At 55.9% G+C, this 135,565-nt stretch overlaps 5 protein-coding genes across 46 annotated transcripts in view; 3 read left to right on the top strand and 2 right to left on the bottom strand.

Annotated features, from left to right (window-relative positions):
• The window catches only part of UNC93B1 (unc-93 homolog B1, TLR signaling regulator), a 10,618-nt gene extending 3,458 nt beyond the window's left edge, over positions 1–7,160 (bottom strand). The window contains exons 1-9 of the mRNA XM_043581819.1: positions 6,991–7,160; positions 6,648–6,789; positions 5,990–6,143; positions 3,298–3,459; positions 2,961–3,093; positions 2,536–2,629; positions 1,857–1,981; positions 828–1,010; positions 69–342 (exon numbers count right to left, since the gene is read on the bottom strand). Coding sequence (XP_043437754.1) covers positions 69–342; positions 828–1,010; positions 1,857–1,981; positions 2,536–2,629; positions 2,961–3,093; positions 3,298–3,459; positions 5,990–6,143; positions 6,648–6,789; positions 6,991–7,086 — 1,363 coding nt within the window. The 5' untranslated portion in view covers positions 7,087–7,160. The remainder of the gene's footprint in view (positions 1–68; positions 343–827; positions 1,011–1,856; positions 1,982–2,535; positions 2,630–2,960; positions 3,094–3,297; positions 3,460–5,989; positions 6,144–6,647; positions 6,790–6,990) is intronic.
• A 7,843-nt stretch (positions 7,161–15,003) lies between these two features.
• Positions 15,004–31,467, top strand: ALDH3B1 (aldehyde dehydrogenase 3 family member B1). Of its 20 annotated transcripts, none has more exons than XM_043581830.1 (13): positions 15,004–15,143; positions 18,576–18,628; positions 20,524–20,686; positions 22,408–22,554; positions 22,651–22,817; positions 22,968–23,079; positions 23,190–23,310; positions 23,571–23,656; positions 24,153–24,234; positions 25,958–26,344; positions 26,641–26,807; positions 29,290–29,389; positions 30,753–31,467. In XM_043581830.1, the coding sequence occupies exons 3-13, from the start codon at positions 20,525–20,527 to the stop codon at positions 30,941–30,943; spliced, it is 1,722 nt and encodes a 573-aa protein (XP_043437765.1). In that variant the 5' UTR covers positions 15,004–15,143; positions 18,576–18,628; position 20,524; the 3' UTR covers positions 30,944–31,467. The 20 variants fall into 20 exon arrangements, 19 of the variants coding, with proteins under 19 accessions (XP_043437765.1, XP_043437764.1, XP_043437771.1 ...); XM_043581828.1 differs by lacking the exon at positions 15,004–15,143 and adding an exon at positions 16,212–16,291; XM_043581829.1 differs by lacking the exon at positions 18,576–18,628.
• Positions 31,468–32,682: 1,215 nt separating this feature from the next.
• Positions 32,683–55,448, top strand: NDUFS8 (NADH:ubiquinone oxidoreductase core subunit S8). Of its 5 annotated transcripts, XM_043581868.1 has the most exons (8): positions 32,683–32,767; positions 33,908–34,106; positions 34,950–35,039; positions 35,139–35,311; positions 36,729–36,857; positions 37,853–37,858; positions 47,670–47,674; positions 55,437–55,448. In XM_043581868.1, the coding sequence occupies exons 2-6, from the start codon at positions 33,908–33,910 to the stop codon at positions 37,856–37,858; spliced, it is 597 nt and encodes a 198-aa protein (XP_043437803.1). In that variant the 5' UTR covers positions 32,683–32,767; the 3' UTR covers positions 47,670–47,674; positions 55,437–55,448. The 5 variants fall into 5 exon arrangements, with proteins under 5 accessions (XP_043437803.1, XP_043437799.1, XP_043437801.1 ...); XM_043581866.1 differs by lacking the exons at positions 37,853–37,858; positions 47,670–47,674; positions 55,437–55,448 and adding an exon at positions 36,940–37,110 and having other exon boundaries at positions 32,690–32,767; positions 33,908–33,965; positions 34,056–34,106; XM_043581867.1 differs by lacking the exons at positions 37,853–37,858; positions 47,670–47,674; positions 55,437–55,448 and adding an exon at positions 36,940–37,110 and having other exon boundaries at positions 32,731–32,824; positions 33,908–33,965; positions 34,056–34,106.
• Positions 39,943–51,546, top strand: TCIRG1 (T cell immune regulator 1, ATPase H+ transporting V0 subunit a3). Of its 6 annotated transcripts, XM_043581825.1 has the most exons (21): positions 39,943–40,047; positions 41,163–41,227; positions 42,437–42,557; positions 42,931–43,009; positions 43,669–43,889; positions 43,987–44,072; positions 44,589–44,715; positions 44,797–44,879; positions 45,033–45,126; positions 45,207–45,419; positions 45,904–46,048; positions 48,492–48,631; positions 48,707–48,864; positions 48,947–49,037; positions 49,594–49,712; positions 49,804–50,017; positions 50,295–50,423; positions 50,573–50,677; positions 50,757–50,874; positions 51,121–51,298; positions 51,395–51,546. In XM_043581825.1, the coding sequence occupies exons 3-21, from the start codon at positions 42,441–42,443 to the stop codon at positions 51,471–51,473; spliced, it is 2,496 nt and encodes an 831-aa protein (XP_043437760.1). In that variant the 5' UTR covers positions 39,943–40,047; positions 41,163–41,227; positions 42,437–42,440; the 3' UTR covers positions 51,474–51,546. The 6 variants fall into 6 exon arrangements, with proteins under 6 accessions (XP_043437760.1, XP_043437759.1, XP_043437757.1 ...); XM_043581824.1 differs by lacking the exon at positions 41,163–41,227 and having other exon boundaries at positions 39,950–40,047; XM_043581821.1 differs by having other exon boundaries at positions 39,978–40,047; positions 50,573–50,874.
• Positions 53,863–115,533, bottom strand: CHKA (choline kinase alpha). 14 transcript variants are annotated; one of them, XM_043581863.1, is made up of 13 exons: positions 115,044–115,530; positions 89,633–89,744; positions 78,336–78,365; positions 77,263–77,316; positions 69,718–69,831; positions 66,643–66,776; positions 66,286–66,390; positions 65,542–65,600; positions 63,598–63,685; positions 62,734–62,842; positions 59,901–60,007; positions 58,428–58,509; positions 53,992–54,167 (listed from the first exon to the last, which is right to left on the bottom strand). In XM_043581863.1, exons 1-13 carry the CDS (start codon positions 115,403–115,405, stop codon positions 54,108–54,110), a joined length of 1,416 nt encoding a protein of 471 aa, XP_043437798.1. In that variant the 5' UTR covers positions 115,406–115,530; the 3' UTR covers positions 53,992–54,107. The 14 variants fall into 14 exon arrangements, with proteins under 14 accessions (XP_043437783.1, XP_043437797.1, XP_043437789.1 ...); XM_043581851.1 differs by lacking the exon at positions 78,336–78,365 and adding an exon at positions 57,937–58,074 and having other exon boundaries at positions 54,059–54,167; positions 115,044–115,531; XM_043581853.1 differs by lacking the exon at positions 78,336–78,365 and having other exon boundaries at positions 53,935–54,167; positions 115,044–115,529.
• Positions 115,534–135,565: the final 20,032 nt, after the last annotated feature.

The raw sequence follows: 135,565 nt of genomic DNA on the forward strand, positions 1-135,565 counted from the left end.
CCGAGGTAGTCACAGGGTAGTTACAGGGTCCCCTGCCCAGCCATCCCAGTGCCCATGGCTATACTCACTGCTGAGCCCGGTCTTATTGAGGGCACTGCCCACACCCCAGAGGACAGCCGCTACGTAGAGGATCCAAATGTGTCGCAGGACCCGAGGTGTGGGGGCCCAGAAGAAGAGGCTGAGAGTGAGCAGCAGGTGCACTCCAGCCCCAGCCACCAGGGGCACCGGGCGCGGCAGCCACAGTCCCAGCAGGCCTAGGAGCGAGGCAGCGGAGGCGCCCAGGCTATAAGCCACGAGGAGGTGGGCCAGGTGTTCCAGCCCCACGGAGCACACACCATAGCCCTGGGGGGACAGGAGTGAGTGTCAGAGGTCAGCTGGCCCAGGCTCTGGCCCTCCCTACCTGAGGTCTTCAGGCCACACCCTGTCCCCTCTGGACCAAGTCAGGGCTAACTCCTGGGAAGTTCATGGGGAGCTTCTGAAGGCACAGACAGGGGAGAAGGCTTGAACAATGTCCTCAGATACCAAGGCTGTACCCCGCATGGAACTATACAGTTTATGGGCGTTATTCTATCTCAACTATGTAACAGCTCTGGGAGCGAGCATGGTTATTAGAATCGCTTCACAGATAAAGGAAATTGAGGCCCAGAGAGGTTAAAATAACGTGCCTAACGCAGTGGGGGAATGGCGGAAGGGAGGGAAGAAAGGAAGGGGGGTGTCTGGGCCGCACCTGTGCATACTTATACATGTATTCAAAACCTTTAGCCGAAATACAAATTTAACCTGAAGTTCTGTATATTATCTGACAACGCTATGCAGGGGGTACTTACCAGGGTGAGACCAGTGCAGGCAAAGAGGACCTCGAAGCCGCTGTAGATGAAGAAGGGCACGAGGTGCCGCAGGCGGAAGTCGCGCACGTGCTTGAAGGGCAGCTGGAAGATGTTACCCCAGCCCACGCTGCGCAGGTCGATCTCCTCAGTGGGCCGGTAGGCGGCGCCGCACAGGCCCAGAACCTGCGGACCCGCGGGCTGAGGGGGGCGGGCTGCCGTGTCTCAGGCCCGGCCCCTAGACACACCCACAGACCTCAGCCCCGCCTCCTAGCCCCAGGCCCCGCCCCCAGGCACATCCACAGACCTCGGCCTCACCTCCGGGCTCCGCCCCTAAACACACCCATAGATTTCAACCCTGCTTCTCAACCCTGGGCCCTGCCCCTAGACTCACCACAGACGTTAATCCCGCCTCCCAGCCCCCGGGCCCCGCCCCTAGACTCACCACAGACGTTAATCCCGCCTCCCAGCCCCCGGGCCCCGCCCCTAGACACACCCGCAGACCTAAGCTCCACCCCTCAGCCTTTGGCCCTGCCCTCAGGCTCCCCGGTAGACCTGGGCCCCGCCTCCCAGCCCAGGGCCCCGCCCCTAGACACACCCACAGACCTACAGACCTCAGCCCAGCCTCTCAGCCTCGGGTCCTGCCCCCAGCTTCACCCATAGACCTCGGCTTTGTTTCCCAGCCCCGCCTCCAGGAAGAAGCCACGCCCAAGCCACGCCCCCTGCACCTTAGTTCTACCTCTCGGGTTCTGCCTCCAGCCCAGTCCTCTAGGACCCGTCTCCAGCTCCACCCCAGACCAGGCTTGGTCCCCCTTTCCTTGTTCTCTGGGACTCTAACTCCAGGTTCATTCCCAAACCTCTAGCCTGGCTCCTAGGTTCAGGCTTCCTCCCCAGGATTCAGACCCGGCTCCCACCTCAGACCAGGACATTGCCCAGGCTGCCTGCCAGCAACGCGCCCAGATGGCACCCGTTTCTTCCCGCCTCAGTCCCCAGACTTTATTGACTCCGCCGCCACCCCATCCAAGGCCGCACCAGCAGCATGGCCAGGAAGGCCACTGCCATGAGCACGCTCTCCACCACAATGAGGTTTCGGCTCCTTGGTAAGGTCTTCAGAACTGTCTTGTTGAAGCCACTGAGGATGCCCTGGCTGTTAGTACCTGAACAGTGGGACGCAGGGAGTAGAGCACACTGTCAACTCAACCACAAAGAAATGGAGCAAGGAAGGAGGGTGCAGGGGAGAGTCAGAGGTGGTGGGTGAGGACAGTGCTTGCAAAGGCAAGGTTCATTTGGGGAGCAGCTTGGAGGAGAGGGCCGCTGGGGCTGGAGGGGCCACAAGGAGAGGAACACCTAGCCCCCCTTCCTGCCCTAGTGCCTGGAGGCTGGAGGTGGGGACCAGTCCATCCCCCAACTGCATACATTCACCCTGCAGTGATTGAGGTCTGAGGATATGTGTGGCTCAGCCCAGATGGCATCTCCTCCAGGCAGCCTTCCCTGATGCACCCTGTCCCCACCAGGCTGGGTCAGATGTCCTAACTGCATACTCCTACAGGGTCCTTTGCCTTGCCCGTAAGAGGTGTGGGCCACCAGGCTCTCAGCCCTGGACCCATGGGCAAGGGCATCCTCTCTGGGCACTCTCAAGAGCCCAGTGTCTGCTGGATGACTCAATGGGGGAGGTGAACAGGCCTGGGGGTCGCACCCCATGCAGACTAACCGCAGCTCTGCACGTTGTAGAGTGTGTGGTTCAGGTCATACAGGTAGTGGTTCAGGAAGTAGATCATGGGCAGCTGGGCACAGGCGAAGCTCAGCTGTGGGCAGGAGGGCAGCTTGGGCTGGGCTCAGAAGCAGGCACGGGGCACAGGCATGATCTGAAAGGGGTCTGGGCACAGCCTTGGCCGAAGAGGAGCCCTCCGCCCGCTCTGGGGGCAGCCTGGTGGCAGGAGGGAGTGCCCAGTGCAGGAGGACTTTCTCCTCAACAAGGAGACGAGGAGGTCGGTCACCAGAGGTCAGTAAGCAGAGGGTGGCTCAAGAAAGGGCAGTGGGACTGGAGGGTCGAAAGGACTGTGGGATGGGCTCCAACGTGTGGGTTCTAGGCTTGCAACACCCTCCCCCCATGGTGCCAACGTGGAGCTGACTCACATGGAAGAAGCTATAGAAGATCACTTGGAAGACCAGGAGGTACGGCGCGTGGGAGCCCCGCGGCGGGCGCTTCTGGGGGCCCTGATCATCCTGCTCCTTATAATGGGAGTACTCGTAGTACTTCTGAGCCATCCTGGACCACAAAGGAGAGAAAGCTTCCCCCAGTCCAACCTCTACCAGATGTCTCTGCTTCCTGCACCCAGGGCTAGGGGCTGCGTCTCACGGACGGGGAAACTGAGACCCGAAAGGCAGAGAGAGCTCTGCCAGCTGAGGTTGGCAGTGCGGCAGAGACACAGCCAGGTCTCCAGCCTCCCGCCCTGCGGCCCCCCAGGCTCACCTGGTGATGTAGTTGCCCATGGAGGCCCAAAGAGGCACGATGGCCATGCCCAAGGCCACAGCTGAGGGCACGAGTGTGTAGTAGCGTTCCCAGTAGTTGGTGGAGACAAAGAGGGCATAGATGCCCACAGCCAGGAACATCATCCACTTGGTGCCAAAAAACCTGCGGGCAGTAGGAGGGATGCTGGCACCGCGAGCCTGCCCAGACCACTGGGGCCTGAGACCAGAGGGGCCACAGACCCGGGTGCCGGCTCACCAACCAGGCGGTGCGAGACGGGGAGTAATCCCTGGCCTTGGAGTCAGGGGCTCTAAGACAGGGTAGCAGAGACAGGGACTTGCTGGTGGTCTCAGTCCCGGGTCCCCACAATCAGTTTCCACAGCTTAAGGGGGAGCACGGAGCCCAAACCACAAGCTTCTCGTGGCCATGCAAGGATGGGGGGAGAAGGGGCGGTGTCACCGGTCAGTGGCCTGTGTGCACATCCAGCCCTCATTTGTGTCCTGGGCTGGCTCGCGAATCCCCCTTCTCCATCCAAGCTCACGTGCTGTGGCTTCAGGGCCCAGGGACGCAAGTCAAACTGGATCGAGGAAACTAAGGACCAGAGAGAGGTCCTGGCAGGACCAACATCCCTTCCTCCCTGCCCGTCGCTCTTGCTGTCCACTGTGGTCATTTGGGAAGCTCCGTCTTCGCTGGCTTCTAGGACAACAGGCTTGCTGACTCTGAGAAAATGCCACACTGGGCTTAAAGGTGGTTGACCACTGACCGGATAAGGGCCCGCTCAGGGCACGGAGGCTAGTCAGGCTAAAAGCCACTGCCAGGAGCCTTAGGGTGTTTTTGAGTTATTTGTGCTCTTTAGTTCCTTTCCTTGCTTTGGCTTCCAGGAAGCTCAAAGCCAAATGACTCTGATTTTCCAATCACAATTACTTTCTCTGTTACAGGGCCCCAGTTTTTTATTATCCTTATCTTGACATATAAAGAATAGATAGGAAGCCCACTCTGATCTATTGGGGGGGGGGGCAAGTCACATTTTGATGGAGTAAATGAGCAAAAAGTAAAAATATCAGCACTCATTGCTGGTGAGGCTGTGGTTTACAAGATGATGCGCACAGCCCGAGGCCATGCAAATTGGCACAGCCCTCTAGGAAATCAGCCTGATAGTTTGGGCAAGGGGCAAGCTTAGGGTGAGGGAGTCAAACTTTCTGACTGCCAGGTGCTACCGGTGGGACCTGGGCAAGCCGCTGAATGTCTTGTTTTCTCCTCGTCTCTTAGATCTCCCTGGGATCCTAGGGAATGAGGGAACGCTCAGAAAGTGCCCAGCACATGGGAAATAAAGAATTAGCTCTTCTTATCAACAGTGGTATGTTTTCAGAGCCATAGTCTTTCATATGGCTCTGATCTGCTAAAGGTACCGCTAGAAATTGATTGTAGAATTTTTTTTTTTTAATTTTAAGAAGGGAAGAGCGGGGCGCCTGGGTGGCGCAGTCGGTTAAGCGTCCGACTTCAGCCAGGTCACGATCTCGCAGTCCGTGAGTTCGAGCCCCGCGTCGGGCTCTGGGCCGATGGCTCAGAGCCTGGAGCCTGCTTCCGATTCTGTGTCTCCCTCTCTCTCTGACCCTCCCCCGTTCATGCTCTGTCTCTCTCTGTCCCAAAAATAAGTAAACGTTGAAAATAAAAAAAAAAAATTAAAAAAAAAAAAAGAAGGGAAGAGCTACAAGCATAAAGTGAATATGCAAAAAAAAAAAAAAAAAGGAGGGGGGCTGAATGTCCAACTCTGAGCCTCGGTTGGGTGCCCCCATCTCTGCAGAAGATTCTACCATCAGAGTCCTCAATGTGAAGACTGAGGAGAAGGCCAAGATACGTGCAGTGAAAAGAAAGCAAGCAAACGTGAATTCGGCACATGCTCTGGTGACAAGGACGTAAACGTTTATCCCTGCATGCTGCTGGGACAACAAAGTTAGCTGATTTACTGGAGGGCTTGGGAGGGTTTTCTTTTTTCTGATTTCAGTTAGGATCCTAATGGTCTTTGTGCGATGATGTTAAAGGAGTTTGGGGTTTGGGGGGTTTGGGGTTTTTTGTTTTTGTTTGTTTGTTTGTTTGTTTTAAGATAGAGGAACTAAAACCCATCTAATTGGTCTGCTAGTCTCTGGGTCTCATCTGAGCGGAGACCCACCTCCTGGTGGGGAGGGTGCATGTGGAGGGGGGTTTTGCACTGGCCAGAAGGCTGGACCAGATGCTTCCAAGGCTCAGGTCCAGCGTAGACCCTCTGGGGCACCTGCCGGGCCATGTCTTCCCTCAATACTGGCCATGGGGCTGATCAGGCCGGGCTTGGTTGCCTGGGCGTTAGGGCTGATCAGATCCTCTCCAGAGATTCCACAGCCCTGGTCTTGGAAAGGTCCCTGCAGCTCCAAACCACGGAGGAGGGCACCAAGACAATGCCATGTGGGGCACAGGCAAGGTGAGGGAAGGAGCAGGACTGGATTTCGGTTGTGGGAAGTGTGCCCTGGGGTCAAGTTCCTGCTCCCTTCCCTAAACCCGGGTCCTCCCCTCTCTCTCACCCCTCCAGGCAGGCAAGGGCCCTCCCCAGCTCCCCACCACCAAGAACACCGGGCAGGGGGAGACCCCATGGGCCAAGAGCCCTTGCACCCTTCAGTATCTGAGTGACAGTCCAGCCTTGTTGGGGACAGCAGCAACGCACCTGATAAGCACAGGTGTGTAGAGCAAAGCGGCGATGGGCGTCACGTTGATGCCCATCAGCATCTTGCTGTCGATGTCGGGCAGCCCCATGTTGCCATACTTCACCTCGCGGTAGGTCTCATCGTAGTGCAGGATCAGCTGCATCTGCAGGAGGCCTGGGGGGGGGGCGGGGGGCAGGGGGCGGGCACAGAGGGGGCAGCCTAACTCCCGCGGCAACGGAACAGAGGCCTGCGCGCGAGCTTGGAGGCAGCGCCAGTCACGATTCCAAAGCCCATGAGGACCGAGAGGGATGCCCAGGCTGGGCCAAGCGTCCTGACAGCCCGTGGCAGCGTCGGCCACTTGAATCCAGACCCTCCCCTCACCCCCCCCCTTCCCCCATACACACGTCCAGCGCTCCAGATCTGGAAGGCGGCAGACCCGCCCAGGGCGCCCAGACCCTGGCCACGCGCTCCCGAAGGTGCTGCCTGGGAATCCAGACCACTGCACCTGACCCCACCTCCATGTGGTGAGGCCACAGCTGCAGCAGCCGCGAGCGCGGCAGAGGAGGAAGTGAAAGAGGAAGGGAAGCCGACCGGCCCCTAAGGTTTCTCTTTCCCTGACCGGGGCTGGGAAGGGAGGCCGCGGGGAAGCCGCGGGTTCTGGCGCTGCGGGCCGCCTACCCAGGTAGACGGCGTAGGTGAGCATGCCGCCCGCGCTGGCCGCCAGCACGTTCTTGACCACGCCGAGGCGCTTGCGGCGGTAGTAGCGGCGCTCCTCCTCCTCCTCGTTGTAGTTGGGGTACGCGCCCACCAGCTCGTCCAGCTGCGGGGCACGCACGCCGTGCACGTCGCACCCGGGCTGGGGGCCCCGGGGGTCGCATCGCACCGCCCCACTCCCGGTACCCGCTGCCACGGCCCGACCCGGGGGCGGCGCCTCCCCCCCTCCCCCACGCCGGGGAGACCCCCCCCCCCGCGCTCCCGGTCCTCGCACCCCTCCCCCCCTCACAGACCCGTCCCCGCTCACCGGAGCCCCCGGCCCGTCGGGGACCCCGAGCCGGTCCTCGTCGCCCTGCGGCCCCGCGGCCCCCGCCACGCGGTAGAGCGGCGGCACCGCCTCCATGGCCCGACCCCGAGGGAGCGCTGGCGGCGGCCGCCTGGGGTGCACGAGCGGCGGGCCGGACACTTCCTCCAGGCGGCGGGACCCGCCCCCGCCCCCGCCCCGCCCCGCCCCGCGGGTCGCCGCCTCGCGAGGGGCGGGGCCTAAGGTGTCCGCGAACGCGGGGGCGGGGCGGGGGCGGGGCGGGGCGGGGGCGGGGCCGGCATCCCCGGGCCGCCGGGACCTGGCCTCGGAGACGGGAGGGGCAAGTTCTACTCTTCGCTCAGCCACTTCCTGGCTTGGTAGCTTTGGGAATCAACTCCACTTCTCTGGGTCTCCGTTTTCTCACTCAGCACGGCTTCCCAGGGCAATCACCGGATTGCTAAATTAATGCAGAGCCTTGGGGGGGCCTGGGGGGCTCAGGTCATGATCTCACGGTTTGTGGGTTCGAGCCCCAGGTCGGGCTCTGTGCTGACAGCTCAGCGCCTGGAGCCTGCTTCGGATTCTATGTCTCCCTCTCTCTCTCTCTGCCCCTCCGCTGTTCATGCTCTCTCTCTTCTCAAAAATAAAATCATTAAAAAAATTTTTTTTTTTAATTAATGCAAAGCCTTAGAAAAGTGCCAGGCCATAATAGGCTCTACTCAGGGCTACCACTGTCACCCTCAGCTCCACCTCCACGCCCCATGGGGTGTGTTTGCAGGTCAGCAAAGGGCCCCCCACAGCAGCCCCACGGAGGGATCCCACCACCGGACTTGACAGCCGGTGTCCTCCTCCCATGCACCGCCCTCCAGTTGCGGTGTGGCGGCTGCAGGCAGAAGCTCTGGCAGGGCTGGTGGGAGGCTGCTGGCTGCGCCCCGGAGCCTCCTGCACCCTCCCCGTGGGGTCTGCCCTGCAGCGGAGCCCCCGAAGTTCTTGCGTTGCAGGAGCTGAGGCTCCACAGCGCTGGCTATCACCTTGGTTGCAACCACTTGGGAAGCTTTTAAAAATCTACAGTTCCCAGGTCAGTCTCTTCAACAGACGGTGTTGCGAAAACTGGATAGGTAACCTCACGCAGAAAAATGAAGCTGGATCCCCATCTGACACCCTCAAAGAATTTAATTGAAATGGATGGAAGGCTTAAAACCATAAAACTCCTAAAATAAAACAGGGCAAAAGCTTCTTGACATGGGTCTTGGAAAGATTTTTTGCATATCACACCAAAAACACAAACAGTACAAGAAATAAAAATCAACAGGTGGGACGACATCAAACTTAAAAGCTTCTGCACAGCAAAAGTAAACAGTTAAGAGATAGCAAATGTTGGTGAGGATGGAGAGAAAATGGAACCCTTGTGCCCTGCTGGTGGGGTGGCAAACTGGTCCCGCCATCTTGGAGAAGAGTCTGGAGGCTCCTCAGAAAACTCACAGTAGAACCACCACATGATCTAGCAATCCCACTTCTGGATGTACGTCCAAAGGAAAAGAAAACAGGTTATCAAAAATATGTCTACACTCCCATGTTAATGCAGTCTTATAATAGCCAAGATACAAAAGCAACCTAAGTGTCCATCAGTGGATGAATTGACGGTAAAGAGGATGTGATGCATATAGATACAATGACATACTTTTCAGCTGGGAGGAAAAAAGAGAAAATTCTGCCGTTTGCAACAGCGTAGATGGACCTCGAGGACATTATGCTAAGGGAAACAAGTCAGAAAGAGAAGGACACACATGATATGACACACCTTATATGTGGAATCTAAAAGCGCAACAAGGGGGTGCCTGGGTGGCTCCGTCGGTGAAGCGTCCGACTTTGGCTCAGGTCATGACCTCGCGGTTCAAGAGTTCAAACCCCGCCTCGGGCTTTGTCCTGACAGCTCAGAGCCTGGAGCCTGCTTCTGATTCTGTGTCTCCCTCTCTCTCTCTCTCTCTTTCTCTCTCTGTCCCTCCTCTGGTCATGCTGTCTCTCTCTCTCTAAAATAAACAAACATTAAAAATAGAACTAAAAAGAACCACAACACTGACTCAAAAAAACACAGTGGAGGGGCGCCCGGGTGGCTCAGTCGGTTGGGCGTCTGACTTTGGCTCGGGTCATGATCTCACGGTTCCTGAGTTCGAGCCTCACGTCGGGCTCTGTGCTGACAGCTCAGAGCCTGAAGCCTGCTTTGGATTCTGTGTCTCCCTCTCTCTGCCTTCCTCCGCTTGACTCTGTCTCTCTCTCTCTCTCAAATAAATAAACATTTAAAAAACTCAGAGTGGAATGGTGGCTGCTGGGGGTGGGGGTGGGGGTATGGGAGCGGCCTAAAGACGTAACACACAGAGCACACACAGAGCAGAGATCACAGACAACAGAATTGCACGATAAACAATAAATCTGCTGAGACTAGATCTCAATGATTCGCGCCGCGAGAAGAAATGATTATGTGATGTGATGGAGGTTTTCTTTAGCACTACACTGGCAATCATATTGCAGCAACAATGTGTCAAATCAATACGTTGTACACCTTAATCTTACACAAGGGTCTATGTCAGTTATGTCTCTATTTTCAAAAGTATCCAGTTTCCCTCCCTCCCCCATTTTGCACCCCTCCCCCCCCCCCCCCCCCCCCGTCCCTCCTGGTTGCAGCCCTCTTCCTCCTTCCCCTCCCAGGAGGTGTCCTTCCTACCCTCCGCTCTCAGAATAGGAAGCCACCCCATGACAGGTACAGCCCCCACCGTTGACTACTTCCCTTCTGGTTTTCTGTGGTTTAATGGTCTCTTCCCCACGTCCCCTCCTTCCCGGGCAAATCCTCACCATGTACCCCTCATGCGGAGGATCGCACCAGCCCTTAGTAGGTGCTCAATAAATGCGAATGGATGGATAAGTGACAAATATCCACCCCATCACGGTTGCTGGGCAGGCGGGAAGCTGGGGGTGCCGAGGGCTTGAATCTGCAGAGGTTTCAGGCTGCATCCTGGTGCAGGTGCGCGGAGAGCAGACAGGTGGAGCCGCCCAGAGTAGGAGTTACAAAAGCAGCAGGAGGGAGGGCGGGCTCAAGGTCTAGAGGCAGAAGAGACAGGACACGGCAGGACTGCAGTGCATGCTGGGAGGCTAGGAGGCTAGGAGGCCGTGGTCAGAGAACGGATGCTGGGGTTCATTACCTTGGGCAATGACCAAGTCCTGGGTGTGGCGGCGGTGGCCCAGGGTGGGAAGGGATGAGGAGGCCCTGGAGGTCCTGGGGCTCGTAGGGGGGATTTCAACACCCCCAGGAGGATGCAGTCCTGTAGAATTCAGTGGGTGAGCAGGAAAGATGGCTGCCGGAGGTGGGCAGTGTGGCCTCAGAGTGTGAGCTCGGGGGAGCAGGGGTGGGAGGTAGGGGGTTTCAAGGCTCTGCAGGAGAGTGATGCCAAGAATGAGCCCTTACCCCTTCCAAAGCCGTATGGCGCCTGGGGAGAGACCAGCATCTGTGGTCTATAAAGCCCTTCTTCCCTTGAGGCCGCCAAAGAAAGAAAGAATTCAGCCAAGTGCACTGCAGCCATGTCTCCACCAGAACTCAGGACAAACCAGGAAGGAGAAGGTTGGGGAAGGGTCCTGTCTCCCCAAAGCGGGGTCCCCAGGGCATCCCCCCAAGCCGAGTGCCCGGTCTTCTCTGGCATTAGTGTGGGAAACCCCAGCCCCTCACCTTGCGCAGACCCCCATACTCCCACACCTGCAAAACGGGAATAAGCAGAAAAGGGCTTCTGCTCACTAAAAGCAGGATGGAGGGGGATAGGAGGAACAGAAGCCTCCGGGACGCCGGACCACACCTCTAGGGGCGTGAGAGAGGGGGTGCCCCCGCCAGATGGCTCTTGTGGAGAGAGACAGGACGGGAGATTTTTAGTTGGAAGAGGGCAGGCCCACAAAATCTTATGAATGGAGAGAGGGATGATGAGTGACCCCTGAAGGGACCAGGAAGCTCTGAGATGCAGCCTTTCGAAGCTGTGGCCCAAGAGCCCACCATCTGTCGCGGGCCGGGAGTGGGGTGAGGACGGGCCACACAGCCCTGGGCCAGGCGGGGGAGGAACTCACAGACTGTTGGTACGTTTCAAGGCGACCAGGTATTTCCACACCCTGAGTGCGTGGGTGTCGTCCAAGGGGAAAGGTCTCCAGGGTGGGTTTGTCTGCTCGAGGGGAGAAGGGTCCAGGCTTGCTAAACACCCAAGGTCTCAGGGAGACTCAGAACCCGCCACCCTCCCCCCACCCCGGTGTTTTATCTCCCGCCAGAAGGTCCCCAAGAGGAAATCCAGCAGAGTGTGTTTTAAGAAACAACCAGAAACCAAAGAGAAGGTAGCCGGGGAGCAGAAACGTTGTTCCAGGGAGTCGGCGGTCTGCCCTTTAAGGAAAAAGCCGAGCAGACACCCACAGCGTTCTTGCCCGCACGCATTACCGCTGCGTCTTAGATGCTGACTTAAGAGAGTGCGCGCTTTCTCTGGGGTCACGGTCCCTGCCTCCAACAGAGGTTTCTGTACAGTTTAGGGTCCCTCGTTACACATGGAACTCCTTCTGTGGCCTCTTGGTGACTTTTAATGTAATTAAATTATTTTTTAATGTTTACTTATTTATTTTGAGAGAGAGAAAGCAAGAGAGCAGGGGAGGGGCAGAGAGAGAGGGAGACAGAGAATCTCAAGCAGGCTGCGCGCTGTCAGCACAGGAGCCCGACGTAGGGCTCCGTCTCACGAACAGTGAGATCATGACCTGAGCCGTTCACGACCTGAGCGGAAATCAAGAGTCAGATGCTGAACCCACTGAGCCACGCTGGTGCCCCTAATTTTAAACTGCTTTAGGGTTGCCTGGGTGGCTCGGCCGGTTAAGCATCGGACTTTGGCTCAGGTCACAATCTGACGGTTCACGAGTTCAAGCCCCGCGTCAGACTCTGCTGACAGCTCAGAGCCTGGAGCCGGCTTCCGATTCTGTGTCTCCCTCTCTCTCTGCCCCTCCCCCACTCATGCCTGTCTGTCTCTGTCTCTCTCTCTCTCTCTCAAAAAAAATAAACATAAAAAAAATGGTTAATGTTTAAAAAAATAAAAAAAACAAACAACTACTTTATTAAAATGGATTCATTTCAGAATATTTGGGGCGGGGGGTCCTGGTAGCTTGGTTCAAAACCTGACATTATGGCACCCCATGATTGATGATACTATTCTAACCTTATTAGAAGCAAAAAAGGAAATATGTTTACATCTAAACGACAAAAAACATAATGGTCTTGTTAGCATTCCCACATGGTGACACCAGAGGAATGTGAGAAGCAGGCACTTTGGGCCCCAGGGCTCCTAAAGTCTATTAATGCAGAACCAGCAGGAAAAATCGTCTCTGGCTCAGTCCAGGCGTGGGTTTGGGTGGGACTGGCAAGCTGCTCCTGGAGACCAGAGCTCTCAACTACTTGACCAAGGGGCTCCCTGAGTAGACTCAGCCAATGGGAGGTTCTGGCGGGAAATCGGGGTGGGGAGAAGGAGAGAGGCCAGGGTGCTTCTCCCCAGGGAGGCACGTGGGCAGTGGCTTGGCCCTGACAGGGTCCCAGCGCCCAGAGAGTGGGCCAGCTTTCCCTGGGTGACCCTGACCCCCGGGGCTGATGACACTGTTTCCTCGCTCTGACCCTCAAGCCTGGGACTGCCTTCTAGACGGGCATGGGGTGGGGCCAGATAAACACAGTCAGGATGGCCTAGGGGACAGAGAACCGACCCCTCTCCCTCCCCCGTAGAGGTGTCACCAGGAATGAGCAGCCATTCCCCCCCCCCCCCAGTTTTCAAATTATTTTCTCTATAATAGGTTTTATTGTTTGTTCTCATTATGATACAATAATTAGGGAAAAGCAAACAGCAGAGAGAAATACTGCTCTCAATTCGGACACCCTGAAACCTCTCCTGGGATACCTTCGGGCAACAAAAGCATGTTCTCTGCATCGTGTCCCAAAGAGGGCCACGTTGGGCCCGCTACTCACTCACCCGATGCGCTTCCCTGGCCCTGGCATTGAGTTGACTCTATCATTTTTGAAACTAAAAATTGGAAGGGCGCCTGGGTGGCGCAGTCGGTTAAGCGTCCGACTTCAGCCAGGTCACGATCTCGCGGTCCGCGAGTTCGAGCCCCGCGTCAGGTTCTGGGCTGATGGCTCAGAGCCTGGAGCCTGCTTCGGATTCTGTGTCTCCCTCTCTCTCTGCCCCTCCCCCATTCATGCTCTGTCTCTCTCTGTCCCAAAAATAAATAAACGTTGAAAAAAAAAAAGAAACTAAAAATTGGGGATGGCAATCACCACGGGCTGTTGGGACGTGTCCCCAAGCTGAGATGTGCCAAGGACACTGCCCGGTGCCTGGCAGAGCAAATGTCCAGGAAACGGTGGCTGTTGCTTTCGGCATAGAGATGAGGCTCCCGGGAACTGGGGTGACTCCCCTCGGCTCCTAAGCAAGGACTCGGGGCACCCTGGAAATGCTGTGGGCCAGGGAGACAGGCCTGGCTGGACTGGAGTCCCCATCTGTCACTCTTGCTGTGTGGGCCTGTCCTGGCCACTGCACCTCTCTGAGCCTGTTGTCTGTCCTGCAAAGCTAGGACCATAATGTCTGAGACTCACGTGAGAATTTGCGTTGAGCGCCTGGCTCGGGGCCTAGCATACCATAGGTGCTTAGTCCGGGTTTGCTGAGTGCGTGCTGGCCCTTGGTGACAAGTTAGCACCAGTGACTCTGCCCCTGGAATGGGTCCTCCTGGTTTCTGAGGGGAAGCTGGGGGGGCAGGGGGGGGCGCGGAGAGAGGAGCCAGGGTGGTCTCGCCTCTAAGGCAGAGACAAGGAAGGAAGGGCCTCAGGGACAAGAGCAGGGGTGGCCACGGCCTCAGGAGGGTGGGAAAGGGACAGAAAGGCATTCGTGCCTATTGAGCACCTACTGTATACCGGGTGTTTCCAAATGGGCTTCTGTTTCATCTTCTTGGCAGCCCACGAGGCAGGAAGAGTCAGCCCCGTTTCACAAGGGGGGCGGGGGGGTGTGGGTGGAAGCGAAGGCCCAGAGGGGCCATGACCGGCTCAAGCCGCTTACAGGTGGGCCAAGGAGCCCGGCCGGAGTCTGTCAGCAGGCCAGGCAGGGCTGTGCTCTTGAGCAGGCCTGAGGCCCCGTGCACCAGGCTCACTGGGTGTCTGAGGGAGGGAGGAGGGGAATGAATGAGTGAATTAATGAGTCTGCCCGATGCCATCACCCCCCCCCCCCGTGGCCAACCCACCCTTCCCCAGCTCTCTACCCTGGAGAAGGGGGCCGAAGGTGATGATGATGAAGGTCATTTCATCCAAGCCTCCAAACTAAAACCCAGAGGAGCTGTCAAAGGCCAGGGCGACTGAGGGCCTCTGTGTCCCCTCTCCCAACCTCCGTGCTCCCCCAACGTCCACCCCACCCGGGTCCTTGGCAGAGTCTGTCACGCACCAGAGCTGGCCCTAAGCGAGCCCCTCGGTGGACCCCCACGCAGACCTCTCCCCATTTATCTCGAGGTTTCCACAACAGAGACATGACCTCCAGACCCCTGAGGACCTGGAACCTCGAGGACCAGTAGAGGCATCCAACCCAGAGAGGGGAGAGGGCTGGTACCTGTTCCTCCCCGACAGGCAGTGCCCACTCAGGCTCCCAGGCCAGGTTGGGACGCCTGTGCCAGGGGGTCAGGCCTCTTTGGAGATGTCCCACGCTGTTCCTGAATTCGTGACAAGTCCACGGGTAGCCCCTGCAAAGCGATCCCTGGCCAGGGAGGGTCCCTTCAGGATCCTGCAACACCCATCTCACCCACCGGTACTTCCCCAGGCGGGTCCCTGATTTGCTGTGTAGCCTTAGGCCAGCAGCTGCCCCTCTCTGGGCCCGGTTCCTGACTCGGGGCTGTGAGGCTCAGCCCCAGCCCAGCCCCGCCTGGTGCCGGCTCTGCCTCTGCCTTTGCCTGGCTCCGCTCCAGACAGCAGGGCAGGGCTGTCACATGCTGAGCCACGTGACAGGCAGCGGCCGGGGGCTCCATCCCACGCCGCCGAGGACGGGGGCCCCGCGGCCCGTCAACCCCGTCCCAGCTGGCTGAAGCCTCCAGGGACCAGAGCAGGTGTGGGCCAGGAGACCTCTCCTGCCCCCCAGGTAGGCAGGGACAGCGGGGAGGGCAGGGAGGTGAGGAGACTCCCAGGTGCCGGGTCGGCCCAGGGGCCCCAGGCCAGGATCCCGGGCAGACCCAAGGCACCGAGGCAGAGAGGCAGCGGTGGGCCCAGGGCCCGGGCCCGGGGCTGTGGCACAAAGGATGGTCCTGCCCCCGCACCTGTAACCTAATCGCCTGGCTGTCTGACACCAGGAGCTGCTCGGGAACCATCCCCCTCGGCACAGCTCAGGCACCAGAGGAGCAAGCTCACAGGAACCGCCATGGGGACACGTCATGACAGCTGTCCTCGAGGGCAGAGGGTGGCGCTCTTCCTTAAGGAGGCGATAGGGGACATCTGGGGACGACACGGCCCCTCTGCTCCAGAGCCACAAGCTTCCAGTGTGGGTCCCGGCCCTGACATTCTTGCCCTGGGTGGTCAAGTCCTGTCCCCTCTCGAGGGCCGTGTTTTCTCGCCATAAAATGTCAGGTTGCAGGGTGACATATTATTCCGTGAGGCGGTGCTGGATGAGGTGGTGTTGACAGACACGACAAGATGGGGAGAGCTAGGGAACGGAGGGGTCGGCGGGCGTGAGCCCTGCCATCGTCTTTCTGGACTCCAGCCACCTTTGACGCTGATGTCTTCGTTTTGCACGAGGAAAATCTGACGCTCGCAGGGGCTGGGGGGTGGTGTGGGGGCAGGGCTTTCCCTGTGATTCCGGACTACTGGACCCCCACCCCACACCATAATTCCCAGGTTACTGCCCTGGGCTCTCCTCCTCCTCCTCCTCCTCCTCCTCCTCCTCCTGGGCCTGGGTCCCTGCTCACCAGACCTTGGGCTGGACCCCTCCGATCAGATCTCCCTAAAGAATTGCGGTGTGACCCTGGCCTCGTGCTGGCCTTCTTTGGGCCCTGCCTGACTCCTTCTCTGTGGTCCAGGAGAGGATCCAGAGGCCCCTGAGAGAGGAGGTGGTGAAATCTCAGGCTGCAGCTTCCAGCTGGCCCAGAGCCAAGGTCAGGCAGAAGGCCAGGGCGGCCCCGCCCCAGGGGCTGGCCCAGCCTCGGACATTTCATAAGGGCTCATGATTCATAAACGACAGGGCAGCAAGGCAGAGCAGGGACGGCCAGGAGGAAGGGCAGCTTGGCAGGGCCTCAGGTACGATGTCCCAGGGAGGTGGGGTTGGAGCAGCCGGCAGTCAGGGCCAGGGCTCCGGCTGGTGGGCTCGCTCGGGGACTCCAGGTTGCCGGCTGCCTGGGCAGGCCTGGCCACTCACGGCCACATGACACAGGCTGGCTTTGTCTTCCTGACTGCCTGGGGAGAAAGGGGAAGGAGGGAGGAACTTCCCTCTGCCCCGATCTAAGAATGAGAGCGGGAAAGGGAGGAGCTGAGGAGAGGCTCTGGGCTTCCTGAGGCTGGTGGTCAGCAGGCACCCTCCTTTTGTGGGAGCTGGACCACCGTCTTCCTCTCGCTGGTGTTACTGCGCATCTTTTATGGGTCCGAGGGCCCCAGCTCCGCTCCTGGCTGCCCCGGGAGGGAATCCCATCCTTGGGCGGTGGAGGGGGGGGGAGTGAATTGGGGAAGGGGTGGGGGCATCAAGCATCCACCTGGCAACACGTATTTCCTGGGCACTGCTGTGCGTGCCCGGTGCTGGGGCAGGGGTACCCAGTGGTTCTGGGACGTCTCATCCTTGGGAACGGGGTCTGCCAGAGTCCAGAAAGGTGGGACCAGCCAGACCCACCCGGCCTCGAGGAGGGACTGATTCTCAGAGGGACATTGCTGGGGAACGGGTAGCCCGACCTCTCTGTAGGGTGGGGCTGGGGTTGGCTCAGCCCACAGGCCAAGGGTTGGTCCCCAGTTCCTTTGGTCCCCATTATAGGGAGGGGACTCTGCCAGAGCTTCTGGAGAGCCTACGAAAATCCAGCTCAGGCTACAAGGGGAGATCTGGGCTATTAGGACCTATGGGGTCACCAAGGCCGGCCCCGTGACGTCTGCCTCCGGCAGCCTGATCGGGGTCCCCCAGGCCCTCAGACCACCACGTTTATCTCTGTCTCCGTGGCCAGTTCCATATCCCTGCCCCTACGTGGCTCTTGCCTCCCTGGTGCCCACACTGGGCCAAGGTCTCCTCGGGCTCCTCCCCCGGGGTCTCCGCCCTGAAGCAGGCACAGGTGTCCTTCACAGTCCGTCTGAATAACGATCCTGCAGAGCCATAGTCCCCGAGCACTCACAGGGCTCGGCCCTGCACAGAACACCGCGCGCCCGAATTCTCCCAACCACGGGGCAGCTACAGGAACCATCCCCACTTCACAGATGGGGAAGGTGAGCCACAGAAAAGCCGAGCCACCCGCCCGAGGACTCCTAGCCAACAGACAGGACTGCCAGGATCCCGACCCCGGGTCATCGGGCCCTGACACGTTATACCAAAAGGATGCCCTTAGGAGGCCTCTGGGACCGCCGAGGAAACTGAGGCAGAAAGATTGACAGAGCGGGCAGAGGCTGGGGTGGGAGGAGAGTAGGGTCTGCACCGAGGATCAGGGTCACCATGCTAACACCCACACTGCACCACCCCGGGCACCCAGGCTGGCACGCTGCAGTCAGGGCCTGCTTATCTTGATGGTGAGGGGACCCCCGGGCCCACGGCCTTGAGGGGTCGCGGCTTGTCCTCCCCCGGCCTCCAGGCCATCCACTTATTGGTGTCATCATCCACTGATGTAGCCACTCCCACCACCCCACCCCCTGCCGCCCTCACCCAGAAGCATCAGGTCAGGAACAGATGCGGCCGAGTGGGTAGTTGAAAGTGGGGCCCTCAGCACCGAGCCCGAGGGGACCAGAGGGGGAAGCAGGGTGGGGGCCGGCAGGAACAGCAAGGAGGCAGGGAACGGGAGCAAACAGCACGCCTGCTCCCCCCCGAAGGCCCCTCCCGAGCCCAGCCACACAGCCCGCCTGCCGGGCCCTGCATCTGTAGTTCAGGCCAGTCCCCGAGGTGTCCCCTCTCCCCAGGGGTCGGGCTACCCTGCTCCCCACCCGGCCACGCAGGGGATGAAGGGTGGATGGTGGCAGCCCTGTGTTCCTCTGGATTCCTCTGGATTCCAGTTTTCAATGTAAAGAAGCTGAGCGGTCTCGGGCCACCTCCTTGCCGTCTCTGGGCCCAGGTATCCCTCTCATTGCGGGAGAGGACAATGCCCTCAGCAGGCTGTCACGGTGGTCAGATGAGTCACACAGGCACAGGAAATGTGATTCAGCATCCTTAGGAGCCTCCACAGCGTCAGATGTACCCCGGGGGTGAGGGGCGGGGGACGGGGATGGGCTCAAGGACTCCACCCACCCTCATCTGGGTGTCGTTTGTGAGGTCACAGGCCCAGGGTCCCGCATATCCCAGGCAGAAGGTGGCCCGGGCTCCTTTGCACGCCTGGGTTGTGCCCAGCTTCCCATCCCCCAACAGGTACCCCTCGGTCCCTCAGTCCAGAGTGACCAACCTGCCGGGGACGCTATCAGGTGAGTTGACCTCAGTGTTGCCAAGAGAGGCTGCTGGAATGTTCCATCCAGAGCTGCACCCCCACGGAGCTCCCTGCCCCTCACTTGCCCAGACCTGTGCCATTATAGTTACCTGCCTTCCATTTCTGTGGGTTCTTCACACGTGTTGTGAAAAGGCACGGGGGGGGGGGGTGCTGTGCTTTGCCCTCGACATCCGTCAGCGGGGGTCCGAAGGTGTGAGCGAGACAGAGAAGGGAGTGGCGGAGGGTGGCGAGGAAGAAATGTTTGATAGGTACTTAGTAACCATAACCACCGCTGGCCTTTCTTGAGCGTGCAGCACGTGGCCAGTGGCCAATGCTCTACATGGCTTTATGCCATTTAGCCATCAGGACGGTGGCAAGTGCCATTATCGTCCCCACTTTACAGACAAGGAAATTGAGGGGTCACAAGGCCAGTATGAGTCTAGGCCAGGGGACAAGCCCGGATGGCAGGCAGGGCTCTCGGCTCCTGGGTCTTGGCACGGGCCAAGATGGAGGGCAGGGTCTGGGGGTCAAGGCCGAGACCGAGAGGGGCTCTGAGAATGTCCCCTTTCTGCTACACTGTCACCCTCTCTGGGGGCCATGGGGCCTGCCTTGTGCCCCAGGCAACTGCTCAGTTAATCTCAATCAGAGCAGGAGGCCTGTGGGGTCAGTCTGGCCCCCATCATGCCTAGGGCTCCAGCCAGGCTCTCAGCACAGAACGCCCTATGGGCTGGGCCATCCAATTGGCTGGAGCAGGCTCGGGTCTCAGGACTATGGAGCATTCTAGAAAACCGAGGGCCGTGGGGTAGCCCCTTAACCATAGCTGGCAGCCTTGGGTGCAAGGATGGCCAGCCCTGGGCTCAGAACTGGACAGCACGGTCTCATCCTTGAGAAGCACCGTGTCAGCTGGCGGGCACTCCCATGACCCCCTAACAGATGAGGAGATTGGGGCACTGGGACCGAACTCAGGGAGGCAGGCAGAGAGGGGCCGGGGGGCAGAGAGGGTGAAACCCACTCCTTGTGTGAAGGAATAATCAGGGCAGGCTGCCTAGAGGAGGCATTAGCCAAGCTGAGACCTGAAGGGAAGCGAGTCAGAGCGGGCAGGCGGAAAGGGTCCCCACGGGTCCTTGGCACCAGGGCAAGAAGTGAGTGCGTCACCGTGTTCCTCCGATGAGCTTCGAGTAAACAGGCGGGGGCCCGGGGGACTGTGGCTGTCACTCAGGGCAGCGTCACTGCCCCTCAGCCCTTGCGCCCCACTGTTCTCTGCTCTTCCATCCCTGGCACCGGGGACGGGGCACAGAAGTGGCCACTGCCCAGGTCACTCAGCCCCCTGAGCCGCCACCAGCCAGCCTGGCCTCCCCAGGCTAGGAGCCGGAGGGGCAGTGTATTCTGTGTCTGGACCGTCCCACAGTGATGGCCACGGTGGCTGTTGGTGGACCATCCCTCTACTTACCAAACTCCTCCTGGTTACTCCGTGCAGGCCTGGCAGGGACGAGGGCTGCCCCATGTCCCCGAGGGGCACCGGGGTGGGACGGGGGCGCGGCCTGGGGGCAGGAGAAAGCGGGGTCCCCTGGCTGCCTGCCCACCCTTAGCGGCAGTGGGGTGGCTGTTCCCGAGCCCACGCCCCGTCCTACACCTCAAGATCCGGGGCTCTCCTGCCCCCTGGCCAAAGGGAGGGGACTGTGAGCCTGTTGGGGGGCGTGACTGTACGCGTGTACGTGTGAGTGTGCCCCGCGTGGTGTGCGTGTGCGCGCGGGGGCAGCCCGGGCCCTCCGGGGCTACACGTGTGCCCCTGCGGGAGTGTCCTGAGCCCTCGTGGCTGCGGCCAGGGCCGGGGGCGGGGGGACTGGCCGTGAGGGTGGGGGAGCCCCGGCCCACGCCGCCGCCTCCCTGCAGGATGGACCCCTTCGCGGACACGCTGAGGCGGCTGCGGGAGGCGTTCAGCGCAGGGCGGACGCGGCCGGCCGAGTTCCGGGCGGCGCAGCTCAGGGGCCTGGGCCGCTTCCTGCAGGAACACAAGCAGCTTCTGCAGGAGGCGCTGGCGCAGGACCTGCACAAGGTGAGGGGGGGCGGGGCAGGGGTGAGGGGGCAGGACTGGGGGACCAGGGATGGGGGGCAAGGATGGGAAGGGGGGGCGGGGCTGGGGGCAGGGCTGGGGAGGCCAGGATAAATGGGAGGGGACAGTGGCATCCTCTAGGCCCCCAGGAAGGGAAACTAAAAGCTCATCAAGCCCCACCCCCTTCCCTGTGCCTGGAGGGCCTGTTCTGCAGGGCCATCCGCTCTTTTCTTCACCCACTCCACAACTATTTACTGAGGACCTACTACGTGCCAGGTACACCGTTCTAGGCTCTGGGGGTACAACAGGGTAAAAAACAAAGTCCCTGTGCCCAGGGAGCTGGCCTTCTAGAGGGAGGCACAGAACAATAAATAAATAATTGTATAGCCTGTTGGATGGAGAGACCCTCCCGGGGCGAAGGGGGCGGGAGAGGACCGGGATCAGGGTGCTGTCTTATATGTGGAGGTCAGGAGGTCAGGGACAGTTCCCCCAAGAAGATGGCATTTGAGCAGAGACATGGAGAATAGTGCCTCACGGCACCCGGGGTCATGGATCAGGGCACCCCGTCCTTTGGGGACAGCAAAGTGTGGCCACAAGGACTCATGTTGAGGGTGTGGCCTGGCGATGCCTGTTCCCTTTCTCAGTGTCCCCAACCTGCCATTAACCGGGATGCGCTGGGACTGTAGCCAGGTGAGGCCCAGGCTTCCTTGTCGGCCATTTCTGGAATCATCCGTCTCTCTGTGAAACCAGCGTGCCAGACCACACCCCCCTTGGTGTGCCCTTGCCGGAGGGGCCCAGCTTTGCCTTCTGTGGGAAGTGTCTCACTCCCTGGGCCTGGTCCAGGATGGAGGGGCTCACATCTCCCACCCCCAGTGAGCCTCAGCCACCGCCCACCTGCTGGCCTGGCCTGGCCGCCTCTGTGAGACCTGACCTGTCTGTCTGGTCCCTTTTCTCCCTTGGGCTCAGAGAGGGCACGTTCTTGCCTCAGGGCACACAGCCCTGGATGAAAACAGCCTCCTCTTCCAAAGTTCAGCTGGGTCCAGACTGCTCATAAACTGGTCCAAACCTCGCTCAGGTCAAGGGCCACCTTGCTGGGCAGGAACGTGAGCTTTGGACACAGGCTTAGCGGAAGGCATGCCTGAACCAGGCTCAGCTCCTAGAAGCGCTGGTGTATGTGGTTCTTTTCCCCAAGGTCCCGGCTCCCTCTTCCTCAAGGCTCAGCTCTGGCCCTGGCCTTGCCCCTGGCTCGTTGAGTGACCCTGGACAGGCTTCAGTTCACTCTCTGGACTGTCCTGGCACACCTCAGGCTCGCCCCTCTCGATTCTAGCGGGGGAGAGTTTGCACTATACCAGCCGAGTCTCGGGCATCAGGACAGCCTGACTCTGTACCCCAGGCCATGGGCCTCCAGCTCCTGTAGCCCTCGGCCGGGTCTCTTCTCCCCGGCAGGAGTGGAACAGACATACCCACAGGCAGAAATCAGGATAATAATCCCCCTATTGATTTTTGCCTCTCTCTCACTCCTGCCCTGTCCCCTGGGCTGTGGGAACTACCCACAATTACCCAGGGACATCTGTCCCCGGTGTTCCCCTGCAGACGGATAGCCACACAGCAGGCCACAGCGCGGCCACACCGACAGTTGAATTAGATCTTGTCCCTGCTCTGCTCGACAGTCCTCGCCCCCGTTGCCTGGGCCCATCAGCTCACCCACTCTGCTCTTTGTTTAGCAGGAACATAGCCAGCCTGCACCCGCCTCAGGGCCTTTGCACATGCTATGCCCTTTGCCTGGAAGATTCTGGCTCCAGGTATCCTTAGGCTCCCTTTCCTATCTTCGCTGCTCAAATGTCCCCGCATCTCCGAGGCCAGCGCTGACTATCTGGTATAAAGCAAAGCAAACACACATACATGCGCACACAAGCACACATGCTTATGCACTCACACACGCACGCTCGTGCACAGCGCCCCCCCCCCCGCCACACCTATGCTCCAGCAGTCTCTTCCTCTTACCGTGTTTCACCTTCCCTTGCTCTTGTCACATCAGTGTTCTCCCTAGCATGATGGCTGTTCCTCTACAACATCGGCTCTGTCCGAGTCATCAGGCTGTCCGTGCATTCGGTCACGGCTGCGCTCCTGGCACAGGAGGGGCCCCTGAGCACTGTAAGCATTCACCGACCACTGAGTGGATGAATGAATGAGCAAATAAGAGGAGGGCTTGCTTGGAGGAGGCTGTGCCCGCCACAGGGCTCTGGCCACCTGCCAACGCTGGTCCCCTGGCCTCTCCCCCGCAGTCAGCCTTCGAGTCGGAAGTGTCTGAGATCAGCATCACCCAGAGTGAGATCAACTTGGCCCTCAGGAATCTGAGGGCCTGGATGAAGGATGAGAAAGTGCCCAAGAATCTGGTGAGCCAGCCTGGGGGTCAGGGCGGGCAGGCAGCCAGGTGGAGGGCGGCACAGAGCGGCTGGGGGGTCTCTACGCCTCGTCACTCACCACCATGCTGGCGGGGGCCCAGGCCACGCAGCTGGACTCGGCCTTCATCCGGAAGGAGCCCTTCGGCCTGGTGCTTGTCATCGCCCCCTGGAACTACCCTGTGAACCTGACCCTCGTGCCCCTGGTGGGCGCCCTTGCCGCAGGTGAGAGCAGTTTCCACCTTCCCGCTGCCGCTGTCCCCGCCCTCGGGCCTCACGGTGGCCCACAGAGCCAGTGAGCAGGGAGCCGGCAATAATTGGCTAAGAAAACCTGCTTCCCACCTGGCCCGCCGTGCCCGGGCTGTGGGGCCTTGGGCCCGTCGGTCACCTCTCTGAGCCAGATTCTTCAACTGAAAGGAGAGTGAGGCGGGACGGGAGGGGCCACCCCTCTCCCAGCGCTCCCCCTGCCCTGCCCTGGCCTGCAGGGAACTGCGTGGTGCTGAAGCCATCGGAGTTCAGCAGGAGCACCGAGAAGGTCCTGGCTGAGATGCTGCCCCGATACCTGGACCAGGTGAGCCGGGCAGGGGGGGGACTGAGCAGCTACCCTTGGGCCGAGCAGGGCCGGGCAGCCCCCCTCGGGCAGGACCCGAGTTCCACCCTCAATCCTGCCTCCCCTGGGTTGGGTGGCCATGGCCGGGTCACCACCCCCTCAGCCTCTTTCCCTCTGGGTGAGGCAGAGGGGTGGGGATCACAGCTGTGCTCTGAGGGGCCTGTCCCCTGGGGACCCCCATCTGTCATCTGGTCACCCCTGCTTGCCACGCCCCAGCCTCCGCTCCCCCAAACCCCAGCCAGGCTCTTAACCACGCGCCTGTGGGGCTGCGACTGGCGGGTGCCCAGTGTCCCCGGGCAGCTCCCTGCTCCCACCTTCGTCCCACCTGGTCCACCTAGAGCCCTGGCAACTGGGGGGTCAGGCCAGGCAAAGGGGGGCGGCCCCACGCAGGCAGGCCAGCCTCTGGGTTCTCCGGGCTGGGGTCCCAGAGGGATCCCTCTGCCATCCCGCCCTACAGAGCTGCTTTGCCGTGGTGCTGGGCGGGCCCCAGGAGATGGGGCAGTTGCTGGAGCACAAGTTCGACTACATCTTCTTCACGGGTGAGGCTGATCCCCCGGGACCCTCGGAGGGCTGGGTCCTATCCCCTGGCGCAGGCCCCTTCACTGGTCACAATGTCACAGAGGACAGCATCTGTCCCCGCTGAGCTCTCATTGTGCCCCCACGACCTTCTGTACCACCCACTGGCCTCAGGACCTTGTACGTGTGACCCCACCAACCCAGAGGCCTTGTGGAGGGCTGGACAGGTGAGGGATTGGAGGCCAAGGTGACAAAGAAATGAGGCCCCCAGCCTGGGTCACCCCCTGGGGCCAGGATCGGGGAAGGCTGCATTTTCCTTCCAGGCCCTCCGAATTGTTCTCAGAGGTCACTTGTCATCTCCCTGGCATGTGTCCACGAGGCCCAGGCACCACCTGGCTTCAAGTGGCCAGGAGGGAGTTTCTCTGAGTGAAAGAGCCGAGGAGGCAGGTAGGTGGCAGTCTTACCGGGCCAAGGTTCTGGAAGAGAGGGAATCTTGCTCACTGGCCTCCTGCCTTGCACCCTCTGTCCACGTCAGAGCAGGGAGAGCGCTGTCTCTGCCTCTCTGCCCCCCCAGACCCTGCCACAAGCCCGGGACAGGGCCCAGAGGCCCCCTGCCCTGGCGGCCAGGGAGGGTGGCTATAGAAGCGGGGGCAGGGTCCTCAGCTGGTCCTACAGATTCCTAGTGAGGGCGAGAAGACAGCCGGGAGGAGGCGGTCCTCCTTCTGACATCCCAGCCGCGGCTCGGCGGGTTTTGGGCCTTGGGCCCCCGTGACTGCGGCCAGGAACCTGGGCAGCTTGTGCAGGGGCCGGCAGACTGACCCGGACATACTCTGCCACAACCTCCCGGCTTCTCCGGGCCTTTCCTTATCTGACGATGGTCACAGGTCTGTCTTCAGGACACACGAACTCATGGGAGCCTTTGTCACGGCCCATGGCCTGGGGAATGTGTTGTTCACTTGCTCACCGCATTCTGAGAGAGCGTGCCCTGTTCAGACTCTGTCACGTCATAACGAGGGCACAGGGGACAGAGAGAGGAACAGCATCTCTTGGAAGGGCCCGTGACAGGAAGCTCGTCGGGGTTCAACAGACAGGGAGGACCTCGCAGGAAGGCCTCCCAGACAAAGAGATGGTTTTGAAAGACAGGAGGACCTGAAGGAAGAATGGCGGGGGGGGGGGGGGGGGGGGGGGCGCGGAAGGTGGGTGGAGGGGACTGTGAAGCCCTGCAGATCAAGCCAGAGGAGAGAGGTGGGGACAAGGAGGTGGCCACTTCAACCAAGAGTCAAGAGCGGAGGGAAGGGTGGGTGGTGAGGGGGGCAGGACGGCCATGTTGGTCGGAGAGGGAGACCCAGGTGCCGGCCCTGGAGCTGGAGTCTGGTCTCGGGCCAGAGCAGTCAGAGTCCGTGCTGGAGGAGCCTGGGGAGGTGGGGAGGGGTGCAGGGCGGCGTGGAAGCAAGAGTCACTGGCAGGGTGAGCCTGGGACCAGAAGCAGGGCAAGGGGCGCCTGGATTTCTGACCGGGCAGCTCGGGAGAGGGAGCAGGGGCCTGGCTGGCTGCCCCGTGCAGAGCCCTGCACAGACTCCACGGAGACCCTGCGTTGTTCGGGCTGGTCGGGCGGAGGACGTGAGCAGGGTCCTGGTGCAGCTCTCCGGGGAGTGGGCCCTCCTCGAGGGGTCCCGATCCCCAGGCTGAGGCCGTCCCGCCTGGTTGAGGTGACCGAGGGCCACTCTGGTTTCTTTCCACCACCAGGGAGCTCTCGGGTGGGCAGGATCGTCATGTCTGCCGCCGCCAAGCACCTGACGCCCGTCACGCTGGAGCTGGGGGGCAAGAACCCCTGCTACGTGGACGACAACTGTGACCCCCAGACCGTGGCGAACCGCCTGGCCTGGTTCCGCTACTTCAACACCGGCCAGACCTGCGTGGCCCCCGACTACGTCCTGTGCAGCCCTGACACGCAGGAGCGGCTGCTGCCCGCCCTGCAGAGCGCCATCACCCGCTTCTACGGCGAGGACCCCCGGAGCTCCCCGAACCTGGGCCGCATCATCAGCGACAAGCACTTCCAGCGGCTCCGAGGCCTGCTGGGCTGTGGCCGCGTGGCCATTGGCGGCCAGAGCGACGAGAGTGAGCGCTACATCGGTGAGCCTGCCGTCCTGCCACGACCCCCGTGGGAAGGCCCGTCCATGAGGCGGGTCCTGCCTGGGCCGCGAGTCTGGGCCGCAAGGCTCCCACGGCTGCACTGGCCGCGCCCAGCCTGGACCCCGGCTCTGGGAAGACCGTTGGGAGGCACGGGCGCTCCGCCTCAGCCCCGGCCAGGCTGGAGAACCCCTCACGGTCCTTCCTGGGGGCCGTGGGGACACTGTCTTCCCCAGAAGGTCCCTGAGCCCTGCCCGAGGCCCCCCTCCCCAGGGCTGAGCCGTGCCCTGTGCCCGCAGCCCCCACGGTGCTGGTGGACGTGGAGGAGACGGAACCCGTGATGCAGGAGGAGATCTTCGGACCCATCCTGCCCATCGTGAACGTGAGGAGCCTGGACGAGGCCATCGACTTCATCAACCGTCGGGAGAAGCCCCTGGCCCTGTACGCCTTCTCCAACAACAAACAGGTGGGGGCTCGGGTGGGGCTGGGTAGGGGTCGGACAGAGGTAGAGACAGAGGCCAGCAGCGGATGGTGGGGTGGTTGCAGCAGAGGGGAGGTGGCTCTAGGACTGGAGTGGACCAAAGGGACTGCAGGGTGAGGGGTCCTCTTTCTCTGGGACAGTCAGACCTCCTCTCCCTCCCATCTAAGCCACCGTCTCCTGGGCCTTTAGAGAGCAGCCCCCAGAACCTCCCCCCGGGGTTCAGTGTCCCTGCTCTCAGTCCCCACCTCGGTCTTCCTCATTATCTGGGCTGGTGGACAAGGGTCCCCTTCCAGCACCTGGCTCATCGAAGGCACACGTGGCATGGGGTGGAATGACAGTGGAGGGTGACGGACCAGACGACGCAGGCAGGACAATGAGCCCCCGCCCCCTGACCGGCTCACCCGCTGTGGGCAGCCTGGGAGCCTCCAGGGCACTGGGTGGGCGTCCTCAGTTCGGGGCCCACCTTCCCCTCTCGCCCAGCTCCCACGAGATCCCTCGTAGGTTGGACAGGATTTTTTTTCAATAAACTGTTTATTTTGGAGTAATTTTAGATCTACAGAAGATAAGAGCCAGTCCAGGGAGTCCCACTATATCCCACAACCAGTCGTCCTCATTTAAGGGCCCGTGTGTTGGTCCAAACTAAGTAGCTGAGGCTGGTGCGTTACCGTTAACTCCACTTCGTATTTGATACGGAGTTTGCCAGCTTTCTTTCCAGCCTCAAGATCCAAGCTAGGGTCCCATGTTGCATTCAGCTGTCATGGCTCCTCTGGCCTGTGACCATCTCTCAGCTTGAGAGCTACTGGCAAGGTCTCCGGCAACACCGTCCCCACTTTCAGCGGTCTGTGGTATTGCCCATGAGAGAATTACCACGGAAGCAAGGGCTGGCCTCTGACGTCCTATCAGGGATCCGCGGGATCCACACATCGCGGGTGAGGTTAACCTTCACCACTTGGCCGAGGTCCTGTCCGCCAGGGGTCTCCACCAAGAGAACTTCCTCTTTGGGAACGGTCACCAGCCCCCCTTCCACGGGAGGGGGGTGATTCAGCTCCACCTGCTGGAGGGGAATCTGTGCACAGATTCCTGGATCACCTGGAATCTGCCAGAAAGGTTTCGCTCTGGAATCACTTCTTTGTATCAGCGTGGACTTGCTCGTATCTGCCTTATCCTCTGGGTTACAAGGCAACACCTGGCTTGTTTCCTTGCTCAAGCTGTCCTGCTCTGGGCAGTGGGAGCCGCTAGGTCCCTCAGACATCCAGCCCTCCATTCATCGAGTCACCCTTCTGTCTTCGGACCATTTCCTTCCTTTCGGGGTCTACAAGGTGCTTTGGCTCATCCTGTATTTCCCTCGCCCAGCCCTAGAATCAGCCATTCCTCGAAGGAGCCTTGCTTTACCTGGATGGGATTAACTTTAGTGGGGCGCCTGGGTGGCTCAGTCAGTTAAGCATCCAACTTCGGCTCAGGGCATAATCTCACGGTTCATGAGTTCGAGCCCCGCATCGGGTGAGCTCAAGCCCTGCTCTGGGCTCCAAACTCCCTCTGCACCTCGTGGGATTCTCTCTCTCTGCCCCTGGCTCACTCGCACGTGCTCTCAATAAATAAAATAAGGTAAAACATAAAATTTAAAGACTGAACTTTAGAAAATGCAATCCGGGTTTTCTGGAAGGGGGTTGTCTGGCGGAGTGACTTTCAAGCTCTTCTGAAGGCCCAGCACTGCCTGGGAGACAGAGAATCACACCTATGAGGCTTGGCTGCCCCCGTGACTTGCCCCTACTCCCCGAGAAGCACCGTGACACTCCTGTCCCATCTTCTGTCGCGATTGCTGCTGGCCTCCACGTGATTCCTGAGCCCCTGACGGGGGGGTTCACTCTACCCACCGTCCAGACAAGCCATTAGCTCAGGATCACGCGTTGAAACGAAATACAGCCAAGTTTTCGGCAACGACTATTTAGCGTTTACTGATCTTCTTTCCCTCTCGTTCTTCAAATACACCTATAGGTTAAAGAGAAAAGATCTTCCTGAAGTCACGCAAGGGCCAAGTTAATGTTTTTAAAATACCAACCTGGCTGTGTCGCCCTGGGTCAATGTCCTCCCTGTGCTGCACACCGCGTGGGCCAGTCCCTGGGTCTCGGCACCTGTCCCTCCCTCTGCCTGAGGGGCCCCCTTTCCCCCTGAGATGCCGCAGGTGCAGCTCATCCCTCCTCTGGGACGCCTCCCTGACGACCTGGCGTTTCACCCTGAACTCTCCGTGTCCCCAGACGACCGCTGGGCTTCCCGCCTCCCTCTCGGCTCTAAGCCTGGATCCCCAGCAGGGGCCACACGGAGCAGATGCTCAGGAAACACATCCCGAGTTGGGGGCTCAGTGTCGGGTGCCACGCGACCACACCCCCCTGCGGCTCACACGGTGGCCACTCTTCCTGGTGGCCTCTTGCTGCCCAGCCACGGGGCCTCATCGCTGCTTCCCTTGCAGGTGGTCAAGCGAGTGCTGGCCCAGACCAGCAGCGGGAGCTTCTGCGGGAACGATGGCTTCATGCACTTGACCCTCGACAGCCTGCCTTTTGGAGGAGTGGGTAGGTAGCCGGCACGGCCCCGCCTTCCCTAGCTGTTGCCAGACTGAGGGGCATCCTGACATCTCCATCCTGAAGAAACCTTCCAGACTTGTCCCTGCATGTACACGTGTGGGTGGGCCCATGGAGATACAATTCAGGGTTCTCAGCCCCCCTGTGGTCGCTGGCCCTGCCCTTCTCACCAACAGCACGGCTCGGAATCTGCCTACCAGCTCACGCGGGGCAACCTCGTGTGTCCCCTTCATTCCACGGTGAGGCTATCAAGTGCCCCTTTAACCCTTCCTGTGTCCCCTCAGTCCGGCACTTGGTATGTCACCCCCTCCCCCAGGAGACAGGGGCTGTTCCCTGCCCGAGGGAAGCCGGGTGGACGGGGATCCCCGGCCCCGGCAGCCCCCATTCCCACTGCAAAGTTCTGGCCTCCGAGGCAGGAAACCTTAGTTAGGGCTGGCCCCAGCAAGCCCACTGGCCGTGTGACCTGGGGCAACCACGTCCCCTCTCTGAGCCCACCTCCTCCTCAGTGGACTGGGAGGGCCAGACACTGACCCTGGAGCCCCGACCTAGCCCGCCCGTCTCCAGTCCCAGCCCCTCCTCCCCAGGGAAGTGGGGCAGTCTCTCTGGGGGCGAACCTGATCCTGCTACTCCCCCCAGGATTGAGCAAGGCCCTGACTCACAGCTTCCGGAGGCCCAGCTCTTCCCGGCTTGGCAACGGGGTCCTGCTCCCACCTCCTCTCCCTGCTGCCCCAGCCACACTGAGCCCTGCCCAGGCCACCCACCTCCAAGGCTGGGTTGTCCCCAAGCCTGGGCCCCTCTTGCCCACACCGAGCCCTGCCTCTTCATCTGGTCAACTGTACGTCCCTCAGACCTCACTCCCGCCAGGAAGCCCTCCCTCGCCGCCCCCACCCCACCCATCCTGCGTCTCCTGGACTTGCGGTGCCAAAGCCTGGTCCTTGACTGCCTCCCCACCTGGATACTTCAGACTCCTAACACACCCCAGGACTTACTTCGTCCACGGGCCTGAGCACCCGCCCGACCCCCACAGCTCTAGGAAGTGGGTGCCACGGTCACCCGATGTCACATGCAAGGAGACCGAGGCAAAGTCAGTTGCCCAAGGTGACAGAACTGATTCAGAGCAGGGATCGACTCTGGGCAGTCATTCCGGAATCCACACCTTTGACCACTGTCTACCTAGCTTGCCACAGCCTCTGGTGAGCTGCTGCAGGCTCGGGGCTAAGCCCATTTTACACAGGGGGAAACTGAGGCTCGGAGGTGCGGTCACACTGTGCGTGACTGGCAGAGCCCAGGTCTGTCTGACACCCCTCGGCTGGCCAGGGAGGGGCTGACTGCTGTCTCCCACGCCCCTGTACAGGTGCCAGTGGGATGGGCAGCTACCACGGCAAGTTCTCCTTTGACACCTTCTCCCACCACCGCGCCTGCCTGCTGCGCTGCCCCGGGATGGAGAAGATCTACTCCATCCGCTACCCGCCCTACTCACCTCGCAAGCTGAGGGTGCTGCTGATGGCCATGGAGGCCCGTGGCTGCAGCTGTACCTTGCTCTGAGCCCGCCTCAGGCACTGGGGTGTCCCTCCAACTCTCATCTGAGTCCGCCGCCCCTGCCACCTGAGGCTCCTGGAGATGTGGCCTGGGCTCCACACACAAGGAGGAAAAGACCACAGCCCGGACCGGCCTGGCCCTCCTCCCTCCCGGGGCCTTCTCCTCCAGGCCTCAGCCTCCTCCCTTGGCTGCCCCCCAGCTAGGACGGGCCACGGTGAGGGAGCATGGGAAACCAGGCAGTGACCTGCCCTCTCCCACCTCCGATGTAGCCACCTGTGTCCTGGGAGAGGCCGGCAGACAGGGATGCCTCTGAGTCACCCCCCTTCCTGTGAAGGGTGCAGAAGGGGCCCTGGAGTCTGGTCCAGGCCACACCGCAGACCCGCAGTGGCCCAGGCCCCGGGCAAAAAATCTTTGCCCTCCCTCCCTGAGTTTGTTTTTCTATCTGCACAGTGGAGGTGATGTCTTGGCACCTTTGGAGATCGTCATGAGGCTTCGATTTTGCAGTTTAATAAATGAATTGTTGACCCCAAGCTCCAGGCATCCTGTCTCCTCCTTTGCGTGGAGTCAGTCTGTCTCCCCTCAAGCCCCTTGGGAGTTCTGAGCAGTCTCATCCCCCGGGACTGGGTGTCTTCCCCTCACCACATCCCACATCGGACTCACCCTCTTCCCTGTCCTGCTCACCCTCCGGGGCCCTGACGGCATGAAACGGGTCCCTCATCTGCTCACCCACCAAACTAAACCCTGGGGGATCCCTGCTCAACACTCCCTGCTCACCTCCCAAGTCCCATCTTTGAGAAGAGTCCTGAGGGTTGTACCATGCTGTAGAACCTGCCAATGCACACACGGAACACCAGGCCCGGGGCCATCTATCACCTCCCCTTTCCCCGTGGGCCCGACCTCAGGGCACCCGAGGAGCTTCCCAAGCTGGACCGTTCCACCCCCCAGCCTGAGTCCCTTCAGTGGCCCGCCGAGTCAGGACCCACACGAGTCCTTGGGGGGCTCCGCCATGGCCCCGTGCCCCCACACCAGACGTGCTCCTTTTCAAGAGGACTTCTGCGCGCACGTGGGCACGCCTGCTCTGCCCTTGGACTGCCCTGTTCCTCCTCGCGGACAGCCTGGACATCACATCATTCAAGAAGCCTTCCATGACCACCTCCCAATTCTCCCCAAACACAGAGGCGGTCCCAAGGGCCTTCTCGGTGCCCGCAACCTCCGCGGGCCCTCTGCCACACAATCAATCCACTGGGAGGAAACAGGTTTGGTGGCTGTTGAGGGACAAGGATCTCGAGTCACACAGACCCAGTGGGATTCAGGCGGCCGCACTTTGCAGCCCGTGCCTCATTTCCCCAGCTGTAAGGCGAGAATAATCCTCCATACAGAGCTCCTGGGTAAAGGTTTAGCGCCGAGCAGGCACGGCTCCCGCGGAATCACTGCCGGCCGCAATTCTCAGCACCGTTATCACACACAACCCGCTGCGGTGAGCTGCCGGCCTCCAGCACGCGACGTCCGGTCCGACCCGGAGCCACTTCCTAAGCCACGCCCCGGATGTCCCGCCTGCGGTGGGGGGGGCTCCTCGCTTATTGGCCTCTCCAACCCAACATGGAAGCGCCCTACGCAACTTCAAGTGCCTGCTCCCCCCTAGCCAATCAGAGGAAAGATGCTGCTGGATCCCGCCTCTTTCAGGGGCACCATTGGCCAATCAGAGTACGCCGTAAAAGATGAGCGCGGAAAAGGTGAAACCAGCCGGCCCAATGGCAGCGTCTCAGAGTGTAGGCTCCGCCTTTCGGCGGACAGGCCGCTCAGCAAGGGAAGGAGAGGCAGCGCTTCAAGGTGGGTGCTCAGGGGTCAGCTGTTAGAAGCCGGACCTCGGCGGCGCGGCGTCGGGGGGTGAGTGCGGTGCTCTCGTCGGCCCCGTCGACTCTGCGCCAGGCTTCATCTCGGTCTGCTCACGACGCGCGGCCCGGGTGTCCTTCAGCGCGCCGCGAGCGGACCCGTGACCCGGCACCGTCAAGGCGCATGCCCCGCCCGCGTCTGTGGGGTCAGAGGTCACGGCGAAGGTCGGGCAGATGTTGGGCTAGGTGCCTGGCGCTGGAGTCAGCGGTCGGGCAGATGTTGGGCTAGGTGCCTGGCGCTGGAGTCAGCGGTCCTAAGAGATGGGCCCGAGACAAGTCACAGATCACGGGAAGGGCACTTTCGAGCTTCGGCCAGATGCCAAGCTCTGGGCATGTACACCTCCCTTCGTTCTCGTGGCCCCCATTCCACAGATGAGAAAACATGTCAGATGACCTCCCCCGCCCAAGGTCACTTGGCAGGCTAGGAGACCGGTCCAGAAGGACCTTGATGCTGGGGAAAAGAATTTGGTCCCGAGGGTTATTTAAGCCTTTAAAAGGGTTTCCAACGGGGGTGGACTGTGGGTGTGCAGGAGTTCCATGCTGGTCCCACTCTCTCCACCCCTCAACCCCCATTGTGTGACTTCGGACAAGCCACTTAACATGGCTGAGCCTCAGCTGCTCTGTGTCTCTCACGAGGGATCCTTGTAAGGAGCATATGACAGTGTGTGTGACCCCCTAGCCCAGTGCCTGACACAGCGGGCTGTCGGTGCTGGTGGCTGCTGGCCAGCTTATTTGGGTCAGCTTTGGGGAGGATGAACAGGGGAGGGGAGAGGTGGGAGGCAGGAGCACCGATCGGGGAAGAGGGGAGGGATGGATTTTAAAGACTTCTTAGAAGGTGAGCTAGATGGAACGTGGGCCCGCAGATACTCCCTAAATCTTAGCCTCGCTGAGCGGAGTCAGGTTTGGAGGGCTGAGAGGTGCCACCCCTGGGAACAGGGAGGCCTTGTGTGCCTCTGACAGGAGTGGGGGGAATAGGAGACCAGGTGACACATTGGGGTCAGGGCTCCCGCGGTGCCAGACTTCCCGCGGGGACAGGTCTGGGACCCACCCGTGTCTCCCTCCGTTTTCACGCCCGCAGATGCACTGCCTGACTACAGCTACGCTGCTTCGGGCCCTGGCCCAGGCCGCACGTGCAGGTAGGACCGGGGGAGCCTTTCTTGGGGCGCAGGGGGGCCCAGCCTCCCGATGCGAGGCCGCCGCTGACAGCGTCATCCCCCTCCTTCCAGGGCACCCCAGTGGCCGGAGCCTCCACAGCAGCACGGTGGCAGCAACCTACAGTGAGTCCCGGGGCACCTTGAGCCTCATTCCTGATCAGGAACTTGCCAGAGGCAGGGGGGGAAGCCTGGGTTCTAGTCCTGGCTTTGCCAGAGGCTCCCCCTCTCTGAGCCTCCGTTTCTGCTCTGTCATGACGATCAAGTTTGAGTATGATTCATGGGGGCAGGGTCTGCAAGTTAGGGGGTGGGGAGCCTTCCCTGTGGCCACACAGGGGCATCTCAGAGCTACCCTGCGTGGCACAGGTGGGAGGGGGTGTGTTGGGGCAGGGGACTGCCAGGTGTGAACCTTGGGTGTGCATCCTCCTCACCAGGACCCCACCACCCAAGCCCCTTCCAGCCCCCTTCAACTCCTGGGCTCAGATGGCTGCCCAGACACAGGGAAAGGTGGGCAAGGATTGGCCAGGGCCAGAGGCAGGCCTCTCCGAGCTTGCTGAGGTCGGAAGTTTTGGTGAGCGAACAGGCCCTTGGGGGGAGGTCCAGCTGGAAGGAAGCCCAGGCCCTTTTTTTTTTTTAATTTCTTTTTGAATGTTTATTTATTTTTGAGGGAGAGAAACAGAGCCGGAGTGGGGGGGAGGGCAGAGAGAGAGGGGAGACACAGAATCCGAAGCAGGCTCCAGGGTCCGAGCTGTCAGCACAGGGCCCGACGCAGGGTCCGAACCCACAAACTGCAAGACCATGACCTGAGCCGAAGTCAGATGCCTAACCGGCTGAGCCCCCCCCCCTCCCCCCCCCGCCGGCACCCCGTGACCAGGCCTTTTCTCCTTGAGTCGGGTTCGTGGGGGACTTGAGCATGTGCGGCTGTGAGAAGCCCTATCACGACGGCCCCTCCGCTCACCTCCCCTGCAGAGTTCGTGAACATGCGGGAGACCTCGATGGACATGAAGTCGGTGACCGACCGGGCGGCTCAGACCCTGCTGTGGACTGAGCTCATCCGAGGTGGGCCCTGGGGGGAAGGGGCCGCACGGGCGGGGCGTGGGCACAGATTGTTGGGGGAGGAGGGGCCCCCACCCACCACCACGCCCATGCTGCCCACAGGCCTGGGCATGACCCTGAGCTACCTGTTCCGGGAACCGGCCACCATTAACTACCCGTTCGAGAAGGGCCCGCTGAGCCCACGCTTCCGGGGGGAGCATGCACTGCGCCGCTACCCGTCCGGAGAAGAGCGCTGTATCGCCTGCAAGCTTTGTGAGGCCGTCTGCCCCGCCCAGGTGAGCCACTGCGGCCCCTGCCCTCGAGGAGGAGGCTGCAGCCTGCTGCGGAGAGGGGGATGCTGGGCAGCCTGGGGCCCGAACTCTGGTCCCCCTACTGGCTGTGTCCCCAGGAAAGCCCCTTTCCCTCTCTGAGTCCCGTTGCCGGGCCGGTTCAGCGTTAGTGAGTCATCGGAGGCAGGCTTGTGGCCCTGAGCGGGCCGCGTGACCCACGTGACATGACCCACGTGGGTCCCGCGCCTGGGGATCTGGTCAGGGGCGTCAAACCTGGGCTTGGGAGCCACGGGGCGGCCCCTGAAGGTCTCCGCTTTTGCCCTGAACACAGCAGCAGTCTCAGGAGCTGTGCACGTGTGCCTGTCACAGGGCCAGCCCTGAGGACACGCGTGCCGCAGCAGAGGCCCTCCCTGCCCCTGGTTGCTGCTCCTTGGAGCCCCCGGCTCCAAGTTCTGTCGGAGGGTCTCACGTGGACCACCCAGAGGCGGGGGCTGTTAGTGTAGAAACAGAAACATCCAGCTGAGGCTCCTGGGCAGGCCCGTGGGCGTGCCCAGCTGGAGCCCCAGCGGGCACCGTGGTCACTCATCACCACACAGTGATCCCGCCCCCGCTGCCGAGGCTGCTCCAGGCCATGCGCGGTGGCCTCGATGTCTCTGATCCAGCCACCCCGGCGCGCAGAGAAGAGCCCCCAAACAGCAGAGGTGGTAACAGTCACCGGGCAGTGAGCAGCGTCCACGGATCAGGCATTGTTCCAGCTCATGACTTATCTTTACATCAATCTAGGATGCAGAGGTGATCATCCCTGTCTTTATAGACAGGGAAACTGAGGCACAAAGAAGCAAGGCTACCAGTCTAGGGTCCCACTGAATGTGGGCATTACACTGCTGGGGGGCACGTGAAGGCCTTTGAAGGTCCTTCGGGCTGTGGGAGGTTGGCCTTTTCCCTGCTGGCACAAAGCCGTACCCAGAAACTGAGGGTTAAAGACCTACCTTCGGGTCTGGGCTTTGAGCCTCACTTGCTGTGTGGCTTTGGGAAGCCCCTCAACTTCTCTGAGCCTGAATTTTCTCATCCCTTAAAGGGGGATAACCAGACATAAATGGGAGAGCTGTTCAGCGTGCAACCGACAGCAATTGGGCTAGTCCTGAGGACCCCTCTCGGGGCTACAGGCCCTGCAGTGAACGGAGTAGGCAACAGTCCTCCCCTCGTGGGACTTAGGCTCTCAGGTGGGAGATGGTGGCAGTTAACAAACAAGAAAAATGTCAGCCAGGGCACATGCTAGGCTGTGTGACGGGGGCCTCCTGGGAGGGGCGGCAGGGAAGGCACATCAGGCTGAAAGTGGGTGGCAGAACCTGTTCCGTGGCCCCAGAGCGACCCCTCCAGGACAGGAACGAAGGGTAAGGAGTGCCCCGTGCCCCTCTCCCAGGCCATCACCATCGAGGCCGAGCCGCGGGCCGACGGCAGCCGCCGGACCACGCGCTACGACATCGACATGACCAAGTGCATCTACTGCGGCTTCTGCCAGGAGGCTTGCCCCGTGGACGCCATCGTCGAGGTGAGTGGGCATGGGGTTGGGTGAGGCCGGGGCAGCGGCGCCTTGGAGCCACCTCACGTGGCCGCCCCGCCCCCGCCTGCAGGGCCCCAACTTTGAGTTCTCCACGGAGACACACGAGGAGCTGCTCTACAACAAGGAGAAACTGCTCAACAACGGGGACAAGTGGGAGGCCGAGATCGCCGCCAACATCCAGGCCGACTACCTGTACCGCTGACGCCCCCGCGGCCCAATAAAAATGCTCTGCCCTCCCGCACCGCCTCTGTCCTGAATCCCGGCCACGGCCTGTGGACTCCTCCCCAAGACAGGTCCTTCAGTGGGGCCACCAGAGGTGGCCCGGCCTCCCTGTGGGACTCTGTGGGCCCCTTTGGGGCTCCCTGTGGCTGTCAGCCCAGAGCGGCCCTGCTGCACACCCTTCTTCTGGGCGATGCCTCTAGGCTCGGCCTGGGGTCTGCTATTCCCATAATCCTGGGTGCCCACGGGGCCGGGGCCGGGGCTGGGCCTGCCCTTGCCCGAGGGCCTCCCACGACTCCACCCTACGGATGTGGAGCCTGCCAGAGCCTCAGGCAGAAGTACATCAACCGCAGAAACTCAGGCCAGGGCGTTGTCCTCCCTGGGGGCAGGGAGAGGCCTGCTGGGGGTGGTGGGTAACTGTCACAAGGAGGTGACACAGACCCCCGCTGCGCCTGAGCTGGCCTTGTCTCATCTCCAGCCACATCCCCTTTCCTCCCCAAGTTCCCCAGGCCGGGCTGCCGGCTTGGCTTCTGCCTGCTCAGAACTTCCGGCTTCGCAATCCCGGCAGCGGCGTGGTTTCCCTGTGGGGCCACACGCTAGCCCGGTGTGGACAGAATCGTCAGAGACGGCTCCCGCGAACTCAGTGCCAGGGCCTGCGGAGGGACTTCAGTATATTCTCAGCTGTGAGCAAACAGCTCAGAGAGGTGAAGTGACCGGCTCAGAATCACACAGCATGCGTCCGATGAAAACTAACTCGGTCGGAGATCTGAGTCCCCCTTCTCCGTCGTTTCCAAAAGTACTTTTTTTTTTTTTTCCAACGTTTTTTAATTTATTTTTGGGACAGAGAGAGACAGAGCATGAACGGGGGAGGGGCAGAGAGAGAGGGAGACACAGAATCGGAAACAGGCTCCAGGCTCTGAGCCATCAGCCCAGAGCCTGATGCGGGGCTCGAACTCACGGACCGCGAGATCGTGACCTGGCTGAAGTCGGACGCCCAACCGACTGCGCCACCCAGGCGCCCCTAAAAGTACTTTTTACAAAACACTAACCACCCATGATGTTTCACGGAAAGAAGGGAGAGGAGGGTGTTCTGTGAACCAGTCAGTGCGGGAAATGCCCCAAGTGCCCTCTTTCTGTGATAGGCACCGCGTGTGACCACGTTCAAGGCTCTGAGAAGGCCTGTAGCAAAGAACCCCAGCCTTTCCCCAACTCATTCCCCAGGACACCCCTTTTTCTCCTCACTGCTGCTAGCTGGGCCATCTGGTGCTGAGGTGGCCCAGGACCTGCTTGGGCCCCCACAGCCTAAGGAACAAGGTGCAGAGCTGAGGAGTGAGTGCAGGCCTGGAAGGGAAGACCGGCCCCTGGGAAGTGTCTGTGTGCCTCGCCCCCGGCCAGCCCGGTGGCTGTGGGATGCTGAGCTCTGCAATAATAAGGCAGGCTTAAAACTCCTAAATCACCTCTAATTTCACTTTTCCCAGGTAGAACCAGCCTTAGATAATTGTCATGGAGCCTATATCTGTACACAGAGAAACAGAACACTTCTAAAAATGGATCAGGGGGCGCCCGGGTGGCTCAGTGGGTTGAGCGTCCAACTCTTGATTTCAGCTCAGGATGCGATCCCGAGGTCACGGGGTCGAGCCCTGTGTCAGGCTCCGTGTTGAGCGTGAAGCCTGCTTGAGATTCTGTCTCTACCCCTCCCTCTCCCGCTCTCGCTCTAATTAAAAAAAAAAAAAAAAATTAAAAATGAGTCAGGCTATCCAGCTCCTGACTGGATTCTTCCCCCTTCTGACTTGTCAGAAACTGTACACGCGCGCGCGTGTGTGTGTGTGTGTGTGTGTGAGTGTCTGTGCAGCACCTCTAATGCCATTTTGTAACAGTGGGGTCCTGGGCTCCCCTGCACCAGGAGGTATTGACTGAGGCCCCCACTGGTGCTGTTTGGTTGTGTTGAGGGGTCCTCCCCACCCTGGAAATAGACCTACAGTGCCCCAGGATGGGGGCCCCCACTTTTCAGAGGACACTGACCTTGGCCGTACTTTCCACCCCCAGCTCTGGGGCTCCATCTGCCCATCACTCCACCCCTCAGAGGACCTTGCCATGTGGGATTCAAGGATCACTAGAGTTGAGGGGCCCCTTGCACCTCCTGTCCCCGGTGGGTATGGTCCTGGCCCGTCCAAAGTGCAGGCAGCTGGGCAGGTGTGAACCTCAGCTCAGGGGTGCTGGGGCAGGACCAAAGTCTCCAGGGCGCCCCCAGCTGCGGGGGGGGGGGGGGGGAGCGACAGCTAACATTGGGTGCCCAGCCCTGAGTGGAAGGACGTAACATGGCCTGGCCCTCCATGTCCTGTTGCCATTGAGGAAAAAGGCCCAGAGAGGGTGAGCACCTACCCAAGGGCACAGAGCACTGAGCCTGGAGCTTAGGTCCCTCCCCCGGGTGGTCAGAGGCAGGAAGGTGGAAGGATCCGGTGCAACTGTGGTCTCATGAGAGGCGGCGGCGGTCCCGGAGGTGAGGGAGCGTGCGGGGGACACACGGCTCTTGGGAGCCCAAACCTCAGCGTGTTGGGGTCCCTTCAGCCATAGGCCTCTAGGTGGGGGTGGGGGTGGGGTCCCATGCCCTACCCCGGCCGCCTCCCCGCACCCTGGGCCACGTAGGCGTGCGCGGTCGGCGCCGGTCTGTGTCCGCGCTCTGGTCTCTGGGCCCCTCGGCACACTCCTCCAATGGTCCCCCAGGAAGTTAGGGCGGGCGGGGTCGCAGCCGGAGCCCGGCGACCCTCCCAGCGGCTCTCGGGACTCCGGGTGGGGACTGCGGGGCCCGGACGGGACGGGGCGGGGCGGGGCTTCCGTGGTCCCGCCCCTCGCGGCCCCGCCCGCCGGGGAAAGTGAGTTGCGTGGGCGCCGCGGCGGGGAGCGCAGTGCCGGGAGCGGAGCGCAGAGCCGAGGGGTGCCGCGTGCTGCTGGCCCGGGGGTGAGTGCCCCGGCAGGGGTCTGCAGAGCCCGCAGCCCCGTCTGCCACCCTCGCTTCGCCCTGCGCCCGGAAGGGGATCTTGGAACCCCCACCCAGCTGGATCAGTGGATGAGACTCAGTCTGCCGGCCCGCCCGCCGCCCGCCGGGTGTCAGGCCTTGGTGGGGGCCACAGTGGCGAGGAGGAGGAGGAGGGGGAAAGAGAAGAGGAAGAGGAAGATGGGGAGTTAACAGCCACTAACTACTGAGCCCAACTCCGCTGGGCCTGGTGGCGCGCTGGTGGCGCTCAGAGCTTTCTCTGTGGCATCTTCCTCGGAGGGCGGGACCCATTCTACAGATGAGGAAATTAAGGCCCACCCAACTACAAAGAGGGAGAGCTAGAGGCAAATAGGGTCACTCCAGCTCCAGAGCCTACTGGTCTGGAATAGAAGAGGCCTCAGGCCCGCCCCTCCAGTCCAGCTTTCATCCCTGGGTCAGGGGCTTAGAGGAGAGATCTGGGGGTTCCTGGAGTTGGCCTTGGCCTCAGTCCCTGAGGGACCAGAAGGAGGGGATATAGAGTGAGGAGAGGGCTGCAGTCTGGACCCTGAAGGCCACAGAACTGAGGAAACTTCATTTGCTCCATCAAAGGGACTGGGGTGGCCCCTGGCTTGGGTAGGGGCCAGGGAGGATGGGGGGAAGGGGTGAGCCAGTGGAGTCCTAAAATGTGGGGGAGGGGTCTGACCAGCTCCCTACACACCGGGCCCACCCCAGCTTGTCCTTGTCGCCAAGGGAATTGCCGAGGGTGAGGCCCTGTGAGTGAAGGGTGCAGCGTGGGGCCGCTGGACCCTTGGATCCCCAGACCTGGTTCCCTACAACCCTCCTGCCTTTCAGGGTGCTCAGGGCAGAGAACACATATTTCCTCTGAGCACATATTGTGCACTGGGACTTCCAGACCCGCAGCCCCAGGGCTGGGCTCCTGCCTGGCTCGGCCACCTGCTGACCACCTGATCCCAGACCTCAACTCTCCAAGTGCATTGACCCGTCTGTAAAACAGGCCTACGGGGTCCTCTCCCCCCAGGATTGCCATTAGACTTAGAGGTAGTGTGGGTAAACTCTCATTATGTTTACTCCCTACTCAGGTCCTGTCTCTCCTGGGGCTGGCCAAGTCCCATTTACCCAAAGAGGAAGTGAAAGTCCAGAGAGGGTGAGAGACTCCCCCAAGGTCACACAGCCAGTCACAGTTTGGGCAGGGCTCTGAACCCTGCTCCCTGGCCTTCTGGGGATGGAACCCAGCCCCTCCTGCCCACCCTTCCCTGTCCAGGGCCCAATGCTTCTGCGGCCTCGGGCTGCCTCTCAGCCTTTTCTCCTCTTCCAGGCTGGGGCCGGGGCTGCATTCCCTCGTTAGACCGAAGTAACCCAGGCCCCGGGGGGCGGAAGTGACCAGCTGGGCTGGCCCCAACCGGCCCAGACAGCCAGCAGGGCCTTTGGTGCCAATTGGTCACCCTCTCAGTTGGGGACCTCACTCGTGTCTGTCCCCTTCCCCCACAGTTTGAGAGCTAAGGAGACTGAGTCCCACAGAGGGGAAGTGGCTGGCCCTGGGCCCCCAGAGCGGGGGGCCATGGAGTCCTGGCTTGTGGGCCAGGGCGTCTGCGGGGCCTCCTCCCTCGGCATTTGGGCAGGGCCCCGGCGGGCCCTTCCTGCCCGTGTCAGTTTCCAGTTTCATTTTGTGGATTTCGACACCTGGGAGGCTGTTCCGCCCCAGTGTAGACAGCAGCTGCCAAGCAGTCCGGGCCTCAGGGGCATGTCTGCCGCCAGGCATCTCGGGCCTCAGTGAGGGGAACCGGCGGAGACCCCGCCCCCTCAGCACACACCCAGATACCTCAGGGAGGGAGCAGGGCTCCAGCTGCCCGTGGGGACAGGCCCGACCTCAGTGCTGGGTGTCTGGGTCACGGATGGGTGCTCCCTGGTGTAGAAAGGCGAGGGCCATGGCCAGCGAGGGCCATGGCACTTAGGAGGCCGGCTGTCGGAGGTGACCCTTGGCCTGGGGCGCCGAGGGTGATCAGGATCCCAGGTGAGGGCAGGCCACAGAGGAGGGACAGTGGGAGCAGAGGGCCAGTGGGAGAAGAGCCGGTGCCACCAGCGGTCAGGGGTGGGTGTCCGGGACAGGGCAGAGCCCGCTGGGAAAGAGCTGGAGTGAGGTCGGGCTGTGGCTCAGGCTCCCAGTTGCACGCTTCCTTCCTGTGTGACCGCAGCACCCCTTTGAGGCTCCCCAGGCCTCAGTCTCCCCGTCTGTCAGATGGGGTTGGTAGCGGGACCTTCCATGGATTGAGCCGCGGCGGCCGGAATCCCTACTCGACGGGGAGCCGTCTGTGGTCCCCGCCGGCTGAGCCCTCACCCCCTGCCCGTCCCACAGGACCATGGGCTCCATGTTCCGGAGCGAGGAGGTCGTGCTGGTGCAACTCTTCCTGCCCACCTCCGCTGCCTATACCTGCGTGAGCCAGCTTGGCGAGCTGGGTCTCGTGGAGTTCAGAGACGTGAGTGGGGCCGGGCGCGCGTGGGGGCGGGGCTTGTCCTTAGGCATCCTAGATGGTGCGCCGCCACCCCCACACGGCCCCTGGCTGTGCCTGAATCCCGGCAGCCTCTGCCGTAGGTCCTCTGCTCCCCGAAAGGCCAGCCTTACGCACGGCTGGGACATCTCGCCTCCTGGGCCCCGTCACACCGTCCCCGGGGCACGCAGAGCCTGGTCCGTCTCCAGCTGGGCATCTGGAGGTTCATGGTGTCCTCACACCTTTTGGTGGGGGGAGGGGGAGGCAGCCATGGCCTGTAGAGAGCCAAGCCTGGGCCCTTGGGTGGGGACCTCCCCGGCCCCCTCCCCAGAAAACTGACGCCTCTGTGCGGCAACCACAGCTCAATGCCTCGGTGAGCGCCTTCCAGAGACGCTTCGTGGGGGATGTTCGACGCTGCGAAGAGTTGGAGAAAACCTTCTGTGAGTTGGCCCCAGGCCCACATCCCAGGCAGGCTTCCTGGGGGAGGTGCCAGTCGAGCTTGGGCTGAAAGGAAGAGTCCTGGTGCCCCAGGTGGAAGGCAGAGAAGCGAGGTCCAGGCCAGGCCCTGCAGAGCCGGGATAGGGCAGCTGGGGTCTGTGGGGCGTTCTTGACAATGGGGTTTGCTTGGAAGAGACCTCGAATACCGCGTGAGGGCCTAGGAATTCATCCAGTGGTTGCCGGGAGCCACCATGGTTTCTAAGCGGGGGAGGGGCTCAGAGAGTTTTCTTTGCTACAGATGGACTGGGGTGGGCAGAGGCCAGTATCCAGGGACAGGTGCCCCAAGGAGCTGCTGCTTCTCTAACCCGGACAAGAGGGACCCCTGCCCTGGACCACCACCGTGGGGCCCAGGCCCTGGGCGGGGGCCGTGGCCAGGGCACGGGAGCGGGCAAGCAGTCCACACGAGGTTGGGAGGAGATACAGGCTTGGCCTGGGGTTTTTCTGGGGGTCTCGGATCCAGTGAATCGATTAGCTGGTGGCCAGCGGAGTTTGGGGCGGCATTCGGGACCCCCTAGACATCAGGCAGCCCTCGGCTAGCGGTGGCCACTAGCCGGTGTTGGCCCCCGGACGGCCTCCCCTGACCCCGACCCTCCGCACCCAGTGTTCCTGCAGGAGGAGGTGCGGCGGGCCGGGCAGGTGCTGTCCCGGCCGGAGGGGAGGCTGCCCGCGCCCCCGCCCCGGGACCTGCTGCGCATCCAGGAGGAGACGGACCGCCTGGTGCAGGAGCTCCGGGACGTGCGGGGCAACCAGCAGTCCCTGCAGGTCCAGCTGCACCAGCTGCGGCTGCACGCTGCCGTGCTGGGCCAGGGCCACAGCCCGCCGGTCAGCTCCAGCCCGGGGAGGCGGGGAGGCTCGCGTGGGGCTGGGGGTGCCAGGCCCCCGTCCGGTCGCGGGGCTCACGCTGCCTCTCGGCTCCCAGTTGGCAGCCACCCACACCGATGGGCCCTCGGAAAGGATCCCCCTGCTCCAGCCCCCCGGGGGCCCGCACCAGGACCTGAGAGTCAAGTGAGTAGGGGGCGCTTCACGCTTCTCAGCCGGAGGCCCTGACTGACTCCTTGTCCGGTGCTCTCCTCGCCCACCCTCAGATTGCCCCCCGGCCTCCTCCTTCTGGCCCAGAATTTCCGTGGCTCGGGGCGGGTTCTCCTCTTTTTTTAAAATGTTTATTTATTTTCGAGAGAGAGAGAGAGAAACAGAGTGTGGGTGGGGGAGGGGCAGAGAGAGAGGGAGACACAGAATCCCAAGCAGGCCCAGGCTCCGAGCTGTCGGCACAGAGCCCGACGGGGGGCTCGAACTCACGAACCGTGAGATCACGACCTGAGCCAAAGTCGGATGCCCAACCGACTGAGCCACCCAGGCGCGCCGGGTTCTCCTCTTCTGGGCCCTGCCGGGGTGGGGAGGCTCTGGCCTTCTCCCTGGGAGCAGGGCACCCGTGCCTGGCAGACTGTCCTGAACAGGGGGCCTGGCCGGGGCTAGGTAGGGGGAAGCTGGGGCGGCCCCCGCCCAGCCCGGCCGGCCCGGCAGCTTTGTGGCAGGTGCCGTGGAGCCCTCCAAGGCCGCCGCCCTCGAACGCCTGCTCTGGAGGGCCTGTCGTGGCTTCCTTATCGCCAGCTTCCGGGAGACAGAACAACAGCTAGAGGACCCCGTGACGGTGAGGGCCGGGGAGGCCCGGGCTGGGGGTGCGTCCCGGGCGGGGCCAGGACCGCAGGTACAGTGGGGCCCCCTCCCGCAGGGCGAGCCTTCGACGTGGATGACCTTCCTCATCTCCTACTGGGGCGAGCAGATAGGGCAGAAGATCCGCAAGATCACGGACTGGTGAGATCTGGGGGGGGGGGGGAAGAGGGGGGCCTGGGCGCCCGCTGTGCTTGTGCCTGTCACCACCCTGTCCCCCGCTCTGCCCCGTTACTCCGCCTCTGCCCAGCCGGAGCCCCCTGGGGCTCCCCTCACGTCCCCCCTCCTCCCTGCCAGCTTCCACTGCCACATCTTTCCGTACGCGGAGCACGAGGAGGGCCGCCTCGGGGCCCTGCAGCAGGTGCAGCAGCAGAGCCACGAGCTGCAGGAGGTGGGCGCTGGGGGCCGGGCCGGACGCCCCGCACCGCCGCACCCCTGCTCCTCCTAACCCCCACCCCGCGCCGGCCGCAGGTCCTGGGGGAGACGGAACGCTTCCTGAGCCAGGTGCTGGCCCGCGTGCAGCAGCTGCTGCCGCCCTGGCAGGTGCAGATCCGCAAGATGAAGGCCGTGTACCTGGCCCTCAACCAGTGCAGCATGAGCGCCACGCACAAGTGCCTCATCGCCGAGGGCTGGTGTGCCGCGCGCGACCTGCCCACCCTACAGCAGGCGCTGCAGGACAGCTCGGTGAGTGCGGCGGCTCTCCCACCGCCCCCTCCGCCAGGCCCCCCCCTCCCCTTCCTCCGGGGAGGCTGCCCTGATGGCCTCGGCCATCCCGAGGTCGTAGAAGCCCTGGGACGGGCCAGAGCACCCTGGAGGCCAGCTCAACAGGCCCTGGCCCGGGGGATCTTGGGCCGTCGGAGGGAGCCTCGGGCTACGCATCCGTGAAATGGGTGTCACGGCCGTCTGCCGGCGCCCGTCGGCTCTCACGTGTAGCGATGGGGCTCCCTCTCCTGGGTCAGCTCATCTCAGGCTCTCCCTGGATCTCCCGCGGTTGGGGCAGGTGGGGCTGGTCGACCTCTCTCACAGAGGGGGGGAGCGGTCCCGAGTCTCCCAGGCGCCCGCCCAGGGAGCCCCGCCTCTCCAGCCGGGTCTGGCTGGGCGTGTCAAAGGGTCCCTGAAGGTCCCCGCCCTCGGTCTCATCCCTCTGTCTGCCCACCCGGTGCCCCAGAGCGAGGCAGGGGTGAGTGCCGTGGTTCACCGCATCCCCTGCCGGGACATGCCCCCCACGCTCATCCGCACCAACTGCTTCACGGCCAGCTTCCAAGGCATCGTGGACGCCTACGGCGTGGGTCGCTACCAGGAGGTCAATCCCGGTGAGAGCCATGGAGCCCCGCGGTGTCTCCCCACTGGGCCCGTCCCGCCCCCTTAAGTTGAGAAGCACACTCCCAGCATTCCGGGGTGGGGGTGGGGGGCAAGGGGAGGCCGCATGGGAACTTTGTGTTTATCCCCAGCAAACCCCCTAGCGAGGCTTACGAGGGGTCCAGCGCGGGGCTGTGCAAAGAACAGGTTTTGCCGTAGAAACAGTTCAGGTTTGAGGTCCCACTTAACTTGGCACATTTCGTCGTTTCTCTGAGCCTCAGTTTCCACATCTGTAAAATGCGACGCATAGTTCGGCCCTCAGAGCGGTGCTGGGAAGGCTGCCCGTCATCAGATCGCAGGGCAGCAGTCCTTGAGGCCAGAGTTAGCCGGCCCAATGATGCGCTTTTAGGCCGCACCGTGTTTGTGAGAAGCGTGAATTGGGGGCCGTCGGGCTCTCCCAGGAGCACACCCTGAGGTGGGGACTCAATTAAAGAGAGGTGCTCCTGGGAGAAACCAGTCAGGGACCGCAGGGGCAGGGGGGAAAACTGAGGGCTGGGGAGTTGCGGGGGCCACAGGGGGGTGGCTCTCCTCCCTCCCCAGCCCCCTCTGCACTCCTGGGGCACCTGGTCTGTCACCTGCCTGGTTCTTCTCCCTCCAGACACAGCTCTCCCTGCAGCAGGCTGGCTGCAGTGTAGCCAGTGGCCCAGCGGCCCCCGTGTCACCGGGTGGGGACCACGGTGGGTCTCTGAGCCCAAAGAATGGGTGTAGGAGGTGAACCACGGTGGGGCCCGTTTTTGGAGAGGACTTAGTAATTGGCCAAGGAAGGGTCCTGCCTCACCCAGGGGGCTAGAGGCAGGGTGCCGGGACCCCCCCGAGGTGGCCCAGGCAGGACGTGAGAATGGAACCATCGAGTGAACGGTGATCAGGGCCGCATGCAGTCCTTCGGGGCCTGCCGTCCCGCGGGGTCAGCATCCTGGAGCTCGACCTGGGCCCCTCCCGTCTCGCGTGCTCACAGCTCCTCCGTGTTGGCAGATGCCAGTCCAGCTAGGGCAGCCTGACCACCGGGCGGCCAGTTGACAAAATGCCCCCAGCTCTCGGAGCAGTCACTTTGGGGGGTATCAGTCTGCCAGGGCTGGTGCAGCAAAGCACACAGGTGGGGGCTTAAACACGGGTACTTCTCGTCTCCCAGTCCAGAGGCTGGAAGTCCGAGATCCCCGTGTCCGCAGGGCCGCTTCCTTCTGACGGGGACTCCGTTCCAGGCCGACTTCTGTGCTTGGCTTGGAGACGGCCACCCTCACGTTTAAGCGGCACTCTCCCAGGGAATGCGTCTGTGTCCGAATCCCACCCCCCCCCCCCCAATTTTTAAAGTCTATTTTTTTTAAGTTTTTTTATTTTAATTTTTTTTTTAACGTTTATTTATTTTTGAGACAGAGAGAGACAGAGCATGAACAGGGGAGGGCCAGAGAGAGAGGGAGACACAGACTCCGAAGCAGGCTCCAGGCTCTGAGCTGTCAGCACAGAGCCTGACGCGGGGCTCGAACCCACAGACCGCGAGATCATGACCTGAGCCGAAGTCGGATGCTTAACCGACTGAGCCACCCAGGCGCCCCTTTAAAAGTCTATTTTGAAAGAGAGAGAGCGTGAGCATGAGCAGGGAAGAGGCGGGGGGGGGGGGGGCGGAGAGGATCCCAAGCAGACTCCACGCTGTCAGCACAGAGCCGGACGCGGGGCTCAAACTCACAAACCGCGACATCATGACTTGAGCCGAAATCCAGAGTCGGACGCTTGGCCGGCTGAGCCACCCAGGCGCCCCCAAGTTTCCCCCCTTTTATCGGGATGCCATTCCTAGCGGGGTAGGGCCTGTTCTGCTGATCTCCTTTCCCTTGATCACGTCTGTAGAGACCCTACCTCCAAATTAAGGCCACTTTCTGAGGGACTGGGGATTAGGACTCCAGTGTATCGTTTTGGAAGGGACACGACTCCACTCCTCACGGGGATGTGCGTTGTGGTCCTCGTAACGCCCATTAGGGGTTTTTCCCATTTCGCTGAAGGGAGAGTGAGACCTCAGAGGTTAAGCGACCAGCTGGGCCTTCCGGAACTTGCCATGTGTGGGTCAGGACTGCCACCGGGCTCTCTGTTCTTTCCGAGTGTATGCTTGTAGCTCTTTTAACAGCAGCAGGACCCGGTTTACATCGAGCGCTGCGGCCCACCGGTACTGCCCTGATAAACTCACGGGCAGCAGCTCTACGAAGCAGCAGTATTGAACCTCCAGTTTATAGATGTCGGAACGGAGGTTCAGAGAGGTTAAGTCACTAGCCCACCGTCACACAGCCAGGGCTCTGGAACGCAGACACACGGCCTGGCGCCCCTGCCTCGCTAACACCCGTCCACGTTTCCTGGGGTCCCGGGGCCTGTCCCGGGGGGTCCTGGCTGACCGCCTGGCCCCTCTGCCCGCAGCACCCTACACCATCATCACCTTCCCCTTCCTCTTTGCCGTGATGTTCGGCGACGTGGGCCACGGGCTGCTCATGTTCCTCTTCGCCTTGGCCATGGTGCTCACGGAGAACCGGCCGGCCGTGAAGTCGGCGCAGAACGAGGTGAGGGCCGGCCCGGGGGGGCCGGGTGGGTTGGGGGCCCGCGGCGGTCCCTCACGGTGCCCCCCCCACCCCCAGATCTGGCAGACCTTCTTCAGCGGCCGCTACCTGCTCCTGCTCATGGGCCTGTTCTCCGTCTACACCGGCTTCATTTACAACGAGTGCTTCAGCCGCGCCACTGCCATCTTCTCCTCCGGCTGGAGCGTGGCGGCCATGGCCACCCAGTCGGACTGGAGGTGAGGCCGGGCCGCGGCACCACAGCCCCCCCCCCGCCCCCCGCCCCCCGCAGCCCCCGACCACCCCGTACTGTTGCCACAGTGACGCGTTCCTGGCCCAGCACCCGCTGCTCGCCCTGGACCCCAACGTCAGCGGCGTCTTCCTGGGACCCTACCCCTTCGGCATCGACCCCGTGAGTCCCTGCCACTTGCCACGGTGGGGGGGGGGCCGGGGCTCCTCTGCTAACCCTGACCCAACCTTGACCCTGACGTTAACCCTAACCCCCCGCCCCCGCCCTTCAGCCGTGCTCGCCGAGCCCCTCCTGAGTGCCGGGCCTGGTGCCGGGCACAGGAGGTGCGGGGGTCCGGAAGGACGAGGGGGCCCCCCTCGCTTCAGAAAGCGGAGAAGCGTATGGTAGGAAGGGCGGCCCTCGGCTTGTTCTTGGCCTGCTGCGCCGGGCACCGTCCCGTGCCCTTGATGTGATGTGATGGGATACTTAGACAACCCCGTCAGCACCGCCCCCATTTCACAGATGAGGAAGCAGAGGCACAGGAGATCACAGGCTCAGTGTCCCCTAGCTAGGAAGAGCTGGGGTCTGGGCCATTCCCCTCTGCCGCCCCACAGCGGGCAGGTGGGCCACAGACGTGCCGAGGCCCCGCGGGGGCAGACGGGCTGCTGAGGGACCCGGGCGGGGAGCCCCCCCCTCCCCCCCCCCCGCCGCGTGACACCCGTCCCTCCTGCCACCCCAGATCTGGAGCCTGGCCGTCAACCACCTGAGCTTCCTCAACTCCTTCAAGATGAAGATGTCCGTCATCCTAGGGGTCACCCACATGACCTTCGGGGTGGTCCTGGGAGTCTTCAACCACGTGTGAGGGCCCGGGCTCCGGGGGACACCGGGGCAGGCGGGGCCGGGACGGCCCGGTGGGTGACCCGGCGACCCCGCCCTTCTCCCGGCGCAGGCACTTCGGCCAGTGGCACCGGCTGCTCCTAGAGACCCTGCCGGAGCTGGTCTTCCTGTTGGGGCTGTTCGGCTACCTGGTCTTCCTCATCGTCTACAAGTGGCTGCAAGATTATGCCGCCAGGGCTGCCTCGGCCTCCAGCATCCTCATCCACTTCATCAACATGTTCCTCTTCTCCCGCAGCCCCACCAACCAGCCCCTCTTCCACGGGCAGGTGCGCAGGCGCGGGGGTGCCGGCCCACACCCACTACGGGGCCACCCGGATGGAGCCTCATCTGAGAATCGGGGACGCGAGTCAGACCTCCCTCCTCCGGGGAGCCGGGGAGGTGGGAGGAGGGCCGGCGCGGTGGGTGCTGGAAGCTTCCCCGCTCCGAGGACTCCTTGCGGAGCCACGTCCCCGGGGGAGGGGCCGGCCGCAGGCTCTCTGGGCCCGGGCTGGGTGCGCGGCGCGGCTCAGAGAGGGCCGGTGACTGGGACCCCCTCCCCCGCAGGAAGCGGTGCAGTCAGCACTGGTGATCCTGGCCCTGGTCATGGTGCCCGTCCTGCTGCTCGGCACCCCGCTGTTCCTGCACTGGCGGCACCGCAGCCGCTCGCAGAGGGGGCCCGCTGGCCGACAGCCGGTAGGGGGGGCGGGGGGGACGGGGGGGGGGTTGCCGGGAGGTTTGACCCCACCCCGGCCTTCTCTCGGCCTCCGAGGGGCTGCGAGCGGGCGGCGGCGGTGGCGGCCCGGGCCCCGTCCCTGCTCATGCCACCTGCTCCCCACCCCCAGGATGAGGACAAGTCCGGGATTCTGGACTCCTCCGATGCATCCGTGGCCGGCTGGGGCCCTGATGAGGAGAAAGCGGGGTGCCCGGAGGACGGAGAGGAGGCCGAGGTGGGTGTGGTCTCCCCGGGTGTGCGTGTGGGGTGCCGGCCGCCGCCCGGCCCGCCCCTCACAGCTGCCCGCCCCTCAGTTTGTCCTGTCCGAGGTGTTGATGCACCAGGCCATCCACACCATCGAGTTCTGCCTGGGCTGCATCTCCAACACGGCCTCTTACCTGCGCCTCTGGGCCTTGAGCTTGGCCCACGCCCGTGAGTGACCCGGTCGCGGCGGGAGGGCTGGCCGGCCGCAGCTCGAGTCCTGGCTGCCTCTGCCGCTCAGAGCTGCTGGCTGGGTGGCCTGGGCGGGTCACTTCTCCGGGCCTCGGTGTCCCCTCTGTAAAGGGAGGATGTTGGAGGAGATCCCCCACCGGCTCCACAGGAAGGCGGGCTGCCGCGGGGGGCTGGGCGGGCGCCCCCTTGGCCCTGGCCTCCACTGCTGCCTCCCCGACCCCCCAGAGCTGTCGGAGGTCCTGTGGGCCATGGTGATGCGCTCGGGCCTGGGCCTGGGCCGCAAGTTGGGCGTGGCAGCCGTGGCACTGGTCCCCATCTTCGCCGCCTTCGCCGTGTTGACCGTGGCTATCCTGCTGGTGATGGAGGGGCTCTCGGCCTTCCTGCACGCGCTGCGGCTGCACTGGTGAGCGGCCCGCCTGGCCGGCCCGGGGTGGGGGTGGGGGGCGCAGCGCAAGGGCCAGGGCCTTCCCCTCACCGGCTCTCCCCTGCTCATCCCCAGGGTGGAGTTTCAAAACAAGTTCTACTCAGGCACTGGCTACAAGCTGAGCCCCTTCACCTTCGCTTCAGAGGAGGGCTAGTGTCTGTCTGCGGCCGCACCCCGGTCCCTGCCCTTAGCTCCGGAGACAAGAAATAAAGATGTAGGACTGGGAACCGCGTGTCAGTCCTGTCTGCGGTGCCGGGGGCTGGGCAGGCAGGCCCGGGTTCTGGGCATGCGCCGGTCCCACCCCCACGGGACTCCCGGTGTCGTGGGCCCCGCACCCTGCTTTATGCTCATCTCCCTCGTCCCCTCCTTTGCAGCTGAGGTTGGTGCAGGGTACGGCGGGGTGGGAGGCCCTGGTGTGGGATCTAGAGCCTCGAGAAGTTGGGGAGAGGCCCCACGGCACGTCTGCAGTAATCCCAGAGCCTTGGGGTGAAGTAGGGGCGGAACTAGGACCCAGGAGAGACGTTTCCAGCACATTCTAGTTCCGAATGAGTGTCTTACCAGGCTGAGCTGGTGGGGAGCGAGCTCCTCATCCACGGGATGCGCAAACTGGCTATAAGAGAACGTTCCGGACACTCTGGGCATGAAGGGTGATGTCTGGCACAGATGGGCCAATACTTCCACGCCCTGGTGCCAGCCCCACCCCAGGCACTCACGATGGTCCAAAGCGAGGACACACACACACGCACGCACGCACGCACGCATTCCACACGGGGCAGTGATTACATACATACACACGCCACCGTCCTGCAGAGAAGGGCAGAGGCTGTCCAGGGCCCCGCGGGTGAGGCTGAACTGGCCTCCGGGCCCCACCGCCCCTTCAGGGGAGGTTGTGGTCTCTCCCATCCCTCCCTGGGTGACCGGTCCTGTTCCCCTGAGGCCATCCTCCGGCTGGTGGGGTGGATGATGGCATTTCACATGTCTTTCTGGCCTGGGTCCCCCCACCGGCTAGAAGGCAGCACTAGTGCTTCTCAGAGGCCTTGCTTGCTCGGGCCGAAGAGCTGCAAAGTGGTTCTTCCGGCAGGAGGCCCCGGGAACAAAGGCCGCTTTGAGGCCAGCGAGGCCCTGGGCACAGCAAGCCGGGTGGCCTGGCGCTCATCTGGCCAGCTGCTGGGAGGAGCCCGTCCCCTGGGTCCAGGACTGCCCTGCTCGGAGCCCCCAGACGCGGTGGGGAGGGCGTGGCTGGCGGGGCCACAGGGCAGAGCCTGGGTGGGCACAGGAAGGAGGGGGGAGCATCGCTCTGGGTGAGAGCTTACGCAGGCGTGAGGGACCGTTTATTGCTCAGATACCAAAACACATTCACCTGGTTAAAATTTTAAATGTCTAGAAGGGTGAATAGCGGGAAATGTCCCTCCTGCCTTGGCCAAGCAACCGTTCAGTTTCCTCCGGGATACACCATTGCTTCCAGTTTCTACATCCTTCCAGGGGTCTTTATGGGGATGGGGGTGGGTTGGGAGCCTTGCCTGACACTTAGGACACGCCTGACAAGGGTGACAGTGAGGAGCGGTTTGTATGCTTTTATTGTTTGTATAGTACAATCTCTGGTAGCAGAAACGTGTGCACAAAATAACAATTCAAATAAGAGTTCAGAGTAAAAGAAAATCATCCCAAAGGACATTTAATATATACGGGTGTCACAGGCCTACTGCATCCACACCCCCACATTCCGTATACTGGCTGCTCTTTCCCACCAGAATGACCCGTCAGGGACACGGGGGGGGGGGGGGGGGGGGCGGGCAGCGAGGGCGGGGGCACCTGGCCGAGGGCCAAAGCCGGGCCTCCGGCGCCCCACGGCCCCCAGCAGAGGGAGCCCCCGGGCAGGACGATGCCAGGGCAGCCAGCCCGGTCACAGGATCCCCGAGCAGAGGCAGAGGAGGAAGAGAAAAGCTGCAGACGTTTGGGCCAACCCCGCTTTCCACGGGGAAGGCAGCCGGGAGACGTGTGTGTCCCCAGGACCCCACACTGCTCCTCGGCCGGCCGTGGGCTCTGTGTGGGCCACAGCCGCCTGCCCGCCCCGAAGCCGGGGTTAGAGAAGCACATTCAGTTACGGAGGAGAGCAGGGCGGGGGAAGCGCCCGGTTAGGGGGCGACGCGCCGGCCTGACAGGTCCCTGGGGGCTACGGTCACGGGACGCAGACAACGGCTCACCCCCCTCCCGGGCCGTCTGCGGTCTCGTGCATCCGCCACGTGGACCAGAAGGTGAAGGAGCAGCTTCGGAGACTCGCGGCCGGGCCGCAGAGCGACGTCACAGTCTGGCCCGGCTGACGGGCCACCCTCGGGAGCGAGCGGCATCTACACACATCGTTCGCTACCCCAGAGAGCCTGGCTGCCGTGCTCACAGCCGTTAATTCACATCCTTGAAAAAACCAACGTTAACCAAAAAAGTACCCGCAGGAACACGGTTCACTCTTGCTGTCTGCCATATCTGACTGAAAACTTCAGGCCCCGGACACAAGATGCCTTGCCTAGATTAAAAGGATTCTGAGATATTGCACTATTGTACTATATTTCTGCTTCCCGATCTCATCGCAGAGTCCTAGTGAAATCGTAAACAAGATATGAAATAAATGTTACTCAGTTTTAATACAGTCTTTCGTATCATACACATCTGTGTTGGGCAGCGAGACATCCGAGCCTTCGTGCCGCAGGTACGGCAGTCGGAGCACCGAGGGCCCCTCTGGCTCGGCCGCCCCTGCACGGTCCAGGGATGAAGCCGCTGGCGCCTCCCACGCTCACACCCCGAGCTTCCTCTTCTGGTCGAAATAGGCATCGAACCTTGCCTGGGCATAGTCCTAGGAGACACAAGGAAGGGCAGGCTCACCAAGGACTCCCGCCCAGAGCCGCCCACGTCCCGCACCCCCCCCCCCGCCCCCGCAGGGCAGGGCCCCAACCACCAAGGGCACAGAACAGAACAGCTCCGGCTGCCGCAGGCTGTCCGGGAGCCCAGGCACCAAGCTCAGTCACCCTGGCCACCCTGGCCCCGAAATCCAGACGGGACCCCCGCCTACGTATTTGTGCGCTGCCACGGTGCGCCATCTTGTCGACTGGAACGCTGCAGACAACGATGCAAACAAAGGCTCCCCTCTCAAAGGAAAAGGTCCCGGGGGTGTCAGGAAGCAGAGGACAGAGGTGCAAGAAAGGACGCACCATGGGTTTTCTGGAACCCCCTACGGCATGATTACTGCCCAGAATGAGAGAGGGAAGTAAGAAAAGCTGGTCTCGCGTTCTGGGCATTCGAGAACGAGAATGGTCAAACCAGCGTGTGTCTCTGGGCCTGCTCCCCCATCCACCCGTCGGGGTGGACGACGCGATCTCTTAAGCACCTGCTCCAAACTGAAAAGCGTGTGACGCTAACTGCCGGAAGATCACAGCATCGCTGTTCACAATTCGGTGTTGGGGTGTAACTTCTGTGCCACAAAAATTAACTCCTTCACGCACACGGTTGGGCAGTTTTCACAAACGCATACATCGAGTTCAGCAGCACCCCCACAGTTACGATAAAGAATATTCCGGCACACTCGAGTTTCCACGGGTCCCACCCCGCCGCCTGGCCACAGGCAGCCTCTGAACCGATCTCGATCGGTACGGATTGCTAATAGAAAGCTTTTCCATAAATGGAGTCACCCGGTCTGTACCCTTTTGCCTGGCTTGTTTCACTCAGCGTTAACGTTTCTGGGACTCATCCGTGCTGTGGTGAGCATCTGGGTTCATTCTGGCTTACTGCGGGGTACTTTTCCATCATCTGGACCTCACACGGCACATTTATCCGTTCATCCGATCGGCATGGAGGGTATTTCCATTTCAGGGCTATCACACAGAAAGCTGCTGTGAGCATTTGAACCCAAGTCCTGGCGTGGATGTATGCTTTCACGTCTCCTGGATCCATGATGCCACAGTAGACTATTGGGCTGTACGGTAAACGTGTGGCCGGACTGTCTTCCAGACCGGCCAGACCCTCTCACCAGCCCCCTCGGCAACGTATGCCAGTTCCGGCTGCTCCACATTCCTGCTAACGTCTGATATTGTCAGGGTCTTAAAGTTAGTTTTAGCCACCATCACAGGTGTGTAGGGAATCACACTGAAGATTTGATTTGCATCTCTTTTTATGACTAATTACATCATGCAGACAAAAAGATGTGTACTGGCCATTTGTTTCTCTTCTGTGCAGTGTCCCAATCTTTTGCCTGTTTATAAAGGAGGTTTGGTTTCTTGCTAAGTTGTGAGTTCTTTCTATATTCTAAATACAAGTCCTGGTCAGATACAAATTTGCAACATCTTCTCCTGTTTGTGCTTGCCTTTTTATTTTCTTAAGGATGTCATTCAAAGAGCCAAAGTTTTTCATTTTGATTAAGCCCAACTTACTTTTATGGTCAGTGCTTTATGTAACCTAAGAAATCTCTGCCTCGGTCAGGAAGCTTCTCTCTTGTGTTTTCCAGACACGTGGTGGTCTGAGCTTTTACATTTAGGTCTGTTCTCTCTTTCAAGTTAACTTTTGTGTATGGCAGGAGATCAAGGTTCAGTATTTTTTCCATATGGCTATTTAGTTGTTCCCACATCAGTTTTGAAAATATAACCCTTTCTTTCCCCCAATGAATTATTGTGGCCCTTCTGTTGAATACTGGTTGGCTATATGTGTGAGTCTATTTCTGGGCAGTGGACTCTGCTCCATTTGACTGACGTCCGTCTTTCCACCAATGCCACACTGTGTCGATACATCTCGAGATCAGGCAGAATGAGTCTTCCGACTTGGTTCCTTAGTTTTAGTTTCACATACATTGTAGAATCAGCTTATCAGTTTCTGCCAAAAAGCCTGTGGGGGTTTTGACTGGGATCGTGGAGACTCTGGAGATCGGTTTGGGAAGAACAGACTCTTAATACTGAGTCTTCTGAAGCCATGAATGTGGTCTCTGTCTCCATTTAGGCTCTCTTAGCAATGTTCTACAGCTCTCAGTACACAGGTCATGCACATATTTTAAAAACCTTATCCCTAAGCATTTCATACTTTTATGCCATTGTCAATATAGTGAAATTTCATCTGTAACTATTTCTACCATATAGGAACGCAGCTGGTTTTTATACACTGCCCTTGTATCCTGTGACCTCGGTAAACTCCCTGCATAGTTCAGCTTTTCTATTGATTCTTTTATATTTACTCATGTACATGATCATGTCACCTATAAAATAAAGGCAATTTTTCTTCTTCCTTTCTGATTATGAATTCAATTTATTGAATAAATATATGGTCATTTGTTATGTCAGTCTTGGTAATTTGTATCTTCTAAGAAATTGGCACGTGCACACTGTCGATCTGTTGGCATGAAGTTATTCATAATATTCTCTTACCCTTTTTAGCATCCATAGGATCTGTAGTGATGTCTTCTTTATACCTGGTATCAGTCATGTGTCTTCTCTTACTTGCTCAGTATAGCCAAAAGTTTATAAATATTATTGAACTTTTCAAAGAACCAACTTTTGGCTTCACTGACTTTCTCTCTCTCTTTTTTTTTTTTTCCCATTCATTTTCTATTTCAATGATTTCTGCTTTATTTTTATTTAGTTCTACTGACTTTGGGCTTAAGCTCGTTTTTCTCTTTCTAGCTTCTTAAGGTCACTGGTTTGAAAACTTTCTTATCTAATACAAACGTGTAACCTTCAAAGCCACAAGTTTTTAAACACTACTCAAACTACATCTCACAAATTCTGATATACTGTGTTCCCTTATAATTTTCTTTGAAATATTTTGCTTCATTTCTTCTTTGATCCAGGCCTTATTCAGATGTACTGTTTAATTTCCAAGTAACTAAGAAGTTTCAAGATTTTGTTGTTGTTGATATCCTATTAAATTCCACCAGGGTCAGAGTATATTCTCTGCATTTCAATTCTTTTCCACTTGAGACCTATTTTCTAATGCTCAGCATGTGGTCCATCTTGATGAACATTCCACATTCAATGGGCAAGAATGTACCTTCTGCGGTGGGCATCAATTACGTCAAGCCGGGAGAGTGCTGTCCACTCCTCCGTCCCTCCTGCTGCTGTGTTTCTGGCTCTGCTGTCACCAAGGGAGGGGGAGGTCTGCTCTGTGGGTCCGCCTCTCTCTCCATCAGTTTTCTCAGGTTTTGCTTTACGTCTTTTGAAGCAAGAAAGGTATGGACGCATTCACGATTTTCTTAATGTCTTCTAGATCAATCGATTCTTTTATTATTACAAAATTATTCTTTATCTCTGGTAGTATTTTTTTGACGTCTACTTTGCCTTACAATAATCACTTGACCGTGACTAAATCTGCCTCAAAACTCCATATTCCCCTTCTCTGGCCTGAGACCACCTGTGCAGTACCAACCCTTCCGCCTCGTACAGGACTAGGGGATCAGAGAACTAGTCACTCCCACCTCCTGTCTCAAAGCAAGGTGCTCACTAGAGACTTTACGTGCCCCTGCCCTGGAACACGCTCCCAACACTCACCATGGGGCAACAGAGGGCTTAACTCGAGGTTAAAACTGCCTATGTCAAGGACGCTTCCTAAAGTTAGAAGAAAATGACAGCCTGGCTTGTCAAACTTGCCTGCAGCGACCAGGACGGCTCATTGAGTCAGCACCGGCCGCCCGCACGACGTGGGGTGCTGCAGGCCGGAGAACGGAGCCGTGACAGCTGAGGAAAACACAGAGGCAGACCCCATCGTGTTCCTTCACTCGCTGTCCCCTGTGTCCGAAGGGACTGAGGGCAAGGGCTGGACCTCCAGGGTCCGATTTCTACATCCCCCGGGCGAACCACAGGACCACACAGCATTCTCTGGAGCAGGGAAGGCCTGGCCTGCTGGTCACCTGCCTTTGCAGATGCGGAGCCAGTGAGAGTGGGTTAAATTATGCAGCCTTTAAGCCTCAGCTTCCTGGGCTGAGCCTGCTGTCCCGGTGCCGGGTCGCCTCATTCACAACTTGCGGGGGCACAGGGAGCCCTCTGCAAAGAGCGGTCATTTACCACCAAGCATTCACAGACAGACATCGTTAACAATTTTCTTTCTGAGAATAGAAGAGAAAACCACCCCCAAAACATACCATGTACCCAAATTCAATGGAAGAAATCTTGGCCTGTACGATGGACCAGAGTCCCCAGAAGAAATGGGACGCAAGGGCAAACCTGTAATTACAAGAGCAGGAGACGCACGTGAGATGGGCGGCACCAGCCACGGGCCCGATGACGGGATTTCCTGCAGGTGGGCGTTTTACCTCCTCTGGATGCAAACTGGGTCTGCCCCGGCCAGCTCGGTGGGATTACACGCCACAGGGAGCGAGCAGCTGGGAGCACGGCTGCCGGCTCCGCCCACCTCTGGCTGGGGGCGGGTGGACTTGCCGAGTGGGACGGCGACAGTCACACGGTCGCGGGACTCAACGGGGGCCCTGGGGGCCACGCAGGCAGGCACGGGCTACGCTGGGAAAGAAACGCTCTCTGCTACACGTGTGAGCCCACGGCACCAGCAACCCTCAGGGCGCATCGTGCGGCAAGAGGGGGAAAATGCAGGCCTCTGCATAACTCACCACCCTTCCTGGAGCTGGATGCCGCCCCACCCTCACCCCTGCCCTCGCAGCACAGCGGTGAAACAGAGGAGGGTGTGACAGTCCCCGTCTCTACGCCGCACCATGGCCTCGGTCACCGTGAAGCCACGCACGTGCCCCCTCACAACAGTGCCTGTGGGCTTCGCTGAATGCTCTAGTATCCTCCTCACCCCTGCTTGTACTCCCTGACCCTCTACGTGTCCCTTGGGGCTCCCCTTCCTGTCGGGCTCTCCATTTTTCTATTTTCTATCCATTCCCGAACCAGAGAGGGAAGCTCCGTGCTGCAGGGGGAGCCCCAGGGACGGCAGGGCTGGCCACACGCTCGGCAACAGGGGTGTGGACACTTCTGAAGACCAGGATCTGGAAGACATGATCTGTGCTAAGTGGGCTGGACAGAACAAGGTGGGTCAGAGGTACGGAGACATTTTTAGCAAGAATCTCCTGTTGTAACAGACCCCAAAGGATGGGAGTAACTCAAGCCTCCAGACTTGGGAGATGAGTGTATAGGATACACAGGGGTCTGAACCTTTACAAAATCCAGAAGTTTCTCAGCCCTGCTTTGAGAGCTGCTGAAACAAAGTTGAACAAGCAAGACTCAGAACCAATGCTCACAATCTGTCATTATTTTTTAGAAGAAACACATTAATGGATGGTGCCCACCATTTCACGAGCATCGGGCGACAAGAGGGTGCAGGCCCCGGATGGCACGGCCTTGTTCCGCCGAGTCTTACACGTGGATTACAGTTTGGGGCACCATCCAAGCCTCCTGACCTTGTGCACTGACCCTGCTCCCCGCCCCTGCCGTGAGCTGCAATCTGGAGAGGCGTCAAATGTTCCCCTTTGGACAAAGGACAAGTCCTAGAGACGTGTGTTTGTAGAGAAGCTCCTAAAACACTCGGGATTGCGAGCAGTCACCCCAATTATATTCTGGAGCAGGACAGCTATCTTTGTCAATCAATGAAAGGAAACAATTACCTATTGACTTCAAGCAACATCTCTTCTTCTATAATGCACTTTTCTTCATTACTGAGGTTTTCAAATTCATTTTGGAATGCGGCCAAGTAATTGGAAATAAAGTGGAGCTTTAAAAAAAGGAATTACATCAGAGTCAGTGATGGTTAGACAGATGGTGTCGACAGCTGTCAGGAAGCACTACACGTCCAGTGGACACCCCGCATCGCCAGAGACGCCTGGAGAAGGCCCAGCCGAGCCCGAGCAGCTCTGTGCCAGGCGTGGGGAGTGTGGAAGCTCGCTGATCCGGCAGGGAGCTCCAGCTTGCTGTCGATGCTGTCTTGTTGGCAAGCCTAGTACGGGAAATTATGATGACTTCCAGCGAAAACAGGTAGAATCTAATCCACACTCATGTTTCCCATGGTCTGGGTGCAAAGCCTACATCATGCGTCTCCCCAGACTGGCTGGCATTCTGTGCGGGGTCACCGCAGGAAGCCCAGGCACAGGCGCCAGGGAGCCCAAAGGTGTTGGCAGGTGCCCCCCCCCCCCCGCCACCCGAGGGTGAGAGTTGACCAGACCGTGCAGAAGGGCCTTCCCCCTGCGGTGCCATGATTATCTACACATTTACGTCCGTCCGTTGGCCACGTCTAATTTTGGTTGGGAGAAGAGGGTCTACCAGGCCCCACACATAGTCCACACCCGCATTAGGATTTGGGAGATCCCATGTCCTTCAGTATTTCATCTTACACAGAACACAGCAAACTACCGCTGGCTTTCTCTGATAAATAAGGAAACGGCATCAGTTACGTGACCCAGAAGAACGCCAGGAAGCGATTACCTACTTGGAATGCCAACACTGCTTCTCGACCAGCTCTGCCATCGCCCTTCTCCAAAACCGGCTTTCACACAGTGCACCCCCTCCCACCAGAAGGCATCCCTCCAGCCCAAGCACTGTCCTAGCAGGGGGTTCCAGAAGGAGTAAATCTGCACAGAAAAGGTGACCGCTGGCCCCTAGTAAATTCTACGCAGCAGGTGCTACTCTGAGCATTTGTTTCTGCATATTACCTCGCCCCTCACGGTAACAAAATAATTTCTGCAGATGAGGAAATGGAAGCACAGACACAGCAGGTGACAGTAAAGTCAGTAGCAGATTGGGATCCAAATGGCACAGTAGTTTCTAAAACCCATGCGTGAACCACCACACGTGATGGGTTAATTTCCAGGAGATACTAAATGCTCAAGTCGGCAGAAAATTTGAACAGACCAACACCCTGAGAGCTGGGGTCACCATTCATGGCCTTCGCTCCCAAAAAGTTCTAGGCCCACGTTTTCTTACAGGCAAAGTCTACCAAATCCTCAAAGAACGTCACGTTTAATATAAATTTGTTCCAGAAAATTAAAAAGGGACACCCGACTCATTTTATTAGACTAGTATAATCCTTATTCCACAAGCAGATACGAATAATGGTTTTGAAAATGAACGTTAAGAGCCCAATCCACATACGTACACAGATGTCAAACTCCTAAGCGAGAGACTGCTTAACTGGATCCTAGAGAGCGCTCCAAAATAACACGCTTCACTCGAGTGGCCTATTTGAGAAATTCCAAGATGGTTTCACATTTTAAAACATCTCGTTAACGGCCCGAAGTGACACAAGCGTGAGATTACCTCAGCGGTGCAGAGGGGGTATCGAGAAAAGGCCAGTAACTGTTCGCATTGCTGTGCGGTGCTGGCGGTCACACGGCTCTTCTGTGCGTTCACAGGAAACCCGCCTTCTTCCTGCAAAGCCCCTCTTCCCGGCTTGAGGGTTCTCACCTCTAGGGCCGCCCAGTTTTTACAAAGGTCTGCTTTCTTTTCAGTGAGGCAAAAGCTCAGATACCTGAAGACTGCCGTTTCCTCTTCCTCAGGCTAAAGGGCCTGCTCTTCCCCTCCCTTCCTTCTGACCTTGAGGGCCAGAACCAGCCTGGCCAACTGGCACTCAAGTCCATCACAGTCGGCCCCACGACGTGGCGAGAAGAGGGCAACGCCGCTTCCGTCCCACGGCAGGTCAACATCTGAACGGCAGCCCCGGCGTGTGGGCCACCGACTGGAGACGCCATCACCGCGCCTGGCGCAGGCGCGTGACCGAGAAACGTGTCCCGAGGGAGTCACGGCAGCAACTGGCCGCATCCCCGTCCTCGCGCCGCTCTGACCTCTCTGAAATGCCGCTCACTGGCGGGGGTGCCGCGGGAAGAGCGGTTCTGTGGCAGGGGGGTCGCGAAGCGGGAAGAGACGCCGTCCTGCACAGGCTCAGGGAAGCGGGCTCGGCCCTCCCTCTCCACAACCTGGCCTGCTTCCACCCCGCTGCCCACTCGTCCCCAGCCGCTCCAGCAGCGGGCTGAGGAATGGAGGAGGGGCTCCCAGGGGCGAAATTCCCACAGGGTGATTCGTCACGCGGCCCCGCGACCCCCACACTCGGGACAGGACAGGGAACTGGTTCACACCACAGCGGCTCCTAAGTCATGCCGCCCAAAAGATTACTTCTGTCTGCAGGGAGTGAAACACACACAGGAAACACCGTGATCCCCAAAAAGAAGGCCAGAGAGCAGAACAGAGGCTGGGCTTTTTGGAAAAAACCAGAAGGAGCTACAAAAGAGACCACCCTCTAACCGAACACAGGTTATCGCCGGCACGGGGATTAAAATGTCAAGTTTGTGTCTTGACACACAATAACATTTTAGAGCAAAACGGTCTGCTGAACCATTCTGACCCTTTCACAAGGGTCTTGTGAAAATTGAACAAGTAATCAATTCTAACTGCATAAAACTGACTCATGTAATTTACCCCCTATCAAGCCTCCACCCAGTAGTCTCCTACCTGCTGTTTCTTGGTGGGGTACTTCAGGATGTTGGCTCTGAAGAAAGGGTACTTTTCATAGTTATAGTCATACATCCACTCACAGAAATGATTCCCAATGTCAAATCCCCTGAAAGAGAGGTAAGAGACGCTGCGAACAGGGCACCCTGCCACGGCACAGGGCTCCCTGGCCAGAGAAGGACAAAGGCCGAGTCGTGAGCACCCCTCCCAGCAACAAACTGTCCTTCCCGAGGTTCCCCGGGGATGACAGCGCCAGTGACAGGGAGAGCCAACGGGGCAGCTACCAGAGCCACAGCCGACCGGAGCCAGGAAAGTGCCCATGACTCAAGAGCCATTGTTCAAGGGGCGCCTGGGTGGCTCAGTCGATTGAGCATCGGACTCTAGATTCCGGCTCAGCTCATGATCTCACGGTTTGTGGGAGGGAGGCCCGCACTGGGTTCTGTGCTGCCAGTGTGGAGCCTCTTGGGATCCTCTCTCTCTCTCAATCTCAATCTCTCTCTCTCTCTCTCTGCCCCTCCCCCACTTGCACGTGCGTGTGCACTCACTGTCTCAAAAAAACAAAAAAAAACTTAAAAAAGAACAAAAGCAATGGTTTGAGAGCCTCCTGCACTCAGGGCTCTGACCTCTGACACCAACAAAATACCAAGTTGCGCATCGTGACTCCTCACACCATCGCCCCCCACGAACCATGGAGAACAGGCCTCGCTGCCTCACGCACCACTGCAGGCCGCGGGGACAAACGCACCAGCTTCCGCTGTATTTTGTTGGCACTGCTGCCTATTTTCTGCTCTAATTGTTTCCTACGTGTATCATTAACCTAACAGAACGATACGGAAATAAACACATTTTACTGTAACGTGTTACCTGTAATTATAACTGCTGTATTCGAAGTCGATGAGCATCAGTTTCTGCTTTTCAGAATTCTCTCTGCCTTCCAGCATTAAGATGTTACCTGCAAAAAAGGTTTCGACGACGTGCCATTTACTGTGGGCTTCACAGTCGAAGGCACGAGCCCCCGACCGGCAGGGCCAAGAGCGGTTCTGATCCTCTCCGGGAATCCGAACCACACGAGTGAACGCAGGCCACAGAGTCCCAGGAGCAGCACTGTCACCCCGCCCCCCGCCCCAAAACAGAAGGCCCGGGCCGTGCGGACACAAGAGCCCCTGTTCACAGCAGCCCAAGAGTGACACGGCCCCGGGCTGACCCCCGAACAAGAATGGCCCGCCATTCGCTTGCTGGGGCGGTACTCCCCAGTCGTTTCACACAGGGGTGCAGAAGACGACGCTGGACTGGCATGCCAGAGTTCTGGCTGACCCAACATGCCCAGCAGCGCTGAGGCGGGGTGGCAGACGGGCCGGCCGCGGCCCACCAGCTAGGGAGCTGCGTCCCGGTGTCCCCCCCGACGAGGATGTCACCGGTGAGGGCAGCTACCGTGCGGATGGCTCCGGGGACCATACTCAGCCCCACTGCTTCGCCTCACCCACTTCTCCTCCTGAGGAGGAGGCCACAGGTGGCGTTCCTTCCGCCACAGGTCCCGTGAGGCCGAATTCCGGGCCACAGGTGAACTGACTGCCAGACGGGCTCTTCAGACACACGTTCCAAGATCCCCACACTCTACACGGCGTTCAGCGTGACTACGGGGCTGGGGGGTGGCACCGGCGAGCCAGGCTTTGCTAGGTTTTCGGCCCCTCTCTCTCCAGGGTTTCTGCAGGAGGTGCACTTTCTAGGCTTCTCGGCATCCATCTTCTGTTTCCGGTGGCCAGCAAAAGGAGACTTGGAAGCAGATGCCCAAAGCGGCAGAAAGAGGGAGACAGACGCCCCCAGCTTCTCTGGCCCTTGTACACATGGCCACCGCCGGCAGCCGGCCTCCCTCACGCCCCCGGTGACGTCTGTGCCGCTACCGCCTGCTGCCACGCAAACCTGTGGCTGACGTGTCTACACTGTGCGAGACGTGGCCAGCAATGATCAACTCTTCAATAAAACGTATTTTGGCTCAAACTGATGTCTTATCGATGACTGACCCTCAACACGGACTACTGTTAAAATTAAAAACAAACCGCTGAGCCTGGCAAACGGCCCGAGGGTGGGCATGAGCCAGCAGAGACGGAGAGGACAAGGACAGCACGGCGGAGCCTGCCGGGTGCCAGAGCACCGTGGCAGCACCCGTGGGACCTGCCCAGCTAGACCGGGCCTCCATTTGAAGTCACGGTGGGCAAAGGTGGCTCACAGTAAGGGGTATCCGGTGTCGTAATTTCCCGAAGGCAGAGACACTCAAGGCCATGCAGAGTGAACTGATCTTGAGAGTAGGTGACCTCGATTAGCCACGAGGCGCTGCAGGTGGAGGGGACGAGGCCCCCAGGACCGATCCCGGCCACGGTCATCTCCTACTGTGCCCTCAGATTACCGAAGTCCTGTGTCCACCAGAGTAAACACTAAACGAGTAAGTGACTTTGGAAGTTTCCGTCCTTTATCCTCCCAGGTTAGCGAACATTCTCATTTTTCCTTCTGTGAATATATTTCTTGCAAAAATGGGAGGATACCCCTGTGTTTTTCCAAAAGTTGCTTTTTTTCTCTTAACACATCCTGGAGATTTTTCTGTATAAAAACTCGACCTCATTCTTTTCAACAGTTATACAGCACTCCATTGTGCGGCCCTGCCATTATTCACACAGCCATTCCCCTCTCCGCGGCCCTGGCACTCATCACACAGTGGACACACACACACACACACACACACACACACACACACACTCAGCCTTCCAAGCAGACACACAAAGCCAGCTCCACAAAACAGGCAGCAATCCTTACCTTCCTGACAGTCGTTATGACAAAACACAACTGGAGAAGGGGTGGATTCCAGCAGCGACCTGGGAAAGGAAGGTTTTGTCGTCACTCGTCACACTGCAGGCCAGAGACAGAGCGCCACCACCTCTGTGCCCGGCGCTGCACAGGCGCTCCGCGGCGCCACACGGCCTCCGTGCAGTGCTTTTCTCGTGGCCTCCGGGAGCGCCACCATCACGCGACGACAGCTCCGCAGCAGCTCGACCCAGAGACCCTCGTGAGTCCCCGGGGTGCCCAGCTCTTCCCGTGTGGGCCCCCTCCTGGAGGACCCTCCTCACGTGGCTGCGGGTCCTGGCCCGCAGCGCCGCCCCCCCCAGTATGACCCTCCTCATCAGTCTGCCTCTGGTCTCCGTCACACCTCTTACCACGACTTGACATTACGGGACGTGTTTGCTGGTCTCCGTCTCTCCTACTAAAACACAAGCGCCTTGAAGAAGGGCCCGGTCACCGCTTGCTGGGCACCACGTGCAAATGTGACTGAGGAAGGCCGGGACCGCTCGCACTCGGGGCGAATGCCGGAGGCCCGCACCGCTGCACCCCAAAGGCCGGGCGGTAGCCCCCGCTCGGAGGCCAGCGCCGAGCTTCCTACTCCATTTCCCCCCAGAGCTTGCGGCGCACGGTTCCCCTCCTCTGCGGACACCCCCAGCCTGCCGCCCCCACGACCTCCGTTCCAGAAGAAAACCCGCGCCGTCGCCACGGACCACGCCTCACCTCAGGTTCTCCAGTTCCAAAGGCAGGTTGTGGCGGAGGAGTCTGTGGAGCTGCTTCACTCTGGGCTCCCCGGCAAACTTGACCCTCAGGACTTGATTCAGATACCTTACAGGAAAGGGGAGAACGGAAACCACCGCTCAGTCCCCCGCGGCCTCCTCCTGGAGCTCCCGTGAAGTGCAGCCACGGGATGCCAGCGGGGAGCCCCGGGCTCTCTAGAAAACTCACTTCCTGCCCACCCACCCGTCCGGCAGACCAGAGGAAGGACTCCGACCACCGTGGCAAACAAGTACTCACGCTGGCACCTCTGGTGGCCGCTAACACAAAACTGAGTCAGAGCCAAGCGGTTTGGCCACTTACTTTTCCATTGTTCCAAAAAGCCATTTTGGTTCCTTATTGAATGGCATTTTCATACCATGAAATGTGGCCATTTTCTCAGCTATTTCTGCAGAAATATCTGGCAAACTTAATTCTTCTGTGTCTAATCGCCGGCTCTGGAATAAAAAAGGGAGTCAGGAAACAGCATTTGTTCAGGGAACCTGGAGGTGTGTGATCACACAAGCCTGAGGACTAGGAGTCCGTTCTGTAGGGCATCTAAGTCTCCTCCGGCGCACCGAAGTCCCGTAGGAACGGGCACCGTGCCCCGCGGACAGTGCCCCAGCAATCGCCATGGCGTTTGTCAGCAAGGGGGAGGGGCCTGCTCCACAGCTCAGTATCATTTTAATGAACCCTTTTAATTGTGAGAAGGTCCTCCCCGCATACAAGCGTTTAGGCGGACTCTGTGTTCCCTGCCCTCTGCCTGACGCCAGAGCGTGCCCTCTTCCCTGGCAAAAGCTCCAGGTTTCCAGCGGTCTGTCACATGAGCCCGTGTCTAACTCCTTCAGCAGCTCGGACACCCGCCCGGACACATCTCAGGCAAGAGGTGGTCCCAATCGGGAGCACTGCCAGGAATTCAGCATGAGCCACGGCCCCTCGCCCACGGTGGCGTCCACAGCCCCCGCCTGGCACAGAGCAGGCTCTCAGAGTACAAAGCTGAGCGAAGAAACAGAGGTGCCCAGCTCCCACCACTGCGGCTCCCGTCACTGCCACCCCCAGAGCTCCCAGTTCCCACTACTGCGGCCCGAGGCCACGCCTGCTCCGGAGGCACGTCCCAGCTCCTCACGAGGAAAGCACAATCCACTGAGACCTGTTCGTCCTTCCCACACGCACTGCTCCCCTCCAGAAGCCCAAAGAGGCATTCCTCCGAGAATCCAGAGCGGCACAGCACAGGGGTGAACAGGGGGAGTCTCCAAGCTAGAGAAAAAAACCCCAGCTCGAACCCTGGCTTTAATCCTCATGTCAAAGGCATAGGGCCAAAGGCACGCTGCTCAGACCTCTGCGTCTGACTTTCTGGTTTCCACAAAATGAGAAGAAGCACATCAAGTCCCTGGCGGGGCTGCTCTGAACGAGGGTGGGCGCTGCAGGCAAGGGCCCTGGGCCAGCAGCCCGCCGGGCAGGTCTTGACCAATGGTGGGAGCCCGGCGACGAGAGCTCAGGGCTCCCCGGAAGCAGCAGGCCCAACCTCGCCCTCCTCCTGCACCTGGGGCCCTGCGGCTCCTTGAGCGGTGGCACCAAGGCGAGGGCAGGGCGTTCACTCGGCTTTCCCTCGGCTCCGTTACAAAACGCCACTGATGTGTTTGGCACCGTGGAAAGTGTAAGGCTAACCGCGCTCAAAAATGAGCCCCTTGCAGGGTTCTAAGCTCCTTCGGAAAGAGCAGCAGGAGACCAGCGTTCGCAGAGGTCACTTCCTGCGTCCTCTGGAACGTGGCTACGGGGACCGGATGGGGTGGGGCGCATGCGGCAGTCCCGAGGAAACTTGCAAGTAAGACATGCCATCAGGCCGAGCCAAACGCAATCACCGTCTCTGGGGTCAAAAGCGGTTGGATCTCGGTAGTTTCAAGTGGTTCGACCTAGTATTTTAACAGAATTTTTAAAAATCTTCACGACATAGCAAACGTTATATATAAAGACACTGGAATTACAGAACTCAAACCGCATGCACCCACGGACACTCCGACGCCCGCATCCTGGTCCGGGACAGGACGCCCCGCTATTCTGAGCTGTGGTCCCTGCTCCTTTCCCTTCCCTACAAGGAGTTTCACCACATGCGTCTACTTCACACAGCTTCCGGTGTGCTTCCAGGGCTTTACTAAAATGACCTGTACTATTTGTAGCCCTCACCACCTGGTCTTGTCGCTCAGTGTCACCTTCTTAAGGTGCCTCCGTGTCGCCACTCGTAACCACAGGAAGTGCTTTAGATTTTTAACTCTTTCAAGTGCTTTATTATTATCTCATGTGATGCTCATGCAGCCAGATGTTACTGTCCTTACTGGGACAGTTATAAATAAAACAACCGCCAGGTGGCAAGCCAGGTGGCAGGCTAGAGACCGAGGCCTGTCGGCTGGCGGCCGCTCGCGAGGCGCCACCGCATGACCTGGAAGAGGGTTCCCCTCCTGGGAGACAGGTCACAAGGAGGCTCCTATCCCTGGCTGTGGGGAATTAGACCATCAGCAGCCCTTCCTCCAGCCTCTCGCCGAACTCGGGTTGAGTCCGGCGAGCAGGGCCTCCCTTCGGCCAGGCCAACTGTACAGGTGGCCACGTGAGGCCGGGCAGGAAAAGGCAGCCATTCGTGACCCTGTCTCCGAGGGGCCCCACAGGTGAAGAAGAGGAACCCTTCACCACATCTGTGAGCTTGGCTGTGAGTGGGAAGGCAGGCCGGCCAGGCTCAGCGGCTCCACCTAAACGGCCCGGAGCCGCCCCACGCTCCCTCTAACGCGAGCTCTCGAGGCCCGAAGCCCTTCGTGGGTTTACTCACACGTAACTCTAAGCAAGACACGCTGGTCTGGATGTTAGAGCAACATCAGAAATGCCTCAGGACAGCAAGAAAGGGCAAACACTCCCAACTCTGGGAGACGGGATTTGAGCCAGACTCTGAAACACCAGAGTCACTTGACGGCCTGTGGGAGCTGGGGAGACTCAGACAGAGGGAGTGAAATGGGAGACGAGGCAAAGAGCAGTGGTGGCCCCACGGGGCGAACACCCGGGTGTGGCACGCGGCGGCCAGGGCCACGGGGACCCGCAGTGACTTCTAAAGGAGGCCCAGACGTCCACGGGAACAAGGTGAAGGGGGAAAATGCCGGGGTAAGCAGCTTTAGGGGTCAGTGGAATGTAGGCTTCATACAGATTTTTCATTCGGATGAACATCTTTGCAGAAAGACAGAGGTGCTAATGTCAACGCAACAGAAATTTGTTTTTTCTTTATTTCTGATGCAATGGAATAGCGTGTCACGTTTGCTACGTCTGAGCGCGACGTCTCGGGCTCTTGCAGCCACAAGGGCAAGAATCCATGTTTTGTCTGTGGCACGTGCCGGCCGACGGGCGCAGAATACATCTTACCGGGATAAACTGTTCCAGGCGGCCTTGGGGGAAGATGCCGTAGAGCTTGGGTCCCAGCGACCTCTCTGCGAGAATGGCAAACATAACGCTCTCCAGAACCATGGCCTCGGCCCCCTAGAACAGACAGCAACACAGCACACGTTTCCTGAGGGCTGAGGGTGCGCAGGCACGAGCGCTTCCGCGGGAGCGGCGGCATCAGCCCCAGCGACTCTACGACTGGGCGTCGTGACCGCCACCCCCATCTTGAACGCGAAGACACAGAGATCAACATCTTGTAACGTGCAGGGTCCGTGCTTGCAGGGGTCACGCTACATCAGTAAGATTTAAAATTCCAGTTTAACTGGGTCGCTGATTCCAAAAACGGAGCATCTGTTGGTATTTTACTGCTCGTATCTACCTTAAAACTTCTATGAACTCCACCCATGGCATCTTCTCAAAGGCCGCCACAATGCCGTCCACTCTGGAGAGGGGGGTGCCGGCCTGCTTTTTAGCCGCGAGCGCGGAGCAGGAGCGCGGGGGCCTTCTGCCACCGAACCCATCCTGAAGGACAACTGACAGACCTGGGCCTGTTTTTCGGTCCAAAGAGCGCCCTGGCGCGGCACATCCCCGGCCTCCATGCCCTGCTCTTATCCCTAGTCTTTGCTGCCGGTTTAACTTTGTCTCTTGCCAAAATCCCTGAGGCTCCTAAGCGGTCTCTAGTCCCAGTGACTCAGGTGGATCTACAACCATCCTGCCTACAAAAATCATCTTTTGGCCTCAGTTCAAATTCACTCCTCGGTCCTTTGCCATTAAACAGCAAATTAACCTCTAAGTCACTGTGTCTGAGGAGGGGCCAGCGGGCGTGGGGAGCTTTCAGAGGATTCTTATTCACCCCTTGGTAAGACACGTGCCGTGGGGAGTGCGATCCCGCACAAACACGGAGCAAAGCGAAGCAGCTCTGTACGCTCATGTTACAAACACGCGCAACGGGACCAACTCAGGCAATGACAGGGCACAGACATCACAGAGAAAACAGAGAAGCTGTTTTTCCAAAGGACACGGAACCACGCTGGAGTAAACAGCCATTTGATCACCTTCACATTTTGGGGAGCAAACGGCTTTGCTGGTGATCCCCCATAATTCCAGTTTAGCCACCGTCTCGCGTGTGTCATTTATTTCCACAATTGTGGGCTGACCACCTCGTGAGACCCGATCTTTACTCACTTGCAGTTTTGAACCTACGGCTGCCGTGAACGATACCGCGTCCTCCCCAAATCCACACGCCGAAGCCCTGGCCCCCAGCGTGATGGTGTGTGAGGACGGGCCTCTGGGAGGGGGACGGGCACAGATGAGGTCACGAGTGCGGGGCGCCCACGCGATCAGCGTCCTTATACGAAGAGACACCAGAGAGCCCGCTGTGCCTCCCTCTGTCTCTCCATCCCTCTGCCATGTGAGGACTCGGAGAAGACCGCACCCGCAGGCCAGGAAGAGGGCTCCGCCAGACCCCAACCGTGCCGGCACCCTGATCTCAGGTGTCCGGCCCGCAGCGCCGAGAAATAAACGTGTGCTGTCCGCACCCCCACAGAGCCTGTTACGGCAACTTGGGCAGACGCAGACAATGACCACACACGGCACTGCCCTGTCAGGTTAACGGCGTGGAGAACAGGGTCGAGGGTCAGACAGGTTTTATTTCTGAACCCCTCGAAGGAGGTGGAGTCCCTGCCGGCCCGACGACCCGCACCAGAGACACTCCGCAGGAGAGTGTGCGCAGATCTGCAAGGCGCCTCTCAGACTCTCACCTGGATGTCGGTGTGGAGTGAAATGCCAAGGCGCATGCAGGCCGGGCACCGCGGGACGGGGGGTGGGGGTGTGGAGGTGGACAGGCTGTCCGTGGTGGCTCTGTGCGGCCCTCAGCACACCCTCCCCTCTGCACACCCTCCCTTCTCACGATTTCAAAGAGTTGCATCAGGATTTCTTCTATCTAGGTATCCAGATTTTGTCGGAATCAAAATTTGTTTTCTGGCTTCCCTCTGTGTGGAGAGACTAAGCCTAAGGGCCTTAGGGTTGGCGCCGTATAAAACATCCGAGTGCCCAATCCTGAACAGGCCTTCGCGTTTGAAGTTACAAACTTTATATAGAGTTAAGACCCACCGCGTTACCTCAGTAGCCTTAGCATTTTGCGCATCGTGTCCACTCAGTACAAAGGCTACTGGGGACTGACTTCACAGGCCGTGCTGTCGCTGAACACACACACTGTCCAGAATCCTCTAGAGTGGAGTCAACCCATCGCCAGGATGGAGAGAAGATGGAAAGAGACTTAAGAACTTTGCAGTTCTCTCTGGCATTGCTCCAAACACTATAAACAAGAAATCTCTTTGTTCATATGTAGTATCGCAGTTCAATATTTATTCCCGGTAGGGAGGAAGGGGAGCTGGCGCGTGGAGGGAAAAGTCTGGAGGAAGAAATGAAGGAAAACAATCACAAGCAAGAAACATGGTTAAAATAGGTTAAGAAGGATAGCAGGTGGCACGCCTGGGTGGCTCAGTCGGTTAAGCGACCGACTCTTGATCTCAGGGTCATGAGTCTTGAGCCCCACATTGGGCTCATGCAGGACACGGAGCCTACTCAAAAAAAGAAAAAAAAAGGGGAGCGGGCCATCTCAGAATGAGTGCATCGACTTGTGCCAGCCTTTTGGGAACCGCCAGGTCTCCAAACACCTCCCTGCTTGCTACTTAAGTGAGTAAAGAACCGGATGGGACCAGAGCGACCCAGTTCACGGCCCCAGCACTGGCCCAGGCGCCGCCACTGGCCATCCAGACACTGGCTCTAATTTCTTAGGACAGAAGGTCCTACCTCCGCTTGAAACCATTTACTTGGCCCCAGGGAAACCGGAAAAGCCCGCAGGGACCCGTATCCCGGAGAGAGAAGCAGACAACGCACAAGCCCTGCGGCAGGGGCAGGACAGAGCTGCTTCCAGGAAATGACAAGGACACCTGAGGGTGAGACGGAGGGGAGGTCCCGAGGCGAGGCTGGAGTGACTTTGGCACATTCAAGGGAGGGGAGGGGAGGGGCGGGCGCCGGGAGCCCAGCCACCAGGAAAGAGGAGGCCCAGCCGGAGAAACCTCAGCGTGTGGAGCATTTAAGGGGAGGAACCCACAAAGGGCCTGAGATTCCCGGCGACAGTGAGGAGCACACTCTGGACCCACTCAATCCTTAAAACAAACCTTATATGCTCACAACTGTGTCAGACTTTCTAGCATTTTCTAATGTATTTCCTTCTAAAAAGCAACAAGAACGCTGACATTTCATGTCTGTGACCGATTCAGACGGGGGCAGCAGGAGGAGGGGGGAGCAGGAGAGGAGGCGGAGAGGGCACAGCCGTGATGGAGAGAGTGTGGCGCTCCGTGTGTTGCTGGTGGCAAACTCAGGGGAGGAGCAAAGTGGCCACTGGATCCGAGCACGTGGAAGTCGTCGGTGACCAAAACAAGAATGGGTCCAGGGGAGTGAGGGGTACAGGGGCAGAAGTGTCTAGGCAGACTTTTCATTTTATCTATAATGATAGATAATTTTCTTTTACAAAATTAAAATTTGTGAGCCTGGGTGGCTCAGTCAGTTAAGCGTCCGACCCTAGGTTTTGGCTCAGGTGGTGATCTCATGGGTTGTGGGTCGAGCCCCACACCGGGCTCGGCGCTGGCAGCGTGGAGCCTGCTTGGGATTCTCTCTCCCTCTCTCTGCCCCTCCCCCCACTCTCTCCCTCCCTCTCTGCCCTTCCCCCGCTTGCACTGTGTCTGTCTCTCTCAAAACTAAACTTAAAAGATGTATTAAAAGAAATTAAAATCCAGGAATAGAATATCAAACTTACGAACTTCTTGAGAAGACATAACAGCGTTTCTGTGGTACTCTTGCGCAAAATGCATAACCTCGTTCCGGTCACGAGAAAAGACGAGACAAACCCAAACCTGAGGGGACGCGCTACAAAATAACTGCTCAGCGAGAGCACTGGGACTGTGAGGCGCGCGGAAGCAGATGCATGGACTAAGGGGGGAACAACCAGCAAATGCGGCACTGGCGTCCTGGCTACATCTCAGAACAGAACAACAGTGGAAAACCCTGGGAAACTCAAGTCGTCGTTCCTGTGCCACGTCGGTCTCCACGGTTGTGTCGGGTGTTAACGTCAGGGGAAGTCGGGGAAGGGTCGTGTGGGAGCTCTCTGTACTAGTTTGAAAGCACACTTCTGTTGTGTCTACAATTAGTTTGAAATAAAAAGTTAACAATAAATAAATGCATCTAGAAAAGACTGAAATCAGGGGGTGCCTGGGTGGCTCAGTCGGTTAAGCTGACTCTTGATTTCGGCTCAGGTCACGATCTCACGGTTTTGAGTTCGAGCCCCACATGGGGCTCTGTGCGGACAGTGGGGTGCCTGCTTGGGATTCTCTAACACGCTCTCTGCCCCTCCCCCACTTGTGCACATGCGGTCTCAAAATAAATTAAAAAAAAAAAAAGACTGAAATCAGCAATATGATCAAGTCAGCTACAAATTCTGCGCGGTGGCATAAAGGTGTTTACTAAATTATTCTGTGCTATTCCACGTGCTCAAAACTTTTTCAGAAAAAAAAAAAAAAGGTTGATCGGGAAGTGAGAAACAGAGAGTATATAAATACTCTCATACTCTCTCAAGAAATCCTGCTACAAGAGGGAGCAGACTCAGGCAAGGCCAGCAAGCTCCGTCCGCCACGAGGGACAGGAGCAACGCGCCCGCAGACAGGGAGAGAGGACAGCCGGAGTCTGGAGCCCAAGGGAAGGACCAGCCCATGGAAAGGGCAGGCGCAAACACAGACAGTTCACATGCTTGCAAGTGGACAGACGAGGGCCGAGAGCATAGCGGCCACCAAAGACTGGGGCTCCGTGGCCTGCCGGGGGCGGTCCTCCCCGGCCAAGCGGTTTCCCGCCAATGATGTTGCTCAGGTGTGGGCTTAGAGAAGGCCAGGTGGCTGGGCCCAAAGACCAAGCTGGACACGGAAATCTTCAGCGAATCAGGGCAGCTCTCCGATGGTTTTCAACAGAGGAGAAATGGTTTGGAAGCAGGAACGGGGAAGAAGCGAAAAGACACCCCCCCCCCACCAGTCGGCCTGGAGAAGGGGGCTGGGGAGCAGTCTCTGAGACAGTGAGCCTGTGGAGAGGCCAGTTGGCGGGGGAAACGTTCAGAAGAGAGAGGACAAGATTACAGACAGAGGCCAGCCATCCAAAGGGGCTCCGAGAAGAAAAACCACCTTCCCCATTCCCGCAGCCAAATCCCTACCTTTTCACCCAAAGAAATTACAATCAGAGCACCCGCTGTTTGCTGCTGGGCTCTGAGTGGAAATCCAGCAGGCACAGGAGGAAGAAGAGCGGCGGTGACCAACGGGTCACCCGAGGCAAGGGCATCCTGGACGGAGGAGGGGAAGGGACAAGGAGCGTGTGCACCAGCGGGCAAGGGGCAGAATGTTCCAGAGCTGTCCACTGGCTCCAGCTGCAGCCCACGTTCAACAATTCTATACTGCGCCCGCTCTACACCAGGCAGGACAGCCGTGGCGAGACCACACGGGGTGGCGAGGTGCTGCCCTGAGTCTAGAATCTCACAAGAGGGGGAGGCAGACGTGAACCGCGCGACACTGAAAACCCCGGCCTGACAAGGTGCGGAGCGGCGGCATATGGCGCTCGGGGTGCGGGCACGGAACAGACACGCACGCCCAGTCCAGAGAGCAGGAGGGCTCCCTGGGGAAGCAACCCCGAGTGAGGTCCCATTACGTGCACAAGTGGGGGTGGGAAGCGGGCACAGTGGGGAGCGCTCCAGCCGGAAGGAGCAGCATCGGCAAAGGCTCTGTGGCTGCGAGAAAAACACAGTTTAGGAGAACGTGGCTGGAGCAGGAATGCGGATGCGGGACGAAGGGGAGAAAGGAAGGCTGAGCAGGATCGGACGACAGGCACCCGCTGGGATAAAGCCCAACCCGACCTGGGGCGGAGTGAGCTCCGAAGGACGTCAGGCGAGAGGCTGACCCGACCAGAGGAGCGATTCGAGCGGGAGGGGGAGCGGAAGCGGTGCCCCCAGAGGAGATGGCGGGAGCCTGGACCCCGGAGGTGGGCGGTTCCAGAGGAGACGGGCACACAGAGCCTCGGTAGAGTTCAGAGGAAAATAGACTCGGGGTTCGGATACGGGGCGAGGGAGAGAAGGGGATATCGGAGGTGACTCCCCGCCCTCTGTCTGCAGAGAAAGGAGAAAATGAGGCTCCGCCGAGGGGACGGGGTGGGGAGGAGTCCGTGCGTTCGTCTTGGGCCTGGTGACGCCACTGAGAGGCGGCGGCGGGCGGCGCTACCCCAGGCAGGGGTCAGGGCCGGGAAGCGACCCAGGGACGAGGGGCAGCATGGGAGGAGAGCCTCGGGCAAGTCACGGGCATTCTGGCATTTGAGACGCTAGCAGGTCAGGCCCGGAAAGGGGCCGAGGAGGGGAAGAAAGCGTTCAGAAAGGGCAGGGTGCTATCGAGTGCTGCAGAGAAGGGGAGTCAGAACTGGAGGCGCACGGGGGGTCTGCGTCACGGAGGCCCCAGTGGCCCTGCTGGCCCAGCCTTTTCTACCGCCGGCACACACGAAGGTCCACAGGCGAAGGCCTCCAATGGCTGCAAACTCACTGTCAATCACTTCCTGCCCAAGGGCGTCTCTGTCAGCGGTCACCCAGAGAGCACAAGCTGCAGATCCACTAGCCGAGGGTCTCCAGGGAAGGGCGCAGCCACAATAATCCACTGCGACACGAGAAGGAAGTCACTGCCAGTGCTCTATTTCTTCAGGACCCCACCTCTTCTCGATTTCTACCTCTAGACCATTTGAGTAATTCGAACACAGTGAGGAAGCCAGTGTACTTATATACGCGTGTGTAGATGCAGGTTTTACGTCTGTGTTGTGGGTGTGTGTGTGGGGGGGTGTATACTTATACACAAACTTGCACATGTTGGGACAGTATGCTCGTAAGTTGTTTACTCCCCGGAACGTGGAGATCACTCTCAAGACTCCCCACTTCTGAGCCTCATAGAGGGGCAGGTGTGGACACAGCAGTGCTCCCGACCGCAGGCTCTTCTCTGAGTGTGAGCATTTCAGAGAGCGAGGTCATTTTAATTGGGAAGAAGCCTTTCTGACCGGATTGCCACTCTGGGAAAAGGCACCCCTGCCTGCACCAGGCAGTGCCTGCTTAGCGGAGGGGCGCGTGACCAGAGAAGGGGGCCAGAGGCACGCAGCGCGGCAGCACAAGCCTATCACGCACAACCGTCTCCCCAGACTGCCCTCTCCCAGCACCCCAAATAATGTCTAGGTTGCCACAGGGGCACCACACGTCCACTGCCTACACTCAGGAGGAACTGAAAATACCGGCAGCACGCTCGGTCTTAATCCCAGTGTGGCAAGAGCCCGTGCCCCGAGACCGACAGACCAGGGCCGTGCAGGGGCGGGAAAGAGGCACCGCGAGACCGGAGCGCCGAAGTGGGCTAACACGGGTTGGTTTACACCTCATACAGACGCAGAACGGACTTAATTACTTACTTGAAATTCATTTTCTTTCTGAGCTTGTTCGGATCCCTCTTTATTACAGGACCTCTACGAATGAGAAAAAGCAAACACTTCCGGTAAGATGGGGAACACCACACAGACACTAACTTTGCAACCACCAGAACAGTCAGGGTTTATAAAACATCACAGATCTTTAATGAATGTTTCTCAACCCACTGAAGCCACCAGCGGCAGGCTAAAATGCCCCACCAGTGCCCACGCTAATGCTGATACCCAAGGAATCGCTTCATTTCTTTCCAGGAAAAGGAATGTGCTGTCGACACCCCACAGCCTTGTACCTTTTCACAATTTCATTGTCCGAGGAAAGTCAATAGGGGGCGCTCTTCCAATCAGGCCTTCCCGAGACCGACCGTCAAGTGGTCTCCCGATTTAGGTAGGCGGTTCCTTCAAGGCAACACTATCCCGAGGAAGCCTCCTTCCTACAAGAACGGGCAGTGTATACACACCCAGGGCAAGTCGTGGTCAGCACAGAACTGGGACAGAGAAGAAAGCCCCGTGCGGGCGGGAAGCGTGGCACCGAACGTGGGCGACGAGCCTGCCAACTTGGTACGTTCACAGACTGGCCCTGCTCGCTCCGCCTGTCCCTGGCTCGATCTGAATTCTTCCTCCGCCAAAAAGAGGGTCGTGCAAATTTAATAAAGCCCCTAAGCTTAGTTCATGGATTAAGGGATCCGTGTATCACTTTCCTCAATGAAATTGCAAATTATTGGAAGCCAGGGATCTGGCAAGTAACAACTAGATCATTAACGACCTTAAATGACTCTCTGGCTACGTTCTTTCTTCAAGGCACAGATCATATGTTTTAAAAGCCCCCCCCCCCCCCAAGTGCCTAAAAGCCTTCACGGTATCTTTAATAAGGGGATGGAGAAAAGCAAGTCAGAAATTTAAGGATCGTGTCGAAATTTTATACTCAAATAGCACCTCCAGAAATGTTACTTGTTATCACTGAACTACGTCGGCTTAAGCCAGACACAGAAGGAAGCCCACAGGGAGCTTTTTAAAAATTTTAAGGTAAAAGATTCTGGAACATCCCGTGAAAAACATACCTTTCCATTCCACAGCTTTATCAAAAATACCTGTACCGAGGGTGGAAAGTGTGGACAGGGGAAAAAAAAATGCCACGTTAAGCAACACCAGCTACTCCAGCACCGTTCAAAGACTGCAGTGATTTAAAGCGGGGCTCGCATCCATCATAGACGGAAACAGTGCACAGACGTCTTAATGTGTGTTCTGCACAAACCGTACACGTGCTGGCTTATGCGATATAAAAGTAAACAAATACCCACGTTCATGAAGCTATCTGCAAAAACCTCGCACTTATACGTATTCGGTAACATCTTTAACATCCAGTTAAGTTCATTTTGTACAAAGTACGGAAAAATACAAATGGAGGACATATATCTTCATTTGCATAATCTGCGTTTCTCTGATGAAAAGATGCTGCAGGTGAAATCCCGTTACGATCAAAGCTACAAAAATGAAAACGCTACGGAAATAATTTTAGATGTTTGCCGACAGCGTGACGTATGGTATGACGGGCTCTAGGAAGGAGTAACTGGGAACCGTTAAAGCTCTCCTCCTTCCTTAATTCCAAAATACTCCCCTTACTGAACCGTTACCTCAGACTCTGACTTTAGCGTCTCCTCTCTCCCCAGTGGCCTACAAGTTCCTAATGAATAGGGACTCCGTCTTTTATTTATTGTTAGTCTTCCCCCAAAGCACCAAGCAATCGGGGCGCTCACTACACTGTCGTTGGGGTGATGGAAGGCCACACCCGCGCTGTGAAGCTCAAGGCATGGCCCCCGGGCCGGAGCTGGCGGGCACTGGGCAAGCTCGCGTCCCTGATCGGAGCAGCGCAGCGGGGAAACTGGCTACGGTGTTAATCAGGATGCTGAATGGGGCCAAGTGCCCCCCAGACGTTAATTCCCGGGCTTGTTCTCTCCAAGGAAAGTGAAGAACAAAAAAAGTACCGTAATGTGACACACTGTATATCGATACTTTGTCAAAAAGACAAATATGGAATGTGGATATCCTACTGGAATCTGTTGTAACGGGATTTGACCTGTACAGAACTCTAAATGACTACAGTTATTCCTACACTGTTATTATTCGAGCTGTATCTTCTTAGGGAGATACAGTTAATGGGTTATACAGCCAACAGAAGTCCCTTTCCCTTGTCCAATGGTGCTCTCCAAAGCGAGTCACTTCCTCCAAAGTCACAAATTGCCTTAGTTCCCACGGCCATTCCTTTTTAATACTCGTAACCTTAAGTGGAAATCAATTCTGTTAATAATTTCCCCACCCCTGCCCACTCCATTCCACCCCCAAATGAATGCATTACTTATACCATAAGAGCACCATCCTGAAGGCAAGATGGACTTCTGCCACATTCAACCCTCTGTTCTGTTTCCTCAGTACAGAATGTTCAGGTTCCCTCAATCCTGCAAACAAGAAGAGTAAGAAAAAGACCAGGAAGTCTCAAACCAATCAGATATTCACAAAAAGTGAGGGAAGAGGCCTCCTCCTGATAAGCCACAGAGAGACAGACTCACATTGCCAAAAAAGAGGTCAGAGAACTTTTTTTGGGCAGGAAAATGGGAAGTAAAATAGATCTTGGCGTCTGTGGGATTCTACTTCAGAGGCACAAATTTATTTGAAGCAGATATTAAAATATCTTGTATAAGTATTTAACACGACCCCAAATTTTCTGCCAACTTGCAAGTTAATAAAAACTCTATGAAAATATATAAAAGAAAACTACAATTTTTTACATTAGAAATTTGAACACTGGTTAATATCAAATAATTACTAAAATCTATTGATGTGAACATGATGATGGTCATTTTTTTTTAAAATCATCTTACGTAGACAGAGACCGAGACGTTCACGGAAGTAGTAACACGATGTCTGGCGTGTGCCTCATAATCACCTCACCGAAGGAGCGGGGGTGAAGACAAAGGACTGGTCAGAGGGGAGGCGGGTATTGGGCACTTGGGGTTCATTATACTCCTCTGCTCTACTCTGTATGTATCTGAAATTCCCCATAATAAAAACTCCTTTTTTTAAGTAAACAGAAATTTCAGGGCCTAAGAAGTCAGAATGCATCAAATATGTTCAAGATTGTAAAAACCATTAAACGGTACACTCTAAATGGGTGAACTGTAGAACATAAAGACATTTAAAAAAACAAAAAACAAAAGACACCCGAAGATAATTTAAAATATACCGCCACTGGCTTCCCATCTTCCTCACTCTTTTCTTCCTATTTTGGGCTTGTTTTTCAAGAGAATCTATAAAAGGATTCATTATAATCCACATATTCATTAGACTGTGATATAGGAAATAAAATTGTCTAAGGGGGTAGCAGTACTAACAGGGGTATGGTTTATATTTCGTTTTAGAGATCAAGATTTTGAAAGCGGAGTCAGATTTTTCATGGGCCAAGAACTTCTAAATAGGAAAAAAATTAACATTGATACTATAAGTTATTAGATTTTTAAATGTTTTGTTATATGCTTTGAAAAGAAAATGGAAGTCAGTAGACTTTAGAGGCTGAGATGAGAAAATATCGCTTGACTAAATTTTGTCTTAAATAATTTTAGGATTCAAAAACATTCTATTTAAAGTTACCCGAGGGGTGCCTGGGTGGCTCGGCTGGTTAAGTAAGCATCTGACTTCAGCTCGGATCATGATCTCATGGTTTGGGAGTTCAAGTCCCGCACTGAGCTCTCTGCTGTCAGGGTAGAGCCCGTCTTGGATCCCCTGTTCCCCTCTGCCCCTCCCCCAGGCGTTCCCTCTCTCTCTCAAAAATGAATAAACCCCTCTTATAAAAAATAAACTTAGGGGCAGCTGGGTGGCTCAGTCGGTTAAGCGTCCGACTTCGGCTCAGGTCATGATCTCACAGTTTGTGGGTTCAAGCCCCGCGTCGGGCTCTGTGCTGACAGCTCAGAGACCGGAGCCTGCTTCGGATTCTGTGTCTCCCTCTCTCTCTCTCTCTGCCCCTTCCCCGACTTGGTCTCTCTCTGTCTCAAAAATAAATAAACCTTAAAAAAAAATAAAGCATATGTGTTACCTTTAAAAAAATAAACTTAAAAAAATATAAAAATAGAAAACAAAGTTACCCCATACTCCACGAGGTTTATTTCTTTAGATGTGTCTAAGCGTTTGTGCAGAATCAACTCTTATCTGGCCAGTTCTTACTAACAGATTCCTCTAGTGATGAGGGAGCTAGTGTTACAACTGAACTGCTTTAAGAAAGCCCCATTTGTGCAATGAAACAAAGCATACCTCGCTTTCCCTAAAGTCTGTATATGTGTGGCTATGCATGTAAATAAATCAGTCAAAGTGTATAAAGAAAGTGGCATGGAGTGGCACCCAGCTATTTGAATGTCATCTCTAAGACTAAAACATTTGTCTTTAAAGTATCTTTAGGGGCACCTGGGTAGCTCAAGTTGGTTAGGGGTCTGACTTCGGCTCAAGGTCACGATCTCACGGTTAGTAGGTTCAAGCCCCACGTCCGGCTCCGGGCTGACATCTCAGAGCCTGTAGCCTGCTTTGGATTCTGGGTCTCCCTCTTTCTCTGCCCCTCCCGTGCACTCACTCTCTCAAAAATAAACATTAACCCCAAAAAAAGTATCTTTAAAAGCCCAGCACGGCACAAGCTAGTTGCCAGGGGACAGCCTGGGAAAAGTGCTGAATCAGCTACACGAACGACATCTCATCAACTGTATAATGAACTGGAAATGCCATTTAAGAAACCAAATCATCATCAATCGTAAATACTGTTATAAGGAGGAAGTAGCCACAGAAATAAAAAGATACAAAAAAGAGTGTTTTACAGAAACACAGAGGACAACTCTTCTTCTTGCTAGCCCTTCTCCACCAAAAACCGAAACAAAAAACTACACAGAGCACTCAGCTGGCTCTTTTGTTTTTATTTATTTTCAGCTGGCTCCTTTAAAGGTTCTGTACAAAAGAGTACGTTGGTTGTGGCCTTTTGATAACACTTTGGGACCCATAAATGAGAGACTGAGAAAGAATAATTCAGGAGCGCCTGGGTGGCTCAGCCGGTTAAGCGTCTGACTCTTGGTTTTTGACTCAGGTCATGATCTCGTGGTTCGTGAGCCTGCCTGGGATTCTCTCTCTTTCTCTCTCTCCCTCTCTCTCTCTGCCCCTCCCCTGCTCGTGCTCTCCATCTCTCAAAATAAACATGTTTATAATACTTATAAATGCTTTTATAAATTTATATAAATGTATATGTTTTTAAATAAACTTCTAAATATATCTATAAATGAACAAAATCTTAAAAAAAAATAAAGTATAGCCCATGTGATTACCTACTGAGCACATACGAATTATGAGAACTTAAAGAGACAAACGATTTTTAGCATTTTATGGTCTTCTCTAGCGCATCTTCAATTGCCCTGAGAGACACTCCAAAAGAATTCGATCTTCTGACTTTGTAAAATGGGACGGGACGACTTGAAGAACGTCGTTTGGAGACTAGACCCTCTAAGAAAGAGGCTCTCGGAAGGCACAAACCAGAGGACAGGCAAGGGGAAGACCGCAGAAGGCAGGCTCTTCCCAGGACCTCCTCAAAACTTACTTCTGATCCAGGGTAACCTGCTGCCCCCAGACCCCCCAGGCTTCCAAGTGCATTAGGCATAAGCACCCCAAGCGCTGACGTGTAATCCACACGCTTCCGCTTCCGGGAACAGCGCCCTCGCTTCCCCAGCTTGCAGGCGCCTCCCAAGGGCCCAGAGCTGCTGCTGATCCACCCCCCCCCCCGAAACCCCGCCCCATAAAGGTGTGGGGGAGGGGAGGGCACTGCCTGATAAGGACAAAGAAGAAAGTCTGTTTCTAACTCCGGCCAGAATATCAACAGAGCAAGGCGTTTCCAATAGAGCAGTATGCAGGAGGAAGCAGCTAAATACTTGAAGTGAGTTTCCAAGTCGAGCCCCATGAATGTCTACAATCACCCAGCCATTTTCTACTGAGGAAACAGAAGAGAGGGATTAGATTTGCCTGGGACAAAACAAAAACAAGCCCCCCCCCCCCCGCCCCAAGAAACAAAGGCCAAAGAGCCCATACATAACATTCTGAAATCTTCATCACTGCACTGTTCTAAGCCCAGCACAATCTGTAGCTGGTGCTACTTAACAAAAGCATTACAATTTTCTTTTTCAAAGGCATTTCTTGAAACCAAGAACTAAGAGAAAGAAATTAAAGCTGTAGAGAATGCTCCAACTTTCGGAGGACTCATACTATACCGTGCATCGGGTCTGTCACCTGGAAAGCAGACTGCTCCAGGCACGATCGCATGGGCAGCCTGCGGCAGAGAACACATAGGCACAGACAGCTCAAGTGGTACATCCCCCCCCACGTGCCCTTCAAGCCACCCAGCGCGCACATGCCTTCCCCAGGCGGGTGCGCTGCGCTCACGCCGCCGCTCCAGGGACCAGAAACCCGGACTGGCTTCGTGCTAGAAATCCCACACATTTAAGACCAGCAAGACAAACACATGTTGCATACGTCAAAATCAGACACAGCAGTCCGTGATTTCTTTAGTTATCAAAAGAAGGCACCAAAGCAGGTATGGAAGGGGCTACAGAGGGTGATCTGGCAACCACCTCTCGAGCATTAGCTGAAGAAACACTCGGTGAGACCAAATGGGAACACACACTACTGGAAAAATGTACTTTGGAGAGGCAAGTCTCACCACCTTAGGGAGAAGTAAAATCACACCACAAAGTACAAGGCGGTTTTTCAGAAGCAGGGTAAAAACAAGTCAAACTCACGATAATCCTAATATAATGAGAAAAAAATACACAGAGTTCCCAGTGTCCAGTTACTGGCGACACGAGCTCTCACAGTCTCTTGGGACCAAGCAGGGCTCTTCGTGAGGGAACGTGAGTCGCACGGTCTTTGCACGATGCAACCCTCGTTCCGGGGAGAATTGTTTGCGAGCAATTTCTCAGGGGCCAATAGGTGACTGTGAACGATCTATGGGCTGTTCCCGTGTCGGGTGTTTCCCATATTCTATTGTGGTTTAATTTCTATTTAAACTGGCATTAAGGGAAGACGACCTGCTTTCGGGTTTTAAAACAGACCGTGTCCCAGATTGCACTCTTTTGAGTCATTAACACATATCTGCGTTGTGCCTTGATGCCTTTCATTTTATTATGGGTTAGTACTCAAACAAGCATTAATATTAGCCTTCCCTCACTCAAAGAACACACAAAAACATTTTCCCAGACAACGCTCGAGGGATCTTTGATGTGTATCCCAGACGTTCATGCCTGTGAGACCGTTCAAAACGGCGAGGCCAGATCTCTCCATTCATGCACAGAAGGAACTGGCTCCACACAGTCGCTGTTCTGACCGAGGAACGGACAAAGCAATCCCCTGAGACTTCTGCCAACTGGTACAGGTGACACTGAATGAACAATACGTACTGACATTTGTGTCTTCCACAATTCGTGATAAATAAGCAAACGGGTTATTTGTAATCAGCCAAACTTGCTGCTTTGAAAAGGCCGCTGCTGGACGTCGCAGGGCTCGTGTTCCTTCCCAGTGTCAGAAAGGAAAAAAACCAAGTTACATTTACAGCCTGTGTCGTCGTTTCAAGCTCCTTCTAGCCGTTACATCTCTTCCCACAATGGCAGCGGCTGAACGGGTACTTCCGCCCAGCTTCTGTGAAACTATCCCACTTTGCTTCGGGGGTAATTTTACAGTGGAATCCGGTTTTCACCGTCTGTGCCACTGAGGAGACCGCCCCACTGAAGCGAAAGCTAGGCCGTGCGAAACAGACCCTGAGTTGTATCGATTACATGGACAGGTGCCGTTTTAAGACCAGACCGATACTTTTCTGCTCACAGTGTCTACGTTACAGAAACAGGGGCTGGGGGAGAACGATGTCTGGGGACGGAAACGGGAGGCTTTGTGCCGCCTGAACCCCCATGAGCTGCACCAAAGAGCAGTCGTGGCGCTGCTAGGATCTTGGACGTTCTGCAGCCCCAAGATGAAGACAAATGGAAAAGCTGAGCAACATCAAGTTATTTTAAGCCGGGTCACTTGCAAATAATAGTAAGTGTAAATCAAAGAAATACTTCTACTTAATATCTGATTCTGAGGTAAAAAAACCTCAAAAGCGTGTAAGGAGAAGGAGAAAGGGAAGGAAGGGACACACTCAACTCACCTGGCCCAGCGTGTCATTAAACAAAAAAGGACAGGTTGAGAAAACACACGGGACCATCATCACCTGTAGCTGTCAGTGAACGATTCGGAAGGAAGGAGCTTATACCAACCCGCCTCCAAGGATGCCGCAACTGTGTTTACGGCCGACCTCGGGGGTCCCGGATTACTTGCACACTGCACGTCCACGCACAGGCACGCGTGTGCTCTCCCCGCAGGCAGAGTACAGACGGGGAGAGCGCGACATTTGAGTTGTATGACATTTCTGTCTTTAATCGCTACATTTATGAGAGTAATGGCATTTGCTATTCAGGCGGGCTCGAGATTTGCTCAGCCACGTCTCTTCATCGATGCAAATCCTGACAAATCACTGTCAACGCTGGCAACTGCTTTGTTGGGGTGGAAACAGGAACCTCCTGGTAGACTCTACCTAACTGTCCTTCCACGACAGGGCCAGGTTCTTTCTGAAAAGCTGATCGGCGATAGGACTGAACCCACGCCCAGCAACAAAATAAATAAAGATACTTCACATCTGAGCTGAAAATACTGGAAAAGGTATTTAAGTTTGTGTGAAGTCCCTGGCACAGCATGGTGACAGCTCAGCTTCTGCGGCCCCGGGACCCAGGACCTGCTGCCTGGTTCGTGTCCCCCGGGCTCGAGCTCTGTCCCTACCCCCTTCTCTCTTGGGCAGTCGTTTCTCAGAGCCCCGGATTTGGTTCCCCCTGTTGTCAAGGTATTCAAATGACCAACACTTTAACAGTGGCCATTAATGTCTAAAATTCCACTGGCAACCAGTACCCCCGCCAAAACCTGGGTTTTGGGAACCAAAAATATTTATATTTGAGGCTGTAGGTTTCATATTTTTAGTAAGCTTGAACTTCAACCAAAAAAATGTTCCTGAAGTAAGGACTCAACCAAACGAGTATTTATGCTGAAAATGGGTTCTCTCCTATAATGCAAAGGAACAGCGTTTTTTCCAACAAAAAATGAGATTACTGTCTAATAAGTCAATCGTGGGACTGTAAACACATGCTTGCTGTCCAGTCAGTAAGCTGCTCACCTCCAGGTACAGCTTCTGCCCTGCATGGTGGATGCACCTTCAGGAACGGCAACTGGCATTTGCTGATAAGCATCATTAAGAAGCTAAATGTAGGGTGTCCCCCAGAAATTAGAATTATATGCAAAACATACTCCATTCTGTTAGTTTGGTAAGGGTTAACTCCACTTTGAGTAGCTTTATTCTATTTATTTTGAGTTACCTAAGAGGTTTTTTATTTGTTTTTGTAAAAATGAATAGGAAAATAGAATTGTTAAAACAAATTATATTTCCAGGGGTGCCTGGGTGGCTCTGTTGGTTGGGTGCCCGACTTCAGCTCAGATTATGATCTCACAGTTGGTGGGTTTGAGCCTTGCCTAGGGCTCTGTGCGAACAGCTCGGAACCTGGGGCCTGCTTCGGGTCCTCTGTCCCACTCTCTCTCTCTGCCCTTCCCCTGCTCACCTGCTCTCTCTCACTCTCTCTCAAAAATAAACAAACATTAAAAAAAATATCTATTTCCAGACATTTCTATTGCATTTAAGTACTATAAGGCAGTAATTCTACACTGCCAAAATTTCAAACAGGACAAAATATTAACTACTGATAGTGAATCTTTATTAGGGGGAAGAGACAACTGCTCAGTTCCAGGCTGTGCTGTCGGTGGCTTTTACTAAGTTACCCATCAGATAACACAGCACATTCTAGAGCTGCGCTGTCCAACATGGTAGCCACAGCTAGGTGTGACCACTGTAACTTAAATTAATTAAAATTTAAAATTCTAAGCCTTGGTCACACTTGCCACATTTCCCCATGTTTGATAGCCACGTGCGACCAGTGACCAGCAACCTAAACAGCACAGATCCCGAGCACTTCCCTCACCCCCGTCATCGAACTGTGGCTCCAGACAGAGCACAGAACCTGGCAACTGGCTTAGCCCAGCACCTGGAAGAGTGCATAGCACACGTTTAAAACACCCTTATTTAAGTTATAAATACAAATGAAAGCCTCATAAATCAGATTTAAACAATAGTCTATATCATACACAATTCCAGCAGCTGGTTTAATATTAAAGTATTTTAGGGGCACCTGGGTGGCCCAGTCAGTTAAGCATCCAACTCTTGATTTCGGCTCAGGTCATGATCTCACAGCCCATGGGATCAAGCCGTGAACAGTCATGCTGTTAGTGTGGAGCCTGCTTGGGATTCTCTCTTTCCCTCTCTCTCTCTCTGCCCCTCACCCACTTCTCTCTCTCTCTCTCAAAGCAAACATTTAAAAAAATATATATGTATATATGTGTATATATATATATGTATATGTGTATATATATATGTATGTATATATATATATGTATATATATATATTTAAAGTATTTTAAAAGTGCAGCTTAAATGGAAGCACACAAATAAACAGAAATGGGACATAATGGTTAGAAAATGTGAAAGTCCCCCAAAGAAAAAATGGCTACAGATTGATTTCTTTAAAAGTACCAAAAGGGGGGCACCTGGGTGGCTCAGTCGGTCGAACATCTGACTTCGGCTCAGGTCATGATCTTGTGGCTTGTGAGTTTAAGCCCCACGTCGGGCTCTGTGCTGACAGCTTGGAGCCTGGAGCCTGAAGCCTGCTTCGGATTCTGTGTCTCCCTCTCTCTCTGCCCCTCCCCACTCATGCTCTCTCTCTCTCAAAAATAAACAAAAATTAAGAAAAAATAAAAAAATAAAAGTACCAAAAGGACATCAACTGGGTTTTTCAAAAACTGTGCTTTAAAAGTACAACTTGGGGCGCCTGGGTGGCGCAGTCGGTTAAGCGTCCGACTTCAGCCAGGTCACGATCTCGCGGTCCGGGAGTTCAAGCCCCGCGTCGGGCTCTGGGCTGATGGCTCAGAGCCTGGAGCCTGTTTCCGATTCTGTGTCTCCCTCTCTCTCTGCCCCTCGCCCCTTCATGCTCTGTCCCAAAAATAAATAAACGTTGAAAAAAAAATTTTTTTTTAAATAAAAGTACAACTTGATGAAATGAAAAACTCAGCTGGGTGGTCAACATTAGAACCCTGCTGCCTGTGTACTGTCAGTAAGGGGCCGGGGTCCGCTGTGTGCTCCATCACAAAGAGGCCTCAGATCTCCTTGGGTGAACACACACAACTTGAACATATCATCTGGCTTCCAACTTTCAGATCCTCAGCACTGCACAGCTTGAAAACGCCGAGGAAAAACTATCCAATGAAAAGGCTCGGTCACGTTATGACACAGAGTACCGATTTTAACTATAATATTTCTGAACGTTACAACCAAATTATTGTAGGCATGGACATAATCTGCTTATCAGATTGAATTGAGACTAGTCTCTTAAAACAATGAGAAAATTATTCCCCGTTTTATGATGATCAAAATAGGCCCTTTCAAAGAAAATTTAAATGGATATCAAAATCCTACCACAGAAATATAGCAAATGAACATCTGTGTGTATGGTCAGTAAAATGGTAAATTCAGAGTATAAATAGTAAAGAAAAAAAAAAAAAAGCCAGACATTTGGCGTCTCCTACAATCGGTTAAGATGATTCAAAAAATAGGCACTTTAATTGAAAGTTAGATTCAATTTAGTAATACAAAAATTTAGAAAGATTATGAGTCTAACCAATTCAAAGTTTCAAAAAAATCTCGATGGGAGGTAGTTAATAAATAGAGCTCCACTGAGATCACACTTTGTCCACTGGAACTCCCTTGTACCCGTAAAACCTTTTGGATATGTAATTTAAAACAATACCTTTTCCACATTAGAATTTTACAACCCAGGTCTCAGCTAAAAATTTCAATGTGTGGAAAATCCAAGCATCATAACCACTACTAAAGATTTAACCAACATCATATTTCTTCTGGATATGAAGCTGAGAATATTTGTACTAGCATACTAATGAATTATAAGCAAAAACAGGAATTCAGAACATAACAGCATATAAGCAAAAAACCCAGTTGTGCAGCCGAATTAAAATAAAAGCAGTATGTAAAAAATAGTTTTAATAATACCGTTCAAGTATTTAAAATCTCTTTCCAGGTAATTCAAGAGAGAGGATGAAAACTGTTCACAGGGCCCTCCCGACCCCACACAGCCTACAAACTCACCATCTTTAAAATCGCCCCGTACAGCCGCAGGAGCACTTTCCGAGGCTCGTCACCAATGGTGGCCACGGTGTCAGGTAAGGAGCACTGGAACAGCATGTTACTGAGGCCACCTCTGTTGGAAGTAAGAGGACAGTAAGCATCGGTATTTTCAAGGTCAGCTAAACCTGCTTGGGCAACTATGGATGAGAAATCGGGGTCCCACGGGAACGGTTCTCATCGAAGTCTCCATCAACTCTTAGGATACACGCGGTATCAATGACAGGCTCCATGGTTTTTAGACCAATTCAGTCATTAAAAACAGGCAAATTCCCAACTTCTTCTTCTTAGATTAGCGCTGGGGGGGGAGTTTTGTCTAACTGCATGTGTGCGCCTGCACACGGTCGGTGCCTCTAGAGAATGACCTGGATGGAAGAGAACCCCCTGCAGCACTGGGAATAGAGCAAATCCCAGATGCGCTCTTTCAGGCCCATGTTCTTCCATGATCCAAAATTTCCGTTATATTCCCACAACGAGCAGGTTAAAATCTCGGGGCAATACTTAAACCACCTCCCCCAGGACCTTCCACTTGAAGTATATGTAGTTTCATGTTCTTAAAAATCTCTCAACCGGGGGTACCCCGGGGGTGTCAGTCGGTTGAGTGTCTAACTCTTGACTCCGGCTCAGGTCATGATCTCACAGTTTGTGAGTTCAAGCCCCACATCGGGCTCTGTGCTGACAGCTTGCAGCCTGGAGCCTGCTTGGGATTCTGTGTCTCCTTCTCTCTCTGCCCCTCTCCTGCTCGCGTTCTGTCTCTGTCTCTGTCTCTCTCTCACAAAAATAAACATTAAAAAAAAATTTTTTTTTTTTTTGATTTGCAACGTAACTGGTCCTTGGAGCACTCAGTGCAAAATGGGAGATCTCAGTACCCTGAAACTTGCACTCTATGAGAGAGACAAGAAACAATTCACAGGGGTCATTTAAAACAGAAAGGAACTGCCTTTGGGACAACGCACCTGCCCAGGTTGGACATGATCAGGTACAGAAGCAGAAGGTTAGTGAACAGAGGAATTGAGCTCAATGAAGAATACGAAATACAAGAAGCAACCCATTTGCAGCAGACGTCAGAGTCCCTCGGCCCTAGTTTTATCCACCTGGCAAATCTTAAGGAGCTATTCCATGAGTACAGCCCCCTGTTGGAAGCCAGGGTAACATAAACCTCAACTGTGTTCTGGGCCTTGCCCTCAGGAAACATCCTCTCTAGCGAAGGAAGCAGACATAAAACTGTCCGAATTCAAAGTCACAGGGCAGTGCGGGAGGCTACATGCTGCAGCACGTCCACACCTGCCTCGCAGAGGCTGCGGTATCTCGTGGCAGTAGGTGCAACTCTGGGAGGAAAAGTGACCAGCAGACCGAACCACAGTTTCTAGAAGGATATCTCCTGGTCACAGGAGTCCCCAGGTCTCTCCCTGCTCCATCCATAAAAAGCCCAGTCAAGCTACGCTCCCCAAGTGAGGCCAGAACACAAACCTAATTTACACCATCATGTGCACAATTACACAGGTATTACGAGCATACAATGACCAGGGCTGCCAAGAGCTACAAGATACGGACCAGGAGGCCGCGTGGGGCAGAAAGAGAACGGGGAGAAATTTTCATCTGGGGGTTCATGTTGGCAGATTGACGTTAACTAGCAATTTCGGAATTTCAGCTGTGGCATTCTCCTCCCTTTCCTCGGTAAACAAAGCCAGATTTTAGGCAGGCGGCAACGCGCCTGCCACGAAGACCGTATTTACCAGCTGCCTTTACAGGTACGTGCGCCCATGCGACCGGGTGCTGACAAATACAGCATAAAAGGAGGTGTCTGTGCGACTTGTGGAGGTCAACTTAAAACACACGCACGGGCCTTGCCCCTTTCTCCCTGTCCTTTCTCCTGCTGTCTGACACGGGCGACAGTGTGTCAAGTGGTAACTAAGCTCTGGTCTCTGAGTCCACATCCACCCTGCAGTTCTCCATTGTGGTGCCGGGCTGGGGCTCCACCGGTTACAAATCTCCTTTGCCAGCTGCTCCCAGTTAGGTCCGGCCAGCGGGGGTCCTGCAGGGAGGCAGGAAGGCAGGAGGAGGGAGATGTTGTGTCTGCCGGCTCTTCTTCTCCAAGCGCGGCAGGAGCAACAGCGGAAGCCCCGCTGCTTTCGCCAACACCGGCATCACCCAGGGTACCAGCTCGCAGGCCTGGGCCCTGGCTCCGGGCGGGGGGGGGGGGGGGGGGGGGGGGCCTGCAAGTTCTCAGATGCCAGTAGCAGCCCAGCAGCGCCCTCTCCATGGGGGCTGGGGGTTCCAGCTCCAGGGTCTCGTAACCTCAACCTCTTCCTTCTGTCCCTCAGCCCAGGGAAGGGGCTGCTTCCTGCAGTTCTGTGTGCCACTGGGTCCCATTTTTGCTTTTTGCGTTCTCCAGTACCTGTTCAGCCGATTCCCAATTCCCTACATTAAATTCTCTATGTTGAAATGTCTAGTGTTGTTTCCGCTTTTCTTGCCGGGATCTCGCCAGGCACATACAGCCAGAGCTTTAGCAGTTTCTTGGATCACGTCCTAGGAATGGCAGAGTAGTTAGCTGCGAGGAACCCGCATCCCCATCAAGCCCACGGAGCTGCCACACCTGCCCAGCCTGTCCACCTTTGTGTCCCTTTACACAAAAGGGAAATAAATCTCTGTGTTAAGTCATTGTTACTCTGGGGTTTTCCGTTAGAAGCAGCTAAACCTAATACCAACCGATCCAGCTGATCACACATCCACTTAATCGTGTTCTCCCAATCTGGAAACTCCTTACTCTGCTAAAAACTACCTCCTTATGGTTTAAGACCAAGTTCAAAGCCCAACCTCCTCAAGAAGCTTTCCCCATCTTCCCTGCTAGCTCCTTGAAGGCAGGGGGAATATCTCTCTTCAATACTCAAGGCTAGTGACCCCAAATGGTCAGTGCCCAATAAAGCTTCTCTGAAGATGACAATAACCAACAGCACTCTTGTCCCACTGAGTGTCTCTTCTCCAACTCCCTCCTGTTATGTGCACTGTCCTACTAGGTCTAGTGGGTTAGGCGTGGCTCCCTGACTAATGAGACTGTAGGCCCCCTAAGAGACAGTCCTGGGAGAAGGCATCATGCTGCAAGAAAGACCACTGGCTTCAGAGCCAGGGCTTCAAATCCCAGTTCTGACGCTTACTGTGGCAGCTGTGTGGTCTTGGGCACCTCGCTAAATCTCTCTGAGCCTCAGATTCACCCCCTCTGTAAAAGACTTGCACTTTCTTTAGTCATTTTAAGAGCTCCATGGGGCACCTGGGTGGCTCAGTTGGTGAAGCGTCTGACTCTTGATGTTGGCTCAGGTCATGATCTCATGGTTTGTGAGTTCAAGCCCCACGCCGGGTTCCATGTTGACAGTGTGGAGCCTGCTGGAGATTCTCTTTCTCCCTCTCTACCCCTTCCCCACGTGCTTTCTCTCTCAAAATAAATACACTTAAAAGAGAGAGAGAGAGAGAGAGAGAGAGAGAGAGAGAAAGAGAGAGCGCGCGCTTCTTGGGCTGCAGTGTTCAACAGGTGAGCTCAGTTCACTCTCCCTGCAGTCCTGCACGGTGGATGCCGATCCTGCCACCCATTCAGAGATGGGGAGACCAAACAGAGTGGGGGAGCACCAGGTGTCATGCTAAGCACATAGTAGGTGCTGTGCCAGCCACACAATCCCAAGAGCCTTACATCAGGATGAATCTGTACAAACTTGCATAAAACAAAGGTCTTTGTTTCCTGTGGCTGCTGTAACATACGACCACACACTTCATGGCTTAAAACAACACAAACTTATCTTACAGTTCTGGAGTTCAGATGCTAGGAAATAGGTCTTATGTGGCTAAAATCAAGATGTCGGCAGGGCTGAATATCAAAGGGACATACCACATTCCAGGAAACACATACAAAACGACTAAAAACAGATTGAGCTAGTTGAATTTCAAAGGACAGTGTTACTGGGGGGAATGAGGAATCAGGTGTGTAACCCGGGGACAGAGTTTCAGACCAGGAAGATGAAAGTGTTCCGGGATGGGTAGGGGCGACGGCTGCACAACAGTGCAAGCATCCTTAATTCCACCGACCTGCACACTTGAAAATGGTTAAAAAGAGTAAATTTCATGCTGTGTATATTTCACCACAATGTTTTATTTTTTTAAAGCTTATTTAATTTCTCCGTCCAACACGGGGCTCAAACTCACAACCCCGAGGTCAAGAGTTGCACGCTCTTCCAACTGAGCCAGCCAGGCACCCCTCACAATGTTTTTAAAAAGGAATGAAGTATTGACACCTGCTATGACATAAATGAATCTTTTTTAAATTTTTTTTTTTCAATGTTTATTTATTTTTGGGACAGAGAGAGACAGAGCATGAACAGGGGAGGAGCAGAGAGAGAGGGAGACACAGAATCGGAAACAGGCTCCAGGCTCTGAGCCATCAGCCCAGAGCCCGACGCGGGGCTCGAACTCACAGACCGCGAGATCGTGACCTGGCTGAAGTCGGACGCTTAACCGACTGCGCCACCCAGGCGCCCCGACATAAATGAATCTTAAACACATTATGCTCAGTGAAGGGTGCCTGGGTAGTTCAGTTGGTTGAGCGTCTGACTTCAGCTCAGGCCATAATCTAGCAGTTCATGAGTTCAAGCCCCGCACTGGGCTCTGTGCTGACGACTCAGAGCCTGGAGTCTGCTTTGGATTCTGTGTCTCCCTCTCTCTCTGCCCCTCCCTGGCTCTCACTCTGTCTCTCTCAAAAATAAACATTTGAAAAAAAAAAAACAAACATTATGCTAGGTGAAAGAAACCAGTCACATATTATGTGATTCCATTCATACAAAATGTCCAGAACCAGGAAATTTACAGACAGAAAGTAGACCCGTGAGTGCCTAGGGCTGAAGGGGCCAGCGTTTCCTTCCAAGATGATGGAAAATGTTCTAAAATTGGCTGTGGGAGGGGCACCTGGGTGGCTCAGTCAGTTGAGCATCTGACTTCGGCTCAAGTCATGATCTCACGGTTCATGAGTTCAAGCCCCACATTAGGCACACTGCTGTCAGCAGAGAGCCCACTTCGGATCCTCTGTCCCTCTCTCCCTGCGCGCCCCAGCTCCCCCGCCCTGCTTGCAGTCTCTCAAAAGTGAATAAGACATTTTTTTTAAAAGGTAGCTATTTTTACAAAGGACTATGGGATGACGGTTGCCCACACCTGCGAATATACCAACCGATACATATGCTTTGAATGGGTGAATTGTATGGTATGTGAACTATATGTCAATAAAGCACTTTTTGAAAAAGAAAAATGACTTTTTTCCTATGGAATGATTTTCCCCTAACCAATTAAAAACTTGAATGTGTTTCTACAAAAACAATATTTCCCCACATGTAAACAAAAGTCATATTTAAGAACTTTTTCAGTATCTTATTTAACAGAAAACAATCATGAGTCCCTGGGAATCTTCACAAGAATAAAGACCTCTTCTCCCAAAAAGGCAAATCAGTTGCCACCCCAGTGAGGGAAGAAGACAGACCAGGGGAACCCAAGGCTCGGACTTCCCCCAAGTGAACCTTGACGCACACGGAAAGGTGTGGAGAGGATCGAAGGAGCCTTGACCTTTCTTCTCGACTCAGGGCAACGCCTCTAATGGGCAGCTTATCAGAGCCGCCCTGCCACACAGGCTCCTGGCTACCAGGCGAGAGAACAGGCATTCCATCAGTTAAAAGCCCTTGTTTTCCTTCCTGTCACACACTCTTGAGACTTCAGTCAACAGCGGGAGCAAACAGATGAGCTACTGTTCTACACTGTGTGACTCATTTCAAAGTTTAATCCCGTACTCCTAGAGGAGGCAGGCCGGCCAGCTGGGCCAGAAACAAGTCCACAACCTGGAAACCCTTCATCTCCTGAATTGTCTGTAGCCCCTGTTGCTCAATAGGCCGTAGCGGGAGGAAGTAAACCGTTGGTTATTTTGTAGTGACTAGCAAGATAAAGGAAACAAGGTCATTACCATGGATGACCCAAACTGGGAGAAACCACGTAGACAAAAACCCAGTTACCAACGGAGCCAAACAACACGACCAGGAACAAGAAGATATGTTGGGAAGATATGCCCTAGACATGGCAGCAAGACTACAACAGCCCCATGACCGTGTAATTTGTCAAGATATTCTCCGAAGTAAAATCCCAGAAACTCTCAAGGGTTCAAACAAGTGGCAGAACAGCTTTACGAGAAACACACGTGTCATAGTCGAACTCTGGGGACACTCACGTAAGCAAAAATATCAAATCAAACAAAACGAACACATTCATCTCACAGTCGACACATGGAAGCAACCCACAGCGGGTAGCAACCTGGACGGCGCCGCTGGCGGGCACCCTCACCAGGCCGCGTGCCCGTAACCCATCCTGCGCGCAGGCCTCTGACACAGAGCCCACGGACTAACGGGTGGAACAAAGTGCTTAAATCAGACATTAAAATAACCATCTCAATTTCTCTTGATATATAGCTAATCAAGAAACGACTTACAACGAAGAACAGTGACTTCTCTAATGGCAGCACACGTGGGAACGAAAAGGATAGAAAAGCCACGCAGTAACAAAGCAAAGAAACCCCCACCAAGCTGAAGCCCGACGGCTAAGGGGTTTCTGTGCTAAAGAAAGTAGTTTGTGAAAAGAAAGCCACACAGCAGCCCCTTTCTAGAAAGCAGCGCCGTGCTGCTTCCACCACACTGGCTCTGAAGGTCGACCTCCCCACCACAAGCAATAAAGAACTCAGGTGACCTGGGCATGTTTTTAAAGACGCAGCTTTTATCAGTGTTACCGGACCAACTAAAGGAGGCTGCTTATGACGTGCAGTAAATCGTGTGCCTTTCGGATTTCAGAATTCGTGTTCCAAAAAATGTTGTTAATACGGATCTTAAAGACTCCCAAAATAAGAAATATAACAAGTTACCCAAAGTCTATCACTCGAACATGACGACTTTGAACATTCTGGGTTGTTGTTTCGTTTTTTAAGTAGGCTCCATGCCCAACATGGGGCGTGAACTCAGGATCCTGAGATCAAGAGTCACACGCTCTATCCACCGAGCCAGCCAGGCGCCCCTACACATTCTGGGTTTTTTATTTGCCATTTTCCTAAGCTCCTCTTTTCCTACTTCTTTCTTGTTATTAAAATTCGGACCACACTCTAATGTTCCTTTTCCATTACATTACGAACATTTTCCATCAATTCATCATTTAAAACACAATTTTTAATCATGCATACAATTTCATCTTAAAGACTGAGCATGGTGTATTTAGCCAAGGGCGGACTGCTGGAGATGGCGGGCTTCTATATAACTGTTCACTTCTATTCATAACTCTATAGTACGAACACCTGTACATCAACAACCTTTACGCACAATCTGACGAGACCCTTTAGTTGCAGCTGGCTTTTCTGGGTCAAAGGACACTAACATCTTAAAATTCTTGCTGCCCATTGCCAAAGTATCCTACATATAAGCCACTCACTCGTCCTCGCCTTTTAGCACATCACAACTCCTGCCTCACAGTCTTGACTGACTTATCAATGAAAAGTTGATATATCAAAATATTACTTTCTAGAAACATCAATTTGCTAGTGAGAACTTATTTTTTTAAGGCTACAATATACAGGAAGTTAACAAAGGCTAGGAAAAATTTTAAAGTTAAAAAACTTGCACAGGAAATATTTGTAGGTACATCAATACAGACAAAAAAAGTTATTAAATAAACTATAAAACATGCTGAGAGCTAGCAGCTTTATTTAAATGACTTCTTGGCAACAAGCATCAATGATTTTCCCCCCAACTGATAAATGTCAATTCATTACTCTCCCCAGAAAGCCATAAAATTAATTGCACTAACCACTGTGAGGAGAAGAGAAAATCAGAAAATGTAAACTAGCAGTTAATCTAAAAATTTAGTTGACTCAGAAATGGGTCAAAGATACTATGTCACAGTAGGCAACATACTAATCAACAATTACTTTTTTTTATCAACAATTATTAAAAAGAGCCTTGAGAAACCCTACAAAACCATTTCAAAACAGAAACCACTCCATGTAACACTAACATCGGATACCTGATGCTACTCGCTCTCAAAGTGCCTTATGGCAAAAAACATCAACCATGCCTTCTTAGCATGAAAGGTCTTCCTGACATAGAAGCCTACATGGCAACAGGTTGCATGTAGTCAGATATGAACGACAATATCCCCAAACACACAGGATTACTAATTCTCCTACATGTCAGCTATTCTATTACAACTCCACCTACCACAAAAAATACTCTAATGCTTGGGGCGCCTGGGTGGCTCAGTTGGTTAAGCGTCCAACTTCGGCTCAGGTCATGATCTCACAGTTTGTGGGTTCAAGCCCTGCGGCGGGCTCTGTGCTGACAGCTCAGAGCCTGGAGCCTGGAGCCTGCTTCGGATTCTGTGTCTCCCTCTCTCTCTGCCCCTCCCCTACTCGTGCTCTGTCTCTCTCTGTCTCAAAAATAAATAAAACATTTAAAAAAAAATTTTTTTTAATACTCTAATGCTTTAGCACTTAAACCACACACAGGTTATATAAGATTTCAATTATAAAGACCTGATCTTTAGATCACCATCTTATTTCAGGATGAAACAAAGAGAATTTTAACACCAATTCAGAATGATGGTTATTTCTGGGCAAAGGAAGGAACCTGAGGCCAATTAAGCAGAGTGTTCCAATTTGATAAAGTTCTTCTACTTTTGAATTCTTTACTACTTTCTAAATGTTTGTAATTTTTAATTAAGAGCTAATGTCACATACTTCATGGCATCTAATACACAATCAACAACATACACTGTAACAAACTCTTCTCAAAAAATCAGTTGGCAATTTAAGGTATATATAAAACCAAGACCATAGGTAGCAGGAAAACATGGTGCTGGTAAAGATCACAACGGGTCAAAGCAACAACAATCTTGGGTATCCTCTCAATCACAATGGAGAATACCTGTTGGGGTCTATGGAGATTCTCTTTGACAGAGGCTTCAAAAGATCAGTGACATCTTCAAAAGGTTAAACATCAAGTCACCACCTGACCCAGCCATTCCACTCCTAAGACATATACACCCAAAAGAACTGAAAACATATGTCCTCACAAAAACTGTACACGATGTCCCCAATAGCCAAAAAATGGAAAAACTCAAATGTCTACCCACTGATGAATGAATAAACGAGCTGTGGAATATCATGCAACAGAATATTATTCAACCACAAAAAGGAACAAAGTACTGATACATGCTACAACATGAACAAACACTGAAAACATTATACTAAGTGAAAGAAACGGTCACAAAGTCCACACATGTTGTAGGACCCTACCTGCCCATAAGATGTTAAATAGATTAGTGGTTGTCAGGAGCTAAGAAGGGGAGCATGGAGAGAGACTGCTATAATGGTACAGGATTTATTTCTGGGGTGATGAAAATGTTCTGAAAAGACAGTGGTTGCCTGAACCCTTTAAAAATACTAAAAACCACTGAACTGTGCAATTCAAAAGGGTGCACTTTATGGTATCCTAACAAAGCTGTTATTTTTCTCTTTAAACCAGTGATAACCAACTTGCCTTAAGTAGTTCACTGTGGACTGAACATTCATGGATTTATCTGAACCATCCTCTTAATATTAAACTTCTGTGTCTTAACTACGGCCACCATCATTTGGTTAAAATCTGCTCCCAACGACTGAACACTTCCAGGGGAACTGGAAGACCCTAAGAGCAATCAAGCTCTGGTTTTCGGATCTGGAAAAAGAAACATCAGTAAGAGCTGCAGAATGAGAAAGTTACCCAGTTTCCGGAAACTGTTCTGAGTCCCAGCTTCACATGTCCATTCTTACTCTTGCCCCACCACTACTACCAGGGGCCCTTTCCTCTCTGGTCCTGGCCAGATACTTCTTTTCTCCTCCCCACAGATCTTCTTTGCCACTTTTCCTTCCTCCCTTCAAGTCTGAGGCCAGCAGGAGAGGACTCTCACACAGACACAGAACCCACCACCTTCTCTTCTCCCCCTCTCCCGCTGCCGGGGTTCCAACGTCCTGGCACCCAGGACACTGTAAAAACAGTCAAGAGAAACATTCCAGAATAAAGTCCAGGGAATAGAAGTTTGCTAACACCCACCACTCTTGCCCTTTGCCCTCCTCCTACAGACTCCCATGCTGTCCACACTCTCCTGGCTTTTCAAAGTCTTTAACTTCTGCCTTAGTAGCTATGGCCGTCTCCCCCCGAGGGGGCTTCCGCAGCGCATCATCCTGAATTCCGCCACTGAGCCAGCTGGCCAAACACAAAGGCAGGAAAAGGAAGAGAGACAGGAAGACTCAGAAAAGACGGCATTTTCAATAGCACATGGGCAGGGAAAAGTCAAACTACAACCATTACTTTAGGCATGAGTTGCCTGCCCACTGATCATACACACGCCCTGCAGAACCCTAGGCTTCTTATTCACAGTCCACAAATGGACAAAGGGCCACCCATACACCAGATCTGTCTCCAGTTTTCATTAGTGACGTGGGGTCCCTGAAAAGGGTCAGAGACACCTGCAAGATTCTTGGGCTTCCCCACATGCCCCTGCTCTCAACGTACACAAATGTCACCTGGTCCTGGACTGTAAGAGGATGTATGCCTGCACAGGTTTCTAACGCTCCGGCGTATCTGATTGGATGTGAGGGTGGCAATATCTTTTGGTTATTACCGATCTCAAACACGGGACCGAGCAACACACTCACGGTCCTCCGGAGTCCTTGGATACTTGCGCACATACCTGACAAGCAATGGGTGCTGTCATACGGAGCCACTGATCACAAAAAATCTGGGCGATAACAGGGACAGGAGAACATAACCCCCTGCCAAAACTGAAGTGCATATCTGAGTGAATATTAGAAAGAACCATCACACTGTGTGGGAACTGCAATGGGAAGGAGACTAGACGATCAGACAGGAGGCTGATTATTAACACTATTAATTAACACTTTAACTTCCAGCAAACTACTCGACCTCTCTGGGACCCCGGGGCTAAGAACACCTCCCTCCTAGGACCGCTACCCAGATTAACTGAGATGAATGTGATCAATATAGTATCTGGCAATAGTAGGCACTTAATACATGCAATCTTTTTATTAGAGTGATTACCTTGGAAAACAGAAGCTCTGGTATTTGAACTATCATGAAAATATCAGAATAGTATTTAAGTTAAAATACAACATCATGTCCCTACTTAAAAGAATAAGACAGCTCAATAAATACCAATATAAAGCAATCTCTGAGATATAGTGCTGCTCTCAGCACACAAAAAAAGGTGATCTATTGTAAGTTCACATTTTTTTTTTATTGTAAGTTTTAAAGAAGAGGAGGAGGCTACATATTCGTAGCCCCCTGCACACTGCCTGGCCCAGAGCAGCTCTCAATATTTGTTGGAAGAATGAGTACACCCAAATATACTAACACAGGCGAAGCATCTCTCTGGAAGAATGTTTAAGAACCTAAGAACGTCGCTTGCCTCTAGAGAGGAGCACTGGGGCCAGAGGTGACAGAAAGAATTGCGGCACACCCCTTCACGTCTGAATTTGAAAACCAGTACGCAGATTACCTACTCAAAAAAAAAAATTTTTTTAACGACATGAACAAAAATAACCCTTGTTCTTTCCCATTGTCTTCTGTAATCACTTCACAAAGAAAAGGAATGCTCAGGGAGGGAGCTAGCCCACTTGATTGAATTTCCTGGTTAATCATCAAGTAGGTACGAAGACGTATCATCCTAACCATAAGACAATTACAGGTTAACGGAACATTCTTGTTGAAAATCTAAAATTCCTTCATACCTCCCTCCATTCCTGCCTTAAATATAACTTGCAAATATGATGTAGCTATTACCGATCTGAGCCCCTTGCTGATCTAAACATGAAATATCACTGCAGAACTAGAGAGGCAAGAACAACAAGGGAACTCAGACCTGAGTGGCTTCCAAAGCACAACAGGGAATGTTTTTAACTCTTAGATAATCTTGCATCTTCTTACTTTTACATTTTCTTTTAAAAGAATAAGATAAACAAGTCACCGAAATGAAAAGTATAGCAGAGAATACAGAGTCAATAATATTATAATAACATTTTTTAGTGACAGATGGAGACCACACCTATCATGGTGAGCACTGAATAATGTGCACAATTGTTGAATCTTACGTTGTACACCTGAAACTAATATAACCCTGTATGTTAATTATACTTCAATAAAAAACAAAACGTTCTCGTAAAAGAAAAGAGTATTAAAGCAGAAGAACCCAGAGATACCATTTAAACCATAACTTCTCAAACTCTCCCATCAAAGTGTTTCGAATGCCAGGTAAGAAACACGTTTGCTTTCTCATAAGTGCAAACTTTTATAGACATATCCAGGCAGCATTGTCTCTTCTGCTCCGTAATATACCATTTTTCTGTTTTAACAAACACAGCTGCTCAATGCAAACTACTCTCTGAATCTGTTAATACCATTAGCTTTCTGGGGAGATTTATAAGATTACACGGTGGCCGGAGTACTAACATAGGTATTCTAGTTTGATAAGCACAAATCTAACCCTTTACTTGATTTTACGGACAAGAGAGTAGTTAAAAAAAAAAAAAAAAAAAAAAAAAAAAAGAATAAGGAAAATTTTCAGTAAATTGGGCCCCAGCTCATTGAGCTTTTACTGCAAACTTCGTGCCTCAAGTCACATAACAGATAATATTCTGGGTGCTTTTCAGGATTGTTATGCCCAGGCCTCCTTTTCAGCCCTGCATTTCCTGATGGCCTTTAACACAGCCTAAATGTTTTTTATCCATTATCTATAATAAGAGCTCATTTGCTTCTTGATTAATTTTCCAACCCTCAACTTCAGAGAACTAGATAGTTTTCTCCCCCAACTTGTCTTTCTCTACATCAGCTCCATTGTTCCAGAGCTGGTAGCACACCCCTTTCCAACAGAAGTCTAGGCTGCTAGACAGTAAAGCAGCTCAGGGAAATTTATATGTTACCTACACCCCGGGGCAAGTCCGCAAAACCCCAAAACCCGGCAGTGCACAAAATAAATCAAGTTCCTCTTAATTTGCTACTAGGCCCTCACCATTCAAACAGGCTACTCTAACATGTAGCCATAAAGCACAATTAATCCCCAGACGTAATATACTGGCAAAGTGTACATCGTCAGGGAAGGCGAGAGAAAATGGACACTTCTCCGCTACGAGGTAAATGAGACAAGGCCACTGACGTCACCATTTGGGGCACAGCTGTTTTTCACCTGGGAGGCCAGCGGTGGCCGAAGTGCTCCCCTTTGAAACACAGGGAACAAGTCGCTCGAAGTGACCCAACCATAAGAAGAGGAAGCAAAGGAAGGCGGCTACTGCTGCCACAGCTGGAAAGTTACCCCTCTGCTTTCTACTGTCCGGACCATCACGTGGCACAGGACAGTGCTGCCCGTAAACTCCTCACCCCCTCTCCAGGCGTAAAGTCACAGGAGCGAGCTGTCATCTTGGTTCCACAGCACAAACAGAGGAAACAAAGGCCACTTCGCAAATGTGTTCAGACTTTCCACCCACCTTGCCAAAAACATCGAATGCTACCATCAGGTGTTGGCCACGAAAACTGTTATTCAATTTTGGTTGCTCTGTAAAGTTCACACAGCGTGTTAAATACACTCTACATGTGAAAGGAAGTCAAGGGGTGTCTGCACGTGACTCTTGATGTCACAATTGTGAGTTCGAGCCCCACACTGGGTGTAGAAATTACTTAAAATAATAAAATGGAGGAGGAGGAGGGAGGGGGGAGGAGGGGAAGAAGAGAAAGAAGAGGAGGAGGAGGAGGAGGAGGAGGAGGAGGGGGCCCCTGGGTGGCTCAGTTGGTGGCTCACCAATTCTTGGTGTGGCTCAGGTCATGATCTCACAGCTCATGGGTTCAAGCCCCATGTTGGGCTCTGCACTAACAATGCGGAGACTGCTTGGGACCCTCTCTCCCTCTCTCTCTCTCTCTCTCTGCCCTTTCCCTGCTCCTGCTCGCTCACTCTTTCTCTTTTTCAAAATAAATAAACATCTAAAAAAAAAAAGAAGAAATCATAAACAAAATTGTTAATAAAAATAAATAAAAGGAAGACAGACTGGAGTCAACGAGATCATCAAAACTTTCTCAGCCCCAGGGAAAAAGCTTAACAGTCCAGTAGATGTGATTTATTTGGGCTGCATCATGTGACCCACTTTAACACATCAGCATCAGGAAGCTGGCATACACAGTACAGATTTGGGCACTTGGCGAATGTCACAGCCCGAGATTCAAGTACCAGTTTGTGGGTTAAGAAGTAGCTGGGGAGGGGCGCCTGGGTGGCTCAGTCGGTTGTGTGTCCGACTTCAGCTCAGGTCAGGATCTCACAGTCTGTGAGTTTGAGTCCCACGTCAGGCTCTGTGCTGACAGCTCAGGGCCTGGAGCCTGCTTCAGGTTCTGTTGTCTCCCCCTTTCTCTGCCCCTCCCCTACTCATGCTCTGTCTTTGTCTCAAAAATGAATAAAAATTAAAAAAAAAATTTTTTTTAAAAGAAGTAGTTGGGAGATTCTGCTGAAGAACAAATTTTAACTACAAGTTATAAGGCAAACATATAAGAGAGAGCTTCTGAGCTAGTCTCTGCATTTGCATCTAGGAGTGGCTTCAATGTTTTCAACTCTTTATGCTACAGAGTGTATTTTTCTAAAAATTTGGAGTATAATCACTTCGCTAGATAGGGTTTATTGTGTAATACAGCTTTTATTTTAGGAACACATTTTTAAACAGCTTTAAAACTGGCTCGCATCCTTTATTTGTAGACTTAGCAGGTCTCAAAGAGGTCACTTAATTCCTATTTTATTCCACAGCAGTCTAAGCAGGAAAATTCCATGCTATAGTGATACGACTTAGTGGAGTGCCCAAAGTCTTGAAATATGACATTCCTAATGTCAAACATCTACATACCTTTTTGTTCCAATTTTTCAACAGCCATTTTTTTAAGTTTTTATTTTTTATTTTTATTTTTTCAGTAGGCTCTAAGCTCAGCATGGAGACCAACACGGGGCTGGAACTCATACCCGTGAGATCAAGACTTGGGCTGAGATCAAGATTTGGGTGCTTCACCTTACTGAGCCACCCAGGCGCCCCTTTTTTCTTCTTCATTTTTTTTTAGTAATCCCTACACTCAACGCAGGGCTTGAATTTACAACCCTGAAGTCAAGGGTTTCCGTAGTGTAGTGGTTATCACGTTCGCCCGACAACCCTGAAGTCAAGAGCCAGCCAGGCACCCCTATTTTTTTTCCAATCTTTAAATTGTGATAAAATACACATATCAATTTACCACCTTAACCGTTTTTAAGTGCACAGTTCAGTGGCATTAAGTGTATTCACACTGTTTTTGCAAACACCACCACCATTTGTCTCCACAACTCTTTTTATCTTGCAAAACTGAAACTGAGCCATTGGGCACTAGGGCTCCATTCTCCCCCCACCCCCACCCCCCGCCCCCCGCCCCCGGCCACCACCATCTACTCTGTGTGTATGAATATGACTACGCTAGAGGTCTCACAGAAGTCGGATCGTACAATACAGGTCTTTTTTGTGACTGGCAAGCATTTCACTTAGCATGTCCTCAAGGTTAATCCCTGTGGTAGCATGTGTCAGAACCTCCTTCTTTTAGGGGCGCCTGGGTGGCTCGGTTGGTTGAGTGTCCAACTCTTCATTTAGGCTCAGGTCATGATCCCAGGGTCATGGGATCAAACGGAGTATGGAGCCTGCTTAAGCTTCTCTCTCTCCCTCTGCCCTTCTCCCCGGCTCGAGTGCGCGCTTTCTCTCAAATTAAAAAAAAGACTCTCTTTAAGGTTAACAAATATTCCATTGTACGTAAATGGGACATTTTGCTAATCATTCATCCATCAAAAACATCTGTATATCTTTAATTGTTTGGAAAAGGATTCATATTCAGGTGTATCAGCTCAATGTTTCCGGGAATGATCAACCCAAGAACCTGCCTGCTCCAGAGAAATCTTGAAGAAAAGATTTTCACCTGCTAAACTAAGATGGGGAGTTATCTGATCTGCACCTAACCAACCGTATTTTGCTAAAAAGCAAAAAAGCTCCTGAAATGTCTGCAAATTATCCACAAGTAACTGGGCATCAAGTCCAGCATGCAGACTCAGTCTCCCTGGGGCTCGCCGCCTGGAAACAAAAGGTTTCACTTTTTCTCAAAGTCAAATGACTGGGGTGCAAGGGGGGGGGGGGGGGAATTCAAACACAACCACTATCTCCACAGAGAAAGGACTGGCAAGAACAAAGGACTGGATGCATAGAAAATAGAAGACAGTGAAATACCAAAACAGCCAATGAATTTGGAGCACAAACGGAATGAGGGAAAAAAAGGGGGGGGGGTGGATTTTTGCAAAACTTCTTCTGACCATCTAAAACTCAACTTGAAATAATCATAGCTCAGGTGGAGGGGGAAAAAACAAACAAAACTAGAGTGAAATGCCAGCATCAGTGTGTGGTAATCAGGAACAGATGCCTTAACCCCGAGCCTGGAGGCAGAGTTGAGAGAACAGCCTTTGACCTTGGTGAGCCGCTGGCTCCCAGACAGCTGTGTGGCCTTGGGCAAGTCACTCGATGCCTTTAAGCCCGTCTTCTCGCCATAAAATAACGCAGGAGCATCCGATAGGGGTTTTTGTGATGATCAGGTAATGCCAGCCGCTCACCAGGGGCAACGGTAAAGCAAAGGTGCATGTGTTAAGAGCGGGCCAAACGGACGAAAGAGGAAAGCTGGTCTTCAGTCCCATATTCCAAGGGCTGTTCAACCTTGGCACTGTTGACACTCGGGGTCTGAGAATCCTCTGCTGGAGGAAGAGGAGGGGTTGTCCTTTGTACTGTAAAATGGTTAGCGGTATCCCTGCTCTCCGCCCACTACATCCCCTTAGTGCCACCACCACAACCACCACCCAATCGTGGTAATCCACATGTCCCACAGAAAGGGTTCCTAAAACACCGATTTTTTTTTAAGTTTACTTATTTATTGTGAGAAAGACAGAGGACAGAGGAGGGGCAGAGAGAAAGGGAGGGCGAGAGAATCCCAAGCGGGCACTGCACTGTCAGTGCAGAGCCCGACGTGGGGCTCGAACCCACGAACCGTGAGATCGTGAACTGAGCCGAAACCAAGAGTCAGATGCTTAACTGACTGAGCCACCCAGGCGCCCCCCCTAAAATACCCATTTCAAGCCAGTATTTTTTTTTTTTTAACCTTTATTGATTTTTGAGACAGAGAGAGAGCACGAACGAGGGAGGTTCAGAGACAGAGGGAGACACAGAATCTGAAACAGGCTCCAGGCTCTGAGCTGTCAGCACAGAGCCTGATGTGGGACTCGAACTCACAGACTGTGAGATCATGACCTGAGTCGAAGTCGGATGTTCAACCGACTGAGCCACCCAGGCGCCCCTCAAGCCACTATTCTTAGCATCCTTGGAAGGGAGCATGCTTCTTCCTGCTCTTCTCACCAGAGAGGTTCTTGCACCTTTCAGAGTTCAGGGGTGCTGCCACTTTCTCCACAAAGGGCTCCCACATCACTCCTAGCTCACATGGACCTCCCAGGCCTTATTGTCTTACTGTTTCATCATCAGCCCCTGGGTCACTGGGACACTGAACAGAAAAAGCACCGGCCACAGTGAGACGTGTAAATATGTTATGATTGACAAGGAGTGGCGCCTGGCTGGCTCAGTCAGTAGGACATACAACTCTTGACCTCGGGGGTTGTGAGTGTAAGCCCCAGGTTGGGTACAGAGCTTGCTTACACACATACATAACTTATGAAAGACATGTACAGTACAACCTCGTTGTGGATACAAAACAGACCCCTGAAAAGCTAAAGACAAGGGCTGTCCAAGGGCAGGACAAGATTCTCCGCCAGCTGATAGAGGATGGTGAGATAGTGGAGGGGGCTAGGCTGGCTGCCAGGGTTCCACTGCAGGGAAAAACCCAGAAGGAGAACATGGGCATCGGTATCAGAGCTGGACAAGCTAAGAGGCTAGACTGAAAAAAAAAAAAATCCTGGAACTAATAAGAATTATAGCAAGGTTGCAGGATACAACGTTAACATAAAAGTCAATCACTGTCCCCTATACTAGCAATGAACAAGTACAAATTAAAATGAAAAACCTATTCTCACATACATCAGCAACCAAAAAATGAAACACTGAAGTATAAATGTAACAAAATATGAACAAGATCTATAAGAAGAAAAATACAAACCTCTAATGAAAAATATCAAAGAACTAAATAAAATGAAGAAATAGCCCATGCCCATGGATAGGAAGACTCGATACTGCCAAGATGTCAATTCTTCCCTACTTGTGTAGATCCGACGAATCCCTATCAAAATCCCAATGTTGGCAAACTGACTCTGGAGTTTCCGTGGAGGGGCGAAACACTCAGAATAGCCAATCTGGCATTAAAGGAGAAGAACAAAGTCAGAGGACTGACACTACCTGACTTCAAGACTTGCTACAAAGCTGCATAATCAGGACTGTGTGGTGTTGGCAAAACAATGGACAAACAGATCGATGGAACAGATTGCACAGCCCAGAAATAGATCCACATAAATCCAGTCCACTGATCTTGACAAAGAGCAAAGGCAATTTAGTAGGGAAAGGACAGTCTTAACAAATGGTGCTGGAATGACTAGACATTCACATTTAAAAAATGAAATCTAGGGGCGCCTGGGTGGCGCAGTCGGTTAAGCGTCCGACTTCAGCCAGGTCACGATCTCGCGGTCCGTGAGTTTGAGCCCCGCGTCGGGCTCTGGGCTGATGGCTCAGAGCCTGGAGCCTGTTTCCGATTCTGTGTCTCCCTCTCTCTCTGCCCCTCCCCCATTCATGCTCTGTCTCTCTCTGTCCCAAAAATAAATAAACGTTGAAAAAAAAAAATTAAAAAAAAAAAAAAATGAAATCTAGACACAGACCTTACATCCTTCCCCAAAGGTAACACAAAATGGATCCTAGATGTAAACGTAAACTGCAAAACGACAAACCAGACTATAACAGGAAATCACCTAAACAACCCTGTTACGGTGATTACATCTTAGATACCACACCAAAGGCATGATCCAGGAAAGAAATAATTGATAAGCTCGACTTCATTAAAATTTAAAACTTCTCCGCAAAAGACGTCATTCAAGAAAATAAGACGACAACCACAAACTGGAAGAAAATACCTGCAAAAGACACACTGGGTAAATGACTATCGGCCAAAAGATACAAAGAACCCTTTGATCACGACAATAAGGAAATAAACAGCTCAACTTAAAAAATGGGCAAAAACCCTAAACGCACGCCTCACCAAAGAAGACAGGCAGAGGACAAGAAAGCATATACATCACATGTCCTCAGGGAATTGCAAATTAAAACCACAAGACACCAGCTCACACCTATTAGAGTGGCCCAAATCTAGACCACTGACCCCGAATGCGGGCAAGGGTGCAGAGCGACAGGAGCTCTCGCTCACAGCTGGCGGGACACGACGGAGCAGCAGCCCTGGAGATCAGACCAGCAGTATCTTTTTTTTTTTTTTTTTAATGTTTTTATTTATTTTTGAGACAGAGAGAGAGCATGAACAGGGGAAGGGCAGAGAGAGGGGGAGACACAGAATCCGAAACAGGCCCCCAGGCTCTGCGCTGTCAGCACACAGCCCGACGCGGGGCTCAAACTCACAAGCTGTGAGATCGTGACCTGAGCTGAAGTCAGACGCTTAACCGACTGAGCCACCCAGGCGCCCCAGACCAGCAGTATCTTAACAAAACGAAACATGCTCTTACCCCTCGAGCTAGCAACCGCACCCCTTCATATTTACTCAAAAGAGGAGAAAGCTTATGTCCGCACAGAAAGCCGCACATGGATACTTACAGCAGCTTTCTTCCTAACTGCTGAAACTTAGAGGCAACCAAGGTGTCCCGCAGTAGGTAAACGGACAGACCGTAGTCCATCCGGATGAAATAGTGTTCAGTACTGAAACGACCACACGCTATCAAGCCACGAAGGAGACTTTTAAATGCAGGCTGTTAAGTGAAAGAAGCCAATCGAAAAGGCTACATGCTTCGTGCTTCCCATCATACGACATCTGAGAAAAGGGGTTGGGAGGAGAGAGGGGTAAATAAATAGGCAGAGGACAGAGGACTTTCAGGGCACAGACGCTACTCTGCAGGTTGCTACAATGGTGGAAATGCGTCATCATACGTTTCTCCAAACCCACAGAATGCACAACACTGGAAGTGAACCTTAGCGTGAAGTAAATCATGGACTTTGAGTGACGGGGATGTGTTGATGTAGGTTCACGGATTTTAACAAATGTACCACTCTGGTGTGGGGGGCGGGGGGCGAGGTCAACAGTGATGGAGGTTTTGGTGGGGTGGGGGACTGGGGTGTACAGGAACTCTCTGTGCTTTCTGCTCAGTTTGGCTGTGAACTAAAACTGTTCTAAAAAAAAATTAAGTGTATTTTTTCTAAGTAAGCTCTATGCCCAATGTGGGGTTCAAACTCACGACCCCAAGATCAAGAGTCACATGCTCCACTAAGCCAGTCCTATGCTCCAAGTTTATTAATTTTTAAAAAAAAGTAAGACCCCTTAAGGGACCAAATTTTCACAGTAAACAGTAAAAACAAAATGTAAATGAAACATCTTGGAAAATGAAACTAAAAGTTATTTATAACATAAGTTATAATGCAACCGTGCACATAAAAAGGAAATTAGGTAGGGAATTTTGGCATAATTTTACCAAAAAGTTAACGATGACACCATAAACCATAATTCACTCCCTGTTTGACTTTTATTGCATCATTCTGCAAATACATCTACGGACTTGGCCAGTCTTTTCAAGGGCTTCTGTCTTTTGATGTTTAAATGATTCTATTGTGAAGGGCTCATGGTATCATCCTCCCCATCAATTTTCAACTGTTAGTGGGTCTGTGGGATATATTGGGTCAACAGGTATGTGTGAAACTTTAACAGCTCTCAAGCGTTTCTTCCAGCAAACTTCAGGAAATCTTGCAGAGATCTGCAATTTCATTTCACAACTGACTGTGACTTTTATCAATCAGCAACGAGAGTGATAATAACAAACACTTGATTTGATGGGCCTGGACAAAAGTTAGTGTTCAGCTGCGACAGTTGGGCATGGACAAAATTTTTGAGTGGTCAGTTTATTAATGACAATTTCTATGTTATGGTAATTTTTTTAAACGTTTATTTATCTTTGAAAGGGAGAGAGACAGAGTGCGAGCAGGGAGGTGCAGAGAGCAAGACACAGAATCTGAAGCAGGATCCAGGGTCTGAGCTGTCAGCACTGAGCCCAACTTGGGGCTCGAACCCACGATCCGTGGGATCATGACCTGAGCTGAAGTCAGACGCTTAACCGCCTGAGCCACCCAGACACCCCTATGTTATGGTAATTCTTATCTTTCCCTATACCACTGCTAAAGGACTCAGGCAAACAACAGTCTGATTACAGAGACCCCTGCCATCAATCACATTAAAAGGATAGTGAAGAGGCCAATTTAAGCTAAAATCCAGTGCCTACCACGAGACACGAGGATGAACAGGAAATGCCCTCTAGGAATTAATTCAATCTAACATGGGAGTCAAAGAATAAACACACAGATGTGGTAAGTGCTGTTGCCGTGAAGGTGTGTATGTATATGAAGTGCTATGGAGGACAAACAAACAGGGAAGAAATTAATTCTGTTTCTCCCTAAGCCAGGCCTCGAAAGAGGAAGTTTAGAAGCAGACACCAGGCTGCCAAGCAGAGTAGAGGCGCAAAGAAAGGCCTGGAGACTGAAAACACAAAGCTCATTCAGGAAACGCAGGGTCCAGTGTAACTAGCTCCCTGTTCCTTGTTGCTGGCAAGGGGGGGAGAACGATTTTTAAACAATAGCAACAACAACAAGAAAGAACCACTCTAAAAAGGGAGGCTGGGGCCCAAGCTGAAAGCACACCAACAAGTTTGGATTTTAATCTCCAGCTACAGGAAGCCACAGTAAACTTTTAAAGCTAAAGGAACAGGGGCGCCTGGGTGGCTCAATCAGTTGAGCCTCTGACTCTGGCTCAGGTCATGACCTCATAGTTCGTGGGTTTGAGCCCCGTGTCGGGCTCTGTGCCGACAGCTCGGAGCCTGGAGCCTGCTTCGGATTCTGTGTCTCCCTCTCTCTCTGCCCCTCCCCACTTGTGCTCTGTCTCTCTCAAAAATAATAAACATTAAAAAATTTTTTTTTAATTTTTTTAAACAAGAATAACAATATTTGAGAAATACCGGGCAACAAGATATAGAATGGATGCGGGTGGGGGGGGACCCAAAGTGCAAGGACATCCACAGGTGCCTCCTGGTACAGGGTCTAAGCAAGGGCGCAGGCCTGGACTCCTGGCTTCAGAAACAGCAAACAGAGGAGACAGCAGGTGTGAACGCAAAAGGCAAAAGCGGCTCGCCAGGTCTCAGCTGTCACTGCAGGCAGAGGAGGGGCCTCCGGGGGAGTGCAAAGGTGGCAGTGGTCCTGCAGCTCTGGCCAGCTGCTGTTTCAACTCCAAGACAGAAAGCAGCAAAAGCATATGCCAGGGCGGGAAGGAGCAAAAGGGTTAAACGTGGGTCAGACTAGCCGGACTGAGTTGAGGTGGTGAGGTCTGATAAACCCCTGCGGACAGACCAGCACCAGTAAAAAGCTGAAAGATTGTGAAGTGTCAATAACACAATAGCCAGAGACACAGGAAGTGCCACCTGCCTGTGGAGGGCCACTGGATTTCCACCCAGAGGAATCCCTTTCCTTGCTCTGAACTGCCTCTTTTGCCCCCCACCTTATTTTGAGAGAGAGAGAGAGAGAGGGCACAAGTGAGCGAGGGACAGAGAGACAGAATCACACAAGGAGCAGGGGGAGGGGGGAGAGAGTGGGGGAGGGGGGAGAGAGTGGGGGAGGGGGGAGAGAGTGGGGGAGGGGGGAGAGAGTGGGGGAGGGGGGAGACAGGAGGAGGGGGCAGGGGGGAGGGAGAGGGAGGGAGAGGGAGAGAGGGAGAGAGGGAGAGAGGGAGGGAGGGAGGGAGGGAGGGAGGGAGGGAGAAGCAGAGCTCACCCGAAACGGGGCTCAAGTTCAAGAACCAAGAGCTCATGACCTGAGCCAAAGTCAGATGTGTAACAAACTGAGCCACCCAGGCGCCCACCTCTTTTGCCCCTTTTTAAAGCTAGGCATCACCCACTTCCCATGTGCTAAATCACCTCTTTTCTCATTAAACCCATTCCATAATTACATTCTATTGCAGAAAACAGAACTAAGAGGCAATGTATACCATAGTTTTAAAAGGTCCTCTAAACAGAAAGGAGAGCTTCCAAGACTACTTCCGCGAGTACCAATTCCTGGAGAAAAGAAAACATCTTCAATGCTCTTACAGTAACAGTTACTAATTTTTTTTTTAATGTTTATCTATTTTTGAAGGAGAGAGAGAGAACATGAGCAGAGAGAGAGGGGACACAGAATCCGAAGTGGGCTCCAGGCTCTGAGCTGTTAGCACAGAGCCCCACGCGGGGCTCAAACTCACAAACCGCGAGATCACGACCTGAGCCGAAGTCGGCCGCTTAACCGACTGAGCCGCCCAGGTGCCCCTATTCATTTTTTAAATGAAAGTGTCTCCAAAACTATCACATTCAGGTAGGCCTGAAAATTCTCAAAGAAAAGGGTGATAGAGATCATCCCAGGCCATGTAATCATCAGTCTGTATAAACGAGAAACCTAGAGGGGCTGGAGGGCAGTGGCTACTCGCTGATGTCAGAGTCGGAGAGACTGGGTCTCCGGCACCCCACTCCTGCCCCAGTGCTCTTGCCTGTTGCCTGTGAGGATGTTCGGACACCCGGGATCCAGCCTTAAGACGTTCCCTTGTGGGCCCTTTCAGGGGAGTGTCACTGGCCGGTTAAGCTGTTGTGTTTTGCTTAAAACTGTCGTTGTAGGGGCGCCTGGGCGGCTCAGTCGGTTGAGCGTCCGACTTCGGCTCAGGTCACCATCTCGCGGTTGGTGAGTTTGAGCCCCGCGTGGGGCTCTGTGCTGACAGCTGGGAGCCTGGGTCCCGCTTCAGATTCTGTGTCTCCCTCTCTCTCTGCACCTCCCTGCTCACACTCTGTCTGTCTCCCTCAAAAATAAATAAACATTAAAAAATTTTTTTAATAAGTAAAATGAAAACATAAAAAACCTTTCACTGGGCAAACTCCTTTGATTCCCACCTTTGGCTCCTACTGCTCGTAAGCAAATCCGTGAGAGGGGCCAGAGGCACAACAAGGAAGTGAAGCTCTGCTGCGAGACTGGGCGCAGAAAAGGAATCAAATGACTAAAACTGGAGTTGGGGATTATCAGTGGCAGCCGGCCAGTTTCCAGATACTACACTCTGCCTAGTCAACCAGCTAAAAGAAAACGGGCAGAGAAAGAGATGCACTTTTAAAGGCCTAGGGGCGCCTGGGTGGCTCAGGGCACCGCCTCGAGGTTCGTGAGTTCGAGCCCCGTGTCCAGTCCAGCTCACTGCTGTCGGGTGCAGAGCCGGCTTCGGACCCCCCTGCCCCCCTCTCTCTGACCCTCCCCCATTCATGCTCTGTCTCTCTCTGTCTCAAAAGTAAATAAACATTAAAAAAAAATTTTTTTTAATAAATAAATAAATAAATAGGTCCCACGCTAAACGTTAAACGGTCATCTCCTGGGACCAGAGTGGCCCCCAAAATCAAGGCAGCCCCTTTTCCTCTTGCGTCTGAATAAACACACGCGGACATGCCTTCGGTCATTTAAATACATGGCTACATATTTTTAGCTTAAGAAAAGGGGAGGCCCTTTCCACCTCGCTCCTCGTCATTCCTGGAGCCACACCTCCTAAACTCGGACCACGAAGACACCCCTACGTCTGAGCAGCGTTGGCGGGGAACGAGCAGCTGTTACCCCCAGGACACGAACAAGTGCATTTCGGGGGCGGGGAGCCAATCGCGGACGCGAGGAACTCGCAGTGAAGTTACCAAGGGTCTTCTTTCAAAGCCACTCACAACATCCCCCCTCACTCAAGGCCCTGAACCCCCAGAGGGAGGGCCTCCCCCGGCAAGGTTTCATGAGCTTCTGCACAAAACGCACTTTGTGATGATTCAACGGTATTGTTCTGCTCGGAGGAGACCTGTCTTCGCACGGAACCGGGATCCGTTCAACAGCCGGTCTTCTGGCAGGTCTGGGGGGGGGGGGCTTGGGTTTCCCACGGGGTCCGCCCCCGCCCCGGCCAGCGGCTCCCCCCCCGCGTCCGCCCTGCGCGCCCACCCCCGGCGGGGCGCCGCCACCGACCTGATGACACTGATGTGGAACTGGTCCTCGCGAAGGCCCCGCCAGGCGCCGGGCAGGAACTCCTTGCACCACAGATAGGCCCTGCGCCGCGTCCGAGGCTCGGGCTGCTCGTCGGCCGGCGGCGGCGGCGGCGGCGGCGGCGGCGGCAGCGGCAGCGGCGGCGGCGGCGGCGGCGGCAGCGCGAGCGGCGGCTGCGGGCCGCCCAGCTGCTTGGGCTCGAGGTCGCTGGCGGCGTCGCGCTGCTGCCCCACGCCGGGCGCCGGGGCCGCGCTGCCGCCGCCGCCGCCGCCGCCGCCGCAGCTCAGGAGCAGCCCGAGCGGCGAGGGCTCCGCCTCGCCCCCGTTGCAGAACTTGGTCTTCATGCCGGGCAGGCGGCCGAGGAGGCGCGGACGGCCGCAGCGCGAGAGAGCGAGGCTCAGGGTCCGGCCGGGCGCCCCCCTCACGGAGGCCGGGCGCGGAGGCCGCTCGGCGGCTCGCTGACCGGCCGGCCGGGGGCGGGAGCGGCGGTTGGGGGCGCGCCGGGCGGGCGCGGGGCGGCGGCGCGGAGGGAGCGAGCGAGCGAGCGAGCGGCGGACGGCGGCGGCGGCTGCAGCGGCGGCGGCGGCGGCGGCTGAGACGCTCGGCGGGCCCCGCTGGCCGCGGCGCGCGCTCCTATACCGCCGCCGCACGAGGAGCGCCGCCCGCGTCACAGCCCGCCCTCGAGCCCGCCGCTGATTGGCCGCCGGCCGGCGCCGATTGGCCTCACAGCCGCCACCGCCCTCTCCACGCCACCTCCCTATTGGCTGCGGCACCGCCCCCCGCCCCGGGCGCTGCCGGCGCGGGGGGCGGGGCCGGCGCGGGGGGCGGGGGCGTCGAGCCGGAGCCGGGGGTCGCCGGGTTGGAGAGCGGCAATTGAGGTGCGGGGGCGCCCGGAGAGCGGCGCGGGGGCCCGGTGGGAGCCTCCGGCCCCCGAGCCTCGGGCAGCCCGGGCTTGGCTCTGGGAGCCGAAACTTTGCTCGGACCCCTGGGAACCCCAGGACATCTGAAGCCGGGGCCTGGCAGGGTGCAGGCAGGAAGCTAGTGCCTGCAGGCTGGCTTCTCTTTTTGCATGACCTTGGGGCAAGGCACCTCTCTCTGCTGCTCCGTGGGTGTGTTTTTATAACATTTCCCAGCGCCGGCTCGGCTCCTTGCGAGGCGCGGCCGCGTTCCGAACAACCCAGAGCCGGAGGAATTATTTTCCCCGGGTCCGAAAACAGGGCAGAGGCGATTGGCTCAAGGCTGAACAAGGGACCCCGCCCTCCGGGGGGGGGGGGGGGGTCCCTCCCGCAGCCTCAGTTTCCCTGTCCTTGGTGCTGAGGACGCCGGGCACTGAAGGCTCGGGGCGGGCGGGGCGGCATCCCGCAGCGGGGCCGCCGCAGCCACGCGGATCACTGGCCAAAGGTGAGTGCCACGGGGCTGCTGGCTTTGTGGACGCGCCCCGCCCGCCCCCGCGCAGGAGGCAGCCGCGTGACCGTGACTAACGCACCTTTGCCCGCGGACGGGGACGAGGGCCCCTTCTCCAGTTGGCCACCCCGGCCTCTGCCCCTCACTCCTGTTTGAGCCCGTGGCCCCGATCCTTTCTGGTAGGGGGTTACAGATAAATATAAAAATTACAGATCCTATTTTACGGGACGTGAGCTGGGACAAGAGGTTTCCCAGGCTGCTTAGGAAATTAAGCGCCTGGATTTCAGAAAATGGCTTCTGTGTGGGATTTCACAGTCGGCCAGAAGCAAACATCTCTTTTTAGATCGTGTGTGCTTGGCTGAACTTGCTCCAAGAAAAGTGGACTTTTTGAACAAAAGTATTATAATGAAAAGGGGGCTTTGACAAGACAGCTGTAGAGGTGGGCCTGTGCACTGAACTGAGGACCTGGGAGTAGCCTGGGCGTTTTAGAAGGGAAGCAGGGTGGGAGTCCCATTGGATGTTTGAAAAGCTGAAAATTCAAGGTCTTCAGGCAGGCCATTTAGATAAAGTAGCCAAGGACTTTGTCTAAAAATAACCACTGCAGGGGTGGGACCGTGTCCATGGCCTACCCAGGTGACAGACCTTTTGTCCCCCTGTCCCCTGGCACCCGCCTAGTAATCTCAGGAATGCCAGAAACCTGGCGGGGAGGAAAGGGCGTTAGAAGTAAGGGTTGGGTCTCTGTTGTTTGAAATAACCCTGGCGTCTGCTGGTTTGAGCTGTTAGAACCCACAGGCGCCTTTATGGGACTGCCGTTCCCTGTGGGAGGGAAAGGATGCCTTATTAAAGGTGTTGGAAAAGTTTTATCTGTTACTGCTTCCGTTTATAGATGTGGAGACTGAGTCCTGCAGGGTCTGCGTGTTTCAGCTGAGGTCCCTCGGCTAAGATGAGAGGCAAGGGCAGGTGTCCCCGCTCCTTTGTGTGAAGAAAGAGCATTACTTCCAAGAGGATATAAAACTTCCCTCCCCTGCAGACAAGCTAAAGTCCTGAATGTAGCTCTCATTAGCTCATCCTTCGTTTGGCCACGCAGGGCCCACCCTCAGGGCTGGGGCAAAACTACCGGAGGGGAGACTGAGGAAGCTTGGCCTAGAGTAACGCTAAAGACTAATTCTGCCATACAAGTAGGGGAAGCCTCCCCAGCCTTGCCTCTTGAGCAAGGCTTTAGAGGGTTGAGAAGGCATTTTCCAGGCAGTCCGCTTCCCAGAGTCACCTGTGAGGATGCATAGTGAAGACGGGGTCTGGCGTGCAGGAGGCACTCAAGAAAAGTGCCAGACCCATCACAATGCACAAGGAGAAACCCAGAGTGATAGATCTGCTCATGACCCTTGACCTGGCAACCCCATTCCCAAGACTTTCTCCCAAGCAGTCATGCAAAGCATGAAGCCCCCGTGCATCGTCGAACTGTCCACTGCCTCACCATCCGTAATTGGAAAAGGCTGGAAACGACCTGAATGATTGTCCGGCACCTGGACTGGGGTATCAAAGTTGCTGAGTCCGAGGGGCGCCCGGCTGGCTCAGTTGGTGCGGCGTGTACCTCTCCATCTCGGGGTTCAAGCCCCACGCTGGGCATTGAGTTTACTCAAAAAAAAAAAAAAAAAAAAGATGTTGAGCCCACATGTCCGTGTATCGGACAGAAGTGAAACGTGACCGGGTTGAAGGTGGTAGGGAGGGTTCATTTTCCATTTTTATCAAGTGCCTTCAGTGCACCAGTCATAAGGCTTGGCCGCATGGGTTAATGAGGAAAACGGCTATGCCTGGCTCCCGGTCCAATAAAGAATAGCAACACTGTCCCCCCCACTGCCACACTGTGCCTCTCCCCTCATCCCCGTTCGTTTATTGTGTATTGTCAGTCTCCTCCCCACATGGGACTTCCAGGAGAGATCTTGACCAGCAGGCCCTGATTGTAGACAGTCAAGTTATTTCTGCCCAGAGCCCGACGTGGGGCTTGATCTCACGAACCGTGAGTTCACGACCTGAGCTGAAATCAAGAGTCGGACGCTCAACCAACGGAGCCACCAGGTGCCCCCAAAATAAAATCTTAAAAAAAAAAAAAAAAAGGAAGAAAAAATCTCCAAAAGCTTTGATTGATGCTGAATTCCGAGAGCAGACAAAGAGGGTGTGGGTGGTCGGCCTTAGGAGCAATAGGGATTTGGGGAGACAGTAGATCGCGAGGCCCCTGTCCAGTCCCAGGCATTCCCGCAGACTGATCCCTCTGGCCTGAGGGACTGGCCAGGGGAGTCCCCAGGGCCACTAGGCAGACCAGGGTCCCACGGGCCACCGCCCTGCCACCAAGTGCAACCACAAGGCCTGTTCCGAGGAGGGGCTTTCTGAATCTGCCTCCCTGGAAATGGAGGGACCGTTTGTCAAGCACTTGATAGGAGCAGACCCTACGCTGTGTCCTTTACCTGTATGCGGCATTTTTGAGCTTTCGGAACTAGCAATGAAGTGAGTGTAATTAACACTTCCATCTCCAGCAGGCAGCTAGGAAGGGCAGAACCCGGGGACCCACCAGGACTTCCTCTGAATACAGGGGAGCCTTGGCTGTCGGCACCAAAAGCACCTTTGGCCCAGGAAGCCGCAGAAGCTTGGCGCAGTGGGGGTTCCCTAGAGGGCCGGCTGGGCTGGGCTCACCGCCCCCTCCCTGGCTGCCCCCAGGACCAGGCTCCCTTACTTCATTTCTGAGCCTTAAAATATTGATGTGAGTACTCACAGGCCAACAGGCTGAAATCCTACATGCTCACGATTGGGTTTCAGCCCCCGCCAGCAGAGTAACAGAGCGGAGCCCCTTCACGGAGTACCTGGGTTGGACCCCACCCCAGGATGCTCTGCCAGCTAGCTCGAGACTGGGCAGGCCTGGCAGCTTCCTGGAGGCCCCTGAGCACTGAGAGCGAGTGTGGTCTTCCTTGGTGGCCTCCTGCCATGCACCCAGCCTCAGTGAATGAAGGCCACAGGCAGGGCTTAGGTCCCAGAGGGTTTAAGGAAAGCAGGTGACTGGAATGCCCACGTGTCTGGCGGATGGGACAGGCCCTCCCTCCCGCCATCCTCCATTTGCAGGGGCCCTGAGTATAGCATTAAGGGTAAAAACCTGTCTTTGCATCTTGTGCCTCCACTCACAGTGTGGCCTTGGACAAGTCGCCTACCCCTCTAAGCCAGATGAAGATAATTGTTCCTACCCTAGAGCATTATTGCAGGGGTGTGGGGGTGGGGAGTGTCACTGATGCGGGCAGAGAAAGGCCTGGCCACGGAGTCAGGGCCCCGCAAAGGGTAGCTGTGTTCTTCTACGGTTTGTTAGCTGGATTCCCAGAGGCTGGGGGAGACCATAATCACCTGTGGTCAGGAAGGATGCACCTGTAGCAACCCATCCCAGGTGCCACCAGGAGAGCAAAGCCCGCGGGAACTCTGGCAATATGGGCCTTACACTGAACAAACCGATGCTTGTATCCCACATGCAAAACTTCCCGTACAAGATCATTTTGCTGTTCACAGGTGACCGTGGGAAGGAAGGGGCATAGCGTGAAGAACGTCTTTCGAGCCTGGCCACCTGTCTCTGTGAGAATCTGGTTGTCCTTATTTAGAGCTGACAGCAGAAATCTAAATCTGAGGTCCTCCGGGCTGGTAAAGCCCTCCTGAGATCCCTGTGGGAGAACCTGGGCAGTGGCCATCCAGCGATGGGAAGTGATTCCCTATGGCCCTCCCAGAGCACATGCTGTGTCCCCAGAGCCTGTGGGGGTGGGGTTTCTTAAGTTTGTTTATTTTGAGAGAGAGAAAGAGAGAGAGTGGAGGAGGGGCAGAGAGAGAGGGAGAGAGAATCCCAAGCAGGCTCCACACTTTGAGTGCCAAGCCCGACATGGGCTCCATCCCATGAGCCATGAGATCACGACCTGAGCTGAAATCAGAGGTCAGATACTTAACGGACTGAGCCACCCAGGTGCCCCCAGAGCCTGGGTTTTAGAGCAGACCTTTCAAACTCACTTTCCAAATTTGGTGCAAACCTGCCCTGTGGTTTTTTTGTTTTGTGTGTGTGTGTGTGTGTGTGTGTGTGTGTGTGTGTGCCTTGCGTGCATTACTTTTGTAACACAATAAATGCATTTTTTAAGAGATCCTACGTATGATGAAAGTCATACCACGGAGAGGAGGCTTCTGGGCTAGAGGTCCAGAAACCTTGGTTCAGACTCTGCAGCCTACTGGGCTCCTGTCTCCCCAGTCAGCCCTGGGCTCTGAGGCTGGACTGGTGCCAGGTGGCTTTGGGACGGCTCTCCTTTCTGTGTAGAAGACCAGCAGGATCCAGGGATGCCCTGTGCAGATGGGTGAGCTGAGATCCAGGGTCACAGGTGGGAGTGAGTGACCGCGCTGACCCAGGATGCTATGGCCACTGCTGTGCCAACCCCACTTGCCATTCTCCCAGCCCAGGGTCTGGCTTCTTCCTGCTGGGAGGGCCTCCCATCCCCAGCCCGCGTGCCCCTAGCCCTGTCCCCACCGACCTAGAAGCAAGGAAGCTGGCAGCCCCCACCCCCAGCCGGCCTGAAGAAGCCGCCCAGAGGTCGGTGGAACCCCACTGGGGGCCCTCCGTGTGCCCTTGTCCGGTCCCGGTACCGGGGCAGAGCGAGAGAAGGAAGGAGAAAGGGGAAGGCAACTTTGGAAGATCTTCTGGGTCCCGGGAGGCTGTGGCCAGACGCTTCTCCCCCCAGCCCCGCCGCCGCCGGGGGCCAAATTCCGAGGCCAGCTGCTGTCCCTGCGGTGAGGAATCCGGCCCGACGGGATTCCTGCGCCACTCCCCCTCCTCGAGAGAGGGTGCGGGGCCCCGCGGCAGGGGCAGGGCGGGGGTGCGCAGAGAGCGGGGTGGCCCCCCGGCCCCTGGGGTCCCTCCGCGGCAGGGCCGCCCCCGACAGCGCCCCCAAGTCCCCCACGCCCGCCCGACCCGGCGCGAATCGCCCCCCCCAACGTTGGCCTGGCAGCCGCTGACGGCTGGCCCTCCGACTGGCTTGTCGAGGCTGCCGCAGCACTTGGAGCTGGAACAAGGTACCGCCCCCAGGCTGCGGCGCCAGCGTGCGACCCGGCAAAGGTGCCCGGTCCCCGGGGGCGGGACTACTCCGGGCTGCGACCGGGGCCGAGCACCCGCGCAGCCCGCCCGCCCGCCAAGCGCAGCGGCCTCGGGGCTCGGGCCGGAGACCCCGCCCCTCTCCGTCCCGGCCGCCTGCACCCACTGACCCCTCGACCTGCTTCAGCGCCTGCGCGTGGTGGGTGCCCAGGGAGTGTTCAACGAGGGAGGGGACGGGGAGCTTCCCGAGGTGGGGGCGCCAGCGTGGCCTGAGTTCGAATCCCAGTTCCGCCCCATTCCCTATTCGCCGTTGGGCGCTGAGCGGGTGGTTGTTCCTTTTGCACCTCTCTGTTCCTTGCCTGTAAAATGGGAACGAGGGGGAGCCCCTGCCTCAGGTGGTTGTTAGAAGGAATAAATGAGCGAATAGTTACAAAGAGCTTAGGCCGGAACCTGGCACACGGCCAGAGTGTGAAAGGAGAGAGTATGTGCAGAAAAACTTTTTTAGGGCCGCCTGGGGGGTGGGGTCGGTGGAGCCCTGGACTTTGGACCATGGATTTTGGCTCTGGTCATGATCTCACTATGCTGACATCGAGCCCTGCCTCCAGCTCTGCGCTGAGCGCGGAGCCTGCTTAAGATTCCCTCCCTCTCTCTGCCCCTCTCCCCTGCTTGCACGTGCTCTCTCTCTAAAATGAAAGAAACTGGGGGCGCCTGGGTGGCTCAGTCGGTTAAGCTTCCGACTCCTGGTTTCCGCTCGGGTCGTGATCTCACTGTGTGTTGAGGTCCCGTCCTGCATCGGGCCCTGTGCAGACAAGCAAGGAGCCTGCCTCAAATTCTCTCCCTCTTCTCTCTCTGCCCCTCCCTGCCTCTCTCTCTCTCTCTCAAAATAAATAAATACTAGAAAGAAAGAAAGAAAGAAAGAGAAAGAAAAAAGAAATTAAAAACTTTTTTTAAGGTTTATTTAGAGAGAGAGAGTGCACCTGTCTGGGAGGGGGCAGAGAGAGAGGGAGACAGGCTCGGAAGCAGGCTCCAGGCTCGGTGCTGACCGCCCCACGCAGGGCGCGAACCCACGAGCCGCGAGATCATGACCTGAGCCGAAGTCCGACGCTTAACCGACTGAGCCACCCAGGCGCCCCGTGGAGCATTCCACCTTGGGCTTCATCAGTTCCAGCTCTGTGTGTAGAGCTCCCCACTAGGACCCTCCCTGGCTACAATTGTGCGACTCCTTCCCACCCTCCGTTCGCGGCCTTAGCACTGTGTGCCCTCCAGCCTTCGCCTCCCCCCCTCCCCAGGTGGATCCCACCGCTCACCGAACACGCCCGGCCCTCGCGACAGAGGCACCGTGAGTACGCCCGCCATCCGGGCGCATCTTGGGCACACACTGCCCAGTCCCCCGCCCCCTCTGCAGCGGGCAAGGACCACGTGACTCCTTAAGTAGGCCACTTCTCCTGGGCGAGCCTCTCTGCCCTCCTATTCCCCTTGTCTCCGACCAGCAGCGAAGGATCCAAGAGAAGCAGCTGGGGCCGCGACACGACCGCCAAGGCGCCCCGGGGCCCTGAGTCACCACGCGGAATTCTCCCTGCCCACGTGAGCGAACCAAGACAGGAACAACAGTCGAACATGGCCCTCGAGGGCCATGAAGGTTAAATACCTAGTACGCCTGCCCGGGACTCTTCCCTTCCGTGGGAACCCAGGGAGCTGGCCGCAAGGGGAAGCCAACAGCATCGCAGGAAGGAAGGATCTGGATCCCAGGGCCGAAGAGAGAGGCCTGGCCGGCAACACGGGCGAGGAGTTTGCTTGAGCCAGACGCAGAGCTTCGCGGTGCACAGCTGCTGCCCTTGGGGGACTGTCCTCATGGCACCTGGCTTCCCCTTCCTTTGCCCTGTCCACCTGGCAAACCCCCATGCCAGGTGAACCCAACCTGCCCTTCTCAACGGCCACTGGAAAGCTGAATGTTCCTGGAGAACACCCTATAACTGGTTCAACTGGTTTTACCTTCAATCGGTGCCCTGAGCCAGGGGGGTCCTTACTCTGTCCTACTGCCTGTTCCGGGAGGTTGGTCTTTCTCAGCCCAGGTGACCCACTTTACCATCGTAAACGCTTTTAAGGGTATACAGTTCAAGACTGTTCACGTAAGTTCTTCAAGCTATTGTGAATCAAAGTGTTAGGAATATTGGTGTACAAATACCTGTTCAAATCCGCACTTTTTTTTTTAATGTTTTTTTATTTTTGAGACAGAGGCAGAGTGTGAGAGGGGAGGGGCAGAGACAGGGGGAGACACAGAATCCGGAGCAGGCTCCAGGCTCTGAGCTGTGAGCTGTGAGCACAGAGCCAAACCTGGGGCTCGAACTCATGAACCATGAGATCATGACCTGAGCCGAAGTCGGTGGCTCAACCGCTGAGCCATCCAGGCGCCCCTCCTTTTCAGTCTTAAAAAGGAATAAAATTCTGATTTTTCCACAGTGGCTGCCCAACACTTACTGTTCTCTGTTCCATTTTTTATAATAAGCTTCCAAAGGGTGTGAAATGCTATCTCCCTAAGGATTAGTGATGTTGAGCAACTTTCTATGTGCTCACTGGCCATTCGCATATCTATTAAAGCTTTTCATAGAGGGGCGCCTGGGTGGCTCAGTCGGTTAAGCGTCCGACTTCAGCTCAGGTCACGATCTCGCGATCTCGCGGTCCGTGAGTTCGAGCCCCGCGTCGGGCTCTGGGCTGACGGCTCAGAGCCTGGAGCCTGCTTCCGATTCTGTGTCTCCCTCTCTCTCTGCTCCTCCCCTGTTCATGCTCTGTCTCTCTCTCTGTCTCAAAAATAAATAAACGTTAAAAAAAAAAATTAAAAAAAAAAAAGCTTTTCATAGAAATAAACACCTAGACAAAACACACACAGTACCCTGGTTTCTTCCTCCAGTACCTTCTCCCCAATTTCCTTCTTGAGTGCTGTGGGTGATGAGATTCTCCCCCTTTTACTGACCACCTTTTCTCACCTCGGGGTGTCCCTCTGAGCCCTTCGCTCACACCTCTTAGGATCAGGAGGTTGGAGGGGGGCAGTTTGCTTCTGTTGTACTTCCTCGGCCCCTCCCATCTTTTCTTCTTCTGAGGAGCTCAAGCCGCATCCCCAGGACTGAACTCTGATCCCCATGTTCTGAAAGCCCTGGCCGGTCTCAGAAGCTGCCAACGGACCGCTTCCCCCCAGCGGCTGCTGCATCATCTTGGGGATCATTGTTTCTGCCCTTGGGGGACCCTGGTAACCACGCCACTTTCTTCTAGCAAGGCAGGTGAGGGTCTTGCCCAGAATTGATGGTCTCTGGCCAACCTCCTCCCCTCTTCTTTCTCCAGCTGGCACCTGATTCTTCCCCGGCCTCCTGCTTTGTTGGGAGGGGACGCAGCCACCAGGCTCCAGGCTGTGAGCTGTCAGCCCAGAGCCTGATGCGGGGCTCGAACTCACGAACTGCAAGATCATGTCCTGAGCCAAAGTCAGACGCTTAGCCGACTGAGCCACCCAGGAGCCCCCTCTCTTTTAATTTCAAATGGATTTTGTTCAGGGCGCCTGGGTGGCTCAGTCGGTTAAGTGTCCGACTTGTGATTTTGGCTCAGGTCATGATCTCGCGGTTCATGAGTTCCAGCCCCACATAGGGTTCAGCGCTGAGAGCCCCAAGCTTGCTTGGGATTCTCTCTCTCTTTCTCTCCACCCCTTCTCTGCTTGCGCGTGCGCTCCCTGTCTCTCTGTCTCTCTGTCTCTCTCTCAATAAATAAGTAAGCTTTAAGAAAAAAATTAAAACGGATTTCTTCTTGATCACAAAAAGGAATAGGTGTTTACTGCAGCAAACGTGGGAAATACTAAATGAAAAAAAAAAAAATCCTACCAGGCAAAGGTCAACGTGGCCAGTGGGGGTTTGCTTAATATCTTTCCAATCTCTCTGAGTCTCTGACTTTTGAATAGTTTTGCATGCTGCCTTTTTTTCCCCTTAAAATTATATCGTTGCCTCAGCAACAGTAGATAGATCAATGGATGGACCGAGGAGCGGGCGGATGGAGACACGATAAGACAGCACTAGAATGTCAGTCATGGCGTCTAGGTGAAGTGCATATGGGATCCGCCGAACGATTTTTTCAAATCTGTAGGTCTGACGTCTCTCATAACGAAGTGCGAACACACACGCGTCTTAAGGACCAGGAATTGCACGCCTGGATCCAGGTCCGAACTTGATAGAAATGAGCGCTTACGTCCACCGACAGACACGTGTGAACGACGCCCCGCAGCACCTCTTGTACTAGCCCCAAAGAGGAAAGAAGTCAGATGCCCCGGAGAAGTCGAACGTACAGACGGGTCGTGGTCTATCTCACAACCGAGTACCACCACGGTGACAAGGAGCACACGCCACGCTACGAAGGAATCTCACGGACGTTAACGTGGAGCGCAGGAAGGTGGACAAAAGGGGACACGCCGACCCCAAGAACTACATTCCCCAGAATCCCCTGCATCAGGGCTCCGGGTAGTTTCTGCTGATTACAGGCCTTTGCTCGAGGTCTGGGAGGCCAGAGGGAAACAATGGTGGTGGCGTAGGCTTTCCCAGATGTGACACTTGGCCAGGGATTTCTGGGGGGGTGGGGGGTGGGGAGGGGTGTCTCCCCGCGGCTCACCCCCTGGTGGCGCGGGGTCCCTGATTTCCAAGCACCCTGGGTCAGCGGACATGCCTGCCCTTGGCTCTCCCGGCTCTTCCAGGGGCAAAGCCCCCACGTGCCTGGGTTCGATCCCTCTCTGTGTTCCTGGCTGAGCCTGGCTTGAGACGGCCCGGTTAGAAAGATCTTAAAGGAAGTAGTTGGGGTCTCTGGCTTTTGAACAGAAAAACTGGGGTTTTTAAGCCAGTTCTGTGGGTCTGGGTCTCCTCTTCCTCTGGGTCCTTGTTTAGAAAACAGAGTGAGGTCTACACACAGTTGTGTGGGAGAGAAAGCAAGGTCACACGCGGAGGATCCGAGCCCCAGTGCCTACACTCGAGGTGACAACAGACAATCGGCTGTTATGATCATCATCCTTCCCACTTAACAGATGGGGAAAGCGAGGCCTGAAGAAGTGGTGCCATTTGCCACAGACCACACAGCCAGAAGGTGGCGGGGCGTGTGTCCAAACCCAGGAGTGTGAGCCCCCCTCCTCCCCGACTCCTGTTTCTTTTTTTACTTCTTGAAGATTTGTTGCTGTTGATTTTTGAGAGAGAGAGAGAGACGGACAGGCAGACAGAGAGAGCAAGCAGGGGAGAGGTAGAGAGAGAGGGAGACACAGAATCGGAAGCAGGCTCCAGGCTCCGAGCTGTCCGCACAGAGCCCGACGCGGGGCTCGAACCCACGAACCGTGAGACCGTGACCCGAGCCGAAGTTGGACGCTTAACCGACTGCGTCGCCCAGGCGCCCCAGTGTTTCCTGTTTCTTTAGCTGTGCCTCAGGGCTTACAGTACCCAGCAAGCCTGGAGTAGCTCTGTGTCCCAAGGACGGTGCAGCAGGATGAAGGGAGGAGGGCCGCCAGTCCGCCTCGCCTCTCTCCTGAGGCTGTCAACTGGGGCCGAGGACGGCCGTGGCCCAGGCCTGTCACCTTGTCTCACCTGGGGCCCTGCTAGCCTGTGTGCTTTTTACAAGGCGGGGGCCAAAGCCTACTGTCGACAGAAGCTCAGAGAAGGGCAGTGCGTGGCCTGGGTCACGGAGCAAATCAGGGGCCAGGCTGGCCTCTGGCCTGACCTCCGGGCTCCCAATCCATCACCAGGCCTGGCTCACCCAGCACCGCGGATGGTGCTGAAGGCCTGGAGGATGTGACCGAGCCGCGGGCTGAGGTGTCCGGAGTTGCCAATGCTGTTCCAGGCCTCCCTCCTCCCTCCATGGTCTCCCTCCTGGTGGCAAGAATGTGGGCGTCCCACCGATGTTGCAAGTCCAGGGGACAGAGCGTTCCTCTTGCCTCCGGGTCCCAGCTAAAGTCCCAAAGTTGCATTTCATTGACTCAGCTTGGCCACGGATCCATTCCTAGACGGGTGGCAGTGCCCCGGAGGCCAGGGGCACACACTCTGGCTGGCCAGCCCTGGGCTCAGGCTGAGGTGGCTGGGAGGCGGGTCTACCCTGAGCCACGGGGACTGAGAACCGGGAGGTGACCTTCTCCGAAGAAGGGGGTCGGTGTCCAGGATGTAGACGCAGGCGATGACCACAACCGGGGGCCCGGGGGCCCGAGCCTGTTGCCGGCCCCAGCCCTGCTGGCAGCGACTGGACCCTCTTCTCCGTCTGCTTGGGCCCAGGAGGAGGCAGTAGGAATGGTCTGCAGGAACAGGTCCAGGAAGTGATGGAGGATGGAATGTTCTTTGGGGAAGGGGTGTATTGGGTCTCCCCGCTCCCCACAGACGGAGTGCTGGCCTCCGTCTCGGGGGCCTCCCCCGGCTGCTGATGAGGGGCGGTGCCACGGAAGTGCGGGTGAGGCCTTGGCCTCGGGGTAGACAAGGCCCTTCCCCACCTCCACACCCGAAACCAAGCTCCATGGACGCTGCCTCCGAGAAGCCTTCCCTGCTGTGCCCATCACCCGCTCAGGAGGCCTGCCCTGTGTCCCCTGGGCTGCCCTCATCAGAGCTCCAGCTGAAGTGTGTGTGTCTCCCTCTCAGAGGGTGGACAAACTGAGGGCAGGAAGGCGGGGATTCCCTGGTGGCCAGGGTGTGCCCAGGGTAGATCTTGGCACAGAGCGGCTGTTCAGCAAACACCCCACGAAGGAAGGAAGGAAAGAAGGAAGGGATTGTTGAGTGAGTGGCCCTGCAGACAGCCCCGGGGAGCCCGCGCCTCGGTCCATGGGTGGCCAAAGCTGGGGAGGGAGAGAGTGCAATCCTTTGTGGCTCCCGATGGCCGGAGTCCAAGTTCGACCCATCTTGACCCTCTCAACCCCGCTGGCACGGAGGCCTCTGAAAGCCACGGGGCCAGTAACACGCTGCCACGCCTCTGTCATCTGTTTGTCTGACCCAGTGCCCGGAAGGCTGCCTGGCACGGAGACTTGCTCACACCCTGGCTCCTCCCCAGGGCAGCCCGGCTCTGCCTCCCGTCTGCCCGAGGGCCCGATGCCAGCCTGGCCGTCCCACCGCATCCTAACTGCGCCCGCTACCCACGGGGCGCTGGGCGGCGGAGGGAGCAGCTTCAGGATTGGCTGGCACTGGGCCCAAGCCTTACCTGGGTGGGTAGGCTGGCGGGTGCGGGTGGGGCTGCTCCCAGGGCCCCTCATCTCCAACCGGGCACCCTGCGACCTCACCCCCTCGCGTTCCTTCTCGAGGCGCCCTGTTATCTCTCATGCCCCCAGCCTCGGTCCCTGTCAGAACATACCTTCCCCTCTCGCCTGCAGGGAAGGCGGTCCGCCTAGAGGAGACAGGTAGCGTCGCGCCCGCCCTGCCCCGGCCCAGCCAGCGCACACCCCGGGGCCCTTCGCAGGGCCCGTCTCCCTCTCTGTATTTCCTGGCTGCGCAGACGGGCCGATCTTTGGGGCTGCGGGGAAACGCCCAGAAGCGGCAGCGTCTGGGCTCACAGGGGGCCGGAGGGCCGGCCAGAGGACAGCGCGTTCCCCTCTTGGCCAGTCCACCGCGCTCCCCTGGTGTGAAGGCTGTGGCGGCAGCAGGTGCCTGTACCCACGTCCCCCGTGGCCATCAGCCCTCCCCATCTCCGACCTTGGGCCACGTCCCCGGGCCCAACATGGAGCAAGTTTCCTGCTCCCCGCTTCTGGCCCTTTCTCCGCTGGGAGCCACCGGGCAGGGCACAGCCGTCTTGCCCAGCATGGCCTCCTGGGCTCCCCACTTTACTGGGAGGAGGAGAGGCCGGCCCAGGGGCCCCCGTGGCCGGTGGCGACCTGAGGCTTGGGCTTTTCTGGGTGACCCGAATCCCGCCGGGCTGACCAAAGGGGACGTGAGAGGCTGGAGTGATTCCGGGGTCTCTGTCTCCAGGGAGGAAGCCCCTTCCCCGTCAGCCTGCGGGGGGGCCCCCCGGGGCTAGAGGGATCAGGGCTGAGCAGAGAGATCAGGCTGAGAGCGGGACATCTGAGAGGATTCAGGAGGTGACATCAGCCGGGTGGAGAAGTGGCTGCTCAGGTAAGGGTGGGGCAGAGAGAGGGTCCAGGAGGAGGGAACAGCAAAGGCCTCCTACCCCAAGCGAGCGCCGGGCTCCTGACCAGCCTCACACACCACCCCTCCATCCCACCCTGTGCTACCAGGGCCCGCCAGGGGCCCCGGGGACTAGCCCAGTGTGGCGGAGTCCGGGGCACTCTGTGCCACTGGTGATAGATATCACCCCACTCTGAGCCTCAGGCTCGTCGTCCCTCCCGGGAATGGCAGTGAGGATCCCAGCCCGCCAGCCTTCAGTGTCCCCAAAGATCCAAGAGAGACGCTCGGGGTCTTCGCCTGGCCCTCTGCAGGGCCAGAACGGACTCGTGTCACTGGGGGGACAAAGGGCAGACAGGCCGTGGCCTCCTTGCAAGGGTCTCACCAGCCCTGCTCCCTGCTGCGGCTCCAGGGGCTGGGGCAAGCTGAACATTGAACTCTCGGGTGAGTGATTCCACAGCTAAACAAACACGTGTTAGCCCGTGTCAACAGCAGCCAGGCCGACTTTTTTTTTTTTTTTTTTTTGAAATCACAAGCAATTCAAAGCGACTAGCGCTGAGGCGTCTGTTAAAAATTTTGCCATGAGTGGGGGCGCCCGGGTGGCTCAGTCAGTTAAGCTCCGACTTCGGCTCAGGTTCACGGGTTCGAGCCCCGCATCGGGCTCTGTGCCGACAGCTCAGAGCCTGGAGCCTGCTTCCGATTCTGTGTCTCCCTCTCTCTCTACCCCTGCCCCGCTCGTGCTCTGTCTCTCTCTCAAAAATAAATAAATGTTAAAAAAAAGAGGTTTTTTTTCCCACGGGGCATTTGGCTGGCTCAGTTGGAGAAGCACGCAACTCTTGATCGCGGAGTCCTGAATTCGAGCTCCACGCGGGGTGTAGAGATTACTGAAATAAATAAAACTGAAGTTATTTCACTCCACAGTGTGGAGCCTGCTTGGGATTCTCTCTCTGCCTTCCCGCATTCTCTCTCTCTTTCTCAATAAGTAAAATAAACTTAAAAAAAAACTTTAAAAGAGAGCTCTTCCGGCAAAACTGCCCCAGTCTTAAGATTAAACAATATTACACTCTTAAAATTTTCTTTTAACGTTTATTTATTCTTTTTGAGACCGAGAGAGACAGAGCATGAACGGGGGAGGGGCAGAGAGAGAGAGGGAGACACAGAATCGGAAGCAGGCTCCAGGCTCCGAGCCATCAGCCCAGAGCCCGACGCGGGGCTCGAACTCACGGACCGTTAGATCGTGACCTGAGCCGAAGTCGGACGCTTAACCGACTGAGCCACCCCGGCGCCCCAATATTACACTCTTAAAATGAACTTCAGAATCTTCTGCAAAGACAAAAACTATTGTTTCCATCTGCGCTTTTCTTGGACTAAAAGCACGTGCAGAAAACTCTACTTTAAAAATGAACACTGTAACACGGTCAGGTAGCTGCTTTATTTTCTCTTTTGTAGCCAAGACGGTAGAACAGATGACGTATCGTGCGTGCACTACGTCCAGCCACACCTGAGAACGGAACTAGTAAACGTGACAGGTTCAGGGCAAAGGACTGAAGGAGACACCTTTGGTACGAGCAAAGGGGGGGCCTCTCGAAGGCGGTGGCTGTGATCCGAGGGCCGTGGATGTTCTAGATCCATTGGACGAATCCTAGGCAGCAGGCACGCTCCCCAACACCTTGCACCGGCGACCCCGGCCCCCCCCCCCCCCCCCCCCCCCCCCCCCCCCCCCCCCCCCCCCCCCCCCCCCCCCCCCCCCCCCCCCCCCCCCCCCCCCCCCCCCCCCCCCCCCCCCCCCCCCCCCCCCCCCCCGCTTTCCTCGTTTCTGCTTCGACCAGTAGCTGCTGACCACCCACCGTGTGCCGCACCGGCACCCAGGCATCCTCTTCCTGCTTGATTTGATCCTCTGTGAGGCTGGCATGACGATCAAGGCCGTTTTACAGACGGGAAGTCAAGTCAGGAGGTGGCCTGACCGGAGCCCTTGGTCCTAACCCGGGTGATTCCCTGTCTCCCTGTCTTTCCCGCCCCGGCTCCTCAGGCGGCCCCCCCGCCCCCCACCCGCCCCTTAAAACCTTCTGGACTGGCCATGCCCAACTTCTCACCATCCTTCCCGGAGAACATCCTGTCCTTCCCCGTCTCCAGGACGCCGACGCTCTGCCGCCTGTCTGCCCCTGGGGCTTAGGAACCGGCTCCTCTGGATCCTTCTTAATCTCACCTCCTCTGTGCTTCTCGGCACATCTATCACACTTACTGCTATTTGTGTATTTGTGTATTTGTGCGGGCAAGAGCTGGGCGGAGTCGCTCCTGCAGCCCCTGTGCCTTTTGAGGGCCCCGCACCTGTTGGCTGAGGTTGAGAAGGTTGTCAGGGGAGCAGGTAAACCCAGAAGAGGGATGGGGATGGGGCAGGGAGGCCCGGCTTGGCCCACAGAGGCACCGGCCGGAGGGAGACAGAGCTGGAATCATGGCCGCGGAGACCAGTTCCGGTGGCCCAGAGAGTTTCCAGGCTGGAACGGAGATGGTTGTGACTAAGGCTGTTTGGGCGGATGTTAACTGGGGAGGGCAAAGGTCAGAGGCCAAGAGGAGGCCCACCAGGCGGCACTAACTTGACTTGGGGACCGGGCCCCAGGGGAGGGCTCACGGCACTCTGTCTTACCCCTCGACAGCCCCAAAGTTAGCGGCAGGGTTACCCCCCGTTTGACCAGAGAGGAGCAGTGTTTCGTCCACGCTCACGTGGCTGGGGGACAGCAGCAAGACCGTCAGCCCTCTGCCAGCCGTGGCCCCGGGCTGAGCATTTCCCAGGGTGGCTCCGGGCCCCCTGGAGGCTGGTCAGGCCATCCTCCGCTCCCTCGCTTACCCCCAGGAGAAAAATGTGGTTCGACTGGCAAGAGGAGGAAATAGCGCCCTTCTATTTGCTTTGCAGGAGAGTGACCCTGGGAGGGACCGCCTCCAACCTGCCGGCGTCCGGGGGAGAAGCTAACAGCCGCCCAACCAGCAGGGGCAAGGAAATCGGAACACGTATCCGCTCCGGGAGGTTAACTATGCAAGACCGCGTGAACGTCCCCCTCCGTGTGACTGTCGCTTCCAAAGTGTGTCCCCTGAGCAAACAAGTGCCCGAGGATCCCCACTTCTGTTTTTGGAGATGACACAGGTAGCCTCCCGGGCACATGCGGTTCCTCCTGTGTGCCTGGGTCACGTTTGTGGAAAGTCACTGTTGAGAGAGAGCCAGCAGCTCGCCAAGCTGGAGGAAACCTCGGGTTTTTTCTTTGCTGTCTTGAGGCAACCTCGTGCTGGACTCTTCCGGATAAAGACGAGTCCACACCCGTCCGGGCCCAGCAAACACATGGGGCACCTCGTGTCCCTTGCAAGCCCCCCGAGTCTATTTGACTAATGGGGTGAGGTCACCGGGCTTATCTGCATGATAACCTTTGGACAAAGTTCTCCTGGCCCCACATCGCTGCATGGAAGGGAGGGTGCAAAGCAGTGACTGCTATGTGTCATCCACGGGACTTTTTAGGAGACAGAGCTTTCTAGAATTCACCTGGTGAAGGCGGGGCCTTGTGACTGAGGCTGGCCCCCGTGACCCTCGGCTCTGTGACTCTCTCCAGGCATGGCTCCCAGTACAGCCAGGACCTCGGGAGCTGGATCTGGGGCTGAAACACAATCTCGGAGCATTTACTCACCTCACCGCGAGGCTCAGCGAGGCGCCCCCACCCCTGAGTAGGGTATCTCCCCGTGTTTGTCCCCTACGGGCTGTTTCTGTCTGGGGCTGTTGCTTGGTCCTAGCACTCACAGTGAAGGCCGTCTGCTGCCATCTTGGATGACCTCAGGTCTGTCCAGCATCTTGTTCTCCCAGAACCAGGTCACTTTCCACCCCCAGGTGCCATCAGGGACCTTGTCATCAATTAAATTTTACTTTTTTAAAAATATTTATTTTGAGAGAGAGAGACAGACAGACAGACAGACAGAGTGCGAGCAGGGGAGGGGCAGAGAGAGGGAGATGCAGAATCGGAAGCAGGCTCCAGGCTCCGAGCTGTCAGCACAGAGCCCGACGCGGGGCTCGAACTCACGGACCTCGAGATCATGACCTGAGCTGAAGTCGGACGCTCAACCGACTGAGCCACCCAGGCGTCCCGTTTTCTGGGGGGGGACCCCGTCATCATTTCAATGCAACCCTTCCCAAGTTCTGAGAGTCAATTCTGACCTCGACCTCCTGTCCTCTCTACGTGCTTGTCTGACTCCTGCTGGACTGTTCTCTGACCACAGGAGCACCTCCAGGCCAGGCCAGGGGTCCACTCAGGCCGTGGACACATCTCCTGTTCCCTCACACTCTCTCCTGCCCACCCGAGCCCTATCCTTCTGCCTTCTGCGACCCCCACCTGGCTGAGAGCCTCGCACCTGGGCTGAGAAGTGCTGCCATTGGCCTTGGTTCCGGTGGGTGCCCGGGACATCGACTGGCACCTAGAAGGGGACTGGTGAAGATTTCCGGAACGAATTTTATCAGGTTTCTACAGTCAGCTCGCTTTTCCTTTCTCGGTATCGACTCTCCATCGCGCTCCTTAAGCTTTGGGGACTCTTTGCCTCCCCCTCGTTCCCAGGTGACCTTGCCTCCTGTTTGCGGACAAAATGGAAAACCTCGTGCCGGAGCTGCCCCCCCCCCCCACTTGTCGCCAAGGAAGATGGACCCGCACGAAGACCAGACTCTGAATAACTTTACCCCTTCCCTTCTGGGAGCCCGTCCCCTCCAGAGGCTTCTCGCCTCACCACGTGGCCTTCGTTAACGAGAAGAATCGCCTCCTCGCCACCCCCCATGCCGGCTGCCATCCTTCCCTCCCTCACAGCCAGACTCCCGTCTCCCCCCCAGCAGTCCGGCTACTCCAGGAAGTGCCTGCTCTCTGCTGGGTCAGGAGGAGGGCCCGGGGGTGGTCTGCCCACCTCCCCTGGGTCACCTCACCGGCTCCCAGGGCTTTAGTGACACCCGTCACACACACACACACACACACACACACACACACACGGAGGCCTCTCACCCCCACCTCCCCACCCCCGGCACTACTACAAACGTTAAAGAAACGTCACCTCACTGCCGTCCCTCCGGATGGTGCCGCTCGGGGTCTCAGACCGGGCGCCCGTGTGCGCGTTGCCCGCCAGCCAGCCTTCTGGTGTGTGAGCAGACCCAGCGGGGCGGGTTGCCCCCAACAGGTGGAAGTCAGGATCTACTGAGCTCAGCAGAAAGACTCACAAATCTGACGAGGACCTGGTAACAGTCACTCGCCTTTTAAAGACCGTTGGCCCGAGGCCAGGGGCCGTCTGCCGTCCTCCAGGCTGGGAACTTTCCAGCTGTTTCCATGAACGTTAACTTACATCCCTGGGAGGCGCAGACGGTAAGAGGGGGCGGGGGCGGCCCTGGTGGGAACCCCCTTCCCAATCCTGCCTGTCCACCCGCCCTGAGAGTCCAAATCCGCCCCACCCCCCACCCACCCCCGCGCCGGGCCTCACCCCTAGCGGGTGCAAGCTGTGCCTGCGCCCCCACGACACCGGTGAGAGAGAAGCCGGAGGCCGTGTCACCCTCCCTCGCGGGCCAGGGCCACGCTTACCACAACCCCGAGGGTGCAGAACTCCACTTGGCCCCGCGGCCAGCACAGCGGGGCGCATGCCAGTGACAGAGCTGGCATTCGAGGAACAGAAATCACGCCAGGGCCCCGGGCAGAGTGCTGCACGCCGGCTGGCCGCTGGGCAGGGGAAGGGACCCGTTTCAGAGACGAAAGCCGAGAGCGGACCCCAGGCCCGAGCACCCGCCCTGCCTGCCTGGCTCGCGCTGGCCCCCCGCAGACTCGCGGGCACTACAGAGAGGTCGGGGGCCCGCAGCCCGGTCGGGGCCACGCGGACGCCGCCTGGCTGCGCCGGCGCCGGCTCCCGGA

This window comes from Prionailurus bengalensis, chromosome D1 (assembly GCF_016509475.1).
Source record: "Prionailurus bengalensis isolate Pbe53 chromosome D1, Fcat_Pben_1.1_paternal_pri, whole genome shotgun sequence".
Lineage (NCBI taxonomy): Eukaryota > Metazoa > Chordata > Mammalia > Carnivora > Felidae > Prionailurus > Prionailurus bengalensis.

Excerpts from the sequence above, each read along its gene's own strand:
- ALDH3B1 (XM_043581827.1), top strand. The coding sequence starts at position 16,218 with ATGATTCATAAACGACAGGGCAGCAAGGCAGAGCAGGGACGGCCAGGA. Across the intron at positions 22,555-22,650 it reads CTCCGAGGCCAGCGCTGACT|CCGCCACACCTATGCTCCAG; the intron begins ATCTGGTATAAA and ends GCGCCCCCCCCC. Across the intron at positions 23,657-24,152 it reads TGCCCCGATACCTGGACCAG|AGCTGCTTTGCCGTGGTGCT; the intron begins GTGAGCCGGGCA and ends CCCGCCCTACAG.
- NDUFS8 (XM_043581864.1), top strand. The coding sequence starts at position 33,908 with ATGCACTGCCTGACTACAGCTACGCTGCTTCGGGCCCTGGCCCAGGCC. Across the intron at positions 35,040-35,138 it reads GTGGACTGAGCTCATCCGAG|GCCTGGGCATGACCCTGAGC; the intron begins GTGGGCCCTGGG and ends TGCTGCCCACAG. Across the intron at positions 36,858-36,939 it reads CCGTGGACGCCATCGTCGAG|GGCCCCAACTTTGAGTTCTC; the intron begins GTGAGTGGGCAT and ends CCCCGCCTGCAG.
- TCIRG1 (XM_043581826.1), top strand. The coding sequence starts at position 42,441 with ATGGGCTCCATGTTCCGGAGCGAGGAGGTCGTGCTGGTGCAACTCTTC. Across the intron at positions 43,010-43,668 it reads AGAGTTGGAGAAAACCTTCT|TGTTCCTGCAGGAGGAGGTG; the intron begins GTGAGTTGGCCC and ends CTCCGCACCCAG. Across the intron at positions 49,713-49,803 it reads CTGGGAGTCTTCAACCACGT|GCACTTCGGCCAGTGGCACC; the intron begins GTGAGGGCCCGG and ends CTCCCGGCGCAG.
- CHKA (XM_043581848.1), bottom strand. The coding sequence starts at position 115,405 with ATGAAGACCAAGTTCTGCAACGGGGGCGAGGCGGAGCCCTCGCCGCTC. Across the intron at positions 89,745-115,043 it reads TTCCACATCAGTGTCATCAG|AGGTGGCCTCAGTAACATGC; the intron begins GTCGGTGGCGGC and ends TACTTCCAACAG. Across the intron at positions 62,843-63,597 it reads TACAGCAGTTATAATTACAG|GGGATTTGACATTGGGAATC; the intron begins GTAACACGTTAC and ends CCTCTCTTTCAG.